General features: G+C 39.5%; 1 protein-coding gene across 1 annotated transcript; it reads right to left on the bottom strand.

Annotated features, from left to right (window-relative positions):
- Nucleotides 1–4,331: 4,331 nt before the first annotated feature.
- Nucleotides 4,332–113,031, bottom strand: PTPRJ (protein tyrosine phosphatase receptor type J). Its single transcript, XM_081312538.1, has 23 exons — nucleotides 112,764–113,031; nucleotides 40,431–40,449; nucleotides 39,142–39,345; nucleotides 35,669–35,935; nucleotides 34,883–35,149; nucleotides 32,267–32,539; nucleotides 28,823–29,083; nucleotides 26,958–27,218; nucleotides 25,031–25,288; nucleotides 23,250–23,516; nucleotides 22,423–22,554; nucleotides 20,711–20,909; nucleotides 20,451–20,569; nucleotides 19,413–19,500; nucleotides 18,846–18,884; nucleotides 17,809–17,896; nucleotides 17,447–17,537; nucleotides 16,280–16,353; nucleotides 16,059–16,193; nucleotides 14,505–14,624; nucleotides 11,193–11,353; nucleotides 8,919–9,054; nucleotides 4,332–8,406 (listed from the first exon to the last, which is right to left on the bottom strand). Exons 1-23 carry the CDS (start codon nucleotides 112,812–112,814, stop codon nucleotides 8,245–8,247), a joined length of 3,672 nt encoding a protein of 1,223 aa, XP_081168664.1. The 5' UTR covers nucleotides 112,815–113,031; the 3' UTR covers nucleotides 4,332–8,244.
- Nucleotides 113,032–121,896: the final 8,865 nt, after the last annotated feature.

Genomic DNA, 121,896 nt, shown 5'->3' with positions numbered 1-121,896 from the left:
TAGCTGGAAGGCGGCCGGAAGCGGTTACCGGGGCCCGTACAGTTCGATCAGCTGGGAGGCGGCCAGAGACAACCACCGACGGTCGCGCGGCTCGGCCAGCTGAGCGGCGGCCCGGAACAGCTCGCTCAGCTGAGAGGCGGTCGGGGACAAGCACCGGCGGTCGCGAGGCTCGGCCAGCTGAGCGGTGGCCCGGAACAGCTACGGACGACCGAGGAAGCTGCACAAGACTTTGTGGGGCTGACGACGGCCTGGCGGCTGTGGCCATGGGCGCGTGCCTCGCGGACCCGGTGGCTGTTGCTGCATGCAAGCCGGCAGCGACGCGGGGCACTGAACAGCTGCGCCCGGACTTTGGGGGCTGCCAGGGGGCCATGGGTGTGGCGCAGGGAGTTGCAGTGGTGGCGGGGAGCACGCTCGGGACTTTAGGAGGGAGGTGGGCTTGTACTTTTCTTCACGCTGGGAATCTCGGTGCCGGTGGAGGGAGCTGGGCGTGGGTTGATGGAGTAGGGGGGTGGAGTATTTACGCAGGCCAGGCGGATGCTGGACTGCGCGGGGAAGGGGTGGGGTCTAAGGGTGGGGCTGCTACCTAGTTACAGGCACGGGATAAAAGGCGCGTTGGGGCGTGCGGCTCTCAATGCTGACTTTGTATTTGCATGGATATCCTGAGAGTAAAGGTTTTCTTGCAGTCAACCGTGCTACGTCGTCGTTCTTCAGGCGTGCGTTCTCCGGCGTAGACGTTTTGTTTGACATCCGCCCTCGCACCCCGTCATGCAGAGATGATGCTGTGGGGCACGGGCAGAGGGCATGGTCGACATGGTGCTGCAGGGCCACCTGGGTGATCTGCTGCAGTGGGCCGTGGAGGTGGTGGGTGGCCCTGCGGGAGGGCAGGGCAAGGGCAGGATGGGGCAGGGGCGGGGTGGGTGGAGCGGGGGCAGTTCAGGGCCGTTTTGGGAGACTCGGTTCGCCACCACTGCTATTTCAGACAAATGGTTGTCCAGTCTCTTCTTAAAAACTTCCAGCCTTGGAGCATTCAACACTGTTGTTATTAAACGATAGCAGTTCATTCTTTCCTATGTCCAAGTCCAGACAAAATCAAGCTCATGTATGAGGTTTAAACTGACTCTTATTGTATAAGTAGCTTTCACTTAATCAACTGCCTCAATCAACAGCTGTTCAAAATTACAACAGTGCTGAAAAAGTAGGTCCTCAAACCTTGAGGCTGTGGCTGTGGTGGCGTCCCTGTGGCAATGTAAAAGCGATTCAGCTGTCTCACAATGGGCACACACTTTTGATGGCCATAGCATCCCAGTCACACGATCGCCATTTGCCTGGTTTCTGACAAGCAAAGTCAATGGGGAAGCCAGCAGTAAGTAGCAAGTTGTGGTCATGTGATATTGTGCTTAACCTGTGGCGATTCACTTAATGACTGTGTTGTTTAGCAACAGAGTTGCCAGTTCCAATTGTGATCAGTAAGTGAAGGCTATGCCTAAATGTAAAACCTTCATGGTTTATTGAATAAACTACAACTGGCTTTCTTTTCCACTTAGAACAAAACGTATGAAATCCCCAGCAAAATACCTTGCAGTGATTCATCTATATGCTCTATTTCAAGCTTATAAACATGGATATTTTTTTAAGGATGGGATTTAAACATCTTAAGCTCTCATAGAATAAGCTGACCTGAAAAGCTGTTTACATTATAATGAATCACACAGGAAAGATGCCAACTTAAAGCCAGGCATCAATATTTTATTGAGTTACTTTTTATATCGTTAAAAAGAATTCATTAAAATAAAAGACAGCATACCGCAAACTACTGTACAATGGAGAAAACACTGAAATTTCACTGTTATCAGAACACACAGTTATAACAGCAACACTTAATGCACAAAGAACATTCCCTTTTTTTAAAATTAGGCTTTGGAGAGGGGGAAAAAATCCAGTTTAAACTATTGGCAAGTGTTCAAAGAAAGGAGATGGGTGGCCTTTTGTGTGATGTGTTGTCTTCCTCCTAAGAGATCAGCCATGAAGTAGGCACAGCAGGGCATCTCTCTTTGGCAGGTACTGGGGCAGACACAGCCAACAAGAGTCCCAGCAATCTTCTTTCTTTGAATTGGGAAACTCAGGTGCTTCCCGTAAGCTTTAAGGCAAAGAGAGCAGATGGTTTGTACACTCTGAAGTGCTCCAGATCATTTCAAAGCCTAAGACGAAGAAAGTCCTTAACAAGAGAGCCAGTGAAAAACTATGCCTATTCAGGCTATTCAGATTTCTAACAGCAGTATCAGTAAACTGAGGCAGGAGAGAATCAGGTTTCGTGCCTGAGAAAAAGTGATGCTACTGCCTTCCTGGCCTGGCAATAGCATGAATGAATGAATGAATGAATGAATGAATGAATGAATGAATGAGTTCTTACAAACGTTATGCCCCTTCGATCCTTAAGCAGCTTGAAAGCAACAAATTGGCAATTAGATGTCCTTTATTGCTGCACGAAGTGAACTATTTCACCCGTCTCATTATCTGTTTGAGACAGAAGTATTTTAATATCTTACTGCATTCTGTTTTGTCTCTATCAGGACAGGGATAAATACCTCTGGCTATTTCAAACTGGGCAACTATAAGGTAAAGGTAAAGGTTCCCCTGCACATGCGTGCTAGTCGTTTCCGACTCTAGGGGCCGGTGCTCATCTCCATTTCAAAGCCGAAGAGCCAGCACTTGTCCGAGGACGTCTCCGTGGTCATGTGGCCGGCATGACTAGACACCAAAGGCGCATGGAACACTGTTACCTTCCCACCGTAGTGGTCCCTATTTTTCTGCTTGCATTTTTATGTGCTTTCGAACTGCTAGGTTGGCAGAAGCTGGGATGAGTAACAGGCGCTCACTCTGTTACGCGGCACTCGGGATTCGACCCGCCAAACTGCCGACCTTCTGATCGACAAGCTCAGCGTCCTAACCCACCCAGCTAAAACACATTTTTCCTCATGGCGAGTTAGCCTATGAAAAATGGTCTGCAGTTAGTGAAATGGGACATTATTTTCTTGATCCACCTAAACCTGGTTCAGCCATGCCACTTGTTGCCACTGGCATGTCACTTGTTGCAACTGAGAACACACTTGCTGCAATCCGGATACAATTGCTACCCTTACCCTGAGACGCTGAGAATGACGAGGAAATGATTAATTAATGATTAAGGAAAGAGAAAAATTAGGAAAAACAGTGTTCTCTTTGCAACCCCCTAACACCTTTATTGACCTCCTAGTTTCTACAACTATTTGAATTTATATATGTGATTTAGACTTCCTGGCTGGGAGAATGCCAAAGTAAGGCTGGGTAAAGTTCTTCCTCTGAGGTCTAAGAGCTGAAAGTTTGGAAGTATAATTTCCAAGGCTTCTGTTCTATCCTGCCACCAGCTTCTAGGCTCAGAAGTTTTCAGTGGAGGTTGAACAACAATTGCAAACACTAGTTATAAGAAGGAAAAACAGAGCTGACCTCCTTTCATCCTTCTGCCTCCTCTTGATTTTAGAGCTTTTTTACAACACAGGTTTAGATTACTCCGCCCACTGCTCATTTCTGATCCTCAGGACTTTCAAATTTTATTAAGACATGTTTTTTGCCAGTGTGTTTATCAGCATAAATTGTAGGCACATTTTCCTACCATTGCTTTCCTATAAAACTGGGTCTTTCTGGCCCAGTAGTTCTTTGTGCACGGCTGGGCAATCACTCTAATGCAATAACTAATAGTTCAGTTTTTGGGCGTGTTCATAAGGGAAGTATGTGTGGCTACTAGACCTGGGTTGCAAATACCCTAGATAACTACTAGATAGCGCTGAAGACAATTTTCTGTATCTCTTCACTGCCCTCTAATGGTCATCCCAGATTCTGCAGCCTAGATCTAAAGCCCTTAAGGTTTTTTTTTTATTATTTATGGTAACTATGATTAAATCAAATCCCATGAAGGCTGCTCTAACCATTATGTGATTAGCATTTTGTTATCCTCGAACAGTTTCTTTTCTCTGTTAAATTGTCTGCAAAACTTTTTTTCCCTATGCATCTGTTTCCCCCAAAAGAAATCTTATCTTTATAAATCAATCTCTATGGGATCTCACCAACTTGCAAAGGAAAAGTTACATTAAGAGGTGGACTGCTTCTTATTTAACATCCTCACACAGGTAAATGATTGTACTGTATATGTAACGAGAAAGACAGGAGGACTAAAATTATTAAACAAAAGACGAGTAGAATGCATTTGGACAAAAACACCAAAATCCAGTGAAGGAGCAGAGTAAAATTACTGAAGGAGCAGAGTAAAAAAAAGCCACTCAAGACAAACTTCGGTATTATAAAAGCGGAATAGACTAGACAAACATTTCTATCCAAACTTTATTAACACTGGAATGTTCCCGAATCTTAAACTTGAACAAGGTGAGCAGTTCTGCTCACAAGCTTAATGCAGTGGTGGTTCTGTTGAAGAAAGCTGAGTGAAATCTACAATACTAAAATACAACAAAGCAATATAATACACTCAAATATCATACCAGTTTTTAATGCTGCCAGCGCATTGACTACAAGAAATATATGATTCTCCTTCCCTTTCACAAACCATGTCCTTCATTAAGAATGCCTTCATAATTTTAAGATCAGTGTACCAACAAAAGTAAATTTAATGCAAAATCCTTCATTTTCATTAATCGTATCCATTACAAACTACAGCAGCATAATAAAACAAAACCAGAGCATATATATAATACGCATGAGTGTGTGTGTATTTCACTGCATAAAAAAATCTGCAGCTGAGAGTTTCAGTAGATCATTGTATTTTTTTTAGTCAAAAGAAATGAGAGCAAATATGATTATTCTACTACAGGAGTTCTTCAGGTTTTTGAAAACTATTTGCACAAAAACATAAACTACAGAACAAACAGGAATGATAATGAACCTGAGTAAACTCTATTCAAATAGAGGCAATCATTCATTCAATAAATCAAATATTGCACTTTTTAAATAAATCTTCATCACAGAAAAGAACACAAAAATACAACCAGGACAGGCAGGATACCCAACCCGCCAATACCGCACGCCATTACAACAATCATATGCAAACCACAGTTAAAGCTACAGAGCTTTTCTCCTCCCCTAAGAATGCCACTTGTGGTCAGTCCTCAAGATCAACTGAAGTGACAGCTTTCAAGTGATAATCTTATAACTTAAGATAAACCATTCACTCTGAAATGGGCATGAAAATGACCAACGTTGTTTTATTTTGCATGTGGCGAGCCAATCATTATTATGCTTCTATAAGTATCTGGAAACCTGAGAATGCATGGAGAGGGTGTGTGTGATAAAGCTGGACTTAATGGGAAATCACAAATGAGTTTATTACTTACAGTATTCAGTTTGCAACACAATAACAAGTTTTAAAATAGCTAGTTAGTTAGATTTAATTTGGGCTTTGATTAAAAAAAAGGCAAATCCAATCCTTGGTTTGACTTGAGATCTGAATATGAAACTTAATTATGCAAATTTCAATGTCTCCCCTGAGTGCAACTGGAAATCAAATTCTGTTTATATCTTCTGCCCTTTTAAAGTAACTTCATGAAAATCGAAAGAATGGTAGTTTCTCCCCTTAGAGGCAGCAAGAGAAGGATGCAACTCAAATTTGGCCTCCTGGAAAAGCGTAGAAGCCTCTGAGGGGGTGAACAATACTTTTCCTCTAATCGAAAACTTTTCAAATTCTCCCCTAATGCCCCTAAAACATACCAATGAAACCTGATAGTAAAAGGGTTAAATTTCAGATCATTTGCAAGAGTGTCAGGAGATGAAATGGGAGTGGGCCATCTCCCAGAGTCCTGCTTATACTTCCACTCCTGTCAGCAAGTGAAGCTGAAAATTGGCCATTTTGTTACTGAATGTAAGTGATGTCATGGTGAAGAGAAGGGGGCCAGGTGTAAAACTCTGAATGTAGACTATGCCCCCATGACAAAGGAATGAAGCCTCCTAAACTTAAGTCAAGTAGGTAAAAGGGGGCTTGTGCTAGGCATATTGAAAAACTACTTTTTAAAATAGAGAAAAAATGCTGTTAAAAATCTTTTGGAAGATCTGTGTAAGATGCCATGACTAAGACACTTGAACTATCATGGTCAAGCAGGAAGCCATTGATGTGATATTCTCAAGTCCCATAAACTCCACCTTTGATATTACTGCTTCTGCGTGGAAATCTACTACAGGTAGCCCTCGACTTATGACCATAATTGAGCTGAAAATTAAAGTCCTAAGTTGTTGCAGTCATTAAGCAGGTCATTACCTGATCGGGCCTAATTTTATGGCAGTTTTGTGGCAGTTAAGTGAATGCCATGATCGTTAAGAAAATCTATTTTACCCAAAGGGTGTAGGGGGAGGAGGACTACATTTGTTTAATGACCGTGCAAAATTATGAGACCACTGAAAACAGCGACGTCCTTGCACTTATGACCATTGCAATGTCCCTGCAGTCATGATTAAAATTTGGGCATTTGGCAACTAATATGTATTTACAATGGCTGCAACATCCCAGGTTTATGCGATTGTGATTTACAAACTTCCCAAGCAAAATCAATAGGAGAACCTCTATTTGCTTAACAACTATGGTGATCCATTTAACAACTAAGGCAAAACCTCACAAAATTGGGCACAACTCACTTAATATTGCATCACTTAGCAAAAGAAGTCCTGGTTCAACTGTGGTCATTAAGTCGAGAACAACCTGTAAAGCACTGATCACTGGAGATATTACTTAAAAACCTTAGCCTGCAGAACTATGAATTGAAAAAACTTGATAAAATCATTAAATTTGACAGGAAATCAAATCAAATCAAATCAAGTCAAGTCAATCCACTCACACACCCTCCCCATCTTTGCATTATTAGTTGCATACCCCTAATAGTTAAACCTGAGGTCACAAGTATCGATGGCTACTTGGACATCCCTTATTTTGATATTTGCTTCAAAATTAGCATATTTTCACAAAGTAAGAGTTTGACTTCCTTTTGCTTCATAAACCGCTGTTATTTCTTGACATCATATTCTTCTGCTATTTTCAAATATGATCAAGAACAGATATTTACAACTATTCCTAAGCATCCAAATTAGGACAATAGATGAAATCTCTAATGCACACACCAATGAAAAGGTAATACAGACACATAAAACTGATGAATGAAGGCGAATGTACGTGGCCCAGGATAATGTTGCAAGATCCAATTTGGGTCAGTCAAGCTTTCTAGCTAGAGAGAAGTTCCTGAGGATGGGCTCTAGCACAAGTCCAAAAGCTCAGCAGACAAACCTGTTTCCTGATGCTGGACCCAGATTGGATCCTGCATCATAAGACTGAGGTCAAAGAAGAAAATGGCGTTGAGAAACAAAACAACTAGGATCTTCCAAGGCCATGGAAAGCCTATGAATACACCTGTAACTCTCATCAATTTTTTTAGAAAAGTGGGAAATATTTTCAATACATGAAAATAACATTGGATATACTTTAATTTACCCATATCAGAAAGCCTTGTCCAAAATATGATATGGTAGTTATTGTGCTCACAAGACCGAGCAAATGAATTCTGCAATAAACTTTCTGCAGAATAAAGCATCATATAAATGAATGGCTGCAACTTCCAGAAGGAAGGAATAAGCCTAGGTATTCCTGATAAAAAATTGAAAATAATCATATTCAAATGTTAGACATCATCTGAGAATTTCAATACAAAAATATAGATCTCTGATTATTTTGTCTTTAGCAAAATAGAAAGGTACAATTACATAATAAAATATCCTATTTATAAAAGGTTTATGTGTTCCCATTTTAAATAAAATGAACTTGAGAAGTCACTGTGGAACTTAAATGTTAAAGTGACCAATATACATCATTAATATTTCTGGAACACAAACAATAGAATCATTATCCTATGAAGTCTGAATATGAACATGTTTAAAAAATAAAAAGTGTCTGTGTTTTTCATTCTTATTATTCAGCCAACATTAATTTCACCAATAATATTTTGCTTTATCAACCCTCAATGCAAAAATTCTCTGCAAAATACAGTATAGATTTTTTTTCTTTTAACACTATATTGAATCCACAGTTTCCACTGGCAATTTAACACATGTATCTTCAAAACAGGTGCTGAAGTCTTTGTATATAAAGTCATACAAAAGCAGTGCATATTCTTTCTCTCCTCTGCAAAGGGCCCAAATGGGAAGTAAGTCATTCCTTTCTAGTTATACGTGATAGCCATTTGCCCTCCCGATATATGGTGATGGTGGTGTGAAGTTCTCATAGATTGCCATGGCATTTGTGTTCTGATAGATGAGATCCACTTTCTTTTCTTTCTTAGATTTAATAATGTCCATAACACAGTGGTTTAGAAAAACATATTGGTCCTAAGAAAGGGAAAAAACAATGCAATGTTTACCAAAGGTTTTAGATGATGGATCATCAGTTTGAAGAGAAAACCACACATGTCTAAAACCAATCATGACTAGGGGCTGAGTTAACAACTTGGACTCAGTCTCCAAAAAATGCTACATACTCTGAAGCACTTTGGAGATTGAATCCAAAGCACCATACAGACCTAATAATAATGACATACTGGTAGTCCACTGCCCAGGCCCGTTTTTTAAGTTCTGAAGTTCCGAGGGCTGCACACACGCCCAGTCGCATGGTTGCATGTTGGGTGCTTGCAACCAGCTTGCATTTACAGCCATCTGCAGTGTCCTGCATGATTTTTGGCATTTTATGACCAAAAAGGTCGTAAAATTGGGGGCTGTCATGTGGTGACCCACTTAACAAGCATCGTGTCTTATAAACCTAATTCTGTTGTTACAGTGGTAAGTTGAGGACTTCCTATATCCAATTCTTGTTTTGCATACTTAGAATAGCAGTCTGCCCATACCTCTGTTTGTACCATTAGAGATCGATGCATTCGTAGATCATATACAGTGCCGTACACATCAACAGTGTTCTCCATCTCCATTTGTTGTATCAAACGGTCAATTGCAATGAAAGTTCCTGTCCTCCCAACACCAGCACTGTTTTTTTAAAAAAAAATGCACAGGGCTGAATACCTTCATCTCATTCTTTTTACTATCTTTCTCAAGCATTACATTTACAATCTAATTTAAAAATAGCACAGCCTAATTTTCTCTCTTCTACATAAGGAAAAAAGGAAGGAAAATAACGCCCTAGTTGTACAGCCGCCCTGTTTATGTTCCGCTTTTCCCAGGGGCTAGAGGGCAATGTACATAAATATAATCTACTATATGTAAACTAGGGGTCTTCAAACTTGGCCCTTTTATGACTTGTGGACTTCAACTCCCAGAATTCCTCAGCTTGCGGGCCACAAGTCATAAAAGGGCCAAGTTTGAAGACCCGTGATGTAAACAAAAACACCATCACCACCATCTTGACTATGGGGGAATCTCTGGATTACATGGATGGGAGATTGTTACGAATCCTATGGCTCCACGGTAGACTGGGAAATTGGGAAGAAAAAAAACTTATACTAGAAGGTGGCAGTGGTAAATCATTTCTGCATTATCATTAAGAAAACCTCATGACTGTATCTGCGGAGACACCAGGAACTGACATTGACTTGAAACAGACTTTTAAAAATCTGTTTACCAAACGCAATAGCCAAGCCGGTATATATATATTCATGGAGTCTTTGACGTGCAACAGTTTGTTTAGTAACCGTTCAAAGTTACAAGGTCACTGAAAAAAGTGACTTATGTGTTTTTCTCACTTACGACCGTTGCAGCATTTGGTCATGTGATCAAAATTAGGATGCTTGGCAGCTGCTTCATATTTATGACGGTTACAGTGTCCCGGGGTCATGTGCTCACCTTTGCGACTTTCTGACAAGCAAAGTCAACGGGGAAGCCAGATTCGCTTAACAACCGTGTTACTAATTAAACAAGTGCAGTGATTCACTTAAGAACTGTGGCGTGGAAGGTCATAAAATGGGACAGAATTAACTTAACAGCTGTCTTGCTTAGCAATGGAAATTTGGGGGCTCAGTTGTGGTTGTCAGGCGAGGGCTACCCGTATAACATTTTAGCTAACCCTAAAGTGGTTTTCCTTCTTTTAAAAACAGAGAATCTCATGCTGAGGGGAAGGTTTCCAGGGCCTTCAGGGATTCAAAATGGACGAAGAAGAAAATGTCGCCTTGCCCCTAGGTTTGACTGGGTTGGGGTTTTTTTGAAAATTGGGCTAGAGGTTGAACGACAGGTTTGCTTTTATATTTTGATTGTCGACTCTACAGAATGAGATAAGGGCCATTTAGCAGACAGCGTATGAAAAAGGAAATGAGGTACCCTCCCACAGCACAAGCTGTATGTGAATCCTGATCCTTTCCTTCCCTACAGATTTAATACAAAATGGTTTAAAGCTGGGAGGGGGGGGGCTGACCTTAACTTTCCATCTGGTTTATTTTGGACTCCCATGAACTTGAAAAACATTCTGCCACTTGAGGTAGCCAACAACACTCTATGTCTCAGTGACACAATAATAGACACATTAAATTAAACCAAGAGGGACAGTTTCTTTTATCCCAAAGTTTGTACAACTTATCAAAGGGGCACCACCCCCCAGCACACATGCTGTCTCTCTCTTGATACATGACTCGATGCAAATGCTACCATATTTGGAAATATATATACAGCTCTCATCCCAGTCCATCCCTATCCATGGGATCATCCAGTGGCAGCAGGACTCTTTGCCAGCCAACTGATCATAGTTCAAATTTGTTTGGTTTTAAACCAATTAGTTAGATGCCATCAAGTCAAAAACTGCAGTTGGTTGCTCTTATTTGACTAACACACCCTAATTACTTAAAAGTAAATACGTGCCGCCTTTTAGCCATGGAGAAAAATGCAGAAGGCAACACTCAAATATACCGGTGAAAATATAAAATGGCTTCCCTTGTTCAGACAGTTTTAGAAGGTAAAAGTCAAAAGACTGTGTGCACCTTGTGTACAGTGGGTGGGTTGAATTCAAATTGTCACCCTGCAAATGCCACCGTCACTTCCTAGCTCACTGCCTGATGTTGTAATTTTAAAAGCAGCTGTTCCCATGAATATCCTTGCAAGCCAGCCAGCCACTCTCATTGTACACAAGCACAACTACACAGAATCACATTTCAATGTTGGTAAAGATAGTATATTTGCACCTGCAATGAACTAAGGTTGGAGAACACGGTGGCTTCTGCTTCATGAATTCGTGGACCAAGTGCCTGAAGCTGATGAGGAGGTCAGTGGTTTCTGGAACTCCATGATCAGGCCAGGCAGTGAAGTGAAACTGACGCACAGGATGACTTTCCGGTGAATCACTCTTGTCAAAATACAGAAGAGAAGTTAGAACTCACAAAGAAATTATTTCTGCAGATGCCTCCTGGCAACTTGCTTTCCTTTTTTTTTAAAGAAGGAGGAGGAGGAGGAGGAGGAGGAGAAGGAGGAGGAGGAGGAGGAGGAAAAGAAAAAGAAGAGGAAGGGGAAGAGGAAGAAGAAGAAGCTTTGTTCAGATGTATTATCAAAGGGGTTCATAGCAAACCCAGGAAATACACATTGGGAGACAAGAAGAGAGAGACAGATCAAATCTATCTGGGCAAATGTACATCTTCCCTCTACCTGGTGCCCCCCCCAGCTGAAAACAAAGCTCATTGGGAATTCTAGGAATAGTGTTTTGCACAATTGGGGGCACCAGGTTGGCAGAAATTGACATAGCTGGAAACAAAAACAGCAGGAATGAAATTAGATCCAAGGGTAGCTGTAGTAGGAGAGACAAACCGGTAAAGATAAATACAGCAGGGAAAGAAACGAACGACCCCTATGTTTATGAGGTCACTTAAGAACCACATAAATTTTGTGATCTAAATTTTCTATTCAACATTTTTTATTTTTTATGGAAATGTTAAAAGACGGTTAACTGGAATTAAATATGGTAAATTCACCTGCAGGCAAACAGGTATTTATATGTAGCTTTATTATGATCTTTAAGAAAACGATTTATCCTCTGAATTTGGGGTGTGGAATAATTTATTTTCCTCATTTTGAAACCTATATAGAAGTACTATATTGTTTGTATCTGGAATGAGTTAAAAATAAGAGTAATCTCTCCATTATGGCACATGTGGCCTTAATAAAAACTGCTTTTTCCTAGCTCCAAATTTCAGGGCTTTAAAACAACTTTTTTCTGCCCAAATTCCTTGAGATAAGGCAAAATAAGTATCGACTTAAAATAAGTAAATAGGTAAGCAAGAAGAAAAATACTACATTTAATACTCTAGGAACAAACTACACATTGTGAAAACAATGGCTCAACTCCAATCTTGGTGCAACTGTGAAAAAATCCTTCTATCAGATCCAGTTTTACAATATTTACTTTACTGTAAGTGATAAAGGGGGAGGGGAATTGCAGGCCTACTTCTATTCAGCATCTACGTAAAACCACTTGCTGATCACCATTAGCATGGGGTCAGGTTTCATTATTCTCAAGGGCATACAATTGAACACAACTGACCCCTGGCTACTCACAGTAACCTTTAAGGGCAACCCCATGAACATTAAAAGGCAACAATCAAGCTGGAAAGGGCAAGTGTGTACCGTATTTTCCGGCATATAAGACTACTTTTTAACCCATGAAAATCTTCTCAAAAGTCAGGGGTTGTCTTATACGGGTGCTGAAAATTTAGGGACAGGGCTGGCTGGAAAACCTGGAGTGGATCTCCCATTTAGTCTGCGCAGGGAAAGCGGGACCAATTGGAGAAGAAGCTGCAGTCTGTGATTTTTTTCAGGCTGGGGTCTGGGCGTCTTTCCTTCTAAAGTTGAAGAGCAGCTGTAGTATATCCCAACTTGAAAGGCAGGTGGGGAAGGCAGCAGCCAGAGCAGCAGCTTAGCTCTAAGGACACATTTGACTCAGGAACTGGGCGGGCTGGCTGGAAAACCTGGAGCGGATCTCCCATTTGGTCTTTTTTTTAAAAAAAATCCCATTTATATCCTGCCCTTCTCCGAAGACTCAGGGTGGCTTACAATTTAAACCAAAAATCAATGTGCTTAGCAATAGCCTTCATTCTGTGTATATGCCTGTTTATTAGGGCTTTCACACACCCCCAGCAGCATTATTACAAAGTCAGCTTATTGCCCCCAACAATCTGGGTCCTCATTTTACCTACCTTGGAAGGATGGAAAGCTGAGTCAACCTTGAGCCTGGTGGGATGCGAACCTGCACTAATTGCAGGCAGCTGGTGTTACTTAAGGCTCTGCGCAGGGAAAGCTTTAGAGTGAATTAGGAAAAGTGAAAAAGTGAATTAGGAAAATAGGGAACGGTTGCTGGAATTGGGTATGTGTAGTTTAACGAAGAGAAGGGTGAGGGGTGACATGATAGCAGTGATCCAATATCTCAGGGGCTGCCACAAAGCAGAGGGAGCCAAGCTATTCTCCAAAGCACCTGAAAGCAGGACAAGAAGCAATGGATGGAAACTAGTCAAGGAGAGAAGCAACCTAGAACTTAAGGAGAAACTTCCTGACAGTTAGAACAATTAACCAGTGGAACAACCTGCCTCCAGAAGTGGTGAATGCTCCAACACTGGAAGTTTTTAAGAAGAGACTGGACAGCCATTTGTCTGAAATGGTATAGGGTTTCCTGCCTTAGCAGGGGGTTGGACTAGATGACCTCCAAGGTCCCCTCCAACTACTTCTTCTTCTTCTTCTTCTTCTTCTTCTTCTTCTTCTTCTTCTTCTTCTTCTTCTTCTTCTTCTTCTTCTTCTTCTTCTTATTCTTATTATTATTATTATTATTATTATTATTATTAAATCCACTTGCACTGTTTTATGTTTACATGTTTGATGACAAACAGCCTTATGTTTATAAGTGACAGTTTTCCTACTAAGCACCTGCATGTCATAAGCATTTGAATTAAAATTACCATATTAAAATCAAATCTGATGTTTTTTAATTTTTATTTGGTGTGCGTTGGAAGAGGGGTAGTCTTATACGGCGAGTATAGCCCAAACCCTATAATTTAACAGGAAATGTAGGGGGTCGTCTTATACGCCCAGTCATCTTATACGCCGGAAAATACGGTAAGTGATCTTGTTCTAGATCAGGTTGCAGTGGAGGTACCAGCTGAAGCTGGACAAAGGCTATCCTAGCCACGATCCCCACGTGCACCTGTGATGCCTGCAAGGACCCCACAACCACAGTCCGGTCTGCCCCAAAAGAAGTGGAATTACCACAAAATAATGCCTCCCACCCACTCCCAACTCTTCTAAGAAGCCCAGAAGGATATTGTGCTTCACAATACTGAAGGCTGCCAAGCTGTCTATAGTAAGACAAGAATGGCTGTGCTTCCACTTTCCTTGCTTTGCCACAAGTCATCTATGCAGTTTCTGTCTCATACCATGGGTCCAAGCCCCGATAGCCAAAGGTCCAGATAATTTCCTTCTATCAAGAAAGAATAATCTAATATATGATCATAACTTACTTGCTCTATGGAGAAATCTCTTATTGTCCACTCAGGTAGGGAAATTTCTGAAGTCATAGCCACCATTATGTCCCCATAGTTCTTGGACTGTTTGTTTGGCCAATATTCTTCACATTTTGTCTAAAAATATAAAGGACTCATATGTTATACTCTAATATAATTTTACTGTCAAATCCTTTCTTGGACTGAAGATACCACAGCTGCAAGACACTACAATAAATCAGCTTCCCGTAACATTGTACCAGACAGGCATTATGTAACTACGATTCTTACAGAATTCTTAGCCAACAAGCAACTATGAAAATCAGGTTTGCGTTTTCTTTTTTCTTATGTTCAATTATGTCCAATTCTTGGAGACTGCCTGGACAAGTCCCTGCGGCTTTCTTGGCAAGATTTTTCAGAAGTGGTTTGTCCTTGATTGCTTCCTATCTGCTGAGAGAAAGTGACTTTGTGCCTAACTTGGGGCTAGGATTAACAGTCTCCCTAAGGACTGATGCCTTGACCACTGCACCAAACTGGCTCTCATTTTTCTTCTACCTTGAAGACTAACATGATTCCAATCACCATCTAGGGAACAGAGACAAGAAACCTCCTCATTCTTCCCACAGAACACTAATTATTGTCGCTCTAGGTCAGACATGTCAAACACAAGGCCTGGGGGCCGGATCCAGCCCACGAAGTGGTTTCATGTGGCCTGCAAAGCCATCCTGGAAACAGTGAGGGAATGGCCCCCACTGCCTTGGCCCTGGCCCAGAGACCCTTCTTCTGCCAGAGACCCTCAGATCTATCCCACTCCTGCCCAGGCCCCCATAGGCACCCTTGATGCGAACGATGTAGAGCTGGCCACGCCCACCCAATAGGTCGTACGCACTCTAGCCACGCCCACCCTGGCCATACCCACCTTGCCCCCTGAGGGCAACTGCAATGCTGATGCGGCCCTCAATGAAATTGAGTTTGACACCCCTGCTCTAGGTATATCTACATGGCATGCCATAGGATCAAGTTCTCCTTACCAACAGCATTACCTCTAAGAACGTAAATTAAATCCAAATGGAAATATGTATCTGTTAATGACTGACTTTTAATTTTTGCCCCTGTCCAACATGACCTCATTCTTCTACCTTTCCTCTAAACCAGGGGTCCCCAACCTCTGGTCTGTGGACCAGTACTGGGCCGCGGAATGCCAGCAAGCAGGCCGCACAAACAAGCCATTTGTGAGATGCAAGCAGCACACAAACCCATGCACCCTCTAGTCCATGGAAAAACCTCTCTCCACGGAACCAGTCCCTGGTGCCCAAAAGGTTGAGGACCATTGCTCTAAGCTCATTTTGGAATGTTTTACCATGGACAGACTCTGTATGTTGACTTTTTCTTGCATAGCTACCACAAGGTAACTCTTGCATCTTTAATTGTTTAGAACTGGCTACATTGATTTGTGCAAGGAGCAGGGAACAATAGTTTTAAATAAATTCTAATGTCATTCACGTATATAGTATATAGACAGATGTGGCTGTGATGCTTTGTAACTGGTCCTAGAAGTTTAAAAAAACTTACCCGGCCTTGTTCAATGCATTTAGTCAACATAACAACTGTGTAAATCTTCTTCTCCCAGATCATGCGCCAGAAATCTTGCACAGTGTTAGGCAAAGGGCCTTGTGCTGCAATAAACTCTTTCTTGGCATTATACCCCTGTGATAAAAATATGGTCTCAGTATCATTTTTCAGCAAACTCACCACTCTAAATAATGTATTTTAAACACACCAGGAAGACTTACCGGCATATAATTTGCATTAATGTAATCATCAGTTGGATGATTTGGAATTGAAAGTTTAACACGAGAAATATCATCTGGAAGGACAAAAAAAAGAGATGTCAGGTCTTTTCTTTTTAAATGTAATTTAGGCAAATTCATTAAATAAATAAAATGCATTTATTGTCAAACGTTATATGCAAAGTGAAAAAAATATATGAAGTGGGGCTACAAGCAAGTTTAATTATGTAAGGTCATTGGTGCTGTCTGAGCTGGGTGGTTTTCTTGCAGATGTTTCATTGCCAATCTATGTAACATCATCAGTAAAATTTAATTATTTAAGCCAAGTATTAAAACTTAGGGAATAAATAATAAAGTGCTAATAAATAAGCACTTCAAACAAATTAATTATGTTTCAAACAATCATATCCCATTAATTTCATTAAAGAAAGGAGCTAAAGAAACTTTCAAATGCAATTTTCAAATGTAATTTTCAAAATGTTTTGTTAGGAGACAATGGTCAATGTTATAGCTTTTTATCTGGTACACATAAGAATTTGATTAAGCTCAGTAGAGAAGCATGATTACAGCTTCTGAGCACTAAACATCTATTTTCTACTTCTACTTGGTTACATATGGTTCATTACTACCTTTAGCTCCTATTTGATGACGGTCCATGCAACAATGGAGGTGGAAAATAAAAGATGATGATGACGACCTCTCTTCACACAGAATGGCACATCATTAGACTAAACACAGAGCATAGTAACTTGGCATACTTTAGGAAAAAAAGTTACTTAAATCCTTTTGCAATCAAGAGGACTGAAAGAAATTACAATTCTACAAATTAGGCTTCTAATGCCAACCTGTACTATATTTAGGATTGCTTTAGAGATCTTCTTCCAGGTGTCCCAACGTGACATGAAGAAGAAAGAGTAACCCTACTGGTTAACTCTGGTCCCTCCATATTTCTTAAATGAAACGTGACAGTCCAGTTCCACCACCCATATCAAATATTGCATCAAGGGCCAAGGAAAATATGGAGAATTTAAAATCAAAATCAAAGTTGCAAAAAACGTATCAGGAACTGCTTTGGCCCAAATGGAAGTTCTGATCACATTTTATAAAGTTACAGCTAAAATATTTTCAGTAATAGTAAGAGTAAATAAAGAAATAGAATGGGGAACTTACAAGGCAGAACATTGTTGTATCTATTTTTTCCTTTATTTTCTGACAATTCAGCAGCAAATTTAGGCTGATTAGCACCAACTGGCCTGAGATCCTACAACAGAGAAAGATAGAATGTATTACTTTTCTTCTCAAAATACAGAAACAGTTTTTGCATATTTAGCATTGTTGTACTTTAGTAACAGTGGATGCGGGAAAAGTAATTATTATTTCTGCTTGTTAGTTTGTTTTCACAATTGAGTTTTGGCTCTTTACTGAAATGCACTCAGTATTACTTTTGCAAATGGCAAGAATTCACTTAATGGAAGTGACCATATACACATGGAAAATATTCCTGTATGAATAAGAATTGTTAAAAAGCATACCTCATACTCTTCAGCAAACCCACAGTTTGAGTCAGCTTTCTGTTTCTTAAAATAAGATTCGTAATTTTCAACTTTAAGTAACTTTGATCTGCAAAAGATAAAAATAGCAGTGACTGTTTAGTATACAGTTTTGTTCAAACCACAAAAAAGTACCAAGTCACTTTGGGACTTAACCCCTTAATTATGCAAAAATGTCAACATAAGAGCCAAGTGTCCATTGAGAAATGCTGAAGCATATCAAGGTATAAATGAGAGTCAATAGGCAATTTAGCAATTCCAAAAAGCAAAAGCAAAGTGAAACAAAGAAACATTTGAAAAGTGAAGCGTTTAACATGTAAAGTAAAACAAAAAAAATCACACGCACACACACACACATATATATGAAATTAAGCAGAAATCAGAACATATAAGTATTTGGGTAGAAAGGTAGAAACAATAATTTATTCAGGATGAAAATATTTACTTACTTTTTAGGTCTGGAAAGGAAAAAGAAAAAGGAAACTATAATTAGTTTATTTATTGAGCAAAACAATTTTTATATATAGTATTTTGGATTCAGCAAAGATTGTAATGAATTCCCTAAAATAAATCACTATTGTGTTATGAATGGTTCTAGTTAAATTTTGAGAGCAATGCATTGGTTTAAAAATTTACCTTATCCAAGTTTATGCTATGTTAATGCTATTTCCAATTATTTGTTCCTTTTTTCCTTCTTCTTATATACGTTACTTCCTTTGAAACAACTTTAACGTTGTTATTATTGGGATGAAACTAGACATGATACCATTTGCAGAATGAACGGTTCCCTTAAAAATTAAATGTTTATTAAAATTCTAATGACCTTAATTTTTTGTAAAGCTTTAGAAAAGTTATGGAATTTATTTATTTATTTATGTAAATGTTTTGATGGTTGCCCAAATCCAGTGGATTCTTTATGTATCACCCTCTCCCACCCATTTTCAAAGCAACATCAGAAAAAAAGTTCAAACAGATTTTTGCATAATAGGCAAAGGGGAAAAAAAAAGCATTCAACTCACTCAATTTGAGCAAATGGCACTTCGTTATTTCTACCTTTCCTATAAAAGGGGAGATTTGAAAACAAGTTAATTGGGAGTTTTTATTCTTTAACATTTACATCAAACTAGTTACGTAGCTTTTCATCTAGTTAATGCACTTACATTACACCATAAATTATGCTTTTTGTAGGCAACAAATGTGTTTTCAGAAATTAGTAAAGGATGTTATATTCAATTTTGTGTGACAAGACAGTTCTGAGTAGCCAGCAATCCTGCCTAATTATTCCAGAATACAAGCTTATCAGCAAGAAAAACATCTGTGTAGCATCAGATATAAAGCAAGAACAAATAAAAAACATGCTGTCCATATTTTGAATTACAACTCCCATAATCCATTAATAGCTATGCTTGACTGGATCTTTTGGCTGAAGATTTCTAGAGGAAAGCACACAAACTGTGATCTAGCCGGGAATGCTGGAAACTCCAGGCTTAATCCATTCAGAGAATCTTCATGGACTCTACAGTAGAGGTGCCTGTGATTTATCATGGAACTCAAAATTCAGCCGCATTACGAAGTTGTTTTTATACCTTTTCTTTTTCCAGAAGACAAATCCCACAACTGCAACAATAACTAACAGAACCAGAATGCTTCCAACAACACCTCCTGTAATGACAGCTTGAAAGAGGGGAAAAAAATAATAATATAGTCTTAGTATGAACTTTTATGCTCCCTTACACCCATCTAATGCTTCTAATCTCCCCCTTTTTACTCTCTTCCTCTCTCTCTTTTGTATCTTCTAGTTTATTATCATTCTAGTTTTTCATCATTTTGTTTTCTGAACAGGCGGCAGCCCACTAGTGGGCTGCGGCCTTGGGATTGGGGACCCGTCTTAGAAAACAGCTCCAAATGTAAGGATAAGAGTGTTTATTTGTTTGACCATTAAAATTATATTATGCTTATGCTTCAGTAATTGCAGGATGTCTTCCTTTATTGTTAGGTTTGAATTAAGCAATGGCTATGATGTGGCCTTCTAAAGGTTAGAGCCAGGCTTTAAATAAATGCTTCTTTCTCCAAAAGTTTGCTTGTACATTGAAATCTTCAACAAAAAACCTTTCCCAGGATGTCCTTGATATCTGAAATACAATGGATGGTTTTTCAGAGATAGCTACGCCAAAGGTGTATTGCTATTCCCAGGATGACCTACATCAGGGGTCCCCAATGTCCGGGCTGCGGACCAGCACTGGTTCATGGTATGCCAGAAAGTGGATCACACAAACGGGTGAAGCCACATATACACACACACACACACACACACACACACACACACACACAGGATGCAGGCAGGGCATGAAACCACGCCCCCTCCTGTCCACGGAAAAAACTCTCTCCACGGGATCAGTTCCTGGTGCCCAAAAGGTTGGGCTGCTGGCCTACGTGATGCTAAGACTTTATATTTTCCTAGCCTGTTATGCTACTTACTTTTATGTACACTACTTTTATGCTATTGTCTATTTATGAACATACAATTTTGATTTCTTCTTCAACTTTAATAAAGATTTTAATCAGAAGATTCAAAGAGTTGGGTCAGAGTAGAGCTGGGTTTGCAACAAAAATTTGATCAATACCTGGATTCTGGGGTAAGACAACAGACGGTGAAAGAGGTGAAAATGAGACATAACTCTTCTCTGTGTTGACAAAGGTCTCATTCAAAAATGCAATTTTAGTGAAAGCAGCAACACAAGCCCTAATCAAGGGTAAGGAAGAAAGAAAATAGTTATTAGGCTGAAATACAGTCAAGAGTTTTCAGAGTTATGTAGATTACTCATTCATCATGTTTTGTTTATATGCATTATAATGATACATTATGAAACATGAGAAAAATTACCTGTATGAACTAAGAGGATCTAATTTTCCATTAAAATAACCATATGTTGTAGATTCACTTCCTATTTCAACATCATAATCCTGATTTTTGGTTGAAGATAAACGCTTTTTTTCAGTTTTGATATATGCAACGTAAGTATTTGTTTCTTTATTCCTGAAATCATTATATGTGTACTTTAAAATCTCATCTGAGACTGTACCTAATTAGAAAAATAACACATTGTAAGGTAAGGTTAAATGATAAGCAGCACTTCAGCAGAATACTGTTATAACTTTTTTTAAAAAAATAAAAAAAATCAGTGAGATGAATTTTTAATATTTTCACTGCCTGGGAATCAGTATTTATCTCACTTCTATAGATGCAAGATTTTCTATTCCTGAAGAAAAGTTATAGTGCAAATTTCTAAAAACTGTTAACTTAATTCACTTTTGGAAATAGTTTATATATAGTTTTAAGAGTACATTAATATAATGGTGTTTTGTTAATTTGGTTTCTAGAATTTATTGGAAAAAAGGAAAAAAATAAATTAAATGATTCTGAAGTGGATTATATTGCCTTTTAATTTTCCAAGTTACCACTGGAATAGATGTAGCCTTTTTACTTCGTCTATTCTTTTTTTTTTTTAAAAAAAGGAATGTTCTATACTCATACTCTTTAACCAATTTGGTAAGTTGGTGAGGACAATACTACAAATTTTTGCAAGGGAGGACATTTCTAATAGTTTCTGCTTATTGTTTTGTAGTTCCTTAATTGTATGCTGAGCAATTGTTTAAGTACATGGCTGGTCTCCTCTCTGCCTTCAAAATGTCCTGCAATTTATAGAAATTATATAATTCCAACATGACTTAGAAAACTACTTTAGCATAGGTTTATTTTATGCATATCCTCACTCAAAACAAAGCTCTGCACAACACACAAATGCAAACTCAGGTTTGAGTGCTTTACAAACCAAAATGAAGAAACATTTCACTCTGTAACTACTGAAATTGAATAAATGGATTCATATGGAATTGTTCTGGAGATTTTATAGGAAAGGAGACAAAATAATTTCATAACAAACTACTGCCAACCCTCTTGGAATTAAAGGCGTTTCCTCACATTAAATGCCCACATTCACTAAATTAAGAATTAATGGTACACATGGCTGTATTTGTAGTGCATTTATCCTACCAAAATACAGATACAATACTCTGGGGACTGACAGGCCCACAGTCACCCAACTGGCTTTCATATCTACAGAAGGCCTACAACAACCAAGTCACCTGGTTTCTGTGCCAACCCCTTAACTATTATACCAAAATGGCTCTCAGCAATTATATAGAAGTTGTTTCTTTTTTCTTTTGCAATACTTTTCTGATTTCCCAATTTAACTCACAACTATAATTCCTAGTCTTCCATCAAATAAAGCCCAACCTGATTAGCTTTTCAAATCAGCCAAGAACATCTAAATATAATTTGCAGGCATGCAATAATAAGCAATGTAACTGCTATTCTCGTAACAGTTTTTAAGAACAAGCGGGGTGATTTTTGCATATGGCACATACTGGATCTATGTGCTGGTTTAGAATTTAGCTTTGACATACTTTTGCTTTTCTTTTTTCTTTAAATAAAAAAGCCCTCACACAGTATATACAGTAAATCTTCATGACGTAAAGACAAAGTATTTTTATATCAATGGGAAAAATACTTGTCCTAAGGAGGTCGTATTTTACCTTCTGATGTGGTAATAATTACTGCATATGCCTTTATAGGTCCATGACTTGAACTAAAACTGTTGAACTGAACATTTAAAGAGTTGTGGCTGGTTGCCTTGACAGTAGGGGACTTGGTCAAAGGTGGGGGATCTGTAAAAGAGAAAATAACTATGAATTTATCAGGATATGGAAGTAATAAGGGAAAAAAAATAAAACCACTGTGCCAAACTACCAATGCCCAGAGAGTCATTCACAAAGCAGCAGCCCTCAGCACATCATGTAAATTTTATGACCCCATGTTCCAATTACTACTATTACATTTGTGTTCGAAGCACCTATCAAGGCGCTTCCAGGTTGAAAGGAATAGCTGGTGACATCAACGTTGCCAAGGGGATGCCCAAGGGGGCTCCTTTCATGTCCCGTTACTTTCCCACCAGAGTGGTACCTATTTATCTACTTCTATTTGCATGCTGTCAAACTGCTAGGTAGGCAGACGTCGGTAAGGATGGGAGCTCATTTCGTATTGCCTAATTATATGCCATCAAGTTGATGTCAACACTTGATGGCCATACATATCACTTATTAATAAGAAAATGTCCCCCTCTGTATATCGAAAAAAAATGTATATACAATACATGAAAAGAAATGGAGGTACCATTTTTCTTCAGACAGATCTGCTCTAGTAATTTATTAAGAAATTTATAAAGAATTTGAGAGGTGCCAGCAAGAAAATGGAAACACTAACCAGAGGTTTTCATGTTTCTCATGTAAAAATACACACATCCAATAGATGGATCATCTTTATTCATTCAACAAGTACATACAAGCTTTAGTTATATGCTTACCAGTGATACTTGTGCGGCATTTTTTTTCCTGAGGAACACTCATTTTCTCACATGAAAGGGTGACAATTTCAATGGTATAAGTGGTAAAGTAAGATAGGTTTTCCACAATGGTTTGATTTTTTCCCCCCTCCAAAGTCGTGTTCCAATTATTGTTTAGGACCTTAATTCTGAAGCCTTTATAACCTCCTTTTGGGCTAGTCCAGCTTAGACTTAGTTCTGCCTTTTTTTCTACCGGATTGCAGTCCAATCTATCCACTGATGCTGGATCTACAATAAAAGAGAATGTCTATGGTCACATTTACTATTTAATAAGCAGACAAATCTGAATAAAAAGTGCAGTAGGATGGAGCAGAGAAAAACACAATGTCTTCCTTAGTTATCTATTTTTTAAAGAGTTTTCATCCTACGAATGCAAATGGGGTATTAAGAGAAAAACCACATCAACATAAACAGGAGTTATTATCGCACAAAGAGAAAAATCCTGAAGTAAAATAAATTTCATGTACTCAGTGAATGAATTTAGGCTATTCTTTAACAATTTCTGTGGAGTAAGCTCTCTTGGATCCACTGGCATTTATTTCTGAGGAGACCTGAATAGATTTCCATTACTAGCAACATTCTCATTGTCACAAATTTAAAAACATTTGAGGAAACATTCCCTATGACTTTGAAAAGATTCAGAATTACATTTATGCAGTATAAGGATTGATTCATTGAAAAAAACCAAGCTCCTATTTGCTATAATCTGTTTTTTAATCTTCTATTATCATCTCAACATCTTTAGACTTCTATTTGTCCTGAGTTTTTTTTATTTCAAGACAATCTTGGGTAGATATTGGCTGGTTTCACTCAACACATTTAATGAAGTTATAATCAGACATACAACATGGTCGGCTTTGTTAGTTTTATCATTGTTTAGATTTTGTTTTTGAAGTTTAGCATGGTATAGGACAGCAGACCATTTTTTGAGATATACTATAGATATCATCCCAGGAAAATAAAATTTAGTACTGTAACCATTTTGTTTGTTGTATCAGTATGCTACTTTAATGTATTAGCCAGCCAGTAATTGGAGCTAATAAGTGCCCCTTCATATATAATGGAAATGACAGCGACTCCTAATGGTACAAGAGCTGATAGAACATAATGTCTACTTTTGTATGCAACCCCCAGAAAAAGCTATTCTGCAAAGGGAACATCTAACAAAAGTGCATCTCTAGCGTAAATCTTTTTTGAGTAACCAAGGAATCATTTAACAGGAATCATGGGACTTGGTGGCACCCACCAATATCTCTTAAAATTATCTATCTTAATATTTAGTTGCTGTACTAGCCCAGATGGGGAAATAAAGAAATAATAGGGCTTAATTATTGCTAGATATAAGGTAACATCTAATTGAAAGATAACAGCATATCTGAATACTATTTTTGTTCACTCCAGTAAACCATTCTTTTCTTCTACTGCACCTGCCCTCAGAATACCATTCCCCCTGTTGGTCTTTCAAAAGGGATTGGGTGGTTAGGTGAGACTATGGGTTATTTTTAACCCTGTTGCCATCTTTTTTACCCTTTGTTGTGTATTGCTATTTTTTATTACTGTGCCAAGATTCTTAAACTCTTCCCCATCTAGAGTGGCTTTTGTTACACTGAATAAAATAAATAAAACCTTCAAACCAGTTTTCAGATGTACCCAGCACAAAGATTTCCCTTCATGTACAAAACGTTTATTCTGTGCTAAGAGCAATTTGCACATCTTTAGTATGTACATCTCTAGAGACTTACTTGTACAATGATCTATCTCCTTGGGTATTCCTTCAGTCTTGTTATCTGCTGCTATGGAATTTATGCTGAATTTATACATAGTACCAGGATTTAGCTCTGAAATTTCAGTGCTAGTAGTTGGGGATATTTTATCAGATTTTTCACCGAAGTGTATCCTATAAGAGTATGTAGAAGCAGCTGCATCAGGACTTTTCCATGATATGTTGACCACAGTTGTACTGACATCTTCAACTCTGATGTCGTCGACTGGACTAGGTTCTGTAAAGGAAAAAAAAGTATTTGAATACACACATACATATAAATACACCTTGGACAGTGACGTCATTGTTGTCGATATCATCATCTCATTTATTATTCATTAAACCATATACCTTAATCATAACCAATTCAATTTTTCATTCTGTACTTACAGCAAGTCCGCTTCATCTTCCAGGTAAAAGGAATGGATTATTAAAGTAGTAGTCTAGAACAGAATTCCCCAACCTTTCCATGTTGGCAGTCCGGGGGGAGGGGGGAAAGAGGGGATGGTTTTGTGGGAGGGGCAGATGCGTGCGTGCACAAGCACCCACTGCTTGCACCAGTGAAGCCGAGAGCACTTGTGATGCTCACGCAAGTAATGTGCCAAGCGCTCACACAAGCGAAGTGACGAGTGCCTATGCAAGTGAGGTATTGATTACTCGTGTGAGTGGGGCCCCAAATGCCTGGGACGCTTGCATGAGTGGGGCTCTGCCAGCCAGCTACTCACGTGGACCAGTTGCGAATAGGCCACAGACCAGTAATGGGCTGCGACCCACAGGTTGGGGATCCATGGTCTAGAACAGGGGTAGGCAACCTCGGCTCTTTTATGACTCATGGACTTCAACTCCCAGAATTCCTGAGGAATTCTGGGAGTTGAAGTCCATGAGTCATAAAAGAGCCGAGGTTGCCTACCCCTGGTCTAGAACACAAGGTGCTTAATTTATCCCCCCAGAAATGGTAATCAGACCCACTCTTAAATTAAATTTTGAAAAATAATTTAAAATGAAGATCAAGATTCTTTCAAAATGTCAGAATTCTCACATAATATCTCATGTAATAAGACTGAAATTAATGCCTGAAGGAAAAAAATATGAGGTTTTGGTATTCTGGAGGGAAAGTTACTGAAAAACCACAAAAGGTGGCAAGATGGGAGTGGGGATCCAAGTCATTCATTATGTGAGGAAACCTGAAAAACCTCTATATTATATTACAGAATGAAAACAAAAACTAAGATAACTTCCTTCCCAAATGCCCTGGAAACAACTCTTTTCTGAGTGCCTCAGAGATCTTTGTTAGGGAATAGCTGTATCCCCAGTTTTTCTTACGGGAGCGGGAGACAACTGCCACTAATCATGCACAAGATTTATTTTAGAAAGGATGGCTGAGACTCAGTTTTTCTGTTGGATATCCACCAGCATTAAGAAAGCAAAATTAAACTTCCAGCATTATTTGACACACATTTCTGAGACATGTATCAACACTTTTTTTCCTCTATCATTTTTTTTTCTTACAGCAGAAGGAATCAAGGGAACACTTCAAAAGGATAACCTCACTAAATTAGACAAGGTATTCTAGAATTCTGAGTAGAAAATTCCGAGCACTTCTGAGATTCATGGCTTCAAGAAATGGAAGTAGCTTATGACAAAATAAAATTGGGAGTTTGAGGTCAAAGGGTAGATTTGTACTTTCATTACATAAAAATACACTACACATGACGGTACATAAGAGAGAGAAAAATAAAATGATTTCCAATCCCAAATCCTAAATTATTATAACATGTCAAGTAGCATTGTTAGCCATATGTTAATATTGCACTAAAATATTAGTCTTTCATCATGTTAGACTTTATTTAACTCCAAACTGTGCATTTATAAAATAAACAAAAAAAATCATGATTTAATATACGTACTTGTATAAACTTTTGTTTCATTTGGGTCTCCTTCAGTTTTACTGCCACTAATTTGTGCAGATATTACAAACTTGTAAAATCTTCCAGGTTCCAAGTTAGGAATTGACACATATGTAGTATTAGAAAGGATGCTACGAGGATGTCCATCAATACGTATTAGGTAAATATAATTTGATGCATTTGTATCATTATTTTTCCAACTTAAATCCAGGGATTTAGTATTGATATTTTCAGCTTTAATATCATAAACTGGACTGGGCTCTGTTTAAGAGAAAAAAGGCATTATCTTAGATACTAAAGTGAATAAAGATTTTGCTATTATAACGGACGGTGAATGCAGCTACTCAAACAGTACTGACATAGGTATAGATATAACTACGTGGGTTTTCAAACAACATATATAGGAATACACAGGAGAAAAATAAATATACAGGAAAAAGAGGCATGGAATTCTATGCACAATACACTCCGTTATCCCAGCCAATTATGCCTTGATTTATTTGCAATGAACAAAAAGATCAAAAAGGACATTTCTTTGGGACTATCAGAATATTTTTCCCTTATGTTCTAAGACAAATAATATACGAAGTATATGTATCTGTGTATGTGAACAAGGAGAATCACTTGTGAAAACAGTAATGAAACTAAAGATTCTCAGTCATAGTCGAATCTGTTAATAGAAGAAAAAAACATATAAATGGAAAAAATGTTTTAGTATATTCCTGATTTAAAACACAAGTGAAATTGCTAAACTTTTAGTATTAGTACTTTCTGTTGGCTGTCTTAAATAAAATTTAAGGATACATGTAGTAAAGTGTATTTTTTGCATCTGTTTGGGTGTTTTGTTTTTCTACAAATACATTACAGAGATGGGTCAAATAAGGTTTTGTGGGCAAAATGTTGGTATTTGAATAGAGCCTAAAATTAAAACCCTAGTTAGATATGGCTCAGAAGAATTTGAAACAGCCATAAGGCCTACCAAGAAATGAGGGAGAGAAAGTGATTGTAGCAGAAAAATTCTTACCAAACATAATTAATTTCTCTAAATAGAGCATATATCTGGAAAATACATGTATAAACCAAATACAGGTAGTCCTCGACTTACAACAGTTTATTTAGTGACCATTCAAAGATACAACAGCACTGAAAAACTGACTTATGACCATTTTTCAGTTACGACCTTTGCAGCATCCCCATGGTCATGTGATCAAAATTCAGATGCTTGGCAACTGGTTCATATTTATGGCCGTTGCTGTGTCCTAAGGTCATGTGATCCCCTTTTGTGACCTTCTGAGAAGCATAATCAATAGGGAAGCCAGATTCATTTAACAACTGGGTTATTATCAACTGCACTGATTCACTTAACAACTGTGGCAAGAAAGGTTGTTAAAATGGGACAAAACTCACTTTAAAAATATCTTGCTTAACAACAAAAATTTTGGGCTCCATTGTGGTCGTAAGTTGAGGACTACCTGTAGTAGTGCTTTTGAAAAATACAAATAGTCACATTTGTACAGTTTTCGAAATAAATGCTCTATTTTAGATGCATTATCTCTTATTCATTTATCTGTTTGGGCATTTGTGCTTCTTTAATTCCAATATCGAGGGCCAACTTTTTCCAATTTCAATAGATTTAGAAATATAATGTGACAATGTGATACACATTGTTTTGTACACTTTTAAAAACTGAGGATACCAGTGAAATCTGTGCATTAGTACACTATTGTTCTCTTGCACTAGGCTCCATAATGGCAGAATTTGCCACTTTAATTTCAAATAAATTACAAATCAAGTTCATACATTATTCTAGGACCAATCAGAAGTCAAGGTTTACCTGTACCATCACATCATTTTAATGCACTTACTTGTATAAACACTTGCATCTGTTGGCTCTCCTTTATTACCATCAATTTCTGCATATATTTTAAACTTGTATAATGTTCCTGGTTCCAAGCCATCAATTTTTACATATGGAATATTAGAAGTTGTATTGTTAGAATAACCAGTTCCACTGATATATATTTGATAAGTATAATTAGATGCTTTTGTATCATTATTTTTCCATTTTATATGCAGAGTTGTGGTGGTGACATTTTCAAATTCAATATCATACACTGGACTGGGTCCTGTTTAAGAGAAAAACGGCCTTTTCGTTATTCAGTATAAAGCATACTAGACAGACATGGGTTGAATGATATTCTTAGTGGTTTCAATAGATGCATAAAAGTTGAATAAATATCTGCAGGAATTTTACTCAATTAAATTTAAACTAGTTAAGAGTTTGGGTGAACTTAACCAGTGGCTGATAGGAAAGTGAGGGGGAAAGGATGAGGCTTGTACAGAGTAAATGTGGACATTCTATTTTCATCCAGCCTTCTCAGCAATACATTGACATCAAAATAAATCCATTATCATGCATTTTTTTCTCCAATTAGGTCTTCAGCAAAATGCAAACCACTTTATTTTTATATCTTAAAAAAAGTGTATTGCTGAAAGTTGAAAACAGAGGAAACTACATTTTTAGCTTACAGCCTTTTTTGATTATTTTACTCTGGAGTAACATTCAAGTATCAGGGAAACCCTGCATAAAAAATCACAAAACATTCAAAACACAATACAATTCACTTCCAGTCCATACAATCCTCATTTTACAAAATTCACAACAGCAAAGCAGCAGGCTGGCCACTGAATTGCAGTACATTAAATTTCCAGCGCTGTGAAGGGAGATATCGCAACACCAAGTCCTTAAAATCTTTTTAGCAGGTAGCTTGATTATGCCGTAAACTTCATCAATCAATACAAACCGATCAAATCTGAGAATGTTTTCCAAGAAAAAGGGTAGAATGCAAATAATGTCAAGTTGCTATTTTCTCTGCTATTGTAACGTGCAAATTGTATCACTTAGATCAGGGGTAGGCAACCTTGGCTCTTTTATGACTCGTGGACTTCAACTCTCAGAATTCCTGAGCCAGCTGGCTCAGGAATTTTGGGAGTTGAAGTCCACGAGTCATAAAAGAGCCAAGGTTGCCTACCCCTGACTTAGATGGAGCAAAGTTTACCCCAAAGCAGCGCACATGCAGCTAGATATGTTCAGACCTAATTGCACAAGTTTGGGGAGGCTGGGAGGTCTGACGCAGGCTAGATGCACGTTGGGGAAAACAGGGGAAGGCCTGGAAGCCCAGTGGAGGCCATATTTGAGTGAAAGAATACATACTGGAGCAATTTGCTGCCTTCCCTGCCAGCTTCCCCACTGACCTCGCTTGCACGAAGCCAGCAGGGAGGATTGCAAATGGCAGTCACATAACATGGCTTCCTGCAACATCATAATTGCTAATTGGCACACTGAGCACACAGACTGTGGTCATTTGACCATAAAGTGGTGCTGTGATGGCCAAAACCTTTGAGGACTAAATATGTGTTTATTTTTTCAGTACCATCCTAACTTTGACCCAACAATGCTTTTTCCAAAAGGTAACTGGACTTTTTAGGTTATTTTTTTTAAATAAATTCATTTCTCAGCCAAGAAACGTCTTGTCAATGCTGCATACACTGACATGTTTTTGCACTGACAATATAAGAGGCAGCCTTTTGCTTTAACTGTTGGGTTTTGAATCACTAAAACACAGGAGAAATGCAACCCGGATGTTTTGACAAGATAAGGGAGCAGCTTCAGAAGGGAAGTGAAACTTCTTTGTGTGTTGAATTAATTGGTAAATGTGATTCATGACGTGTAAATAAGAGAGGGAAATTCTGTATGATGTGGGGGTCAAGGGGAGGGGAATTCAGATTCTGGCATCCATCCATGAGTGCCGATGCTTCGTTTCATTATTATAGACTTTTTAGATAAAACAATGCCTGAATGTTGTTTGAACTGTCTCATTAATCGGAACCATGACACTTCTTCAGAACATTCAGTTGCCTTTTGAAAAAGCACCTTTGAGACAATCATGACCTGGATGATTTGAGAATCTCTGTAGACATCATAACTTTGAACAGCCACTGAATGAAGGGAACGAAGTCTGAGGACTGTCTGTACATGATAGCTTCTTTTGTTTAACGCTGTATCATAAATACTCCTGTTCAGCTTTACTCCTAGAGTGCACATGCAAATAGTCACACTTCATGGCACATTTTACACAATCACATTATTGAAAGAACTGAATGGGATCCTAGAGAGTTCAGGCACAACCACCTGTGTTGTAGTTCCATGTCCCTGGCTTGTGAAAGCTTCCCCTGGAGGTGACTTGTACGTGGGTTCTGGCAGTGGTTAATGCTTCTTTTTGGGAGATGATGGTGCCCCAGTATTTTATGGAGGCAATGGTCCACTGTTTCCTCAAGAGGTCATTGCTAGACCCCCATCCTATTGGATAATTTTTGTCCTATCTCCAACTGTCCTTTTCGGGGGAAGGTTGTTGAGAAGATGGTTCTTGGATGAAACAGATTATCTTGCCATCTTTGGTATTGGATGGGGTTGCACTGCCCCAGATGGACCCAGTGAATAATCTGGGAGTTCTTCTGGACTCGTAACTCCTGCTCATAGATCAGATGGAAGTGTCATGCCACAAAGGCCTTCATGCAGCTGTTGGTTGAGTGTCAATTATCCCTTTCCTGGATCAACAAGCCCAGCTCATACTCACTCATGCCCTAGTTCCCTTCTATCTTGACTACTACAATGCTATTTACATGTGGCTGATGCCTTTTGAGAAATATCCAGAAGCTTAAATTGGTTCAGAATATGGTGAGCCACATGATTTTGTGCACATCTAAATTTGCACATAGGACACCTGTTCTGAGAACTGCGTTGCTTGCCAATTTGCTTCTAGTTTTAATTCAAGGTGCTTTAAAGGCCTACATAGCCATATATACATTAGATCTCCTAATTCAGAAAGTTGCAAAAGCTGATTACATGACTCTGGGACACTGCAACCGTCATAAATATAAACCACTTGCCCAGTGTCTGAATTTTGATTAGGTGACCCTGAGGATGCTACAGTGGCAGGAAGTGTGAAAAACATAATAAATCACTTTTTTCAGTGCCACTGTATCTCTGAATCATCACTAAATATAACTGTTGTAAATCAAGGAATATCGGTACTTATACTTTTCTATGTATAGTATGCTGGAAAGAGTTTTCCAATTTTCCAGCATACTATGGTATCCTTTTTTGTTCAACTCTTTTATCAGAAATGTATGTTTTTTACCGATGTAGTGCACATGGAGAAATGAAATCACACCTCATTGCATATTTTATATAAATATTTTATGTAATAATGAAATATATATCACATGTCTTAATTTACCACACTTACTTGTATCAAATTTTCTTCCATCTGGATCCCCTTCGGTTGGATTACCATCAGCCATTACCATTGCATATATTTTAAACTTGTATGACGTTCCAGGTTCCAAGTCAGAAATTGATACATAGGTGGTAGTAGAAGTTATATTATCAGAACGACCAGGTCCATCAATATATATTCGATAAGTGTAATTTGATGAATTTGTATCATTATTTTTCCATGTTAAATCCAGGGATGTATTAGTGATATTTTCAGCTTTAATATCATAAACAGGACTGGGCTCTATTAACGAGAAAAAGACATTTAGATTAGTGAACATGAAAATACATTGTAAAATAGATGCACACAGGCTGTATGGTATTCCTCGTGGTTTAAATAGGTGCACAGCTATTGCATAAAAATATCTGCAGGAGTTTTAAGTCACTTTTTAATTGAAACTAGTTAAGGGTTTAGGGTGAATGTAATCAGTACCAATGTGAGGAGGAAAAAAAAGGTGTTTTTTTTCTATAGGAGTGAAATGTAGACATTCCAGTGGTTAAGTCCCCAGGCTAAAAACCAGGAGACTGTGAGTTCTAGTCTTGCCTTAAAACCAGCTGGTTGACTTTGGACCAGCCACATTCTCACAAACCAAACCACCTTACAGGGTTGTTTTTGTAGGGAAAATAATATGAAGGTGTAATAGGTATGTTTGCCAGCTTGAGTTATTTATAAAAATAATAAATGTGGGATATAAATAATAAATATAAACAAATGAAATGAAATGAATATTAGCATAAAATTATGTCTACTTCATGCATTTTTCTCTCATCAAGACCTTAAGCAAAATGCAAAGCATTCTCTCTTCCTATCTTAAAAATGTATTACTCAAAACTGTACCCCAAGAAAGTTAGATTTTTGGTTTAAATTGTGTAAAATTTATATTTAAAGAGTTGATGATACAGAAAGTAAGATAATTTTGCATTAAATATTTAGACAAATAGCCCTTTAGTAATTTATATTAAGATGTCCTTTTGTTAGGGAAAATGCATATAAAACCTCTATAACTTCAAACTTTTCAACCTAAAATATAAAACAATAGTTTGGAATAAAGTTGAATTAACATGCATTGAAAAATCAACCAGATATGAGCCAATCTCTATATTTTCAATGCTTCAATGCTTATTCTGTATCCCTACAGAGACTGTGACTTTTTAGAAGGTCTTTTGCAAGTGATATCACAACAAGATGACCAACAAAGATTTTTTTTCTCTTTACGTTAATCTCCAGGTGTAGAATGCCACCAATAGAGAATCATATTTGTTTAAATCTTCTGGGCAAAAAAAAGAAATTTTTATTTCCCCAGGCTTTTTATTTCTGCATTTTTTATCAAGCATTTTTCCTAGAAATTTGCGGATCTTCTTAACTTTTAAGATAATGCAAATTTAGAGGAAGACCTGAGGTGTTAATTTATTCTTTGTCCTTTCAGTTTAAGTCTCAACAATTTATTTATTCTCTTATATAATACGTTGGTGCCAAAAATCTTTATTGGGTCGCCTAATTATAGTGTAAAATTAATAAGTCAATACAAATAGACCAAATCTCAGAATAGTTCACAAGAAAAACAATGGGTTGCAAATATTGTCAAATTGCTACTTACTCCACTATGGTAATATGCAAATAATATCCTTTAGATGTAGCGCAAAATACAGGTAGTCCTCGACTTCAAAACAATTGAGCCCAAAATTTATATTGCTAAGTGAAACATTTGTTAAGTGAGCTTTACCTCATTTTATGACCTTTCTTGCCACAGCTGTTAGGTGAATCACTGTAGTTGTTAAGTTAGTAACACAGTTGTTAAGTGAATCTGGCTTCCCCATTGATTTTGCTTGTCAGAAGGTTGCAAAAACTGATCACATGACTCTGGGACACTGCAATCGTCATAAATATGAGTCAGTTGCCCAGTGTCTAAATTTTGATCATGTGACCCTGGGAATGCTACAATGGCAGTAACTGTGAAAAACATCACAAGTCATTTTTTTCAGTGCCGTTGTAACTCTGAATCATCACTAAATGAACTGTTGTAAATCAAGGAATATCGGTACTTATACTTTTCTATGTATAGTATGCTGAAAAGAGTTTTCCAGCATACTATACATCAGGGGTGTCAAACTCAATTTCATTGAGGGCCGCATCAGCATTGCGGTTGCCCTCAGGGGGCCGGGTGGGTGTGGCCTACTGGGTGGGCGTGGCTAGAGTGCGTATGGCCTTCTGGGAGGGCATGGCCAGCTCTACATCGTTCGCATCAAGGGTGCCTATGGGGGCCTGGGCAGGAGTGGGACAGATCTGAGGGTCTCTGGCAGAAGGAGGGTCTCTGGGCCAGGGCCAAGGCAGTGGGGGCCGTTCCCTCACTGTTTCCAGGATGGCTTCGCGGGCCACATGAAACCACTTCGTGGGCCGGATCCGGCCCCTGGGCCTTGTGTTTGACATGTCTGCTATACATGGTATCCTTTTTTCTTAAGAAATGTATTTTTTTTACTGATGTAGTAAACATGCAGACAGATGAAACCCCACCTCATTGCATATTTTATATAAACATTTTATGTAATAATGAAATATACATCACATGTCTTAATTGAACACACTTACTTGTATAAACATTTATTTCATTTGCTTCCCCTTCGGTTGGATTACCATCGGCCTGTGCATATATTTCAAACTTGTATGACGTTCCAGGTTCCAAGTCAGAAATTGATACATAGGTGGTAGTAGAAGTTATATTATCAGAACGACCAGGTCCATCAATATATATTCGATAAGTGTAATTTGATGAATTTGTACCATTATTTTTCCATGTTAAATCCAGGGATGTATTAGTGATATTTTCAGCTTTAATATCATAAACAGGACTGGGCTCTGTTTAAGAGATAAAGGCTTTTACATACTGAATGATAATCAATATTAAATCTTTAGCATTTTTTTCTGTAGGGTTAGAGATCATCATGTAAAGTGCAAATTTTTAGTTCGCACAACATACAATATGTCTCTACTTAATAATTTTGACAAATCAGGGGTTTATTGTAATGTTATAAGCATTTACATCTTCATTGTTCCAAGTAAGAATTATTGATGTGGAACTGAGATTGTTACCATGGATACTAGAAACTGGACTGGGTTCTGTGAAAAAACAAAATTATTTTTACCAGTAAATAAAATAAAAATATATTGATGTAATACATGAAATATTAACAAAGAATCCAAGCACTTCTGAAATTAATGAAATTAATCATATACTTACACACTTACCTCTATAAAAAGTGTTTGCATTTAGTTTTAGATGGTCATAAAGGAGAGTGATATAATAATTACTGAAGCTCATTTAATAGCCAAAAGCACTAACTACTACAATCACTTCACTTAACTAAGTGTACTTACTGGTATGAACAACTGTTTCATTTGGGTTTCCTTCAGTCTTACCGCCATCTACTTGTGGATATATTTTAAATCTGTATGACATTCCAGGTTGTAAGTTACTAATTGGCACACTCCATTTATTAGCACTTATATTACGCAAATCACCCAGTCCATCAATATGTATTCGGTAAGTGTAATTGGATGCATTTATATCATCATTTTTCCAACTTAAGTTCAGGGTTGTGTTGGTGATATTTTCAGCGTGAATACTGTGAACAGGACTTGGCTCTGTATAAGAAACAGAAAACAATTTTCTTTGATCAGAGAATTAAAATCTTACCATATCATTAAGTATTACCAACCCAGATTACTTTTATTTTATTTTTATTTTATTTTAATTCCATTTATATCCCACCCTTCTCCGAAGACTCAGGGCGGCTTACAAGCTTAGCAGTAGCCTTCATTCTATGTATATGCCTGCTTATTAGGGCTTTCACACCCCCCCCCAAGCGGCATTATTACAAAGTCAGCTTAATTGCCCCCAACAATCTGGGTCCTCATTTTACCTACCTCGGAAGGATGGAAGGCTGAGTCAACCTTGAGCCTGGTGGGATGCGAACCTGCACTGATTGCAGGCAGCTGGTGTTACTTAAGGAGGCATTAGCCCACTGCTCCACCAAGGATTTGTTAGTATATACCTCTTCTCTTTTTCACTGTTTCTAGTACTATGGTACCATTTTAAGGTATGGCAATTAAAAGGACGTTTAATATTTTTACAAGTTTAAAAGAACACATGGCCATTTTATCACCCATATTAAGACTTTAGAAGCAGAATGTAATAAACACATGCCATAACACTAATATTAGGATTTAATAATAAGGAAGATATACTTGGCAAAACTTAATTATTTCTACATCTGAAAGTTTCAGGCTGAAATATTATCTTGTGGCATGCAATTATATTTTTATAAGACAAGACAGAAAATGTAATTTACAGTCTACATCCCTATACAACCTGTTTGGAGATAAGATTTGTTTTAAGTAGTGCAGCAAAAATTTAAGCAATTAATCTATGAGACGTCTGTTACCATGGCATACTGTAAACATGATAATAAAGTCTTTATGAAAGAATTCCAGCAACTACTATGTATCAAATGCAAGCCCTATTTACTATGATATCAAGATTTAAATTCTTGCACATTTTTGCCCTGTGCATTCAATATAATGATCTTGAAGCTGCTCTCTGTTGAACGGGAAGAGAGATTTCTATCTGCCCCTTCTCTAATAATGGAAAGTCTGTTTGCTTCTGGACTTCCGGGGAAGATGATGGGCTGAAGACTTTTCTGTGGAAAGCGGAGCTGATGTTGCGACCACAAACAGAAGGCCTACAAAGAGATTGGCTACTTTAACACTCTCTGGACAGAGAAAGGACATGAGATTGCCCAGGCTATTTTCCTTATGGTTGCTTCTCACCAGGAAGCCACAAGACAGCCGTGACCAGAGAGTGTAAGAAACAGGAAATGAAGAAATTCACCGTAATTGCTCCAGCCACAAAAGGAACCTTTTTTAAAAAAAGATTCGTACTTAATTCCCAAGTTCATACTTAGAAAACTGCCAAAACAGAGAGAACCAAGAGAAAGGCTGGCTTCCACTTCTTTGGGGGGAAACATATTGAGTAAGGATACAACAGGCAATGACAAGAACAGGTGAAAGAGAAGAATGTGTGAGTCTGAAAGAGTTAGTTTTACTATTCCCACCCTTCAGTTTCCTAACAAATGCTATAAAACTTATAGCGTCGACTCCCCTCCGCCCCGTGCGTTCCCACAGAGAGGGCCTCCTCAGGGTGCCTCCAGTCAGAGAATGTCGGCTGGTGGCCCCCAGGGGGAGGGCCTTCTCTGTGGGCGCTCCGGCTTTGTGGAACCAGCTGCCGGTTGAGCTCCGGATGGCACCGGATCTCCGCTACTTCCGGCGCGGGTTAAAGACCCATTTATTTGAACAAGCTGGCCTGGCCTGATGGGGAATCACTTAGGGTTTTAATATTTATATATATTTTTTATTGTTTTATTGTGGGCAATAATTTAATTCTTTTTTAACTTTTGTACTTTTGTAGTTTTAAGATATGCCCTGTTCACCGCCCTGAGTCCTTCGGGAGAAGGGCGGTATAAAAATTTAATTAATAATAATAATAATAATAATAATAATAATAATAATAATAATAATAATAATAATAATAATAATAATAATAATAATAATAATAATAATAATAATTGGTTGGACTGAACAACTACAGACTAGAAGCTTTAGATCTAGCAAGGAATTTCCACTGGGTTAAACAGGGAAGCTGGCAATTTGTAACAATTTTTCAACCTTACCCTCCAGTTCCATGCTGTTTCTTTGATTATGAGTCTTCAGATGGATGTCAACTATTAGTGACCACACATATCTGCTGATCTATCACTCAGCTAGTCTTTCAGGTCTTCCACTCATCACCAGTGTAACTGTTTCTGAGAGATGGAGGGGCCTCTTCTAGAAGCGTATTAAGAATTATTAAGGGAAAGAGGATGAGAAATCCTTCTGCCAGCAGAGGTTTCTGAGCTGAACTATTTGGGGATAGGGAATAAAAGCTCTCAGCTTAAACCTTTACAAACCAAAATCCTTGGGAGTGGTAACTGCATTCTGTTTAGAACACACCACAACCTGAAAACAAACAATTAATGGATGACTGCATTAACAGATATTGTGAGATGGGAGACAACCTGGTGTAAATAGATAGGGTTCTGGTTTGCTGTATTATCTGAGGGTGCTACAACTTAATTTTCATGACACACCCAGGCGTAACTGCTAATTCAAAACCTTACTTTGGCAAATGTTAATTATGAGAATCACTTCTCACACCGTCAGAAGCAACCAGCCTGATACTAGATCAAGTTAGTATCAAACAAGTACAAATTGTTTTTCCCATCCAGAAGAAAAGGTCTTTCCAAAAGGAGAGAATATATGTAGCTCAGAGTTGAACTGAAAGCACCATGGACTCCAAAGAATGTCTTATCCGATTAAAACATGTAGGTAGAGGAGAAGATAGAAAAACCTGAACTTTGATTACATTATAAATAAGTGCTTGCACTTAAAACCTAGTTCCGGGAATTCTTTCACAATTCTTTCATGAACTTTGTGACAATATATCTACTTATCAAACACTGGGTATCTTTGGAAATCTTATTTTTTTTGTAGTTGCTTGTGTAGATAGCCAAAGGAAGTCTGATAGTAAGGCCATACTGACAAAACTAAATCCAGGTCTCATTTTCTCACTGGCTACACCTAGCTCTGAGGGGAAAAAGCTGTGATCTCTTAACTATGAGCTAATTATTAGTTCATTTGAATGAGCAAGTTACCTTCTATGCATATTTTTTCTCTCATCTTAAAATGTAAGAATGATAATCCTATCCGAATGATCTTGAGAACTATTTTTGTGTAATTTCTAATCCATTACTTACTTGTAAAAATGGATTTGCAGCAAGCTTCAATAGTATTATTGAAATGAACGATATACTGTAAGCCAGGATAAAGTCCAGATACTGAATCATTTCCAGAATCACCCACACTTGATTCATTTTGAAACGTTGCACTCATTCTTGTAAAGTTCTTTGACTGGAGACTTATTGTTGTTTCTGTTACTGTTACATTGCATTTGGTATTACCTACACAGGGAAAAAAAAGAAAAAGATATTTTAAAGTAACCAGACTTTCCTAATTTAATGCAACATTATTTAGTTTTTATTCTTTATTAATTGGTAGGGGAAACAGTTTATAATTTATACAAGCTCCAGATACCATGAATTGCACAAGGGATGATGCTGTTAAGATTAGGAGGCATATATAGTACTGACGGACTGTTAACGCATTTTTCACTAGTCTGTTTGCAAAGGATATAATGCAAAGAATGGGTGAACAAGGTATGCTGCATTCTCATGGATATCCTACTGCTTCAGACTGTAAAAGGCTGGTTTAGGTAGTACCAAGCCAATACATCTGGATTTACAAATGTGATATATTTAGCTTGGGTCTAGCATATAGTGTGAACCCAATCAACTGTACAGGTAGTCCTTGACTTACAACCACTTATTTAGCTTGTTATAACATCGACCGTTCGAAGTTATAACGGCACTGAAAAAAGTCACTTATGACCATTTTGACACATAACACTTGCAGCATTTCCAAGGTCACTGATCAAAATTCAGAGGCTTGGCAACTGGCATGTATTTGTGAGAGCTGCAGTGTCCCGGGTTCAAATGATCAGCTTTTGTGACCTTCTGACAAGCAAAGTCAATGGGGAAGCCAGATTCACTTAACAACCATATTACTAATTTAAAAACTGCAATGATTCATTTAACCACTGTGGCGGGGAAAGTCGTAAAATGGGTCAAAACTCACTTAACAAATGTTTCACTTAGCAACATAAATGCTGGGCTCAATTGCAGTTGTAAGTTGAGGACTACCCCTAGTTTATTTTAACAAACAAATTTAATCATAGCTTACCATGCTACGTAAGCCCATTTACCTCTGTATATGAAGTTTATAATGTTATCCTTTCAACATTCAATAAAATTGTTATGGTGAACAGCAGTGTATTTCAAGTTATAGGTTAAATAAAATGATCTTTCCTAGACCTTTTATTGAAGTATGTGGTTTTAAGCTTTTATACAAATACAGTATCATCAGTGTAGATTCTGGGAAAACCTTCACGTGTAGTACTGAAAGTGGGATATAACAGCATAGTACTTACATGCAGCAGGGGCTTCTACCTGTAAAACAGGAAATCATACATAGTGTTAAAATATTTTGAATCCTGTATACAACGGACCACACTAGTATTAATTCTATATCTCTGTATCAGTATTATAACAATATTATAGTTCTCACACACATAGTCAAATATAAAAGTATACTGACCCCGATTCAAATTTAATGTTTCCCTTTGAGTGACATCCAGTTAAATTATTACCGGCAAATATAAAATTTAATTCTACTCCATCAAATAGCTAAACATTACTGAATAGTGTTAATTGAAACCATCCAATATCCATAATCTTCACTTACTGACTGCAATAGGGACCAGCAAATCTGTCACTAAGTGGTGTGATCATTAACCGTGATGCCATGTGACAGCCCTGACTTATCACATCCGTTCCAACTGTGGTTGATAAACAAATAAGTGTGGGTCATTACATGCAATATCACATGAGTGTCACTTGTGACTTCCTACTGGTTTTCTCACTGACTTTGCTTGTTAAAAGCCAGCTGAGAACACTGCAAATGGTGATCGTGCAGTTGTGGGACACTGCAACCATTGTAAATGTATGTGGGTTGTCAAGCACTCAAATTGCAACCATGTGACTATGTGGACACCGTGATGGACAGCTGCAACTTCAAGGGCCAATTGTAAGTCTCATTTTTCAGTGCCATTGTAACTTTGAATGGTGGCTGAAGAAGTGGTCAGTAAATGAGGACTGCCTGTATCATAAAAGAAAATTTCATGGCTTAGGCCTGGGATATTTGCAGGACCATCTGCTGCCAGGAACGACCTCCCATTGCCCGGTGCGCTCACACAGGGAGGGCCTCCTCAGGGTGCCGTCAGCTAGACAATGTCGGCTGGCGACCCCCAGGGGGAGGGCCTTCTCTGTAGGAGCGCCGGCCCTGTGGAATCAACTTCCCCTTGAGCTCCGGATGGCCCCGGATCTCCGGTCCTTTCGTCACGGCCTTAAAACATTTGTCTTCCATCAGGCTGACCTGGACTGATGACAGGGATTTTTAAGTAGAATATTTTTAATATTTTATCATTTTATCATTGGGGCTTGTTTTATCTTTTTTAACATTTGTATTATTGTGTTTTATTGTTGTTAGCCGCCCTGAGTCCTTCGAGAGATAGGGCAGCATATAAGTCCCAAAAATAAATAAATAAATAAATAAAATAATCAAATGATAGGAATACATATTAGTTATAAATTCTAGAATCAGAAGTCAATTTATATTGAGCCCAGTATGGTCTAAATTATGAAGAGAGCTCCCCATTTCTCTTTCTTCATAAAGTAGTTAGATATAGCACTAAGCATACACAACTGTGTATGGTGACACCTACAATTCCCAGCCCAGCCTGAAGTCCATGAATGCAAAGGACATTCAGAGCCTCACAATGAAACTGTGAGTTCGTAAGCTCTCTAAACAAATAAGTACTGCAAAGACATAAAAGTCCATAATTTCTGCTCTATAAACTTGGCCTTCTGCAATTTTAATACTTCTGAGAAATTCTAACTCAGAAATATTATAGATTCTGCAAGAGTATTGAAAGCCTAGGAGTTCCTTATATAAGGGCTTTAACATTCTTAAATTTATCTGAATATTCTCTCTAACAACACAAATTAGTCTGCTTTTCCACAATCTGTATTTCCTGCTGAAAAATTCACTTTCACATTTGATTTCATTCCTGCTGCCGTGAGATAATGTGTTAAAAGAGAATGAACCATCTACCTATGCACATTCAAATATATTACTAGTATCATTCATATTTCATAAGGCACGCAGGACACTGGAAATTATCTCATGTAATACTGACAGTACGCCAGAAGAGGTCATAATAAAACCATAAATGCACTGAAAACAAATTAAGAAAGTATTGACACATTTATAGATTGCCTTTCTCTTTCATTAAAAAAGGATCATCATCATTGCTTTCTTTCTTTTTCTGCAATGCAATTTATTCAACTTTTGATTTCTGGATTTATTTTACAAATGTTGCAAAGTATTTATCTTGAACTCCAAAATCCCTCGTACACATTGCTTGAATTTTGAAATTACCAATTTACCCATTCATCTTACCATTTTTATCTTGCCTTTTCATTTTAAAGGAACTAATAGAAGAATATAAAATACTGTAAATAAAATAAACTCTATTGCTTGCCAGGAATCAGAAAATTTCACATTCTACATATTAAGAAACAAGATGCTTGTCAGCTCTCATCAGCCATTAGATTTCTGATATAATCTAACTGGCTAAGAAGCTAGTTAGTTTTGCCTATGTCAGGAAGTTAAGCCCAATCTTTGTCTATATAAATGAAAAAGTCAGTGTAAACTGCAGGTAGGTTGATTTTTTAAACCTGTGTACAGTTCCTCCCATTTGTTGTTTTTAAATTTAAAAAAACATGACTTTCACATAAGATTTTGTTCTCTTAAAGACGGTGGTACCTCGGTATTTGACTGCTTTGAAATTCGTTGAATTTGGCACTCAACACATTTTGATGAGAAAATTTTGTCCCCGGTACTCATCGTTTGGTACCTGACGCGAAAGCTAGAACTTGTCGGTGTGGGTTGCCTTGAGACTCGCTATCCTTTCCGGCCGAAACGAAGGGTCACATGTTAGTCACATACTGATTATCGATTAATGATGAGAAGCACCACTGTATTTGAAAGGATAGGAACTATGCCTCTAGCAGCATTTTTTTTGTAATTAATTAGTCACTTTCAATACAGATAGTCCTTGACTTATTACCAGTCACTTAGAGACAATTTGAAGTTACGATAAGACCTCTCTCCCCAAAAAGCTATTTATCACCTGGTTTCAAAGTTACGACACTGTAGTGCTCCTATGGTCATTCGACATTAAACCAATCACAGAGATGCTGCAGCACACACACCCTGGGTGCCTATCTCCCCCCACCCATACCACCTCACCAGGTCCCTAAATGCCTTTGGCCTGCTCCCAACCCAACACTCAGTCACCCAAGGGAGCATCAAGTCACTTTGCAGAGGCTATGGGCCCATTTGAGGCTGTTGCAGTTTGTGAGATTCAGCCAGCTCTCAACCCAACCGTTCAGCCACGCAGGAGAGTCTCTGCGTGGCCAAGTGGGAAGCAAGTCCAATGCCTGCGGAGACCCAGAGACGAGGAAGCAGGCCCAAGGCCTGCAAGGATCCCAAGGGACGGAAAACAGAGCATGGACTGTCTCGAGGCTTTGGAGTGGAGGCTTTGGAAGGCCTGAGGTCTGATTAGGCCTCTCAGGGTCTCCCCTACCCTTGGGCCAATCCTTCTCTGTTTAACTAATTGGGAGATCATGTGTGGGGTTATTATACGAATGATCACAGGGACGCTTTGCTTAACGACTATCATAGGTTGTGACCAAAACAGGCAGGCTCCATTACCGTCATAACTTGAAGCTACCTGTATTTTGTACTGTATATAAAGAGCAACACAGAAATGTGGTGGTGGAAGCAAATTTTGGATTTGCACAGCATACTAAACCAGGATAAACTGGATGGTGTAATTTGTGATTCTGTGTGTTCTGTAAGGTCAGCCTTTACTTCGTCGTGTTGTGTAAATTAGTCCTTATTGTAAGTCATAATATGGCTTATTTGTGCACACCACATTAGAGATATGAAGAAACTTTCACTGAATTTCATTTTGCCATGTTGTACGGACACAGCCACAGTGTTCTTTTTCCAGTTACTCCTACTAGAAGTCTTCAGTGACTCCAAAACAATACCACCTCTGGCTTGTGGGTGGAAGAGTGAGGTGACTGTGAACTCACTGGCATTTCTAAGAACGACTGTCTCCTCTGCAAAATGCCTTCTATCTCCAGAGACTGGAATAATAAAGAAAAAGTTTCAAACCTATCTAGCCAGCACTGGTAAATTAATTGGAGATGGGCGGGAGGAAAATCAGTAGAAAGGGTATGGATCTGAGATCAAATAGGTCTGATATTATAGCAGTCAAGTATTGCCTGATATTCTGCTTTGTACTCATTGTATATTTCACTGGACATTTCCTTTGTCCCCAATATCTTCCTTTCCACAGTAGCTTTCCATAACCTCATAATAGTTAGTGATGCAAGACAGAATTTTATTGCTGTTTGCAAGCATCTAAAAAGCAATTTAAAAAGTTATGTGCTATCATAGGCTATATATGTTATCTTCCCAAGCTGTAACATAAGAACACTTTGTCCAAGAAAACTCTTTTATGTAGTAATTCTTTTAATTGCATAATATATAAGTCGCATATGCATTAACTTACTTTGTTTATGGTATCTCTTCTAAATTTAGTAAGTTATTAACTTATTCATACAAGGAAGTTTTAATGCTTCTTTTTGAAAGAACATATTAATTTACGTATTTCTAAGCTTCAACACAATCACCAGCTGAATTTCTTCTAATTCATTCCCCTTGATTCTTGCTCTGTTTTTTCTTTTCTCCATAACCAAATATACATACTCCTGTCAACGTAAGGCATTTCAGGACATTTATTGAAGCAATGTAGTCTTTAAAGCATAACAGAGCAAAGGTAGTTCTCGACTTACAACTTTTTGTTTAGTGACTGTTCAAGGTTATAATAGCACTTAGAAGAAAAAGTGACTTATGACCATTTTTCACATTTACAACTGTTGCGCATACCCATGGTCACATGATCAAAATTCAGACGCTTTGGCAACCGGCATGTATTTATGATGGGTGCAGTGACCTGGGGTCATGTGATCACCTTTTGTGACTTTCTAACAAGTTAACAGGGAAAACAGATTCATTTAACAACCGTGTTACTAATTTAACAACTGCTGAGATTCACTTAACAACTGCGGCATGAAAGGCTATAAAACTCACTTAACAACTGCTCTGCTTAGCAACAGAAATTTTGGGCTCAATTTTGGTTGTAAATCAAGGACTACCTCTAATGGCTATCCCTCTAACCTTAGGTTGTTTTAATTTACAAAGGCCTGGCATCAGATGCAGATGAAAGACTAGTATATCTTATTTGAGAAGCTGCAAAACCTAAGATAAATTAAGCATTTTGCAAAGGTGCCTTCGAATGAAATATGGAAGTAAGCACTTTCTGACTATGGAGGCAAAACCAAGTGCAGCCAGATAAGTTTGGTTCAGGGGTTATCTTTATTTGGAGAGGTAAAATGTTACTGATTTATTTATTTCCTGCCTTTATTATTTTTACAAATAATAAAGGCAGTGAACATACCTTTGCCCTCCCATTTTCTGCACAACAGTAAGGTAGGTTGGGCTGAGAGAGAATGACTGATCCAAGTCACCCAGCCAGCTTTCATGAGTAAGGCAGGAGTAGAACTCACACCTTAAACAACTAGTCCAAACTGCCGCTAAATTTCTCCCTTTTTGAAAATCTTTAGGCTAAATCTTTCTATATATTTTAAAAACAGCTGATTTATGCTGTAGTTTGAAAAACCTACTTTTGTAAAATCATCTGAATCAACCTAAGTAGGCCATAGTTTATATATTTATAGGTTATATACAGCAATGCTTTATTTTAAATTATCGTGACATTTAAATGTTAATGTATATTAATAAAGCAGACATTTGTGCATGTTTTATAAATTTATCACAGAACATGTTAAAAATTGTATTTATGTTAAGTAACATTCTATTGTCTTTTTTCACTACATAAAAAGTGCACCATCAGGAGCTTGAAATAATGAAGTAAAGCCAGTAAAACCTGAAAGAAAAGTACCAGTTAGATGTCAGTGAGATCCCCATCTCACCATAAAAGAATTTTGCAATTTCATCTACAGTTCTACAAATCACAGAGTATCCTTCTAGCTGGTCAATCGTATGCTGTTTTCTGATTCCAAAATTAAGAAAAAAGCGTGCGTAGTTTTATAGCTATGGGTCCGGAATACCTTGGGGAGCACCTGCGGCCGGCGTCAACTTCCCTCCGCCCAGTACGCTCCCACAGAGAGGGCCTCCACAGGGTGCCACCGTTCAAAGAATGCCGACTGGTGGCCCCCAGGGGGAGGGCGTTCTCTGTGGGCGCGCCGGATTTATGGAACCATCTTCCGGCCGAGCTCCGGATGGCGCCTGACCTCCGCTCCTTCCGGCGCGATCTCAAAACCTACCTTTTTGAACAAGCTGGCCTGGCCTGATGGGATGGGGTTGGGTTTTATAAATCGGTTTTAACTTTTTAATATGTATTAATTTATTTATGGGCACTGTTGTTTAATCGCTTTTAATTTTTGTATCTTGTTTTTTAATATGTATTGCCCTGTTCACCGCCCTGAGTCCTTCGGGAGAAGGGCGGTATACAAATTAAATAAATAAATAAATAAATTTATAGAAATGCTTCTCAAGAATTTAGAATCTATGGAAATTCAAGCTACAAACGTTGAAATGTAAGGACGTAACTATATGCCCATAGAGTTGAAAAGAAAATCCACTGGAAGCACGACAGGATCATTTGAAAGGGGAAGAGAAGAAAAGACACTGTAAAATGTCAAAGAAGCAAGAAAAGAGGAGGAAATCTCCCGAAAGCTTTGCAAATAAAATAAAATAAAATAAAATCATCAGACTATGATGATTTATATTAGGTTGGAAGTTCCTCTTCCATTGCTCAGAAACATATGGAATAAAGTCTTATGTGGCAAGGCACAATCTCTCTGAAAGATCTTTTTTAATCCTTATGACAACCAACGACGCTATCTGGATTACCGGCTGCCTATTCATATGCCATGCACATTTTATAAAATGAAAACAGGTCCTAACTGTCCCATGGAAAAAGCCATAGACCTACTGAACCAATAAACATATGAAGTTTCCTATTAAGCAGTGGACAAGTAAATGGTCCTCATATTTAGTTCTTTCCCTCAAATCAGTGAACCCACCTTGATCCAACATACAAATTCAAATTTCTATTAGCAGGTATCCCAAAATATAGGAGGAACAGCACTTTCATGTGTCTGGGAATACAAATCATCATTGAAGTATAATAACATTTGCTCTCAATGAGCAAAGTTCAGGAACCATAAATCTAGTATTAGTCTAGATAGAATATGCGGAGGGGGGGGGAACTATGACACATCTCAGAAATGTCCAATGAAGGAAAATTTTATTACAAATGAAGGCAAATAAATACGGTAAATAAGTCCCAGGATAATGTTGCAAGATTGAATCTAGGTCGAACACCAGAACCAGAGATCTTGAAAATTCTATTTTTCAGAAAAAAGCAGAGCTTCCAAAAAAACCACATCCCTGTGATGTTATATCTACTGTAGTTGACCTTGGCTAAATTTGAAAATCTAAGCAGCATTGGATCCAGCTTGATGAGAGAACATCAGGAAATCCCCCAGCTGAAAGCTAAACTAAGAAGTAAAAAAAATTATACAGGAAAAGCAATAACCATTTCTGCATTTCAGCGGCATTGTTGTGTCTATGTGGTCACTAGGTGTTGCGCTTGCTTAACTTGAGGAAGACTTTACTTGTTTAACACTGCCAAAAGCTATTAGGTCTGTCCTAATGTTAGACTATGTCTACCCACATACAAATTCTGATCAGGAATTTCTCTGAATCTCATATTTTTTTGCTCTAGGCAACAGATTTACAAATCATTGTGTTTGGAATACAGAATCTTGGATTATTTCTTTGACCAATGCCGCATTCTTCACTGTTAAATAGCTAAACAAGTGAAGATCCCATTTTCCCATCGTGGACATAAGTATAGTTTCATTTCATCAAACAAAAGAGAAATAAACAATTAATTAAGGATACCCGTTTGATAACCCTAACTTCTTTCATAAAATCTGACCCTTGGGCATTTTAAGGAATCACATACTCTAGTCTAGTCTATCCCTCAATTTATTACTTTGTTTGCTACTGTCAGATACTTTGTCCACCATATAATTACATTAAGTTACACTATTATATATAAAGAACCCCATTCAGCCACAGTTTCAGACAAAATCGGGCATAACTTCATAAACATATACAATCAATCTATTTCAGTGGAAAGTCTGAAAACCCAGGGCCTAGATTCGCAGATTTAAATCAAGTATAATGTTATTTAATTTTGATTTAGTATGTTATTCATGGCTAAAATTGATTAAATAAGCCATAGATTACCATATGAAAACCAAGTTAGTGAATTTCTGAAAAGTGTTCAGGTTTAAACATATGCTTTACATCATCATTATCATCATTCAAGGTGCTGGTAATGACCTACAAAGCCCTACATGGCATGGGTCCGGAGTACCTTAGGGAGCACCTGCGGCCGGCATCAACTTCCCTCCGCCCAGTGCGCTCCCACAGAGGGCCTCCTCAGGGTGCCACTGGTCAGAGAATGCCGACTGGTGGCCCCCAGGGGGAGGGCGTTCTCTGTGGGTGCGCCTGACCTGTGGAACCGTTTACCGGTGGAGCTCCGGATGGCTCCCGACCTTCGCTCCTTCCGACGTGATCTAAAAACCTATTTGTTTGAACAAGCCGGCCTGGTCTGATGGGTTTGGGTTTTAATTATTGTTTTTAAGTAATTTATTTATTGTATTTGGGCACTATGATTTAATCTGTTTTTAATTTTTGTATTTTTGTATTTTGGTATTTATTGCCCTGTTCACCGCCCTGAGTCCTTCGGGAGAAGGGCGGTATACAAATTAAATTAAATTTAAAAAAAATCATGCGGTATTTTTTCTCTCCAGTGGCCAGAGCAGAAACATCCATGGAAGAGCAGCTGGAAGGAAGGGGGCAATCCTGTAGCAGACCAGCTTGACCCCAGCAGGGCACTGACCTCTGAAGGCCCCTCCTCTGTGCAACCTGGAATGTTTTCATTGGAGGGCTTTGACAGTGTTCTGGATGAACACTGGATCATGGATCATCTTGATCCAGCTTCGGCCTCCATCTTCTCACCAGCAGGCTCATGTCCTTAACAAAGCCCTCTTGCAGGCAGATCAAGGAGGCTGTACAGGCTGGAGCCATAACCTCGCCCATTCTAGCATCAGAACTAAACAATCAGCTAGATCCATGATTAAAATGTGCAATCTTTCAGCATCAAATGGTATGCTGGTTTATGAGTCAGCAGCAAATGTGGGCTACATCAAGTCATGGAAAAAGAAAAAATAATCACTGTTTATTTGCTCATGTGCAAACGAATTCATTCCGTAATATATTTTAAATATAGCAAACAATACTATGTGAACCATAATTTCACATAATCCTCAGAGGGATATGGATGTTTCTCAAAACCTGCACACTTGTGCCTCATTCTTATCATTTAGTAACCTACGACAGTAAACTGTTATTAACAAAGGGTGTGTGTATGTGTGTGTGTATGTGAGAGAGACAGATAGACAGACAGACAGGTGGGGGAATTCAAGAGGAGGTAAGGAGGCATCTCTTACCATACAGAGTCTCAGGGCCGGTAGGGATCAAACCAGAATGGCTTCGATCAGGAATAGGTCCTTGCCTAACAACTGATGGGATGTGGTTAACAAAAGGCATGGGTTCTCAAGAGATTGCTTTCATTAAATTTTGTAAGTTCTAGTCCCAATTACTGTTGTCAACCAAGGACTACACGTATTGTTTCTCAGTTGTCTTTTGAGTAAAAAAGACCACATTGCTTTTCATATATAAGATATTTCATAGCAGCTTTCATGCTTTCTGCTAAAATTGCTGTTATTTTTTTATAGCCATTGTTTAATATTGATATTGGATGGTAAATTTTGGGTAAGGTTGGATTTTGATCTTCTTTGTGTATTAAAGCAATATTTGCTGCTTTCCAAGATTCTGGAACCATTACTTTTGGTAATACAGAGTCCATTATTGTTTGAAAGGACAGTGTCAAATTGTCGTCAAAATATTTGTAGTATAATGCAGGTAGTCCACCAGGGCCTAGAGCTTTTCCTGAGTTATTATTTTTATGGCATCCATTATTTCTCTTACTGCTACAGGTCCAGTCTGTGTACAAATGGAGGCAATTCAACACAATTGTTATCTCCCCAGGAATCATCAGCCAACCGAGATCACGCCAAGAACAAAACATGTAATGCTCTGGGAGGTCTCAAAAAACTCCGGGAGTTCATCTATGTAGCTAAAGGTTTCTCTTACATTGAGAATGTCAGGGTTCATGAGTTCATAATTGGGAGTACACTGAACAATGGTGAACGTAGCAGGGTTGCAAGAAGAAAACCACTATAGTCCAAAAAGAACATTGCAGCCTGCAGTTTGTGAAAGACCACGTGGATTAGCCAAAAGGCCACTGGAAGCATGTTCAGTGAATGGATAAGACCAAAATAGGGCTTTTGGGCTTGAAAGAAAAGCATTATGTTTGGTAAAAGGCAAAACCTGCATTCCAACATAAGAATCATATCCCACCTATGAAACACGGTGATGATATATTATGGTTTTGGCTTGTCTTGTTGCCTCTGATCTGAGAAAGCTTGCTATCACTGATGAAACTATGAATTCTGAATTGCACTAGCAAATTCTACAGGAAAATGTCAGGACATCTGTCTACGAACCGAAGCTCAAGAGAAAACAGAGCATGCATCAAGACAAGAACCCAAAGCACACAAGCCGAACAAGCAAAGAAGAGTTAAAACAGGAGAAAGATAGAATGGAATGGCATGATGTGGAAGGACCTAAAGAAGGCAATTCATGAGAGAAAGCCAGCCAACACCCCTGAGTTGCAACTGTTTAGTAAAGAGGAACGGACAGACATCCCTCTGAGCCAATGTGCAGGACACATCCACAATTACTGGAAATCTTTAAGTTGCAGCCATTTACTGCCCAAGGGGAACAAACCAGTTACTGGAAGCAAAGGTTCACACACATTTACCACACCCAAATATGAAGTCTTGGATCATTTTCCTCAACAAATCAATGAGCAAGTATAATGTTTTTGTTTCATTTAATCTAGTTTTGTGACTTGTGTGGACAGCAGATCATGTTTTTAGATTGTATTTATGCAGAAATGTTGAAAACTCAAAAAGGTTCACAAACTTTTAAGCACCACTCTGTTTTGTCCTTTACTGACTGGTAAAGAACATCAAAACAGAAAGAAATGTAGACATTTTCGCTGTGGAATAAGTTTCTTATTAGATTTCATTTTGTTCCATTTTTGTGGTTTCTGCCGTAAAAGACAGAGAAGAATTTTTTTTGGTCTTCTCCTAAATTTCTTCTGAAAGCATCTACTTTATTAAAAAAAACAAACAACCCATCAAATAACCAATTTATACAAAAAACACATGACTTGTGTGGACAGCAGATCATGTTTTTAGATTGTATTTATGCAGAAATGTTGAAAACTCAAAAAGGTTCACAAACTTTTAAGCACCACTCTGTTTTGTCCTTTACTGACTGGTAAAGAACATCAAAACAGAAAGAAATGTAGACATTTTCACTGTGGAATAAGTTTCTTATTAGATTTCATTTTGTTCCATTTTTGTGGTTTCTGCCGTAAAAGACAGAGAAGAATTTTTTTTGGTCTTCTCCTAAATTTCTTCTGAAAGCATCTACTTTATTAAAAAAAAAAACAACCCATCAAATAACCAATTTATACAAAAAACACATGACAATACTTTTAGGGTTACAAAGTTAAAGAACATTACAATTTATCCTTCCTCAAACTAGTATATTCCAAGCCTGTTGGACTAGAATTTTTAATATCCCCAGCTAACCTTGCCATGGTTGCTGGAAGTCAGACGATGTACAAATTTTATTTTTATTAATAATAAAAAATGGATTACAGCACATCATTTCAGGAGGCTGCCAAGTTATGAGAAGACAATTCTAACCATTCTTAGTTCCCATTAGGTTGTGAAGAAAAAGTGATTTGTAAGGCTGCTATTGGTAAAAGGTTTACAGATAGTCCTCGGTTTAACATCCATTTGTTCAGCAACTGTTCAGATTTATGTGAGTGGAGTGATGAAAAAAATGGTAGTACAATCAGTTTTCAAAGTTCTGGCCATTGCAGCACACACACACACACACACACACACACACACACACACATTCACATAATCTTGATCTGTGTGCTCAGGTGCCCGGCTTGCGATTGTGCTATTTCGCAGGGAGCTCAGGCATATGATCACCATTTGCAGCCTTCCCTGCCAGTTTTCCCATAAACCAAGCCAAAGGAGATACCAGCAGGGATCATAAATCCCTCTAGTAATTTGGTCCCCCCTTTTCTCTCTACTGCAGTACTCCTCACTCGCATGCAGCTGACTCACGTGCAGCCTGGCCTTACCCATCCACCCCCCACATGGCACCTCATCCCATATCTGGGATTCCTGCCTCTTCCTGCTTAATGAAGAACCATGGTGGCACAGTGGTTAGATAGTCCTCGACTTACAACCACAATCGAGCCCTAAATTTCTGTTGCTAAGTGAGACAACTGTTGCGTGAGTTTTGCCCCATTTTACGACATTTCTTGCCACAACTGTTAAGTGAAGTTGTTAAGTTAGTGACAACGGTTGTTAAGTGAATCTGTCTTCCTCATTGACTTTGCCTGTCAGAAGGTCACACAAGGTGATTATGTGACCCCAGAGCACTGCAATCATCATAAACGTGAGTCAGTTGCCAAGTGTCTGAATTTGGATCACATGACCATGGGGATGCTGAAAAGGTCATAGCTGTAAAATACGGTCATCAGTCACTTCTTTCAGTGCCGTTGTACCTTTGGATGGTCACTAAATGAACTGTTGTGAGTTGAGGACTGCCTGTATTGCAGTCTAATTCTGCCAAGTGCCAACAGTTCGATTCTGACAGGCTCAAGGTTGACTCAGCCTTCCATCCTTCTGAGGTCGGTAAAATGAGGACCCATAGGCTGACTCTGTAAACCGCTTAGAGAGGGCTGTAAAAGTACCACGAAGCAAGCGTCTAAGTGCTATTCCTATTGCTATTAACAACCCACGCAGGCCTGGGGTTACAATGGCAACTGGGACTGTCTGGGATTGCTGTTGCTAAGTTATGCGGTCACATGATGTCAGACTTTATTACAGCATTGCTTGATGACAGCAATCCCGGTCCCAACTGCCACTGTAGCCCTAGGATTACCTGTAGTCAGGTTTCTAACTTATTTTTAGATCTACCATAATAACCATCTAGCTCAGAGTCTCCAACGTTGGCAATTGTAAGAATTGTGGACTTCCAACTCCCAGAATTCCCCAGCCAGCCATAGTGGCTGAGGAATTCTGGGAATTGAGGTCCACAAATCTTAATTTTAATTTTTAATCTTTTTTTTCCAAACCTTTCCCTTCTTTAAAGACATTAACAGTGATACAAGACAGCCAAACAGAACTAGGATGATTACTACTCAGGTCTTCTCAACCATGCACATCTCTTCGCTGCCATATGCAAACAATGCATTTTCTAGACAAAGCTATCCAAAGTCTTATCGGTCCATAATGCCTGATAGACATCATCCCCACTGTGTTATCCATTCTTGTAAAATTTTATTATCCCTCATTTCAGACTACCCTTTTCTTCAATCTCATGTATTCCAGACGTGTTGAACCAAGATTTACAGTTAAAAACTTAATTTATGATTCGATGCATTAAGTACAACCAATATTCTACAGAGAGAACCTAGAAATCATAGCAGAAGGGGTCATAACCCCTCTCTTTTAATAGGGGTAGGGATTCCTAATAATTCTGAATGTGCAACATTACTTGTTAGACTAGCTCTAATATAGGCTAGATTAATACATTTCATCACATTTTCAGGGGAAACAGAATAATACAGGCAGCTGATTCTACCAAGAGGAAAAAAATCCTATTATTAATGTAGATCTAATGAATTATTCCAGAAAGTTGATTCTTGTTTCATACCAAGCTCCTATATATCCTATTAGCTTGCAAAATAGAGAGGGATGCAATGCAATGGTCCAGTTAGTTTAGCAATCTGTGTCCCTTAGTGGCTCAGTTCCAGCAATTGGTATTTGAGAAAAATCAGTGGATATTAGATTAGACAAAATGTATGTTTTACAGACAATGATCCAGAAACAAGAGTGACAGGCCAACCACTCCAACCCAGTCTATTAGTAAGCCTCCATACATATGTCTGCCTAGGAATCCAAGGAGAAAGTTTTTCTAATCTAGTTCCGACTTCTCCTTGCCATCCTAAATTTCCATATCGAAAGTTTTTTTTAATTAAATAGCATTAAATTAATAATATTATTCATTTGCGGTAGGAAGATGTACAGACGTGATCTCTCTCTAAACAAATCCTTTCTCACATATTTGTAGCATTCTCTGAAGGTGTATCAACAACTGGTACGTGGATGAGGTTGATGTAATAAGACACTGTTTATTTGGACTTTCACTGAGTTTTGCTGCAACCCCACCTGGGAGTATAGTGAAGAGATGTTATTGCTACACTGCACATAGAGCATTACAGCACAGAAAAGGTACACAATAAAAGTAACCGAAGTGATCTGGAGCAATAGTCTTCATAGGATACGGTACCGCATCTGAGGGATTTTAAATAATGTAACAATAATAAAGCATGAAAGGATGAATAGAGGTGTATAAAATTATATATTAAGAAAGCTCCCCCACCCAAAAAATATTAGGACAGGGAATTTTCCAGGCCTTGGTGGAGCAGTGGGCTAATGCCTCCTTAAGTAACACCAGCTGCCTGCAGTTAGTGCAGGTTCGCATCCCACCAGGCTCAAGGTTGACTCAGCCTTCCATCCTTCCGAGGTAGGTAAAATGAGGACCCAAATTGTTGGGGGCAATTAAGCTGACTTTGTAATAATGCCGCTTGGGGTGTGTGTGTGTGAAAGCCCTAATAAGCAGGCATATACATAGAATGAAGGCTACTGCTAAGCTTGTAAGCCGCCCTGAGTCTTCGGAGAAGGGCGGGATATAAATGGGATTAAAATAAAAATAAATAAATCATTCCAAGCTGAATGATGGGAGATTCAAAAGAAATACAAGGAGCCTCTGTCAACAGTGGAATTTTCTACAAAAAGTTCTAGTTTCTGTCAGAGTTCACATAACTATCTGTAGCAGTTGCTAAGAAACAAGAGAGCAAGAGCATGCTAATATAGTCACATCCTGTTTGTGGGTTACCACTAGGATATCATCAGCCACCATGGGAATTAAATGCTGTATTCACCTTTGATCTAATCCAGCCCTGTCTTATTTGTCCACTGTTAAACTAAATTTCTGACACAAGAAACTGATTTGCATAGAAATAGAATGCACCGACTGTGAAAGAATTACATATTGTATTTGCTTGCTAATCAAGGTCTTTTTTTATTCTGATGCTTTAGCTCTCAAATTCAATCCATACAGAATTACAAATGGAGGAGGTCTTGAATTCTTTTCGTTATTAGGTTAAGTTGTCTTCCGGGTGAGGTTCAAGGTGTTGGTAATGACCTACAAAGCCCTTCATGGCATGGGTCCAGAATACCTTGGGGAGCACCTGCAGCCGGCGTCAACTTCCCTCCACCCAGTACGCTCCCACAGAGAGGGCCTCCTCAGGGTGCCACCGGTCAAAGAATGCCGACTGGTGGCCCCCAGGGGGAGAGCGTTCTCTGTGGGTGCACCGGATTTATGGAACCATCTTCCGGTTGAGCTCCGGATGGCGCCCGATCTCCGCTCCTTCCGGCGCGATCTTAAAACTTATCTCTTTAAACAAGCTGGCCTGGCCTGATGGGACGGGGTGGGATTTTTATAAACGACTTTAATTTTAAATTTGTATTAATTTATGGGCATTGTTTAATCATGTTTTAATAATTTTAATTTTTGTATCTAGTTTTTATGTATTGCCCTGTTCACCGCCCTGAGTCCCTAGGGAGAAGGGCGGTATACAAATTAAATAAATAAATAAATAAATAAATAAATAAATAAATAAATAAATAAAATATTATTGCTGACCCTGGGCATATAGAATATTTTAATATCTGAAAATTATCTTTAGATCAGGGCTTATCAATCTTTCTACCCATTGTACCATTTTTAGGATATGGCAACATCCGAGTACCATCAGTCGCCTAGCAAGGTGTCAAAAACTTGATGACAAAAAAAAGGAAAAAAGTGATAAAGTACAGGTAGTCCTCGACTTACAACAGTTCGCTTAGTGACTGTTCGAAGTTACAATGGCACTGAAAAAAGTGCCCCCCAAGCCACAGCTGAGCAAGACACCTGCCTGCCCGCCCAGCAGCGCTCTTCCTCCTGTTCGAGGTTTTTATTGTTGTGAGCATTTCTGTTGAGGATTGGCAGCAGGGGTGAGGTGGGGGGGGTGTTTGGTTTTTATTCCCCCCCCTCTTCTGGGTAGTTGCAGAAGGTTTTGGTCACTTCACATGACCCTGGGACACTGTGACCATCATAAATATGAATCAGTTGCCAAGCATCTGAATATAATTCACAAAACCCTGGAGATGCTGCAACATTTCAGCTGATCGGCGTTTCTTCTGGGTTCAGAAGCGCCAGGATCAGCGCTGAGCTCCAGCTGGAGCCTGGTGCTTCCACTGAGCCCTGACAGCCCCGAAGAAGCGCTGATCCTGGCAGCCCTGACAACCCTGCAGCTCCAGCCGTCTCTCGCCCAGGCTTGTGTGGTGCTGCCATTCCCCTCCCCCGCTACCACTTTTCTAGGATGGTCACGTATCACCTGCCAGGTGCCAATGTACCACAGGTGGTACCCGTACCACTGGTTGAAAAGCCCTGCCTTAGATGTATTAGTATACTGTGTTTTTTAATCAATGTTATTATGTTTATTATTGAATTTACTGTATGTAAGCTTGCTTGGATTTTTGAACGAAGTTATGTTTAAAACCTAAAATAAGACATACCAGTACTAGTAAAGCAGAATGAAGCAACAATGCACCATATTTCAAATACATTTCTTTAACTAGTTTCCTGCTACATACAGTATTATCTACGTGTACACAGCTTTACAAAGGAAAAGGTGGTTCTGCAGATCATTATGTCTAACTACATGGTGGATGTGCTTAAGAACCAGAGCAGGTGTTAGAAAGGCCAATAATAGTGAGTATATTTTGACCTACAATATAATGGTTGTCCAGTCCAAGGAATGGATTAACTTAATGTTGGATGTAATGTTCATTGTATAGTACTTTTAAAATATTGATTATTTTATCTATCATTGATAGTTCACTAACAAGAAATTTTACACAGTCAAGTGGATTAGAAATATTTTGACTAAATGAATGAAAACAAATATAACCTCTCTTTCAAGTTGCTTTGAACTTTATCTTTGATCTGGAAACGGTTGGGCATAAGAGAATGCAGGAGAACCAATCTCCCAGGGAAGAACTATCTTCCTCAAGGCATTGATAAATATGCCTCAACCTGATGAATAGTTTGAATTGCCTGCTTTATGGTGAAACTACTCACTTGGGGTACAGTTTCCTCTAGATCAGGGGTGTCAAACTCAATTTCATTGAGGGCCGCATCAGCATTGCGGTTGCTCTCAGGGGGCCGGGTGGGTATGGCCTGGGTGGGCATGGCCTACTGGGTGGGTGTGGCCAGAGTGCGTATGGCCTACTGTGTGGGCATGGCCAGCTCTACATCATTCGCATCAAGGGTGCCTATGGGGGCCTGGGCAGGAGTGGGACAGATCTGAGGGTCTCTGGCAGAAGGAGGGTCTCTGGGCCAGGGCCAAGGCAGTGGGGGCCGTTCCCTCATTGTTTCCAGGATGGCTTCGCGGGCCGCATGAAACCACTTCGCAGGCCGGATCTGGCCCCCAGGCCTTGTGTTTGACATGCCTGCTCTAGATAGAACATGGTTGCCCAACATTCGACTTGCCTGGGCCACAATGAGTGAAGAGGAATTATCTCAGACCACATATAAAAAACATAATATAGTTAATGTCTATAAATAACCAAGTTCCTTTATATATTTTTATTATCTTGAAGGGCTGCATTACTAGCTATCCAGGGCAGCATGTGGCCCATGGGCTTCAGGATGGACATTCCTGCTCTAGAGATAGTCAAGCAGCAGAAGGGAATCTCTTCCTGAAGGTGACAGCAGAAACAAACTAGCTAAATCATGCACTCCTAAGATGTAGATTATAGTGTTCACTAAGATATATTTTTCTGGCTTGACAAGCACTTTTAATTCATATACTGACTATGTCTTAAGTGTCTATGAATAGCTACTCCTCAAGTTTTTGATACCACATTCCCAGTCATGATATAACTGAAGCACATCACAACAGTTTTTCTTCAGGGGAACTCAGTTAAGGAGAGAATTCAAAGTTTTGATTTGAATCAAGATTCTCTACTTCCTAAGCTTCTCTAACACCGATTCATATACAGATGTATTTGCCTTAGAACCTGGAGAGATTCAAGATACTGCTCTCCTCCTTTGGGAATATTATTATGCTTAAATTGCATCTCACACCAACGTAGCTATACTCTCAGTTGTTTTATGAAGCTTAAGCAGTAAGAAATGAATACAGGTAGCCCTCAACTCATTGCAACAATTGGGATGAGAATTTCTGTTGCTGAGCAAGATGATTGTTAAAGGAGTCACCTCCAATTTTATGATTTTTTTTTGCCATGGTTTTTAAGCAAATCACAGGAAGAGTTAGATCAGGGATAGGCAACCTTGGCTCTTTTATGACTCGTGGACTTCAACTCCCAGAATTCCTGGGCCAAGGTTGCCTCCCCCCGTTAGATGAATCACGTAGTTGTAAGCAAATAGTTTCCCCCCATTGACTTTGCTTGTCAGATATTGGCTGGAAAAGTTATGAATCTGGCACAATGCAACTGTCATAAATACATGCCAAGCACCCAAATTTTGCTCGTGTGACTGGGGATGCTGCAACAATCATAAATGCAAGGACTAGTCATAAATCACTTTCTTCACTGCCATTGTAACTTCAAAGGATTGGTAAATGAATGGCTGTTAAGTTGAAGAATTACAAAATAACAGAATTGGAAGGGATCGTGGAGGTCTTCTAGTTCAAACCCCTACTCAAGCAAGAAACACTATACCATTTCAGACAAATGGTTGTCCAAACTGTTTCTAAAAAACCTCCAGTGTAGGGGCACTCACAACTTCTGGAGGCAAGTTGTTCCACCAATTAATTGTTCTGTCAGAAATTTTTTCCTTAGTTCTAGGTTCATTCTTTCCTGGATTAGTTTCCATCCATTGCTTCTTGTCCTGCCTTCAGGCACTTTGGAGAATAGCTTGACTCCCTCTTCTTTGTGGTAGCCCCTGAAATATTGGAACACTGCTATCATGTAAATCCTAGTTCTTTTCATTAAATGAAACATACCCAATTCCTGCAACCGTTCTTCATATGTTTTAGCCTCCACTCCCCTAATCATCTCTGTACTCTTTCTAGAGTGTCAATATCTTTCTTATATTGTGGCAACCAAAACCGAATGCAATATTCCAAGGGCGGCCTTACCAAGGCATTCTAAAGTGGTATTAACCTGCTGCATATAAAAGTTGGGTTCCATATGAATCAAACCAAGCATTTTAAAACAGAATAGCCTCATTTACGATTCATAACCTGCATAGCTACATAAAGTGAAATAAAATGAAGCAAAATAATTTACTCCTGGTAATTAGGCAACACAGCATTAGAGATGTACAACTCAAAATATTAGGTAGGTGGAAAATTAATGGCTTGCTAAATCAGGAGGACTTTTTTAAAAGTGGGAAACAAGTACTTGTTGGATGTAGTTCTCTTTTTTTGCTTCCCCCCCCCCTATTTCTTGGGTTAGCCTCTTTTCATTCACTATCCATGCCATGGTGCAGTAGACACCTTCTTAGTTTAAACAGAAACAAGAATCCTTCATGTCTAGAAAAACAATACCATTGGCAAGTTCTTCTAAGGAGCTACTTGAGTCTCTGTGCCTACTCAACAAAAGCATTCCTGCACCTTTATAAACAATACAATTCATTATTTCCCTTCTTTGAAGAATGGGCAGCCGCTCCCAAACAAGTCAGACTAGCTAAAAGATTTATTGACGATAGGAACTTTTGAAAGGATAAACGTATATACTGCTGTTTTTGACTTCATTTGGCACTTGTGTAGGCAACATACTTAAGCAGTGAAGAAGAAACTATCCTAATTGTGGCATTTTCAGTAAAACTTTATTGCGTGATTGCATTGGAAAAGGATATTCTGTGAATTGGGCTCTATATTTTTAATTAGCTGCTACCAAACAGAATGCACTAGGGCAGGGGTAGGCAACCTCGGCTCTTTTATGACTCATGGACTTCAACTCCCAGAATTCCTGAGCCAGCTTGGCTGGCTTGGCTGGCTCAGGAATTCTGGGAGTTGAAGTCCATGAGTCATAAAAGAGCCAAGGTTGCCTACTCCTGCACTAGGGCAAAAGAGAGAAGCTATTTTAAAGCAAGGGGTAAGTTTGTATCTTTCTCACACTTTCCTCTCTTCATACAATACATAAATTGCTCCTTATTCAGTAAAGTTTTACCATACAAATAGATCCATGAAAGGACAAAAAAAAAATACAAAGTACATACATTTCTGGTCTGTTCTTCCCCTTTCCATAAAAACAAAACCAAACCACAAAACAAGCAAAAAAATAAAAAGCACACAAATACTTGGATGTCTCGTGAGACCCACTCATATCAAATTAGCTCCATCCATCCAGAGTTTTAACTGACCATGAGAAACTTATGTTACTGGACTCAGTGATTTCACAAATAATATTAAGTTTCTTTAGTTTTGAAACTCTAAAGTGTATATATGGGGAGAAACCAATAATTCTTGAAGAAGCTATTGTGTAAACATTGGTAATCTTCGATTTAGGAGCACAACGGGGACTAGAATTTCCATTATTAAGCAAGGCAGTTTTTAAATGAGTTGTGCCTGATTTTACGACGTTTTGCCATGGATAAGCAAATCACTGCAGTTGTTAAGTAGATCACACAGTCATTAAGTGATTCCAGCTTCCCACCATTAACTTTGTTTGATGGAACCCGGCTGAGAAAGTTGCAAATGGCAATCAATGACTCCAGGAGGCTGCAACAGTCATAAATACATGCTGGTTGCTAAGCACCCAAATCTTAAAACACGTGACTATGGGGGATGCTGTGATGGTCATAAGTACAAGGACAGGTCATAAGTCATTTTTCCCCCTATGCTGTTATAACTTCAAACAGTCACTAAACAAATGGTTGCAAGTCGAGGACTACCTGCAGGCAGACTTTTAAAACTAAAGGAAAATAAAAATTCACAACTCTGTATATTTTAGAAGAGATGATCTGGGTAGGTAGAGGACTCCGCTGAGGTTAAAGGTGCACCTAAACATCACTGGACCTCATCAAAATGATTTAAGAAGGATCTACCACCCTTTTCTAGTCTTACAATAATTCGACCCAGATGTATTCATGGGATGAGGTGGAAAACGTGCCACTGTTTAATTAATTTTTACATCAGCTCTCTTGTTTAAAGAGCCTACAGCAGTGAACAAAGTGAAGTACAATATCAGGCAACAACTGTTAGACGAAGCCTTGACGTCTGCCGATTGTATGGACATGACCACGCTTCCTTGGAAAAATACAGAAGTGGCTTGCTTTTGTTTTTAGCTTGCCAGTCTAGTTTACAACCCCAGGATATTCTGATGGTTTCCTATCCATGTACAGTACTGACTAGGCCCAATTCTGTTTGCAGCATCCAATTTGGGTCGGTCACCAGGACCAGAGGTTTTTTCTTCCGAGCTTTCGGACTCATGCTGGAGCCCATTTTCAGGAAACTTCTTTTTAGCAGAGTGTGCTGAGTCCAAAAGCTCAGAAAACTAAACCTCTGGTTCCGGTGACCAACCCAGATTGGATCTTGCAATATTATCCTGGGACATATATATATTCAGCTTCATTTCAATTCTGTTTGTTTTAATATATTATTTATTTCTAGATCAGGAAAGTCACTGCTATGCTACAACCAGTTTTATGGGAATTTAATAGCTAGGGTGTACAACTATTAAATGTCCATAAAACCTAAAATAAAAAAAGAATTTAAATGTTCCCAACAAGACAGTTAGAAAACATTTTAGCCCAGGGCAGTAATGCCGCCAAAACATTAGATAGATAATACTATCAAGTTGTTTTTGCCTCCTAACAATGATCCAAAGATTAAAGGGACAGGTGTTTATGGTGTGGGGGTTAACTCTTGGCAGTCAGCAGTATATAAAATCTGATTATCATTTATTCCAATAAAGCTCTAATGAAAATCATGAACATAAACCACAGAGGAATTACATGCACTACCACGCAACTCACTAATTACATCATATATTTTGGCTATGGGAATAATTTTTTTAAGTACTTGAGTTCTAGGTAGTCTTCATATCATGTCCCATGAATTTTCCATTTAACAGGGTTCGAATGAATATCCCCTATCTTCTTACTTTTATAACCCAAGTTATTTTATTGCCTATGTGCTTCTAGTTTTCATATCACCTAATCACATATTTTATTTCACTGTTTTAAAAGTTAATTGCATTTCTATTAAAAGGGTATTGAAGAATCAGATTTGTGTCAGCAACTACTAGAGGCTTTCCCCAATCATATCAGGACTTATTTTGAATTTGATAATATAAAACACCTTAGCATTTACTCTGATAACCTGCATGTCACTTTCTGGGTAAAAGCAAGTCTATAGTCTAATCAATGATTGAATCATTTAGGCTCATATTTGTGGCTCTGAATGTATTTGCTGAAGGATACAATACTGATATATAAAAAGCTATTTTTATCACATTTTTGAAAGTTATGCTTTTCTTTACATCTAGAAGGATGGGGAGGCAAGATGTTTTGCATGTTAATATCTGTTAATTTTCATAATATATAACCCAGTACATCCAATATATATTTCTTCAGTCTGGGGCAGTCTCAGGAGCGGAGCATGGAAATAGAGGGACAATCTGTATATTTGTGCTCCTTCTGCATGCAAGGCTACAAAATTAACCCTGTACACCATACAAATTTTGGCCTTATTTCTAGGGATTCCTGAAATAAAAATAAGATTAAAAAATTTAAAAAAGAAATTGCAGTTTGATAGGACCAATCAAAATAATACTAAAGCAGAGAAGGTTCAGCTTAAAATTGTTTCAAATGAACTGCCATTAAACTAATGTTTACATAAAGAGGGACCATATATAAGCAAACCTACTTTTTTTTTTAACTTGTGTGGTGCTGGAATAATTCCACAGGAACGGAAGTATAGAATTTTTATGTGGTTAAAAAGAACCACTCATAATTCCCAGCGAGTTGTAAATTCACTGAATTTCTCAATTCTGTTTCATAGAGATTTAGCAAACTAACCTTTAGAGAACGTAAGGAAAATAAAAAGAAATCCCAAGTGTAAATCGGATTGTAGCGAGAAGATGAATCTCATTTCTGGCAGAATTAAGTGTTCTGACCCTTTCATGAACTCTAAATAGCCAGCTCATAATTTCACAAAGCATTTGGAATGGAAAGCATGTTGCATGATATTAAGAATCTGAGCCTCTTTGTCATTTTGTTTTGTTAAGTAGCCAAAGAGCTGAAAAAGATTTGTGTTTGAAAAAGTATCTTCTGTTGGTTGTTGTCTGATGATGAATGTTTTCTAGCGTGCATAAGCTGTCTGACACCACACTTACACAGAAGGCATGATGCCTATACACATAATATGCATTTGCACATTATTTAAATATTGAAATATGACTCAGGATTTACTACCAATGTCACGAACCTCAAGAAACATGAAAAGATAAGCCATTCCTTTATCATCACGTTATCCTTTACCAGCTTGGTCACCTTCAGCCTCCAACACAGAGAAGGCCTCCTCAGGGTACCATCGGCTAGACCAGTGTTTTTCAACCTTTTTTGGGCAAAGGCACACTTGTTTCATGAAAAAAATCACGAGGCACTCCACCATTAGAAAATGTTAAAAAATTTAACTCTGTGCCTATATTGACTATATATAAAGTAATTCTCTTGAATAGGAATCAAATAAACACAAAGAAAGTATTTTATAATTACTTTTCAATTTTTCCCACGGCACACCAGGCAACATCTCGCGGCACACTAGTGTGCCGCAGAACAGTGGTTGAAAAACACTGGGCTAGACAATGTCGGCTGGCGACCCCCAGGGGGAGGGCCTTCTCTGTGGGAGCGCCAGCCCTGTGGAACCAGCTCCCCCATGAGCTTCGGATGGCCCAAGATCTCCAGTCCTTTCGCCGTGGCCTCAAAACACTCCTTTTCCACCTAGCTGACGTGGACTGACAGGGATTTTAATTATGTTTTTAATTTTTTAACTCTAATTTTTAATTTATTTTAATTTTAATTTATTGAACAGAGGCCTTTAATTTTAATTTTATCTTAACTTCTGTATTTATTGTATGTTATTGTTGTTAGCCGCCCTGAGTCCTTCGGGAGATAGGGCGGCATATAAGTCCCAATAATAAATAAATAAATAATAAATAAATAATAACTACTTTTCTACTGGTCTGGCTCTTAATACCAATTCTAGCCTCCAGGTAAAATGCTAAGGAAAAATAGAAAGCGAGAGGAAGATTATGAAGGAGATAATATTTTGTAGAAACTCTCCAGTGGAAAAACTCAAGAAACAAGACAGAGTCCAGAAATTGCAGCTATTACGTTCAGTGCTGGGGACAATTATTTTGATCACCAATACCTCAAACACATTATTAGCGAGCTGTAGCCCATACTGAACAATGACATTGAATTTTCTCAGGCATTGGTAGCAAGCCCATGCTTGCAAACAGACACCTATCCAACCTGAAGCAGCCCATCACAAGCAGCAAGAAACAACAGGACAATAATGCAAATGAGCATATGAAGGCACCTCTAATGTGATATATCCCATCATCTGCCGGCAACACTCCTTTGGATAAACAGATATATTTTGCACAAAAGAATTAGTGGGCACAAATTGAAATCAGGACTCAAAACAAGGAAAAATAATAATAATAAGAGTATTTCAGTCTCCCAGGATACTTAATGGCAGATTTAAAAGTGACCCTTCTGGGGGAAAAAAAATATGACTTTTACACCACTGAGAGATTGTTGTGAATTCATATACATCAAAAGGTTTCAGGCATCTCAAAAGGTCTCGACATAAAGAGTTTTAACACACCAATTGTTAATTGTTAAGGTACTTGGCAATGTGTCTCACATTTTATCTGCATTACCAATCTTTATGTCCCTCCATTCCAACTTGCCTCACCCCAATTTAAACCCTACACTGCTCTAATGATGCTTTGCATCTGGTGAAGTGAACTGCTCTCACAGAAGATTATTATACCTTCTTATAAAATTTGTTACGGAGAAAATATGCTACCAGACTCCTCAGGCTTTTGCCATTGTAAACTGACATGCCTCCCCCTTTATGGTATGTACCATGAAACTTGTGACATTAGTGTTCCTAGAATAAAACATCTCTGTGCAAGCATGGAAAAGTTTAATACATGTCATCATAATGCATGCATAGAGCTGACTGGCCATAGGGAAAGTTTATTTCTGATTTTCAGAAGCAGTCCTGGCACTTAATACAGACATTATACAATGTCTCTATAAAGAGCTAACATAAGTTACACATTTGCTCTCTCTCTCTCTCTCTCTCTCTCTCTCTCTCTCTCTCTCTGTGTGTGTGTGTGTGTGCGTGTGTGTAAAAATAATACAGTTGCAGATGTCCTAGCTCATCAGGATAAATAATAATAATAATAATAATAATAATAATAATAATAATAATAATAATAATAATAATAATAATAATAATAATAATAATAATAATAATAATAAGAAGAAGAAGAAGAAGAAGAAGAAGAAGAAGAAGAAGAAGAAGAAGTAGTAGTAGTTGTTGGAAGGGACCTTGGAGGTCATCTAGTCCAACCCCCTGCTAGGGCAGGAAACCCTATACCATTTCAGACAAATGGCTGTCCAGTCTCTTCTTAAAAACTTCCAGTGTTGGAGCATTCACCACTTCTGGAGGCAGGTTGTTCCACTGGTTAATTGTTCTAACTGTCAGGAAGTTTCTCCTTAGTTCTAGGTTGCTTCTGTCCTTGACTAGTTTCCATCCATTGCTTCTTGTCCTGCTCTCAGGTGCTCTGGAGAACAGCCTGGCTCCCTCTTCTTTGTGGCAGCCCTTGAGATATTGAAACACTGCTATCATGTCACCCCTCACCCTTCTCTTCATTAAACTAGACATACCCAATTCCAGCAACCGTTCCCTATATGTTTTAGCCTCCAGTCCCCCAATCATCTTTGTTGCTCTTCTCTGTACTCTTTCTAGAGTCTCAACATCTTTTTTACATCGTGGTGACCAAAACTGGATGCAGTATTCCAGGTGTGGCCTTACCAAAGCATTGTAAAGTGGTATTAGTATTTCATGTGATCTTGATTCTATCCCTCTGTTAATGCAGCCTAGCACTGTGTTGGCTTTTTTGGCAGCTGCAGCACACCGCAGGCTCATATTTAAGTGATTGTCCACTAGGACTCTGAGATCCCTCTCACAGTTACTAATACCAAGCAAGGTACCACCTATACTATACCTGTGCATTTGATTTTTCCTGCCTAAATGCAGAACCTTACTTTTTTCACCATTGAATTTCATTTTGTTAGATAGTGCCCAGTGTTCGAGTCTGTCCAGATCCTCTTGTATCTTGAGCCTATCTTCTGGAGTATTGGCTATTCCTGCCAGCTTGGTGTCATCTGCAAATTTGATGAATTCCCCATCTATCCCCTCATCCAAATCGTTAATGAAGATATTGAAGAGCACTGGGCCCAGAACAGAGCCCTGGGGCACCCCACTACACACTTCCTTCCATGTAGATGCGGTTCCATTGAGGACCACACGCTGAGTACGGCCTGTCAGCCAGCTACGAATTCATCTGGTGGTGATGCTATCTAACCCACATTTTTCTATCTTATGAATTTATGTACGTAACTATGAATGTAACTAACTGGCTACGTCATGATCTGAAAAGTCAGAAGAATGAAAAATTCAGGAAGTGATAAGTAGCAAATAATGTGAGGGGGGGAAAACCCCCAACCTTTAAAAAAAATTGAGTACAGGTAATGAACTGAATATTATGACAGAATCAGTGGCTAAAAATAACTGAAATTGTTAATAGAAATGAGTCATCCAAGAAACAATTTAGTCCAAAGTATGGCTTGGCTATTCTCCTCTCTCACATAACCTAGCACAGTCATCTCTTGGCTAAATAATAAGCTGTATAGTACTTCCCCCCCCACACACACACCTCTTTTTGGCAGCTAAAAATGAAGAAAGCTGTTAATGGACGCATTTGAATGAAAGTATTACCGTAGAGAAGCTGACTAATTAATCATGAACTGTATATGCCAAGTACTTTTTAAAAGGTGTGTTGGAAGGTTAAAAACCACCAGCCAGGCCATGCATCATCTCCTCTTCGCCCTTTCCATTCATTCTGCAAAGGTCTCCCCTGATCCACATGCACAGTTATAACCCTCTTCATCCTATTTAAGTGGAAACTGACAAAGTGCAGTCAGCCATACCTGGGAATCAATCAGGAAGTGAGATACCCTCAAAGATATGGAAACTCCTAAACCACAGTAGTGCTCCTCAACACCATATCCTCAAGGCCAACCCCACTCCCCCATAACAATTCCACACATAGAGAAGTTTTACACATTTAAGATTAGCACGTCCCCTCAGGGCAAGAAACAACCTTCCTCTCCAGATTTTACATATCCCCGGGGCAAGAAAACCTCAATTTACATACCTATAAACACCTCGGGATCAAAGCCCATTGTTACTATAAATATTACCACTCTTAGCTTTTTGTGCAGCCTACCTTTCGATTGCTGTACTGCACACTCTGCTGTCAAAAGAATAACCTCTGCTAGAAGTGACTTGCCTTGTGTCTTCTAGGGGAACCTGGCTAGATTCGAACCCAGGACTTTGCTTCCCAAACGTACAGGTAACATCCCAGTATCTTCAACACTACATTTGAGGGCTCTGCCCATTGCAAATAATGCCAAACGGAGGTCACGATTATATAAAATGGTTAAAAATGCTATTTCCTACTTGTTCAGAATACGTGGTGGGTATGAGGAAGCTTCCAGAAATGACAAAGAAGCTGCAAGTGCAGCAGAAAACTGAAGAAAAAGAGGAAGTTATTTTCATTTTTTTTTCACACTGTTCCTGCTGTCAGGCCTTAAAATATTCCAGACAGGAAACCAATACTGGCACTACCTATATTGTTACAGTAACAGAATCTTGCAAACATGAAACCTCTCCCCACCCACTTTACTTTTCAGAGTACTTTCTAAGATGCTTTCTCTGCTCCCATTCCTTCTGTGGGCTATCTCTCCTCTGATGGTTACTGTACTAGCAGGGATGCAATAAAGAATTCTCTGATAAACTGAGACCCAAATAGGACAAGTACCAAGGTAGAAACCATCAGACTGTGAGTTCTATTTTTTGCCTTGGGCAGAAAGCCAGCTGCATGATCTTATTGATTTATTAAATTTTTTTTTATTACATTTATATCCCGCCCTTCTCCGAAGACTCAGGGCGGCTCACAAGCTTAGCACTAGCCTTCATTCTATGTATATGCCTGCTTATTAGGGCTTTCACACACACCCCAAGCGGCATTATTACAAAGTCAGCTTATTGCCCCCAACAATCTGGGTCCTCATTTTACCTACCTCGGAAGGATGGAAGGCTGAGTCAACCTTGAGCCTGGTGGGATGCGAACCTGCACTGATTGCAGGCAGCTGGTGTTACTTAAGGAGGCATTAGCCCATTGCTCCACCAAGGCTCATTTGCCACCTATCTTGCTGCGGGGTACTCTAGGTGGCTTATAACAATAAAAATGTAGAATTGAAAAGAAGTGTAAACATAACAATAGTAAAGCAATGGAACAATAGAATAAACAATGAAAAAAGAAAACAATGATACTGCAATACGAGATTAAAAGGCAGGTGGGGAAGCAGGGAGCAAGGGGGGGGGGAGAGATGGGTTTGCTATTTACCTAGTAGCCACTCCAGTGTGGGACTCTCCCACTGAGTCCCATTTTGAGGCCAGTAACTCTCTCCCAGCCCTAAGAAGAAAGCAATGACAAACCACCTCCAAAAAGGGTGCCCAGAAAACACCGCAGGTACTTGTCCAGGCAGTCACCACAACTCAAGACTGATTCAAAGGTACACACACAAACAATGATAGTGCTACAGCTGCAAGAAAGGTGCTAGCAGTTCTCAGAAGCACTTGAGCATGTGGCATCTTCCAAACAGACAAAAAAGATGAAAATAATCTTGTACTGCTATGTTCTTCTCTGGAACACAGTACTAGTTATTAAAAGAAAAATCAGTTTGAAAACAAATCTGGCAAACTGTTGCAACTGCTCTTCTCAAAAGGTTCCTAATTATGCAAGTGTTGAATAACTTAATAAAATAGATCTCTACATTTTTTCCAGATATTAAGTTGCATAACTATTGTCTTTCTCATTATCTTATATTTTTGGGATATATTCACCTTCTGTAGTTTTTACTCATAGAAATGGAAAATCACTTAAAAATGAAAAATACTGGCTCAATTACATACATAAGCTGACATACCTTCCATTTTTTAAAATTTCAATTAGGCCTGTCGTGTACATTTCTAAGAACCTTTGCATCAAAATCACATCTATTTTAAATATTTTAAATTCCAAGAAACAATTACACTTGCCTTTCCATTCTCTTTCTCTATTTCTATTACACAAGTAAATTACAATAAAATTAAAGTGCCAAGCAAATACATTTCTTTCTTAACTTATGATACCAAGTTATTTCCGCTGATGCCAAATTAAAGTTGCACTGTTTGCATAATCTGATTGTGTTAATGTCAGGTGCTTTTTTTTGTACACGTAAGATTATATTCAAAGTTAATCATTGTTTTTATATATTATAATCAGATTTCCACAACTTATGGAAGGGATAAATAATCTTTCAAACATTTTTTTGCTATCACAAAAAATTCCTTGGACTCAATATGAGAGGCATTTATTTCCTTGTCCTTTTAAAAATGAAAGCAAGTAAAGCTGCAACCAAGATTAGCACTTAAGTTATTTATTAACATTAAAGTTTTGTGAATATTTACTAAACATAAAATGACAGTACGGACTAGAGTCTTCCAGTAAGAATTTTGCTAAAGGAATCAGAAGTTCACTGGACAGCCAACAAATGTTTCTAATTAAAAATTAAAGTACATATCATCTCTACAATACAGTATCAGCTTCAGAAAATATGTGGTCTGCTCTTTGCAGCTGTTTCTAGGCCTCTGAATTTATTTATTTTCCCTATGCTGTAATATGGATGGAGTATGCCTTTGAAACAAATGCATGTTTGTTTATTGAAAACAGAAAATCCTCAACTATTACCTGCTTTCTTCTTATAACAGAACAGTGGGGAGGGGAGAGGAGAGGAGAGGAGACAGTCCTTCTGCTCCACAAGTCCTAGTAATAATTACATAAACCTGTAACCTTATACAACCTTTTCCATTTCACATTCTTTTCTAAATAATATTTTCAGGGCCAACACCAGAATTATTTCAGCGCACAGGATGCATAACAATCATATCCAGGTCTTCTTTTTCTTCCATTTCATTTTTGCCAAAAAGGGGTAAGAATTCCTCCTGGAGTAGGATCTCTCCTACTAGTTATTTCAACCATGAAGCCAAAAGAGAAGAATTCGCTAATTTAAGGGAAGCTGTATAGTATCTATTGTTCTGAGAACTCGTTTTGGCAGGAGACTGAAATAATAGGCTTTAGCATCTAACTAGTATAGCCCACCTTATAATTTTGAAATAAGCAGTCCTGAAATGAAATTTGGATGCACTCTCTTTGGAACATACATGGAATTTTGTATTCTTTTTTCAGAGGTGGTCTGTCAAAAAACATAAATTAGAGATACAAAAAAAGAAGATAAAGCAGAAATTACCTCTGGAGAATTAGAGGTTACTTATGGCCTAGTCTCCATCCTGGAGTTCAAAATACACTCAGATAAAAAGGGCTTGTCCAAACAGGCATTGTTTTAAATCAATCAATCAAATCAATCAGTCTATCTATCTATTTTCATCACTGCCCATCTCACCTAAGTGACTGGGTTGTTTACGAACAGCATCATAGAAAAAATATAAAAACATGAATAAAATCAAATGCACAGGTATACTATACCAATGGAGTGGGCGCAGTTTTGTCGTGATGCGTCCGGCCCACGGGCCAGCAGTTTGACACCCCTGGTATAGGTGGTACCTTGCTTAATAGTAGTAACTGCAAGAGGGATCTCGGAGTCCTAGTAGACAATCACTTAAATATGAGCCAGCAGTGTGCTGCAGCTGCCAAAAAAGCCAACACAGTGCTAGGCTGCATTAACAGAGGGATAGAATCAAGATCACGTGAAATACTAATACCACTTTACAATGCTTTGGTAAGGCCACACCTGGAATACTGCATCCAGTTTTGGTCACCACGATGTAAAAAAGATGTTGAGACTCTAGAGAGGGTACAGAGAAGGGCAACAAAGATGATTGGGGGACTGGAAGCTAAAACACATAGGGAACGGTTGCTGGAACTGGGTATGTCTAGTGTAATGAAGAGAAGGGCGAGGGGTGACATGATAGCAGTGTTCCAATATCTCAGGGGCTGCCACAAAGAAGAGGGAGTCAAGCTATTCTCCAAAGCACCTGAAGGCAGGACAAGAAGCAACGGATGGAAACTAACCAAAGAGAGAAGCAACCTAGAACTAAGGAGAAACTTCCTGACAGTTAGAACAATTAACCAGTGGAACAACCTGCCTCCAGAAGCTGTGAATGCTCCAACATTGGAAGTTTTTAAAAAGAGACTGGACAGCCGTTTGTCTGAAATGGTATAAGATTTCCTGCCTGAGCAGGGGGTTGGACTAGATGACCTCCAAGGTCCCTTCCAACTTTATTATTATTATTATTATTATTATTATTATTATTATTATTATTATTATTATTATTATTATTATTATTGTTGTTGTTGTTGTTGTTGTTGTTGTTGTTGTTGTTTTAAATAACCAGCATCATTTACTTCTTCTGGCACATTCTGCACTAGTTCAAATTTTCAGATGTTCTTCAAGGGCAGCCTGCATAGAGGGCATAGCAAGTTACTTATTATTATTATTATTATAAACATGATTAAAAATGAAATTAAGATTTAAAAATAAAAAATCAGAGTTAAGAAATTAACAAGGCTAAAAATTTTGTTCTCATTTTGAAGAAGATAAACAACAAGAGCATATTAGAAAGGGGAGGGGAATACGGAGTATACTGTACATCTCGGCAGATGGCACCATCTGGCTGACCTTATCTAAGCTCAGAAGTAAGCGTGGTTGGGCCTGGTTCATACTTTGATTAAAGGGAACATCATCCCAGAAGGAGGGATTCTTAGAGCAGAGGTCCCCAACCTTTTGAGCACCAGGGACCAGTTCCGTGAAGAAAGATTTTTTCCCCGCGGACCAGAGGGGGCGTGGTTTCATGTGCCACTTTCTGTTCATGAAGGACATAGGGCACAACGGCCTGACATGTACTACCTATGAACAAGAGTGTGCAACGGAATAGTTCAGAGAATCTCTGCAATGCTCTGGAATTCTGTGGATGGAGTAGCATCCTAGTAGATCTTTATACACCTTTTGTATTAATTAATTTTACAATGAACAAGTCTGAAAGCCACTAACCTACTGCAAAAGAAAGAAACAACTGCAAAGTACTACCCATAATATAATAATACGTCAGCCGTCTGTCTTTCCCTCCAAAGAACAAAACCTTGTTAAAGAGGGGTTAGCTTGACATTTACACCTAAAAGAGAGAGACTTAGCAGACTGGCAGACTTGTACATCAAATCATGCTTACTATTACATAGGTAGGACCCCTTGTTTAAGAAATATGTTATGAGGCAGTAGCTTTCAAGTAACATTATCTGTATAAAGTAATTATATCAGTGGGGTAAGAGTGTGGCTCTTGGCCTACACATGTTCATTTAACATTACTAGTGGAAACTGCCTTACTTTGTGGAGTTTTCACCTTGTAAACTGAATGCAATCAGACTGTAGTACATTACTCACTAGATGCAATCTCAGTTGACCCTCTTCGCCATTTACTATGCAAACCAAACTGACTAAATAGCCTCTTATCAGCCATTTCAAGTTCTATTTTATTCAAATGGCCTTTTAAAAACTACAGTAGGTTGCATCATAAAGTTTACCCTACAATGGTACTTTACAGAAGCCAGCAATAGATGATTAACTGAACTATGGACAACAGGATTACTGTTACAAACTCTAAAGTAATCTGCTCAATGAGAGACAGGCCAAATGGACAGAACAGAAGCTCTCTCTCATTCGTCTCAGTTAAATTCCATGTCTGAATTCAAAGCAGTGTTATTAGCCCAGTAAATGAGACCAGTACTGACTTTTTTTCAGGATAGTGTTTAAAATCATTTAGTGTCCAGCCTTCTCTAATAATAGCAATATCTTTTTAAAAAACAGACAATAGCTCCATTGACAATTTTCATCAGACTAGACAGTCACTCACACAGAACATTTTCTATAATTTGCTAAATGCAACCACACAAAGATACAATTGAAAGATCATACTTGTCTCCAGCAAGCACAATAAAATAGAAAACTAAAAAAAACCCCACCTAATGATAATTCCTATTGGGGAAGTCTGTTAACCAGAATACTCAGACCTTCTACATTAAGACTGTTGTAATGACTAAAAACATGATATCTGTGACATAAATCAGGAAAAAGCTTTAAAGATCCTTCTCTTAAAAAGGCAAATATGATTGCAGAATTGCCAGATACATTTGAAAGTGATTTCTTGCCGCAAGATCTAATAATTTGCAAGCACAGATAGAACTAGATGACAAAGCTGAGAATCTGATCTATCAGTCCTTGAAACAGACCTGACAAGTCTATTTATTACATTACAATTTTAGTTAGAGAAAAAAAAGATCACCAACATGTTTATTTACAATTCATAAACAACTTGACTCCAGATGACGCTCTGGGTTGCTTACATTTTTTAAAAATGAGGAAACAGTAGCATAGAAAAACAGATTATGTACAACCCTAAGGGGAAAAACCCATACATCTCAAAGACAAAAGAGACAGGGTCTCACAATCACCCAATCTGGGAGAATAATCAGATTTTCAGAGACATTAAGGAATTGTGCCAAGATACATCAGTTATGTTTGTTTCAAAAGAAAAACCCCAAAGCACTGTTGAAAGTAATCTCATATTTGCTGTCTTGTGCTTTTCTGAGGAAGGTCAGGCTATAAATACAGCAACTAAAAAGACAGGTAAAAATGTGAATGTTAAAAAAAAATGCTGGTGTACTTTAAGGTTGCTTTCAGAAACAGGTGACAGACTAAAGTGCAGTTTGTTAATTTTGGGCTCAGTGAGTTGGGCCAACTCAATGATCCCAAGCAATTTGATTAAATCAGTAAACTGTGTTCTGTTAACCATGGGTTAACAGGACAGAACAAGTTTTCAAAAATTTTCATTTCTAAATAAAGTTTCATTCAGCTGCAAGCCATTTAATAATATTAGATTTTGCTAAAATAAATGTTAGTTTGATACATGAAGCGACATGATATGTACCTTAATTAACTTAATTTTCCCATCCAATTATCTGATGACCACTTATTTTTTCCTTCTTATCCATTCTGATATCTGTCATATATTATTATAACAACCTGTTTTCCTGTCATGCTAAGCACAACAGCACTGCTACTGCCCAGACAGAAAGAGATCAAAACTCTGGCTTGTCAATACACTGCAGCTGTCATGCCTCAAAAAACTAACCTAAGTGGATTTCATCACTCAATGAAAAGAAGCTTGCCAAATGAAAATTCCTTTTTCTACAGAAGAGAAATCAGTAGGTTTTGTTGAAATGTCGTGTAGCTACACTAGAATATGTTGGATAGTCTGAATAGCCAGGATTATGCTAGAATAACCTACTGACTTCAATACAGCTTGTTACTTCAATACTGTTTCTGCTTGGCTCAACAATGAACTTTGCAGCATTTTAAGCATAAAATAAGTTCCGGGGACTTTCTCTCATTACATCACTGAAATGGTGGTTACTGAAGTAAAGAAAAAAGATCTCAAATACCTCTTACTTTTCAAATTGTCTTCTAATGGTTTTAGAGAACTTAAGACTTTAAAACATTGCAAGAAAAATGGATAAAAACACTTTTTCATGTAACAAATGAGTTGTAAAAGAGATACAAAAGAAGCATCCTAAAGGTAAACATAACACACACACAAAAATAGGCAATCAAAATTGCAGGTTAGAGTATACTAGTCAGAATCTATAGGCTGCTATTAGAATGCAAAACTGTCTGGGATATTAAGGAAAATCAATTCACAACTGATATTAACCCTATGAACAATTGTTAAAGGCACTGAGTTTGTCATCTGGAAAGCTGACATCCCATTTCAAGACCTGAGCATCGTGTGACAGGATGAGCTCCCATTTCTTGTCCCAGCTCCTGCTAACCTAGCAGTTTGAAAACATGCAAATGCAAGTAGATAAATAGATACCACTTTGGTGGCAGAGCAACAGCATTCCTTGCCTCTCAGCACATAGCCATGCTGGAATGAATAATAATAATAATAATAATAATAATAATAATAATAATAATAATAATAATAATAATAATAATAATAATTTGGAAGGGACCTTGAAGGTCATCAACCCCCTGCTCAGGCAGGAAACCCTATACCATTTCAGACAAATGGCTGTCCAGGCTCTTCTTAAAAACTTCCAGTGTTGGAGCATTCACCACTTCTGGAGGCAGGTTGTTCCACTGGTTAATTGTTCTAACAGTCAAGAAGTTTCTCCTTAGTTCTAGGTTGCTCCTCTCCTTGACTAGTTTCCATCCGTTGCTTCTTGTCCTGCTTTCAGGTGCTTTGGAGAATAGCTTGGCTTCCTCTTCTTTGTGGCAGCTCCTGAGATATTGGAACACTGCTATCATGTCACCCCTCACCCTTCTCTTCATTAAACTACACATACCCAATTGCAGCAACCGTTCCCTATATGTTTTAGCCTCCAGTCCCCCAATCATCTTTGTTGCTCTTCTCTGTACCCTTTTCTAGAGTCTCAACATCTTTTTTACATCGTGGTGACCAAAACTGGATGCAGTATTCCAGGTGTGGCCTTACCAAGGCATTGTAAAGTGGTATTAGTACTTCACGTGATCTTGATTCTATCCCTCTGTTAATGCAGCCTAGCACTGTGTTGGCTCTTTTGGCAGCTGCAGCACACCGCAGGCTCAATCACGGAAGTGTCTTCAGACAACGGTGGCTCCCTCAGTTAGGAAATAGATAAGCACCCCGCTTAAGAGTCAGACGCAGCTGAACAGGAGAAGCCTTTACCTATGATCAAGGACTGTATTAATTCCTATTTTTCTGTGAGTAACAGAGGCAAGGAAAAGGATGAAATAGTTCTGTGGCTAGAGGGAAAACCCCTGAATGCACAGAATGACCACCTTGCCTGCTTTTATTTGATAGATATGTGTCCAACTGTATCATCTTTTTTGTCTGAAATACTGTAAGAGGATTTCTTGTTAACCTTCTTTGATCTCCTTCCAGCTTTCCCCTTTGGGCAAATCTGAACAGAGGCGCTAAGGCTTAGAGGACAGCAGCTGAAGAGCTCTTGCCATCATGCCAAGTACGTTCAGTTACCCACTTTCTCACACTGTCTTTTCTTCAAATGGCAAAGGCAAGGCACTGCATGAGGACGACCACATAGGAAAAAAAGAAAGTGGAAAAATGACCGTGATAAACCACCTTTATTTCACAAGTTGGATTTATTTTTCTTTGTTACTTAGATCCTGTGTGCCTCAAACGTATTGTGCAATATTATTGACTATTTCTATTGCAACAAAGATACTGTAAATCTGAACTAGTGGAGCTATGCTGGAAATTCAGAAACAGTTTACATAGGAAAAACTTTAAACTTCCTGTTTTGTTACCAAGTATAGAACTATTTTACATGAACCACAGCTTGATGGACAGAACTTTGGTAACAGTTTTTTTTTAATTTCTCCTTACTAACAGTGTTCAAAATTCTTAAGTAACAATTATCATTATATTATTATTTCGTGTATCCATATATGTACTGGAAGACATTAGTTGCAATTCTTTCCTTAGTTACTATTCTATTCAATAGCTTTTCAAATTCTAGCACAGAAATATCATTGTACTCCATCAAGAGTGACTTGATTGTGAGAAGGGAAGCTACATAAATATAATGAATGAATGAATAAAGAAACAAATTTTAGTATTATAGAGCAACAGATGACAATTAGAATCTCAAAAACCTAGAAGATATTCCCCATCTTAAATTACTCATACGATCCTGTCTGGAAGTTAAGTCATGGTTTGAAACATTTTGCTGCTTATCCAAATAGTTTCTTCAACTTGAGCAAGTTGGTTACGTTCCCTTAATCTTGAGTACAGAGTAGAGAGAGTAGAGAGAAGAAAGAGCAACAAAGATGATTAGGGGACTGGAGGCTAAAACATATAAGGAACGGTTGCTGGAATTGGGTATGTCTAGTTTAATGAAGAGAAGGGCGAGGGTGGGGGCTGATAGTAGTGTTCCAATATCTCAGGGACAGCCACAAAGAAGAGGGAGTCAAGCTATTCTCCAAAGGACCTAAAGGCAGGACAAGAAGCAATGGATGGAAACTAATCGAGGAGAGAAGCAACCTAGAACTAAGGAGAAATTTCCTGACAGTTAGAACAATTAACCAGTGGAACAACCTGCCTCCAGAAGTGGTGAATGCTCCAATACTGGAAGTTTTTAAGAAGAGACTAGACAGCCATTTCTCCAAAATGGTATAGGTTCTCCTGCCTGAGCAGGGGGTTGGACTGGATGACCTCCAAGGTCCCTTCCAACTTTATTATTATTATCATCGCACAGTCAGCCAGATGTTCAGACTGGATTTGGCATTTTTGTCTACCTATCGAGTCCTTACCAAGGAACCTGGAATAGGCAGATGTGGATGTTTGATGGTATTACAGATATCGTTGCAGGATGGAAGCAGTTCCTAGTAAGGCCACCTTTTGCAACTGACTAATGGCGAATTTGACAATGCCAATAGTGTTCAAGTGGTGCTCCAGTTGTTTTGGGATTGCACCCAAGGAGCCTATTACTATTAGTACTACCCTTGCTTGCCTTTGCCACAGTCTTTCTATTTCTATTTGTAGGTCTTTGTATTTTGTTATCTTCTCCAGTTCTTTCTCGTCTATTCTGCTGTCTCCAGGCACTGCCACATCCACTATCCAGACTCTTTTGTCTTTCTTCTCGACAATTGTTACTGTAGGTCTGGGGTGTTATGTTGCAGGTGCTTGTCTGTTTCAATTCTGAAGTCCCAGAGCAGTTTAACTTTATCATTTTCTATGACTTTCTCTATTTTATGATCCCACCAGTTCTTGCTTACAGACAAATGATATTTCTTGCAGATCTTCCAATGCACCATTGTTGCTACTTTGTCATTCCGCTGCTTGTAATCAGTCTGTGCAACCTTCTTGCAGCAGCTTACCAGGTGGTCCACTGTTTCTTCAGCTTCTTTGCATAGCTGGCGCTTACAGTTTGTTGCTGTCTTCTCAATTTTGACTTTGTATGCATTTGTCCTTAAGGCTTGGTCTTGTGCAACCAGAATTAGTCCCTCGGTCTCTTTCTTCATCTTTCCTGCTCTTAGCCATTGCCAGGTCTTGTTATTATCTGCTTTCCCAGCTATTTTTTTAATGTACTGGCCATGTAGTGCTTTGTCTTCCCATGCCTCTATTCTGTTCTTCATTTGGTCTTTCTTGTAGGCCAGTCTGGTCTCTTCAGTAGTCAGTAAGCCTTCCTGATATACTAATTTCAGTGCATCTTCATCATTGTCCTTCAGATATTCTTCCAAAGCAATTTTTTCTTCTTCAACCATCTGATGTACTTGCAGCATTCCACGTCCACCTATTTGCCTTGGTAGATAGAGTCTGTCAATGTCACTGCGTGGATGAAGGGCATGATTCACTGTCATTATTTTTCTGGTCTTCCTATCCATTGCTTTTAATTCTGCTTGAGTCCAGTCCTCTATTCCAGCTGTTAGAGGGCTTTGTTCTTCCTGAGGAAGAGGTGCCTGGTTTCCAGATGAGAACAGTTGTATATCTCTGCTGGATTCCTTCACTGCCAACTCCCCCTGGCTTGCCTCTACATTCTGAATTACTTCTGGCAAGGCTTTGATTTCTTTGCCCTGGGTAAACCTTTGCAGTTCGTCCAATTCTGTTCCTGTGAATACTTTATTTTGTATTATAAATCGGCATTGATCTGGGAGTCTCTGTTCTGTTATTTCTGATTCTGGATGTTGTTCTTTCCAGAACTGGTGAATTCATTTTAGATATCCTCTTCTTGTTGGACTTGATTTGTAGTAACAGATCATTATTTCTTTGTTTTCAATCACTGTGTATCTGCAACGGGTAAACACCTTTTCTTCCAGTAGTTCTGCAGTTTTATTATGTTCCACTGGGTATTCCCATAATTCTTTCCAAAAGTTTAAGGTTTGTTTTTTTTTACATGGTAAAACAGTAGTTTGGACTTTATTTTCATCAAGTGACCGATAGAAGAGGTCCTGGTTTCTTCTGAACTAGACGTTTTCATGATATTGTTTTATTCATTCTTCATATCTCTCAATTTTCTTTGCTGTTGCTATTACACGCTGTTTTAGGTTTTCCATGATTTCCATTATTGTTTTTTATATTATTATTATTACAACTTGCTCAGACTGAAGAAGCTATTTGGATAAGCAGCAAAACTTTTCAAACCAACAGGAAAAAAAGTCCAGTTGCCATGCCTCAACTTCCAGACAACCTACCTGGATGACCGAGAATATGCATCAATCTACACTCATAACACCCTGTGAATGAATAAACAACTGGGTTTATATTGTTCCATCAAAAGAGAGAACCTTTGACTCACTAAGTGTCACTTAACTATAACTCTCAGCATAATGGTACTTGAAGCTGGAACATCTAGATTCAGATTCCCAGTACTGGCGTGTACTAATGAATCTGTTTTTCCTGTTTAAAAATGATTAGAAACACAGAAGTGAAAGAAATGCTTGTTTCATATATAAAAATTACTCCAACTCAGCCCATACTACATCTCCCCCTTAGCATTGGCTTGTACATATCCCTTCTTCCTTCACTTTAATCCATTAAGTACTGTGTATAAAATAAAATCACAATGCTACTCTATAAAAAACAAAGAGGAAAAGACACTCAAATGCAAGAACAATTTGCTAATATTATATAAAAAGGGATGTTAACTCTATTTTACAGCCAGTTGTGGCTTGGTTAACCTTCCTTTGTTAATGTTCTTGTTGGGATAAAAATAATTTCCAGCAGGCTTTGGTAATTCTTCAGAGTTCTTTCTGGATAAATATTCTAAAATTTTCCATGTTCTTATTAATGCTAGTTTTATTACTTGTCTAAGTTAGGCTAAGGATGGGCATTTCATTGTGACCCTTCCAGTCTCTATCTGCTTAATAGAAGTCCTTTTTCTCATCTTGGATGAGCTGCAAGAACAGAAAATTCCCACTTCACAATCAAATAAGTGAACAAGGATGAGCAGAAAAGAAGGCAAAAACTTGTCTATTTTCTCCTCCATTCAACCATGCCCAGCTATCCCCTAATCCCCAGCTTATCCGTTAATTGAAAGAGAAATATTTTTCCCTCAGCCCATCCAAACAGTGGCGTAGCGTGGGGGGTGCAGGGGGGGCCGGCCGCACCGGGCGCAACATCTGGGGGGGCGCGACCGGCGGGCTAGGGCAAGGCTGCTTGCAAGCGAGGGGTATCTGTGCCTGCGCCGACACAGAAACGCTTCTCTCTCCGGGTGGGGGAAGGCTCGGCGGCTCCCTGGGTCTATATACGCCTCTGTATGCGCACGCCGCCGCGCGCTCCCGCGAACGAGAAAGAAAGAACGGCAGCGGCGGCGTCTGCGAGCCTCGCCAGCGGCGGCATTCCTCGGTGTGGGCGTGCCTGCGTCTTTGGGTGTGAGGCTTTCGGAGAGGCTGCCTTTGGCTCCTGGTACTTGCAGCTGGTGTAAAAGAACAAGTCTGTGAAAGCGGGCGAGAATTTCAGGGGGGTGGGGGGGGGACGGGAGATCGCGGGAGGCTCGATTCTTCTTACGCCAGGGGGGTGCCAGGCGTGCGGTGCGAGAGCGAGGTGGCGTAAATTACTTGCCTTGCCCCGGGTGCTGACAACCCACGCTACGCCACTGCATCCAAATGATTACATTGATAGATCATAGTAAACCACAATGAAGTTAATTCAATTTTGGCTTATATGTGCCCACTCACTGTGACATATTAAATGACACATGGTTTAAAAACCTCTGATTCTATAATCCTAGTTTGTCTGGGATAACTAAAATTGTGCTACTCTTTTTCTGGAGCCTTAATACAGGCATTCTGACCAAATACAAGTTTTTACTATTTTAGCGGGAAGTTCCAAATGACTGAAAATGGCAACTAATTTTAAATACTAATGCATCTTACTGAATATGAAATATACTCAGATCCTCTGCCTCTTCTAATTAAGAACTTGAGACAAACTATATGTATATTCAAGAACTCCATGAAATGATGCTATAACTTAGGCTCATTCGTCAGCGTTATCTCTATTGCCATTCTGTTGGACGTGGTATATCCTTCTATCCTGGTTTCTAAAATCTGCCCTTTAATGAATGCTGAATGTTTGAATATGAGTTTTTAAATATTCAAATGTTTTTAAAAATGCTGAATTCAAATATGAATGTGACAGAGGACAGTAATTGAATACCATTCATATAATAACCCATTATATATCTATTTCACCCTAAAGTAATATATAATGTTTGCAATTTGAAGTCTTTATAGGTGTTCTGTAAAGGGCTGCATATGATTCATGCACCATATCCCTCTCTAACAGGGCTAAGCTTGTAACTTTGAAGCAGTTACCAGAACATAAGGTATCATCTGAGATTTTCTATCAAGGAGGAACAGAGGATAAAAGGAACAAGTAGATAACCAGTTGGTTCAGTAGACATTCAGTTAGGAAGACATTACTTATTGCTGAGAACTAGCAATTCTAGTCATTTGCCTGTTTGTTAAATTGTTTAGAAGAAGGAACGGTTGTGATAACATTTGTACTTCAAAATACGGTATGTCCTTGTTGTTGTTAGTTGCGAAGTTGTGTCCGACCCATCATGACCCCATGGACAACGTTCCTCCAGGCCTTCCTGTCCTCTACTATCTTCTGGAGTCCATTTAGGCTCACACCTACTGCTTCAGTGACTCCAACACAAGTAAAAGGAAAGTCTATAGAAGTAATCATAGGTTCGAATAACATTAAATAGATATTATTTGGGTTACTCAAGCAATAGGTGCTTTAGACATGTCAAAAATATGTTTTACACTCTGTTAGGAAAAGATTTGTTAAAGAAGCAACTTTCTGATGCAATCCAATTATGTCAAAAATGTAATTTAGTAGAGATATTTTGAAAATGAGAATTTAAAAGCATACCAAACGTAGAATCGTTGTTTAAAATGCTCAAACAATATACAGGTAGTGCTCAATTTACAACCATTTGTTTAGTGATCAATTGGAATTACAACAGCATTCAAAAAAGTAATTTAGTTCTCATACTTACGACCATTGCAAGCATGGTCACATGACCAAAATTCAGGTGCTTGGTAACTAGCATGTATTTATGAGACAGCTGCACTGTCCCAAAGTTATGTGATCACTATTTGTAACCTCCCCACCCAGCTTCTGACAAGCAAAGTTAATTGGGGAAGCCAGATTCGCTTAATGATCACATGATTCACTTAAAACTGTGGTAAAAAGGTCATAACATGAAACCCAACTCACTTAACAACTGCTTCACTTAGCAATGGAAATTTTGGGCTCAATTATGATGGTAAATCCAGTTTTCCCACATATAACCATTGTAGCATGCCTATGATCATGTGATCAAAATTCAGATGCTTGGGCAACTGACTCATATTTATGACGGTTGCAGTGTCCCAAGTTCATGTGATCACCTTTTGCGACCTTCTGGAAAGCAAAGTCAATGGGAACGTCAGGTTCACTTCACAACTGCAGTGATTCTTTTAACAAGTGTGGCAAGAAAGACTGTAAAATGGGGCAAAATTCATTTAACTGTCTCACTTAGCAACAGAAATTTTGGGCCTAATTGTGATCATAAGTCAAGAACTACCTGTAACCTAAAACTGTGTGGAGTTATGAACTATGGAAATGGAACTAATGTGGAACGATGGAAAGATACTGGGTGAAATGATGAAGATGAAAAGATAAGAAGGAAGTCTTACATGTATGAATGTTGATCAGTGGTAAGCCTTGGTGGAGCAGTGGGCTAATGCCTCCTTAAGTAACACCAGCTGCCTGCAATTAGTGCAGGTTCGAGTCCCACCAGGCTCAAGGTTGACTCAGCCTTCCATCCTTCCGAGGTAGGTAAAATGAGGACCCAGGTTGTTGGGGGCAATAAGCTGACTTTGTAATAATGCCGCTTGGGGGTCGGGGGCAAAAGCCCTAATAAGCAGGCATATACATAGAATGAAGGCTATTGCTAAGCACATTGGTTTGTGCTTTAGATTGTAAGCCGCCCTGAGTCTTCAGAGAAGGGCGGGATATAAATGGGATTAAAAAAAAAGGTAGAAGATGCATCTGGAAAAATGCCAAAATATGGATACGGCCTGCTTATGGAGCTGTCTGCACAACTTGTTCAACATACAACTAAAGGGTATTCCTATACCTGACATCTGGAATAATACTTTATTATTCCATAACATAGATGAAAGAGGGCTGAATGCAAAAACAACAGGAAGATTAAGTGTGCTTAAGAGGTCATCTGACAGAATTCTGACTGAAAAGTATGAGCAATAGCAATAAGCAAAATTAGGGAAGTGCAAACAAAAAAAACCCATTTATGATATGCTTCTCAATTTACAGGAACTGTACGATAAAATGAACTTGGCTTGAATTATGATACTTTTGGTAGCATGTAAGGTTAGCCACTGGATGCTGTGACTTTAAAGAAGTTATATAATTTGTAAGTTTATTATTATGATGGCAGGTTGTAAAAATATAGCATAAGAAAAAATTATGTGGAAAGCCTTGATCATACTTGCCGATGACCCTCAGCTGGGAAAAAAGAGGAAGAAACTACAAACTTAACAATTATGGAGTATTTTTCCAGGCAAGGTTCAATAAAAAATGCAGAACAATTGACAGTTGCCATCTTTGAGAAAATTGCCGTTCTCCTTTTGAAGAACTTCCACTTAGAAATGAAAGTTCCAATTTTCATTGTAACACAGAAATCTTGCTCTAATGCAGGGGTTCCCCACCCCTGGTCTGTAGACCAGCACCAGGCTGCGGCATGGCAGAAACAGGGCCATGCAAACAAGCAAAGCCACATCTGCAGGATGCAGACAGTACACGAAACCACGCCCCCTCTCTCTCCACTGAACCGGTCCCTGGTGCCCAAAAGGTTGGGGACCTCTGCGCTAATGCTCTCCTTCTCTCTCATTTCTCCTTTCAGGTTTTCCCTTTTATGTGGCAAGAACTGCCGTATTGCTGAGGCTTTTAGAATGTTTAGATCATCTTTTTGCCTTTTTTTCATTTTGCCAAAGAGTAGAATTAAAAAAAATGCTCCAAAAATGTTTTTTCTTCATACATATGCAAAGTTGAATTCATAACAAAAGAGCTAGAAACTGACATAATACCAAGTGCAACAAACCTTCAGGCATTTTATTCCATACATCATGTTGTCTACAAGGACAAGAAGCAACGGATGGAAACTAGTCAAGGAGAGAAGCAACCTAGAACTAAGGAGAAATTTCCTGACAGTTAGAACAATTAACCAGTGGAACAACCTGCCTCCAGAAGTGGTGAATGCTCCAACACTGGAGATTTTTAAGAAGAGAGTGGACAGCCATTTGCCTGAAATGGTATAAGGTTTCCTGCCTGAGCAGGGGGTTGGACTAGATGACCTCCAAGGTCCCTTCCAACTTCTTCTTCTTCTTCTTCTTCTTCTTCTTCTTCTTCTTCTTCTTCTTCTTCTTCTTCATCTTCTTCTTCTTCTTCTTCTTCTTCTTCTTCTTCTTCTTCTTCTTCTTCATCTTATTATTATTATTATTATTATTATTATTATTATTATTATTATTATTATTATTATTATTATTATTATTATTATTTTCATCTCCAGCATTCTTGTCAGTTTGAGGAAGATCTAATTGATTTACAGGTCCTTAGACGCTAAGTGCTAAACTATAACAATACACTTCAAGCACTAATAAAACCACACGAACACACTTTTGTTTTGTTTTTAATAAGAGCTCAAATAACTCATATATATTAATCCCAGCAATATATGTAACTCTTAAATTTGAAACTTTGGAAAAAGTGCAAAGATGATTAAAGGCCTGGGAACAAAAACATGAAGAATGGTTGCAATAATTGGGTATAGCCAGGTTAGAGAAAAGAAAGATTAGGGGTGACACGATAGCAATATTCCAGAATTTAAGGGGCCACCAAAAGAAGAAGGGGGGGCTCAACTTATTTTTCAAAGCATCAGAAGGCAAGATGAGAAACAATGGATGGAAACTAATCAAGGAGAGAAGCAACCTGGAATTGAGGAGAAACTTCCTAACGGTGAGAACAATTAACCAACTGAATGGCTTGCCTTCCGAAGTTGTGGAGGTTTTTAAGAAAAGACTGTCTGAAATGGTATAGGCAAGGTCTCCTGCTTGAGCAGGGGGTTGGACTACAAGACCTCCAAGATCCCTTCCAGCTCTTTCTGACTTTACTAACACAGGCCAGTACGCCATGCCAATATTAGAAACAAGTTTGCATACACTGACACCACTGAGAAGATTGATAAAATGTGTTTTGAACTATGTGTGAACTGGCCAGGTCTGCTGATTCAGGAAGACACAACATAATGTCCTCAACACAAACATCCTCGGCATTTAAGAGGCACCCTGCCTCATCTTAAATGTTAATTAGCAAAATAAGTGAGATGCAGGAATGCAGAAAGCAAATCCCTGGAACATCCCACGTTAGGCCTCATCTTGCTGCAGCAGTTGGAAACAAACCCACCTGCTTAGCACAAAGAGCAAAAAGAAATTAAGCCTAGTCTCTGACGGAAAGTAGCAGCAAGCGACTGCAATAGGATTTCTTGTACAGTAAACACATTTTTTTTCTGCCTGTGTGGATTGTGGCCAGTCCACCTTAAAATGTTGGTTTTGCTAAGGCAAAACATCTCACAGAGCCAGAATCAGCCAAACCATAACCAAGGTTTCTTTTGCTGAGTAAAGAAAAATTGACACTTAAGTTACAAACAGGTTACCAAGGCACTTCATCCTTGAGGTGCCTACTTTGTGCCTATATCCTTCATTCCTACTTTGAAGGAATGTTTCACTTCAACATTTATCAAAATGAGGCATCCCTTCAGAGACATTTGTGGCCTTTTGTGCTTGGCCATGCTTATACGAGCAGCTGTTTTCCGAAGGGATAAATTTTGTGGCATCCATTTTGAGAGACAGCCTATCACATGCCCTCAGTTCTCCCTAATATATCTAAACCTCATTCACCACGGTTATTACATAATGATTTTTGAATAGATATCTAATATAAATGGAAATAGGCTTTGTTTTCTCTTCTGCTTTCAGCCCACCTAAGCATTAGACCAATCTTTGCAGATCATGGTACTTCGTCAATCATATTTTGACTTGGAAGCTAAGTAGGGCCAGATCTGGTTAGTAAGTATTTATTTATTTATTTATTTGTTTGTTTGTTTGTTTGTTTGTTTGTTTGTTTTATATATCGCCCTTCTCCCAGAGGACTCAGGGCGGTGTACAGAGCAATAAAGTAAGAATACAATAAAGCAAAGTGAGAAAATTTTAAAACCCAAATCCATCAGGCCAGGCCGGCTTGTTGGAATAGATAAGTTTTTAGATCACGCCGGAAGGAGCGAAGGTCGGGGGCCATCCGGATTTCAGCTGGTAAGCGGTTCCAAAGGATTGGCGCACCCACCGAGAATGCTCTCCCCCTGGGGGTCACCAGCCGACATTCTCTGACCGGTGGCACCCTGAGGAGGCCCTCTCTGTGGGAGCGCACAGGACGGAGGGATGTTGACGCTGGCAGTAGGTGCTCCCGTAGGTAATCCGGACCCACGCCATGTAGGGCTTTGTATATCATCACTAGCACCTTGAATTTCACCCGGAAGGCAACTGGAAGCCAGTGCAGCTCACAGAGCAGAGGTGTAATATGGGAGTATCGGGAGACCCCCAAAAGCACTCGTGCAGCTGCACTCTGCACCAGCTGAAGCTTCCGAGTGGTTCTCAAGGGCAGCCCCATGTAAAGAGCGTTGCAGTAGTCAAGACGAGAGGTCACAAGTGCATGGGTGACTGTACGCAAGGCATCCAGGTCCAGATAGGGTCGCAGCTGGCGCACCAGACGAACCTGGGCGAAGGCCCCTCTAGTCACAGCTCCTATATGATCTTCTAAGGAGAGCTGTGAATCTAAGAGGACACCCAGATTGCGAGCCTTATCTACGGGGGGTAATAACTCGCCCCCGATATTTAGAGATGGAATAATCTGAATATCCTGACATGCTGGTATGTACAGCCATTCAGTCTTGTCCGGGTTGAGTTGAAGCCTGTTCCTCCCCATCCATTCCCGGACCGCTTCCAGGCAACGGGACATCATGTCGAGGGCATCACTGATGTGGTTTGGGGTCGAGATGAAAAGCTGGGTGTCATCAGCATACTGATGATAACCCACTCCAAAACCACGGATGATCTCACCTAGCGGCTTCATATAGATGTTAAACAGGAGAGGTGAGAGGACCGACCCCTGAGGAACTCCATAAATGAGAGGCCTCGGGGTCGATCTCTGGCCACCCGCCGACACCCACTGTGAACGTTCCAGAAGGTACGAGGAGAACCACTGAAGAACAGTGCCTCCCACTCCCAATCTCCTGAGACGCCGCAGTAAGATACCATGGTCGATGGTATCAAAAGCCGCAGAGAGGTCTAATAGGACCAGGACAGAGGAATGACCCCTGTCCCGAGCCCGCCAGAGATCATTCATCAGAGCGACCAATGCCGTTTCCGTGCTGTGTCCGGGCCTGAAACCCGATTGGTATGGGTCTAGATAATCAGTATCTTCAAGGAACAGAGGAAGCTGATGCGCCACTACGCTCTCAACAACCTTCGCAAGAAAGCGAAGGTTGGAGACCGGGCGAAAGTTGTTTAAAACAGCTGGGTCCAGGGAAGGCTTTTTGAGGAGGGGTCTCACCACCGCTTCTTTCAAGGCTGTGGGGAAACTGCCCTCTTTTAATGAAGCAGTTACCACTGCATGGATCCAGCCTCGTGTCCCATCCCGAGCCGCATAAACCAGCCAGGAGGGGCACGGGTCCAATAAGGATGTAGTGGAGCTTAGCTTCCTCATGATCCTTTCTACCTTGTCCAGAGTCACAGGATCGAACTCTTCCCAGATAACATCAACAAGACTGTCCATGTTCTCATCGTCAGACTCTGCCCAGTTGGAATCCAGACTGGTCCGGATCCGAGCGATTTTGTCCAGCAGATGTTGGCTAAATTCCTCAGCACGACCCTGCAAGGGATCCTCCTTCACCTCTAGATTAAGGAGGGAGCGGGTCACCCTAAACAGGGCGGTCGGGCGATTATCTGCGGACGCGATAAGGGTAGCAAAGTAATTAGACCTTGCCCTCCTTAGCGCCGCGAGATAAGATCTCGTAAAGGACCTTAGTCGCGATCGGTCGGATTCGGATCGGCTGGATCTCCAACAGCTCTCTAGGCCCCGTCTCTGACGTTTCATCTCCCGGAGCTCCGTAGAAAACCATGGAGCCCACTGGGATCTGCAACGGGTCAGGGGCCGCATGGGTACAACTCGGTCGAGTGCTTCTGTGGCTGCCTTTTCCCAGGCTTCCACCATGGCACTGGCCGAGCTATGAGCAAAGGAGGCAGGTGTGGGGCCAAGTGCTGTTTGGAACCGCCCAGGGTCCATTAGCCGCCTGGGGCGGTACCATTTCGTTGGTTCAGTAACCCCACGACGGGGAGTGGCAAAGCGGAAGGTTAGCCGCAGGAGATGATGATCTGTCCATGACAGGGGCGTAACAATTGGAGAGCCCCCACCCAGATCATCTAACCACTGTCCAGATAGGAAAATCAAATCGAGCATGTGTCCTCCTACATGAGTTGGGCCCTGGATTATCTGCGTCAGGTCCATGGCCGTCATGGAAGCCATGAACCCCCGATGAGAGTAGATGAGAGATGACCAGGAAATTCCAGGGCTACCTCTACTAACTGAAAAGTTAAAACACATCTTGGAAAGAAGCAACTGCATGCCTGATTCGTATTGTTTCCAAAGAAATACTATATGTCAAAGTCAATGACGTCACCAAGTCTTTATTTACATGTAATCTCTCTAATTTCCCTGTCTATTAAGTCCTCTTTCTTCTTCTTCCTTTGCAACCAATGATCTGGTTACAACCAGTTGTACCTCTCCATCACAAGGTGACGTTCTACATTCTTTGGTGACCTTTATTGCTTCAGGATGACATGAATTCTTCATCTTATTTTAAATCTTCTGCTTTTAAGTCAGACAAGTTAGAAAGTCAGTCATGCAGTATTTATTCTCCTCTCAACCCACAAAACTAAAATCAGAAACAGACTGCATACATTTTGCTAATACCACAACTTTCAAGCAAAGCTGCATCTAAAAATCCTAAATCTAGATGTGGTTTAGGGCAATAGATGAAGTGTTCTTTTAACTTAGTGACAATGATCTTCAAAGAGGAACTGAAGTACCAAACAAATGAAAAACACAAGGACAGCACTAATTTCAGACAGAAAAAAATAGGCTAAACTATGCTTGTCCCAGCAGATGGTAGCACTTGGCTGACCTTCTCCAGGCCTGGAAGCTAAGCAGAGCTGGACCTGGTTAGAACTTTGATGGGAGACCCAATAGGAAATATTATGGCCTCAGCTGGGTAATTGAAAAAGCATCCCCAAAAGTGGCAATTGCAAACCACTTTTTACTGTTGCCAAGAAAACTATTTGGATGTGTTCATGAAGTCACCAGTAATTGAGCTTGATCCAAAGGAGAGTTAAATGTAGTGAATTCAACTCCTAGACTGCTTTTCAACCCATTTGACTGAAAATTTTGGGAGCTGTAATCCCAACATATCTGGACCCTGGGGTTTGAGACACCAATACATTCTCTCGAGAGCAAAGCAAATTGGGGCATTTAACCAAAATTCAAGTGCATCGCTCTCTCCTTTTCCAATATCTAGTTTTTACAAGGGTAAACAAACATATATCTCATGTCTTCAAATTGGAATCCATAATTACTTTTTGATCAGTCTGGCATTCTGAGAGAATCAACAACTTGGCCGTCATGAAGCATTAATGACCATAAGGTAAAGGTAAAGGTTCCCCCGCACATGCGTGCTAGTCGTTTCCGACTCTAGGGGCCGGTGCTCATCTCCGTTTCATAGCCGAAGAGCCAGCGCTTGTCCGAGGACGTCTCCGTGGTCATGTGGCTGGCATGACTAGCACGGAACGCTGTTACCTTCCCACCGTAGTGGTCCCTATTTTTCTACTTGCATTTTTACGTGCTTTCGAACTGCTAGGTGGGCAGAAGCTGGGACGAGTAACAGGCGCTCACTCTGCTACGCGGCACTCGGGATTCGACCCGCCAAACTGCCGACCTTCCGATCGACAAGTTCAGCATCCTAACCCACTGAGCCACCGCGTCCCTATTAATGACCATAGGAAGCACTAAAGTGCACTGTTGGTAAGTTTTACATAGTATAAAAGTTTACTTCTTCCAAGGTGATGTCCTGGTCCCGTTAAAATAAAATCCCTTTACTTTAGTACATATACAGATAGTCCTCAGTTACTGATTGCAATTGGGACCAGCAACTATATTGGTAAGTGGCAGAGTCATTAAGTAAAATGTCACATGACCGGGCCAATTTACAATGTCAGTTCCATGATCCACAACGTGCTACTTCCTGCTGGGTTATTGGAAACCAGCTGAGAAGGCTGAAAATGGTGATCAGGTGATCACAGGAAGCTGTGATAATTGTAAATGTGTGCTGGTTGCCAAACACCTGAATCACACTCATGCGACAATGGGGATGCTGCAATGGTCACAACTTCAAGGACTGATCATAAGTCTCCTTTTTTCAGCATTGCTGTAACTTTGAATAGTTGCTAAATGACTGTTCAGTAAGTGAGGATTACCTGTAGTTATACAAGTATCTTTTGACAGGTATGAATCTGGTCCATCCCTAAATGATATCACCCTTTTGAAATGAAATAAACTTCATAGAAGAGCTAGTAGTTAAGCAAAGAAACCAGCATCATCTTACTAACAAGACAAACAACACTGATTCATCTCTAGAAGCTCTGCTGTGTGATATCGTAAATTCATGTTTGCTTAAATTAAAGTTATTTAATTTAAATAAAACCAAATATCCCAGGGTGCTTTTGTTTTACTGAATAATTCTGCTTTTGCAGAATTCTGCAAGGCAAAAGCATATTATATAAGTCATTCTATAGATTATATCAAATTGAATCAACTGAATCAGAAGTTTTGAACAAAAAAAACAGAAAATAGTTATTAATGCAGAGAGGTGGGGAGTCTACTTTTTGACACCTACTAAACAGCATATTACAATGGAACAGTGTAGGAAACCTGTGATATTTCCACCTTAGGCTCACATAAAATGGCGCAGGTCTGGCTCAGGGCAGAGATAAGTTTCGTTTCTGTTCATAAGTAGCAGTTTACCAGAAATCAGATGACCTTGCTACCTGCAGACGGACAATCCCGTTGGAACACGTACAAGAAAGTAACACATACAAGAAAGTTACAGGAACAAAGACATTCCATACAGGGCTATAGCTGAAATGTAACCATTGCATAGCTGAAATGTAACCATTACATAACTGCTTGCTGCTTGTGCGTGGCTTGTATCTCAATAAAAGAGAGCTTGGGACTTCGGTCTTGGCCCTCATCCCGAGAACGCTCAGAGAGACGTGTCCTCATTTATTGGCAAGTTCATGAGGAGCCCGCCGGGTGCGAAAAACCCGCAGAACAGGATGTTTCCACTTTTTTGGCTTATTAAAATGTAATCTGGTAGGTAAAAAAAACACTAGCAGATGTTGGGTGCAGGGCTTTTGGAACCACTAATTAAACCTTTTATTCTTAGTGAGTAATATAACAGGGAGGATAGGGGGGGAAAAGTATTTCCTATTTGATCTCTCTCCTCTTTAAGACAGAGCACTAAGTAATATTTCGCAGCCCCACCAGTTCTCACGCAACACTAAGGGACAACTTTTCAAGTAGCACTCCTTAAACCTTAGAAGCAACTCATTTCATCAACCAGACACAGAATGTGTCTCTCTAAAGCAGAAGTCCCCAACCTTTTGGGCACCAGGGACCGATTCTGTGGAGAAAGGTTTTTCCGCAGACCGGAGAGTACGTGGTTTTGTGTGCTGCCTGCATCCCACAAATGGGACTTTGCTTGTTCGTGTGGCCTGGTTGCTGGCATGCCACGGCCTGGTACCAGTCCACAGACCAGGAGTTGGGGACCCCTGCTTTAAAGCATGAACATTTTTCACAGTTTAGGAGGTTATCATTTACAATGATCGCTTTTATTGCCATCCCTCTGTACAAATTAAGAGCCACAATTTTTTACTTATTTATTTATATCTCATCTTTATTATTTTTAAAGATAACTCTCTCTCTCTCTCTCCCCGCCCCCCCCCCTGGAAATTATAAATGACTCTGCAAAATACTTTTGAGCCGAGAATTTTGGTACAAGATTTGATGTTCAGAACATTCACCAACCTTATCATTATCAGTCTAAATATATTTCAGTTGCTGCTATCTGTATCAATGCAGTATTCCAGATGTGTGTGTTAGTTTAGTGAAATGATTAAAGGCACCAGCTGGCTAGAAACCAGTTGACCATGAATTCTAGTCCTGCCTTAGGCACAAAACCCAGACAGGTGACTTTGGGCCAGTCACTCACTCTTAGCCTAGGAAGAAGGCAATGGCAAACCAGTTCTGAAAATGCTGCCCAAAATTCCATGGATTTGGTTCATGTGGTCACCAGGAAGCATTCTATTTACAGGTAGTCCTCAAGTTAATGCAACTTGGGACCAGAATTTCCACAGCTAAGTAAGGTGGTTGCTAAATGAGCCACACACAATTTTATGAACTTTTTTGCTGTAGTTCTTGTGAATCATGCAGTCATTAAATGAATCCAGCTTCCATCACTGACTCTGCATGTCTGAAGCCACCTAGGACAGTGGTGGCAAACCTATGGCACGGGTGCCAGAGGCGGCGCTCAGAGCCCTCTCTGTGAGCACCCGCGCATGCCTTGGAGGTGGCAACTGTCCCTCTTCAACCAGCTGCCTGCTAATTTGCCAAGGTCCCACATGGCTGAATGCATCCCAGCACGGCTGGTTTTCCTCCCCCCCCCATCCCGTCCCTCTGGCCTTGCATGCTCTCCTTTTCCCAGGCACGACCCACTGCATCACCTCCTCAGCTGTTGGCCGACCATCCATCTCGGAGGCGGCTTCTTTGAACTGCTGGTGATGGGCTGCGGAGCCCCAGAGTGCGCTGGTTGAGGGGCCAGCAGGCTGTGGCTACTGACGGACACTGTTGGCCCCCATGTGCTCGCTGGCCTCTGTGTGCGGGGGCCGATGGTGTCAGGCAGCAGCTTCCCCAGCCCTTGCCTTAACCCATGGCAATGGCACCCCCACCCTGCCTCACCTCACCCCACAAGATGAGTCTCCTGTCTACCGCCCCACCTGCCAAAGACCTCCTGGAGCTCCCCCAACCCTGCCCACCCCCAAGTGTCCCTCCCCACGAGCAACATTGAGGTAACCACACCCACCTTGGCCACACCCACCCAATCTTCCATGACCACCACAACCACACCCACCCAGTAGGCCACACCCACCTGGCACCCAGCAATAAATAAGTGTGTTTTGGGTTGCAGTTTGGGCACTCAGTCTCTAAAAGGTTCGCCACCACTGGCCTAGGAAGTTGCCAAGGGTGATCAGATGACTCCACAATGCTGCAACCATCATAAATCTGAACCGGTTGCCAAGTGCCTGAATTTTGGTCACATGACCATGGAGGTACTGTGGCAATTGTGGCAGTACCAATCATAAATCATTTTTTCCAATGCCATTGTAACTTTGAACAGTCACTAAATGAATGGTTTTAAGTTGAGGACTATCTGTATTCCATATGTAATCTGACTCAAACATAATAGAATACAGATAGTCCTTGATTTACAACAGTTCATTTCAAGGGTACAACGGCACTGAAAAATGTGACTTATGACCATTTTTCACACTCATGACCATTACAGCATGGTCATGTGATTAAAATTCAGATGCTTGGAAATTGACCTATATTTATGGCAGTTGCAGTGTCCTGTGTTATGTGATCACCTTTTGTGACCCTCACAACCGGGTTAGTAATTTATCAACTGCAGTGATTCACTTAACAACTGTGGCAAGAAAGGTTGTAAAATGGGGCAAAACTCACTTAACAAATGTCTCACTTAACAACAGAAATTTGGGCTCAATTGTGGTCGTAAGTTGAGGACTACCTGTACACTTATCATTTCTCTGATCTGGACATTATTCATCTGATATCGTGTCTTAAGGCTACAGTTGTTTCTCTTAACAGCCACATTATGTTGCAAGCCTACGTTTTATCATCACCTGTCTCTAGATATTGTTGGTTTGGCCCAGTTTTCCAATTTGTCAAGATTTTCGCCTAGTGTCATTTTATCTAAAATTTAATGTGTATAAGTATTATTATGACTTTATCTGAATCATTATAAAGATCTTGAGTAACCTGAAGACCTGGCTCTTTGAGCTTTCTGGCCCAGGCTGAGAGTTCTTAATTGGGGTTTTATATTTTTCAGGGATCAAATTTAATTATTTTTAACTGTTTTTAACTTTTGTATTGTATTGACGTTTTTAAATACCGTATATACTTGAGTATAAGCCGACTCGAGTATAAGCCGAGACCCCCAATTTCACCCCCCAAAACTGGGAAAAGTTGTTGACTCGAGTATAAGCCGATCCGCCGTTCTGCATGCCTCGGAGGCTGGATCCGCGCTCTGCAAGCCTCTGGGATCCTGGGAGGCCTAATGCAAGCACCAGCCCGCCTGCCTCAGGTCTCCCCCACCCCCAGATACTGGGCTTCAGCACAGCTGGCTGTCTTGCCAAAGAGAAACATCTGGGAAGGAAAACCCTGTCTTACCTCTTTCCCAATTCTGCCTCTGCCCTTCCTCCTACCAAGGTGTTCTGGGACTAGTTCCCTAGCCTTTTGGAGCTTTTGGTGTTCGCCCATCAGCTGTCTACGGGGAGGCAACAAAGCTGCCTCTCTAGGCTTTGAGAAAAGGCCCCTTGCACAAAAGGCAGCTTCAGGACGAGCTTCCAAAAACCCTTTCCTTCCTTAACGCCCTCCCCACCTTCCCCCAGAAAGCCATATTTCTTTTTTTTTTATTGAAAATTTTTATTGAAGTTACAATATTATCCCCTCCCCAACCCACCCCAGAACCCCTCCCCCTCCCCCATATTTCTTCAATAACAAAAACATAAAAAGCTGGTTGGGATGTACTCGCTGATTTCCCCCCCCCTTTTTTTAGATGCTAAAACTAAACTCTCCCTCTGCCTTCCAACCAATATCCCTTTTTAAAATCTTACCTTGGCTCCAGATGGAAGAGTAGAGGAACTAAGCTAGTAAGGAGAGAATTTTTTTCTGCAACTTTTTACTCCTGAAGTAGTAGTAGTAGTAATAGTAGTAGTAGGAATAATAATAATAAATCCCTAAAAGTTGTGCCAGAAAATGGAGGACGCTGGGTCTTTGCAAGTTTTAGCTGTCTGTCAGACTGCCTGAAAAGGGCGGCCTTCAGGCAGCCAGGCGGACAGCTAAAGCTTGCAAAGACCCAGCGTCCTCCATTTTCTGGCATAACCTTCGGAGATTACTTTAAAAAAAAAAAAACCTTCAGAGGAAAAACAGCTGCAGAAACATTTTGTCTCCTTGCTGGCTTGGTTCATCTACTCTTCAGCCAGGAGGGAGTCCAAGGCCTAGAGAAGGAGAGCTTTGCAGCATCCCTATGGACAGCTGATGGGCAGACAGCTGAAAGAAGCAGGCAGGCAGGGCACGGAGGAACGGAGACCTGCAGGTCTCGGACGGCGGTGGCTTGGGAGAGGTGCGCGCGATCCCGGAAGCACCAAAGCCTCGGCCGCGCACAAGTCCTCGGTAAGTTTTTTTGTTGACTGGAGTATAAGCCGAAGTGGAATTTTTCAGCCCAAAAAGTGGGCTGAAAAATTCGGCTTATACTCAAGTATATACGGTACTTTGTAAACCTCCCTGAGTCCTACGGGAAAAGGGCGGTATATAAATTCAATAAACTTAAACTTAACTTAAACTTAAACATGTGGCTCATGAACTACAAGTTGTAAACCTACCTCTGTTCACAATATTTCTTCCATTTTTTCCACTTTGGTTACAATTCTGCTACACTACATAAGCTAGTTTAATGTAATGATTAAGGTGTTAGAAGTAGGAAGAGCCAAGGTGAAGTCCTCAGTCAACAGTGCCAGAAACTGGACTGAGAAACAGAAGCTTACTTTCTTCCAGTTCAACTTAATTCACAAGGTTATTATTGTACAGATCCAAACAATTAGAGGAAGCCCCCGTGGCTCCTATTGTGAGCTCTAGAGCAGGTGGGGTATAATGTGAAATAAGAAGAAAAAAAAGAACAAGACAGAATAGAAATTCAATAGCATTTGAAATATAAATACATAGCTCCGACTATTCAGTGTCTGCAGAACTGATGTTACCAGCAATTTACAAAACAATAATTTATCAATATGTATTAGTTATTGGATGATTGTAACAAATTATGCCTTCTACTCACTGAAATGTTTACTGTACAACTTTATATATGCATCTATAATTGTGATTATATGTCCTGTATTGGTTTTTTTTAGCTTTCTCCCCCCCCCCTTTTATAATATTATATATTCGTTTTGAGATTTTTTTGTTTAATAAAAGGACAAGAATAAAAAAAACCACTTGAGAAAGCAGCAAGCATATACCTTTCCCCCCATACTTTCGCTACAGTTATAGATACAAAAAAAAAATCCTTTGAACTTACTTTAGTCTGGGAAAAGCTGGAGGACCAGGGTTATATTCAACATGCTTACTCCAAAGTCTTTTGTTAGGCCATATAGCATTAAGAATTCAAGGAATCAACAAGGGATAGGCAACCTTGGCTCTTTTATGACTCGTGGACTTCAATTCCCAGAATTCCTGAGCCAGCATGGCTCAGCTTGGAAACCTCTCCCTTTCCCCTCAGCATGGCTGGCTGAGGAATTCTGGGAGTTGAAGTCCACGAGTCATAAAAGAGCCAAAGTTGCCTACCCCTGCCCTAGACTCTCTAGACTCGTCTAGAGGGAGTCTAGGAGAAAGAATGAGAAAGGGGAGATCTACTGGCATTCACTTGCAGAGCAAACATATGCAACAGTTTCTTTAGCGAACGTGGAGCTATTCAAATGTGAAGGAAATTATTTTTGCCACCAATAAAGCAGGACTTGGTAAGAACTGAAAAAATCCAGAACATTTTTCCCACTACTGAAATATCCAAGACGATAGCAGCTTATCAGCAGTGACCTAAAGACGCCCTACTTCACTTTAAACAGGAAACTGTTCCATAGATATGTGTAAAGAATGTGAATTAATTGAATAATGAAGGTAAACACCAACCAGTTAAGCTATCATACATCTTATTAAGTGGGGGGGGGGAAATTACAACTTAGGACTGTCTCAGAAGCTATAATTGACAAAAAAATCTGAAGGTGACTATGAAAATACATAAATGGCTTTAATATGCAAACTCTTTAAGATTTTTCCAGACATTTATGACAATACTTTTCTTCCTTAGGTTATTTATATTTGAAACAGAGAGGGAGAGAGAGGTACAGTATGTACCGTGTCCCGTTAAAATTTCATAAAGTGTGACAATTTTTGTGTCTGTGTATGCTTTTGAGTCATTGTTGACTCTTGGACACACTGCCCTGACTAGTCTTTTAATTTTTCTTGGCAAGATTTTGAAAGTAGTTTGGCCCTTGCCTTCTTCCTAGGGCTGAGAGTGAATGACTGCCCAAGGTCACTGGGCTTTTGTACCCAAGGACTAAATCTCACAGTCCCACGGTTTTTAGTCTGATGCCTTAACCAGTACATCAAATTGGCTTTCATTTTTAAAATTACTACAAGCTATTTTGGTAGCAACATATAAATAGTTACAGCATTTTTGGAATATTTAAAGATATTAGTAATCCTAACAAAAGTTTTGTAACTGTTGTCATTGACTTCATATGTCGGAAGTTAGAAGCAGAAACAGAAGCTTATCTAACTTTTTAAAAGTCAGAACTGAGTTGAAGATTGACTTCTTGGGTCAGAATTCCCACTTTTATAGACTACAACAACTCACCTATTTGGAACATTTCCTATTGTGAATATTTTTGTTGTATTATCTTTTTCCTCAAAACTACAGGCAAGCAATCAGAAAGCTTCCTCTGTTTTCTGAGTTTTAGGTGAGGTAATTTTGATGGCCATTCAGGAGAGGGCTACATCAGCCCTGAGCACAAGTATTTTCTTCTTTCATCGCAGACATTGCAGGAAGCAACAAACCAGACTTTTGCTTTGGTTCAGCAGATTCTTTACTATCTTGGCATCAGGAACTGTTGCTAAAATAAGCCAATTTCTAATAGCAAATTAATCTTTGTGATTTCCACTTTGTTTAGTACATTTCCTGGCTCAGACATAATGATGGAAGAATTTTATGAATTGAATCTATCCAAACCTCTGGCTACAGAAAAAATTGAGAAGACTTGGTCCTATACCCAGGGCTTTTTTTCTCATAGAACGCTCAGAACGGAGTTCCGGCACCTTTTTTGGATAGAACCTTGTAGGGTAGGCAAGGTGGTTTGTATGACATGTGTGAGTTCCGGCACCTTTTTCTTTTACAAAAAAAGCACTGCCTATACCTGTATAATTATTTTTTTTCCTGACATGTACAAACAGGGCACTAGAATCCCGCAATATCAAGCCATACTGTAGCTTAGTTTCGATTAGTGTTATGTGTGCAAACTAACCATTATGGTTTAGCTTAAACCAGTGATCTATGGCTCATTCCACTGACAGAAAGACTGGTATACAAATCTATTAAATAAACTGAGACTAAATTTAAAAATCTTCCTATTGTTAGTTCTACTTTGCATTACTGCTTGGTTTTTGTTAATGCAGATAAGTTTATACTCCCATAGACTCAAAATAAGGTAACTCATTTTGATAAAGGTACTTTTTAAAATATTCCTATTAATTTGTAATGGTAGATCTATTAGGCAGTTGTTTTAACTTCCTGAGCCACAGGTTCTTTCTCTCTTTTATTAGCTAGAAGGCAAGGGAAATATGTGTTAAGAATTTGTCAAGGCTTTTTGAATGCACCTTGCTAATTAACTCTTTCTTTCCTGCTTTGGCCTGACTCAAGGCTTATCCACAGGATATAGTCAACTTATGACAACTCATTATTTGTGTAAATTATTCAAATTGCTAATAAAGAATTTGGGAGGCTGAGATGATCATTTCGAACTTCTTATGTTCTCATCAGTCAGTCATACCCTTTATCTGAGGTGTATATACACACACACACACACACACATACACACACACACACACTCTACACAACTTCTCATGCATGAGTAAATTTAAGATGATATTCTGTCAGATTTAAGAAACAAAAGACATCCTGAATTATAATGAAGAAATTAGAAATAATTCATACAGTTATTTTTTTTCCAGAAGGTCTTACTTTGAATTGTTAAATTTGAAATCCATGATGAAACAGCAGGCAAAGCACATTTTCTTACTGAAGCCATAAAGTTTTTAATAAGTTGGAAATATTTTTTTTCTATTCATTATCATTAAAACAATCTACCTCACAAAGCATTGTAAATTTATTGAATGAAGTATATTGGTGAGATTCACTAAGCCAAAAATCAGTACATCATGTTATGGCTTACTATAATATCGTGAACAGAGATTATTGTACTTTTCATGAGAACTATGCAGAAGCCTTATTAACTGATAAAAATCCCAGGGCTTATCACATATTAAGAATCATGGCTAAGCAAAATGAAAACAAAATCACAGATAATTAAGAACCTGGTAAAAATCTCCAGCTACATTCAAGTTGGTTATTAATTCAAAGAATTATCTTGTTACGCCCAAGAGTATAAAATAAATCATGCTACTGTTCCCGGACTAGAGGCTCTTGTGCTAAAATTAAAGATAACAGCCCTGGGGAAAAAAACCACATTTGATTCTTAAACAGATATTAACCTGGTGGGATCAAGGCAGTCAATACGAAGATTCCTATTCTGCCATAAATCGAAAGCAAAAAATAAAAGTAAAATAATTTTCTGTTTTTCCAGAGAACAGACTGGAACCAACAGATGGAAACTTCAGTGAAACAGTTTTCAGACAAGCATTTGGAGATTTTTTTGTTTTATATTGATTGACCATGGAATAGGTTGGTTCTATTGGAACAAAGGCTTCATTGCCAGAGGTACCGTATTTAATCAAAGGCTTGATGACAGTAATTACACTTTACATCATGGGTGTTAAACTCGCTGCATCACGTGATGGAACCTATCGCGACTTTTTTTGCATTGCAGCCTCCGTATGATGCAATCGGCCCGCGGGCTGGCAGTTTGACACGCCTGCTTTACACAGTGGCTGGAGTTAAACAATGGCCAGGATCACTTCCAACTGCATGATTCTCCAAACAAATAAGCTAAATTACACCGTATAAAACCATGATTTTTAAAATATTCCAGCTTACTGGAACGTGTCAATGGCTTGGTTTCCACATTAAAGTTAATGTAAGAGCATAGTCTTTTTAAACAATGAATACCCAGTCACCATAAGTGTTATTAAGCATTCAGAATGCAATAAACCAGGGGTAGGGAACCTTGGCTCTTTTATGACTTGTGGACTTCAAAATACCAGAATTCCTGAACCAGCCATGCTGACTCAGGAATTCTGGGAGCTGAATTTCACAAGTCATAAAAGAGCCAAGGTTCCCTACCCCTGCACTAAACAAAGCACACACATTCTTGTTTATATTTAGGTAACCCTGAGGCTAAGGGATTTTAATGTAAAGAGCAGACAATAATAGATAAAAAATGAATCATTCAATAAAATAAACTGATTTACAGTTAGTGTGTATGTAAGCTGTCCTAATATGGTATACGAATTAAGCATTTACCCACTGAATTGTCTGGCATATATGATCTTTGGATAATCATTTACTTGTATATGTTCCTATGGCTCTCCCAGTCTCGCCTAGTTGCAAAAGTTAATTGGTACGACCAAAGGCAGTTTGGACAAAGCACAGACTAGGCCAGCCAATGTAAATACCAAGGCTGACAGTGGTATTGGCTGCAGTGAGTAGTGCCAACGTGCCAAATAGAGCAGCATTTCTAACCAAATTCTCTGTTCATGTTCCTGCTGCTCATTTATCACTGCCCAACATAAAATGAGCAGTGCAGCATAACCAGACGCTTTCACACCACTTAAAGTGAGGAGGGAGAGGGAAACAGTCATCTTTCACCATACAAGAGGCAGAAGCTCCCAAAACAACTTGGCTGCTAATTTCCTGAGCAGCTGGAGCCCAGGTTGAAGCTAAGAGTTTGTTTCTTTAAGGAGACTGGCTTAGCCAATACAAAGAGGAAAAACAGAAGGGAAACGAAGCTTTCATTGTAAATTCCAAAAAGAAAAAGAAGGAGGGGGAAAAATGAAATTAGAAAAAAAGGCTTTATTCAGCTTGTTTCCTTTTTCATAACTGCAATCTGCAACTTAAGCAACTATGGTATTTTTGCAGTAAGAATCTGTATAACAGTAACTGTGGGACCTCAAGCCCATATCACTACATCTCTATGGTTCTAATACAAGATACTTCAGATAATCTCATTTAATGCTCTCCGCATATCTGCTTTAAATGCATCTTACAATATGTCCAAGGCCTCTATATGTACTTTTTACTCCACGTCTATATCATTCAATTGAAATTTCTAACCCATAATGACTGGGAAAGCAATCTTTTTCTGTAGCCTATTCATCTCCAAAGCATATGATTGTAAATGTAATCCCCATTTATACCGAGTGTGAGCATATATACAAGCCTGTATCCACCAAGCATGCATATTTCATTTACCAAAGACAACTGATCCTGTGCCATTAATTTTTGTCATTATCCTTTATCATCTGCCAACAACCTGTTGCCAATTGGACAACTGCTCAGTTTCATAGGTATGGAGAGTCTGGTACAGAAAAGCAAGGGTTCAGAGAATTAATATGGTCTTCCTTTGGTAAGTTAGTTCCTAGTTAATTCACAAATACTTGTAAATCTAAAAACAAGTCTCTAGTTAAAACTCCTTAATTTGTTCCAAAAGACATTCCTGAACAATGGTAAGAAAATGCTTGCAGAAATTTGAAAGTGGCATATAAGTTATCACTATATCACTGTGACAATCTGGCAGAAGTAATTCGGAAAAATAAAAAAAAATAGGTTCAAAACACCTTATGGAAGTGTGAGAGAGGATATGAAGCACTTGAGTGTGAAACTAGCAGGATGTTGTATGCTATCTCGGGAAAGGTAGTAACATCAACTTACTTGAAATTATTTTCCATTAGAGGTTAAATACAAATCCTAAACGGAGAATCAGGATACAAGAACTGGTATATGTACACTTCACAAAAGCCAAGAATTCCAAGGATTTTATTTTTACTTCTGTGAGTTGTAAAATTATCTGAGTTGCTTAAAAAAATGAATCATATTCCACAGGCTTAAGAGCTATTGCTACGCTGAATATAAAATGTTATTAATCTGTTGTGATTTATTTGCTAAGTGTTGTAGTTAAAAATTTCTTATATTAAAGTGAAGAGAAATTACCAATAATTGGAACTAATTCTCCCTTCCTTATTTTTTCCTTCAGCATTGTCAACAATTAGCACATCTTGACTGAGCAACAGAAAAAAATGTAGATTACTTTTTCTTGCCTTAAATTCTCCATATGCTCCATACGCTATTTTTGGAAGCAGCCACATTTTATTGCTAGATATGAAGTCAGCATTCTTCAGCCACAAATCATACTATACATCAACAGATCTATAACTTTGTTATTCCCTTCTCTAACAGAAAAAAAATTCCTTAACTGCTAGCTGTTTGCATTAAATATAATTGAGAGATAAATACTGACAGATGTGCATAAAACTCACCTTGGAATTTATCTACAAGCAATCCCAGGGTTACAATTGTCAGACTTAAGGACAACCAGATCTGCCGATTTCTCTAAAATGGAATCCAGCGGATGAACTGCTGAAGCTGTGCAGTATTTTAAATGATTGCTGAAATCGCACATTTTTAATATACAGATTTTTTTCAGTGGTTCATTGTGTGGCTTTGTTGGTTTGTTGGCTCAAGGAAGGAGAATGCCATCCACCATTTTTAGTAATAAGTAGTCTATTCATAGAGATGAGTTCCGGCCACATGACCACGGAGACGTCCTCAGACAAACGCTGGCTCTTCAGCTTTGAAACGGAGATGAGCACCGGCCCCTAGAGTCGGAAACGACTAGCATGCATGTTCGGGGGAACCTTTACCTTTTTAGTCTATTCATAGAGATGAGTTCCGACTTACAAATTCAAATTAAAACTCTGAATTTGAAACGGAACTTGTTCTTAACTAGGAAACTGCCTGTATATTATTAAAATATCATAAAGAATATCAATCAAAATGCTTATTTTCCTTTTTTATTGCACCGTAGAAGTTATACTTAGTGTTGGCAGGTAGAAAGCGAGGTTATAGATATTTAGGGCACTATTTATTTCAGATAACACCATTTTTTCCCCAACCTTTATACATCCCCAGGAAGACAGCTTTCCTTGTCCACACTGATTCTTTGTAACATTAAAAAAAATAATCTGGGTTTAAGTGAAGGGACATTTTTCTACAGGCAACGGTGCACTGAATAATCCCTGATTGGAAAATGCTCTTGTGTGTGGCCTTGCAGCCTCCAAAAAGAGTGGGAAAGCATGCATGCCCTGTTCTTGCATACTTTTTGGGGGCTCCAGAAGCCGCGTGAAGGCAGGGCTTTCTCCAAAGGGTCTGAAGGCCTGGCATGTCACCTGTGACAGGTCTTAGGTTCACTGTCACTGCACTAAGCCATAATGTGTTTGATTTTGGTGTAGCATAGTGTGTGAACTAAGTTAGGTTCAAATCCTACTCCATCTAGCCAAGTACAGCATTGTCTAAATAAATATTTTAATATATAATACATAATACAAATAAAAATAGACCAACTAAAAGAAGCTGCTTATCATTTTGGGAAAATAATCTATCCTATCTCCAAACGGCAATGAAATCTTTTTCTTTTTCTTTTTAAAGAACACTGATCTACCATTATAAACTATTACTTTTCCTCATCATCCGTCATGGTAACTGCTAGGTTCATAAATTGCTTTAAGAAAATATTCTCATAGTTTCAGTTTCAATGAAACTGTTACTTTAAAAAAAACAGAATCTCTGATCAAGAAACGTAGAACTCTAGTGATAGAAAATTGACTGCGTTTTAGTTTTTCTCCCTTACATCTCTCATTGAGACTCTCTTGCAGAACCTTAGTAGTTTTTTTTCTTAAAAGAAGAAAACAAGGAATCCTGCTTTAAGTTTCTGTGGTTTGCAAATTATGAATTAGTGAATTAACTTCCATAAAACACAACTTATTAACTAGCAGGATTGCACAATACATTAGTGAGAAAATGAACGGCACTTCATTGAGTCCTATACAATTCCATGAAATGAAATTGAATTCAGAAATTTAACTTGGTGCAGTCAGCAAGACATATGTTGATTACACCGACTTACAAGGCTCAAGTGCTTTATCATACTACTGCCAATCCATGAAGATTCATCCCCTTCCCAAGACTTTACTATCACTACAGGTAGTCCCCAATTTATGAATGGTTGCTTTTAGCAACCAGTCAAAGTTACAACTTATCTGAAAATTGAGACTTACGACTAGTGCTGGGATTCAAATATGTGAACAACCGGTTCTCTGTGTGGATGCCACCTCTGGAATCCATTCTGGACCTGGGCAACAAAAAAAATAGCTACCGGTTCTGCCAAAGTGGTGCAAACTGGCTGAATCCCACCACTGCTTATTTCCTGGACCTGAAATTCCAACGATCACCTTAGCCATGTGACCGCACTTCAGGCACTAAGCAACATGGCTTTATTTATGGCGGTTTGAAGTGTCCTGTGGTCACATGACCACATTTTATGGAAGTTTTGCAGAAAATCATCACTTCTGAGTTTTCAGTGAAACCAGGCCATAGCGAACAATGGGCTCGCTTAATAACCATAGCATTTGTGCTTACAACTGCCTTGTTTACAATATAACTGCCACAAGAAACATAATAAAATTGGGTCAGTTACATGATCCATTTGACAATCACTGTGACTTACAACTATAATGGGCAGGCTCCATTACGGTCATAACCAATTTGCTTGTGAGATGCAAAGGTAATGCAACAGTGTCTTTAGCATCTTCTATAAACATTTACAAACTGCTTGCTTGGAATGGCAACAATCTAGGAAAGACAACTAGGAACAGTAACCATTGCTCAGTTGCTGAGTCTTTTCTGGATGATGGTTACTCTTCCTCCTTTTCATTTTTAAATTCCATTTCCAAAATCTACAGGAAGGCAAAAATACTCTTCAGTGACACAGGCAATTTACTGGTGTCTGCTTCTCCTTGCTGGCCTTGCTATTCATTTGCAAGAAAAGAAAGCAACTTATTGCTCTGAGTGATTCCACACCAAGACAGTTTCTCCATATCACTTCTCCAGGCAATGACTTCTTCCTCTTTGTCTGTGGTAACTATGAGAACTTGAATAGAGCATATATTAGCTACAATTCATTACCTCCTCCAACCCTCTAATGCAGGGGTCCCCAACCTTGGGCACTTTATGACTTGTGAATTCCTCAACCAGCCATGCTGAAGTGCTAACAAATCCCCATTCAAACTGAGAGTGTCCAAACTCCACCTTGAACCTGGATAATACTTATTGTACTAGTGTCCATGAAGCTTTGTTCTCCCTCATACTAGTGTCTCATAAAGCTTTGTTTTCCTTGGGCACATTACTCTGTGATGGATTTTAGAACCTCGGGGGTGGGGGTGGGGGTGGGTGTCTTCCAGGTTTATTTTGAAGGTGAAGGAGATACTGGCTAGGAAATGGGAAAGCTTGGAATTTTAAACTGACTTCTTACTGAGGAAGCTAGCAGAAATGCAGCTAACGGGTTCACACATCTCACTGTACCATAGTTATTTTGCAGGTTGTGCGAAGTATTATGATTTGCAGACATTTACATCTTAGTGTGTTTTGTGACCCCAGTTAGTTTATTCAGTAAATCGTAACTTATCAGCTCACTATATTCCTAAAGCAGTGCTATGGATATTATATATATACCGGTAAGCACTGGAAAGAATGAGCTTCATGGCCCATTCAGCGATTGGCTGAATAAAACATAGTTCTTTGGATTTATTAACGTGCTAAGCTAAAGACAGGCATCCCGTAGCCCCTAGGGTTAACGTTTTGATAAGTTTAATGCATCTGTTTCAATCTGTTACCTGTTCAATCAGGTAACAACACTGAAATGCGGCCGAACATTTTGGTTTATCCTCAGTAATGTCACTGGCATAAACTTGAGGCCTCTGGAGGCTGAATTTCTTTTTTTACTACAGTGCTAAAGTACAAGCCGCACCTATAAAAATGTTGCTACTTTTATGCTAAGCAATAAATCATGGATTGCAATATATTAAAGGTTCTTTTCAATCAAGTTGCTAAGTCAAATCCTAAATTACGACTTGACACAAAGTGTGAACGCACTCATTGGCATTTTTAGCTCTTTATTTAATACCATGTTAGTTCTTTTAAAATTCTTAAGTCTCAGATGATGCAACGGCATTGTACATCTGTGGCTTCTCATATCTGCAAATTTTATCTGTAGAAGAATACATGTTCTTTGCATTCCTACTGTTATACACTTTTCCACTGGCTTCTAAGGATGCCAAATGTTAATGATTTGACCATGAAATAAAATAGCTATTTATTTCTCACTGCATCTTCAGTGAAAGATCCCAATGATACTTAGGTCACTAGGTAAGGTAAAGGTAAAGGTTCCCCCGCACATGCATGCTAGTCGTTTCCGACTCTAGGGGCCGGTGCTCATCTCCGTTTCAAAGCCGAAGAGCCAGCGCTTGTCCGAGGACGTCTCCGTGGTCATGTGGCCGGCATGACTAGACGCCAAAGGCTCACGGAACGCTGTTACCTTCCCACCGCAGTGGTCCCTATTTTTCTACTTGCATTTTTACGTGCTTTCAAACTGCTAGGTTGGCAGAAGCTGGGACGAGTAACAGGTGCTCACTCTGTTATGCGGCACTCGGGATTCGACCCACCAAACTGCCGACCTTCTGATCGACAAGCTCAGCGTCCTAACCCACTGAGCCACCGCGTCCCTTACTTAGGTCACTACTTACTCCCAATAAAGGAGAATATTTGTAGCTCAGGGTTGAAATGAAGTCTTCTTGGTGCTCTCTGAGCTTGGTTGTTTTCTTGCAGATGTTTCATTATACAAACTAGGTAACATTGTCAGTACTCATGATGTTACCTAGTTTGGGTAACAAAAAGTCTGCAAGAAAACAAGCAAGCTCAGAGAGCATCAAGGACTCCTCACTACTTACCCCCATTAGGTTATATAAGGGGGCCCAGCCAGCCGTATAATCACAAGCTCAGAGAGCATCAAGGACTCCTCACTACTTACCCCCATTAGGTTATATAGGGGGGCCCAGCCAGCCGTATAATAACAAGCCAGCCTTATGTGCGCAAAGTGAGTCGCCACACTCGGAGCGCAAATGGAAGAAAAGAAGGGGGAATCTGTCAGGTTTTAGGAAGGGAGAAAGAGTTTGGAAGCGAGTTGAGAGGAAGTTGGCTGGAGTCCTGGATGGCAGTTAAAAGTTATGTAGCTGTAGTTAGAACTCTGTGTATATGGGAGGGCGGACGTATTTTATCTTCTTTGGCTGTGCATATGTGTGGACTCTTATGTTCTTTTGATACCTTTAATAAAGTTGTTTTTTTTAAAAAAAATCCTGGAGTTGACTGATGATCTTCTCTTACCCACCTCAGCCTGGCTGAGCTACAAAGTTTTTGTTTCCTTCTCCATACTGAGCCAGACCCAGGGTGGAGGAGGATTTCCCCTTCAATCCTCTCCTGGTTTCCCACAGGGCTGGGATGGAAGGGGAGAGCTGGTTTATACTGAAGGGATGGTGATAACGAGGAGTTCTAATTTTCCAGGCCCTTTTGTCCACAGACATCATTGCCTTAGAACTGAAGGACCTTAAGAGTTTGAGATCCTGATGTATGCCCAAAGGCTAACAGAATTATTAAGATCTAATCAAATTTCCTATTTTACCATAAATGTAGCTAATTTACACAATCAACCAACTACATTTTAGCCAAGTGCTGCACTGTAATCAGTTTATGATCAGTTTATACCTGTATTTCCACAAAAAATAAGACTGGGTGTTATATTATTTTTTGCTCCAAAAGATACATTAGGGCATGGGTGTCAAACTCGCCATGTCATGTGATGTCTCACGATGTATCACAACTTTTTCTGCATTGCCAGAGCTGGGGTGGGTGCGGCCTTTGTATGATGCAACCGGCCCGTGGGCCAGCAGTCTGGCGCCCCTGCATTAGGGCTTATTTTCAGGAAAATATGGTATTAAATGAATCCGTCTGGCTGACAATCTTAACGGGGGCTTATTTTTGAGATAGGGCTTATTTACCAGTTACGTCTTATTTTGGGGGAAACAGGGTAGTTTGGTGTATCATAACAGTAGCAAAGGGGCAGATGTATATATGCAAAAAGGTGTCACTACATTGGCTAATCTATCCAATGTTATGAGGAAAGAAGTTATTTATTTATTTATTTATTTATTTATTTTATTTAGATTTATATACCGCCCTTTCCCGAAGGACTCAGTTATATTCTGATGAGCACCATATTTTTAAAGTTATTCAACAAATATAGATAATTGCAAATTCCTAAGAGCTGTTCAGACCAAAGTATTATATAAATCTTACAAGTTAATGCGTAGATGACAGCTGCAGTAACAATAAAGGAAATTTTATTGTTGCCGATATAACTAAACCTGCAAAACCAACCATATCATTAACCAGGGTGGGGAATCTGAATCCTCCAAATGTAGCTGAATGATAACTTCCACTAACCCCTCCCAGCATGCCCAGTGGTGACAGATGCTAAGAGCTATAATTCAGCAGTATCAAAAAAAAGGCAAAGGTTTTCCATCTCATTGTAGCAAAACTCTTTTTTAATTCCTAGCATATTCCATAATTGGGGAGGGCTACTGAGCTTTCTTGTGGGAATATTGCAAGCAAATGCATCACATATAGGAGGCAGCCTTTTAAAGATGCATCTATTAACAGCTGGGGTTCCCAATGGCCTGGATCATGTACAAACTGAGGGCTAATTTCACCCTAAATCACAGCATTGTTATCACTGGTTTAGCATACTATGTGAATCTAGCCAATTTTAGTATATTCTGTTAACCAAATTCAAGCAGCTATGGCATAGTATAATTCTGCAAACCTTGGTACAATTCCCAGCTTGTTATTCCATTCTACTGGTTATCTCAGCTATCTACCATCTGTTCATTTTGTAATAGCATATTAGAATAATTGTTTCCTCTGTAAACTCATATTAAAATGGATATATATTTGGGGAAAAATGAAAGGAAGATTTGCTCTGTTTTATGGTCAGCATGCTAAACCACAGGAAGATAAAAAAAGAACACAGAGCAAGTGAAAAAAAACCTAAGCAAAAAATTCAGCAAATACAGGAAGGGTAGCAAAACTGCATCCTTCCAACTCCATTAAAGCTGTAAAGGATTAAAGTAGCATTTCTGAAACTGTGGTCCAAGGATGCCAAGCCCCTCCACCAAAGATCCTCTTAGGTGTCCACAAAATCAAAATGAAGATATTTGCAAAAATTTAAAATGTCACTTTTCTCTTTGTTACAAAATAGTTGTATAGTGTCCATGGCAAAGTATTATGTATGTTAATATTTAATGGTTTAATAATATTTTTGATCATTATAATTTGTATCATTTAGAATGACCATTATTTATAATAATTGATTACATGATTTAGTAAGTATTTTATTAATATGTCTACATTAATTTTTGGTATGGTAAATATTGATAAATATAACCCATACAAATAAAAACTCTTTTGTGGACCTCCATAGTTCTTAAAAGTGGGAAGGGCAAAATATTTTTAAAAAACAGCATTAAAGACTAGATTTACCAAACAAATCAATTAACAGGTATACTTTGAGATTACAGATTAGATTAGACTAGACTAGATTAGATTAGATTACTGGCACAATGATTTTTCGTGCAAATTGAGAAGTCACTTCAGAAAACAAACATTTAAATACGCATTCGAAACTTCAGGAATCCATAGGTTCACATTAAGTTAAACCACTGTTTAACCATGAAAGTATTAAATTATTATTATTAATATTTATTATTAATATTAAATTATTAAAATTATTAAAACAGTAAACCAGGGGTCTTCAAACTTGGCCCTTTTATGACTTGTGGACTTCAACTCCCAGAATTCCTCAGCCAGGCAAGCTGGCTGAGGAATTCTGGGAGTTGAAGTTCACAAGTCATAAAAGGGCCAAGTCTGAAGACCCCTGCAGTAAACCATGAACCATGTGTGAATGGTTCACAGTTGGACTCATGCTTGGCCTTTACATTGTTGTTGTTGTTGTTAACATGGTTATTTTGCACTCACATACTATTCCCCCTTTCTGTCACACTGAAACTTGCAACTTTGAAAATGTTTTATTAGAGTTCTTCGGGAACTCATATTCAGAGCTTTAAGCCATTGCGTTCACTTCTAGGGCTGTGACTAGAAACTATGATTTGTGAATCTGAGTGGCAACTTCAAGCCAAAAGTGGTGACTGTGGCTTAGTTAGCACGATGGATGAGATAGGCCACGCACCACAAACTGAACACCTTATTCGCTTATCTTTTATTCCGATGTTAATGACAGAATTATTTGGAATGCAAAAATCCGGGCAACCAGTAAAACAGAGCAAAAGCTACGCTCTCGTGCAGCGCAGAGCTATCCGGATTTCTGTAATCCCAATAGCCGCCTCTAGAATGCTTAACGAGGTTTGATTTATTAATGACATACGCATGGGGATGCAATACAAACAAATTCAATAATTATACGCGGTCACAACCAAGCAGGCTTTCGCCACCACCTATGAATCGTCTCTGCACTGTTCAATCTTCGCCTGCCTTCTACTTTCCAGGCGGCTTTTGGACTCCTGGCGAACGGTCCCTTGCAAGGGGTGGGATGGCAAAACCTAAGCCCGTTGACCCGAAGAGGTTTTCGGGTGCCTAATTTGGCACAAAAAGACGGACGGGGGGGGGGATACCAAAACGACTTCTGTCTTATCGGCACAAAGCCTCTTACGCGAGAAACCCCCCCCCCCGCCTCTTTTCTGAATAGGAGCAGAGCGACTAAATCAGGGGTCTTCAAACTTGGCCCTTTTATGACTTGTGGACTTCAACTCCCAGAATTCCTCAGCCAGCAAAGCTGGATGAGGAATTCTGGGAGTTGAAGTCCACAAGTCATAAAAGGGCCAAGTTTGAAGACCCCTGGACTAAATGAAAGCTTTTCCCACTTTCCCAGCTGACCAAACCAAAAAAAAAAAAAAAGGCAGGCTGGTGTCACAAGAATGACGGCAGCGGGGAGGGGAGGGGGGGAGTAAACAGGTAGGAAGGAGGAAGTTAAAGAGTTGAAAGAGCAAGTTTGGTCGGAGGTGGGGGAGGGGCTGCCCCTTCCGCGGCAGAGGGGAATGCGGGGATGGGGGGGGAATAGGGGGGGGGAGAGAAACGGCCAGACCACCGAAAACTTCTCCCGCAGAAGAAGGTCGATCCCCCCACCCCCAGCTTCTGCCCCCCCCACACCCTTGACCTCAACCTCCAAATGTCTTACTTACCTCGCCGAGATACAGCAGAAGCAGGAAAAAAACCTGCGCCAGTCCCCTCATGGTGCCCAGAAGCGGCGGCGGCGGCGGCGGCGGCTGGGGAATGCGCGCTCACTCGGCGCCGCTCTCTGTAGTCATGGCAGAAACTCTCCTTACCCTCCCGCCCAAAAATAATAATAATAATAAAAAAACAACAACACGAAAGCCCCGGAGGAGGGAAGCGAAGAAGCCGCGCTGCTTGGCGTCTTCCCTCCTTTCGCCGAGGAGCCCTTCTGCAGCCTTTACCCCCGCGGCCGCTGGGAGAAGTCAGGGACGCCGCGAACTACAGGGCAGAAAGCCCGGCACGGCAACCGTCTGGGGAGGGCAAAGAATCGGCCACCGCCCCTTTCTGACCATTCATCGCTTCCTCCACGCCGCCGCCGCCGCCGTTCCCAGAGGGCAGAAATTAAGCTCCACGTTGGCGGCAGTTAAAGGCAGGGGTCTTCAAACTTGGCCCTTTTATGACTTGTGGACTTCAACTCCCAGAATTCCTCAGCCAGCAAAGCTGGCTGAGGAATTCTGGGAGTTGAAGTCCACAAGTCATAAAAGGGCCAAGTTTGAAGACCCCTGGTTAAAGGGTTGGTCTTCGCAGCGTTTGCTTGCTGGCAGCGGAGTAGGAAGTTGTTCAAGCCCGCGTTTTTTTCCCCCTCCCTCCCTCCCCGGATCGGGGTTAGGGTGCAGGTGGCTCCCCTAAAGCTTTTTGTCTCCCGTCCTCCTCCTCCTCTTCTTCTTCTTCCTTGCAGAGGTTATTTTCTGCCTGGGGGATTTCAAAATGCCGCTGGATGGGGATCTTCCGGTTTGCTTTCGGAGAGTGGGAGTAGCGCTGTTATACCCGGATTGCAACTGGACGACTAGGATCTTGGGAAGTAAACTATTACTATTGCACTGAATTCACGTCTTGTGGTAAAAGGATACATTTTGCCTGGATTGGGCTTAATGTTTTTGATTGATTCAGTTAGGTTACCAAAACAACCCATGACTCAGTGTGATGTGTAAACTACCCGAAGGAAGGAGTTTGCAACAAAAAAATTGCACGAAACAGTGCCGGTGTATCATCTCCTGAGCATTTCAAAAATGTCAAGTTGCCAGGTCACTGGCAGTCACTTGTGGCTCCGTCCATACCAATTTTTTGCACCAATATAGGTGTGGTTTGCTATTGCCTTCTTAGCTGAGATTAAATCTCTTTGAAATGATCGTCCACCTTTACAGTGATTGCCATGTTTTTCTGTTCAGGGGCACAGTGAGCCACAGACTGACCTCATGTCACGTGGCACAAGAATTGGGTTCACCAAATAGGCAGGTTGACTATTTTTGTGGTTTAATGTTACATGCAAACATGCTGGTTCTGAGAAGATGTGTAATGTTAGGGGCTGACAACTCAAGCTTGACCCTAACCATTCTATGAACAAATCTGCAGATTCCAGCAACAATCTACAGATCTTCCAAAATCATTTTACGTTGCTCACTTCATCTGTAGTTTTCTCTTTTGATTTAAGACAAATTTAATCATTTTTCCTAATCTGTCATCCATCCATCCTTAGACTGAGCTTTTAGCTGCTGATTACTGCCTCAGAGTTAGCAGTCAGCCTTTACTTCCGACTCCTTGTGGGGCCATGATATTGTTAGCAACATCGCCAACTCCATAATTCAATTATGCTTATATTTTTCTTGTTCTTTCTCAATGTACAGCTTTTTACAGTCATATAGTATCACTTTGGAAAGTCATCGCTTTAACTCTCAAATTTATTTCCATGAAGTATGCATAAGGTTTCAGCCTTATTAATTAGTAGCAACAGAGCAGCTGTAACAGAACAATTTATTTATTTTTATTTATTTTAATCCCATTTATATCCCACCCTTCTCCGAAGACTCAGGGCAGCTTACACTCTAAGCACAAATCAATGTGCTTAGCAATAGCCTTCATTCTATGTATATGCCTGCTTATTAGGGCTTTTGGGGGGGGCAAGTGGCATTATTACAAAGTCAGCTTATTGCCCCCAACAATCTGGATCCTCATTTTACCTACCTCGGAAGGATGGAAGGCTGAGTCAACCTTGAGCCTGGTGGGACTCGAACCTGCACTAATTGCAGGCAGCTGGTGTTACTTAAGGAGGCATTAGCCCACTGCTCCACCAAGGCTCTTAGTTAGTTGGAAAATGATCAGGAAATGCCTCCACTGAATACAGGGAGATTTTTTTTTCTAAAGAAATATAACAGAAGGGCAACAAAAAGGATCAGCAGTTGGTTTCAAAGCCTCTTTGCACCCTTTTTAATAGGCTGTAGATTTACCACCATACAAGTCACCTTTAGATTTCACTTCTGTTTGTCATAAAAATAAAGAGAAGCAGGCATGTGTCACCAATCAAACGAGAAGTCTGCAGTACAGCTACACTGTACTTAATTATTTTTCCTTCAGTTTTGTACAAAAGGAATTTAGAGAGCATGTTCTGATGTTTGGCATTCTATCAACTTTAATGCAGAATAAAAGTCTGGGTGAAATGGCAGTCTAGTTGCGCAGGACTAATTAATTATCTGTAGTTCATCCCACCTGGGCATTGAATATGACCCAGTTCTTCTTGATCAAGATCTGGTTTCATGGTCAAAATTTTTAATTAGAAAATACCAATGTAATAAGACAAAACAAAGAAGCTGTTGTACCTTAACAAATTGACTTAGAGTTTCATGAACTAGATGCCCTTTATCAGCCATGTTGGCAGAAGAAAGCTGACCTAGGATTCTTCTCCCTGGTAGCGCACTCAGAGGTTCAAAGAAGAAGATCTGATTGCAATTTGAACTCTAATTCTGTTTTGGCATAAAACAAAATTTGAGTTCTATGGCACAGAGAACTTGGAGGAGAAGAGAAGTGGAGTGGGGAATTCCTCACCTGAGACCAGTTTTTGGCAGCAGAAAACCTGTGGGATGTCAGGACTGAAGCCAAAGCAACTGTTCTTTGCTGCTCTTCTCCTCCCTGTTTCTCCCACTATCCATGATAAAAGAAATGGAGGGAGAAGGCCCATTCGCTCCTTTCCTACCCCTGCTTTTCTTGCCAGGGGTAAGAGCTGAAGTTGGGGACCCAACACTCCTTGGGAAGCTGCTTTATCACCTTTAACCAAGTGCAGCAGCACAGCTGCTTTTCCCAGCTTGGAATGTGCCCCCTCCCCTTGGTGAATGTTTTAAAAGTGTCCTCTGTGGCTTTGACATCCCTCTAATAAAGCCACCGACCATCCATCGATTGCTTCAGAAAAGAGGGGAGGCATTTTAAACACTTGTCCAGGGGGCAAACCTGCAGCTTCAGCACCCCAATGTTGAACTTGTGCTGACTGTTTGGGATGTGTGATCAGTTCTCTGCTGCATTGCTGGTCCACATCAGAGGGGCACATGTTTAACAGCTTACCGCAATGAAAAAAGTAAAAGGTAAATGCGTGCTAGTCGTTTCCGACTCTAGGGGCCGGTGCTCATCTCCGTTTCAAAGCCGAAGAGCCAGCGCTTGTCTGAGGACATCTCCGTGGTCATGTGGGCAGCATGACTAGATGCCAAAGGCGCACGGAACACTGTTACCTTCCCACCGTAGTGGTCCCTATTTTTCTACTTGCATTTTTACATGCTTTCGAACTGCTAGGTTGGCAGAAGCTGGGATGAGTAACAGGCGCTCACTCTGTTACGCGGCACTCGGGATTCGACCCGCCAAACTGAACACATGAACGCAATGAACACATGCATAAAAAGCCTTCGTGCCTTATACCTCCACCTAATCCACAATGCAGGGGAAGCTCTTCTGCAGGGAGCAGAATAGCAGACCTGTGGGGGACACAGATCTTTTGGTTATCAGAACAACTGGCATCCAAAAGACCATCTTTCTGTCCATTCTCCTCTCCTCCAAGGGGGTAGGGGGAAGCAGCATGGGGGAAAGCCCAGAAGAACTGCCCCCCCCCTTTTTCCCCTCAACTCTCTAATCTGCTTGGAAAAGTGGCAGCAAATGATTCTCTCCTTCCATGTCTGCTTTCCAGAGCCAGGGGGAATTCTGGTAAGAAAAAAAAATCATCCTTCCTTCCTCTCCCAGTTCCTCTTCCCTTTTGCATGGTGGGAGAGTCTTAATTTGCTGTTGCTTAAAAGCAAATGGCCCTGAAAATCAACGTCCAGGACTAAAAAGGGAAGTCACTTCAGAAGCCTTAAGGTAGTCAGTAAGAGCAGGACATGAATCCATCCTAACATTTATCTCACGGTGGTTTTCTGTGCACAGAGCATTAAGAATGGCTCATGGTGGCAGAAGGAAAGACAGGTATAGGCTAAAAAGGTAGTGAACAAGGGACACCTGGAGGGTGATATCATGTCTTCATGGCCTCAAGGAATGATTGTTGTTGATCCTTAATGTTGGGTAAAACTGTATGTGGGGATGAATCTCTAATATGTCTTAAGCCATGGAAAATGACTTACCTATTGATCTTTCTTTTTCTTCCATTCAGTCATGTCCAATTCTCAGAGACTGCCTGGACAAATCCCTGCAGGTTTTTTGGCAATATTTTTTGAGAAATAGTTTGGCATTTCCTGCTTCCTAGGGCTAAGGGAAAGTGACTGGCCCAAGAAGAACAAGCTGGCTTTGTTACTAAAATGGGACTAGAATTCACAATCTCCCAGTTTCTAGTCTGATGCCTTAATTCAGGGGTCTTCAAACTTGGCAACTTTAAGACTTGTGGACTTCAACTCCCAGAATTCCTCAGCCAGCCCTGAGGAATTTTGGGAGTTGAAGTCCACAAGTCTTAAAGTTGCCAAGTTTGCAGACCCCTGCCTTAACTGCTACAGCAGACTGGTTCTACATCTACAGAGATGGACAATGACTTGATTGGAGTCAGAACTACAGTGAAGTTTCCCTCAGCCTTCTTCCATCTCGAATTCATTAAGGGAAGAGACTGAAAAAACCACTTTAGCTTCTTATCTTTGTCCTCAAAAGCCATAAGGAAAATTGAAACTCGGCCCTCCCTTCTGAGGTCAAATAAAACAAGGACCTTGATATCCAATATTTTAAATTAACATACAATTATTTAGAGATCTTCTGGATTAATTTGGCCATGATCCTGATAGAAAGTGGTCAACCTGTAGGATTTACATTATATACATTATATACTTACTATATGCTTAACTTTGCTACTAAATTAGCAAAGTTGCTTATCAATTTAGTAAAGAGGTTCACCCAAACCATTACATTATAAATGAATCAAATTGTTTACATAACATTGTTTAGCTAATTGGTAGATTGTGGCTGTGTGCGGGCTTACTGAATAGCTGATTAGCAAACCCCACTTCACCCATTTTTGTGGTAGGCACATAACCCATATGATTAGGGGTAACCAGAAAATTGGGGTAGTTGACACATCATTCAACTATGAGTAAGTATGTAGTGAGGACATAGAGTTAGTGCAAATTTAACAAGGGTAGATTCATGGAAAGTTTCACAGATTTCATTATTTGATGTACTTGGCTTAGCATGTTCTATGAACACATGCATTCTATTGTATTTATTTATTTATTTAACTGCTATTTTTCATGCCCTACGTGTGCCAGGCATTTTTATTTAACTTCCACCTGGGTAAATGACTGGTAAAGCCTATGCTATGTTAATTTTTTCATGTGTTTGTCATTTATAGGCAGCTGTGTGTCATCTTGGAATATCTGGAGTGTTCAGTGTTTGGAAACTATCAAATTAGTTGGTTATATTTCTTTCCACTGTTACTTGATTTCTCCATCTCTCTTCATAACTAATCTTAATAAAGCAACTCAAAACATTGCTGTGTTTTGTTACGTTTGTTGGCACAGGTTCAAGAACCTTTCTCCTGTGTACCAAATTCAAGGTATGTGCTTTACTCAAGAGAAAACACAAAACAAGTTCAGTTTGCAGTGATTAAGAACTGTAACCGTTTTGCAGAACTTATGGTTCCCCCCAATCTAGTTTGAAGAGATGGACAATGGTTAATTAACAAAATAAATACAGGTGAAACTCAAAAAATTAGAATATCGTGCGAAAGTTCATTTATTTCAGTAATGCAACTTAAAAGGGGAAACTAATATATAAGATAGACTCATTACATGCAAAGCAAGATACTTCAAGCCGTGATTTGTCATAATTGTGATGATTATGGCGTACAGCTCATGAAAACCCCAAATCCACAATCTCAGAAAATTAGAATATTACATGCAATAAATAAAATAAGGAGTGTACATAGTACAATATCGGACCTCTGAAAAGTATAAGTATGCATATGTACTCAGTACTTGGTTTGGGCCCCTTTTGCAGCAATTACTGCCTCAATGCGGCGTGGCATGGAAGCTATCAGCCTGTGGCACTGCTGAGGTGTTATGGAAGACCAGGATACTTCAGTAGCGGCCTTCAGCTCTTCTGCATTGTTCGGTCTCATGTCTCTCATCTTTCTCTTGGCAATGCCCCCATAGATTCTTTATGGGGTTCAGGTCAGGCGAGTTTGCTGGCCAATCAAGCACAGTAATCCCACGGTCATTGAACCAGGTTTTGGTGCTTTTGGCAGTGTGGGCAGGTGCCAAGTCCTGCTGGAAAATGAAGTCAGCATCCCCATAAAGCTCATCTGTGGAAGGAAGCATGAAGTGCTCCAAAATCTCCTGGTAGATGGCTGCGTTGACCCTGGACTTAATGAAGCACAGTGGACCAACACCAGCAGATGACATGGCTCCCCAAATCAACACAGACTGTGGAAACTTCATACTGGACTTCAAGCATCTTGCAGTGTGTGCCTCTCCATTCTTCCTCCAGACTCTGGGTCCTTGGTTTCCAAATGAGATGCAAAAGTTGCTCTCATCAGAAAAGAGGACTTTGGACCACTGAGCAACAGACCAGGTCTGTTTTTCTTTAGCCCAGGTAAGACGCTTCTGACGTTTGTTGTTCAGGAGCGGCTTGACAAGAGGAATATGACATTTGAAGCCCATGTCCAGGATCCGTCTGTGTGTGGTGGCTCTTGAAGCACTGACTCCAGCCTCAGTCCACTCCTTGTGAAAGTCCCCAACACTTTTGAATGGCCTTTTCCTGACAATCCTCTCCAGGCAGCGGTCATCCCTGCTGCTTGTGCACCTTTTTCTTCCACACTTTTCCCTTCCACATAACTTTCTATTAATGTGCTTTGATACAGCACTTTGGGAACATCCAACTTCTTTTGCAATTACCTTTTGAGGCTTTCCCTCCTTATGGAGGGTGTCAATGATTGTTTTCTGCACAACTGTCAGGTCAGCAGTCTTCCCCATGATTGTGATTCCCACTGAACCAGACTGAGAGACCATTTAAAGGCTCAGGAACCCTTTGCACATGTTATGGCTTAATTAGCTGATTAGAGTGGGACACTTTGAGCCTAGAATATTGCACCTTTTCACAATATTCTAATTTTCTGAGATTGTGGATTTGGGGTTTTGATGAGCTGTAAGCCATAATCATCACAATTATGACAAATCAGGGCTTGAACTATCTTGCTTTGCATGTAATGAGTCTATCTCATATATTAGTTTCCCCTTTTAAGTTGCATTACTGAAATAAATGAACTTTTGCACGATATTCTAATTTTTCGAGTTTCACCTGTAAATGATCATGCAGAAGAAATGTGACATCAATTGGTTTTGTAACAGATCGGCATCATTTTTTGGCTGGCTTCATCCAAAGAGGTAGACTTAATATGGTTAATTTGTGGTCCTACCGCTGTATTTCTATAATACATAAAACCATAAATTGACCAATCTCATTTTAGCCAAATGTATGGATAAAATCCAAGCGATCGTCTTGATTCAGTTAACTTAAAATTTAATAAATGAGTTAACATTCTGTGAACAAAACCTTTGTATTATTTCTACTTTGTCCTTTATAGATCCTTTTCTCCTACAGGAGAAAATTGTCCTGTTTTCTCAAACAAGCTTCATTTTTAACAGAAGTGAGGCACAGAGAAATCCAGTAGACTTAGTTGTACCAGAGGAGAAAGCTGTGTCATTCCATTCTGATGTTCCCTTGTGGTCAGAAAGGCACACAAATATTGTTGGAATATAGAGTTCATAGCCATACCTTCCTGAGCACTACACTGCCCTTTTGTTCAATGCATCTGGAATTCATTTGCAAGATTTACAAGAACTCCTGGTCTTTCCACTTAATTTCTGGTCACTTTGCAAGAGGATCCCTGCTGGGATAGTCTAGGCTTGCAGATTCAAGACCAGGAAAAATCTTAATCTGTTGCCTGGGGTTGCTTGAGAAAGTGATGGATATGGGCTACCACACACGAGGGTTTTTTTTCCGTCCTAAGACTCTCCCTTTATGCAAATACTTCACTCAGTCTCACTGTTTCATGGAGGAAGTGACCGGGTGTGACCAACCAAATAAAAAGTTAAATTTGGTAGCAAGTTTCCAGAATTCAAAAAAGAAAGCTGCTAGGATCAGCTTTACTGGAAGAAACAGAGATGTTGCTTTGCTTCCTATTTAAAACTACATGGAAACAGAAATTGTTTCCTTTTTTTTGCCCTTCATAATTTATGGCTCTCGTTTTCTTCTAGTTGGTTCAATGGAGTCACATTATAAGCTCTTTTTCTCTACCACTTCTAGACGCCATACATGTTACTTAGATAATAATGTAATCTCTTAGTAATTAGTTGCAGGATGCCTTGTAATTTTAGGCATTGATCCTTTAACTTATATTCAGTACAGGTAATCCTCAACAAATAATGACACTGAAAAAAGTGACTTATGACTGTTTTTCACACTTATAACTGCAGCAGCCCCATGGGCACGTGATCAAAAGTCGGATGCTTGGCAATTGGTTCATATGCATAATGGTCATGTGATCTCCTTTTGAGACCTTCTGACAAGCAAAGTCAATGGGAAAACCAGATTCACTTAGCAGCTGTGTTACTAACTTATCAATTGCCTAGCAATTCATTTAACAACTGTGGCAAGAAAAGTCGTAAAATGATGCAGAATTCACTCAACTGTCCCACTTAGCAACAGAAATCTTGGGCTCAATCGTGGTCATAAGTCAAGGGCATAGAGATGGGCGAAGATATTGATGCCATGAAGATAAGCGATACCATCCATTACTACTGATAGATAAATTGT

Source organism: Vipera berus (assembly GCF_964194415.1).
Source record: "Vipera berus genome assembly, chromosome: 1".
Taxonomy (NCBI): domain Eukaryota; kingdom Metazoa; phylum Chordata; class Lepidosauria; order Squamata; family Viperidae; genus Vipera; species Vipera berus.
Note: the sequence above shows the minus strand (reverse complement) of the source record. Positions and strands in the feature narration are given on the sequence as shown.

Excerpts from the sequence above, each read along its gene's own strand:
- PTPRJ (XM_081312538.1), bottom strand. The coding sequence starts at position 112,814 with ATGAGGGGACTGGCGCAGGTTTTTTTCCTGCTTCTGCTGTATCTCGGC. Across the intron at positions 35,150-35,668 it reads TGAAACAGTTGTTCATACCA|AGCCCAGTCCTGTTTATGAT; the intron begins GTAAGTACACTT and ends TCTCTTAAACAG. Across the intron at positions 23,517-25,030 it reads GGAGATAGATCATTGTACAA|ATCCAGCATCAGTGGATAGA; the intron begins GTAAGTCTCTAG and ends CTTTTATTGTAG.